The sequence below is a fragment of the Oncorhynchus tshawytscha genome, linkage group LG11 (genome assembly GCF_018296145.1).
Source record: "Oncorhynchus tshawytscha isolate Ot180627B linkage group LG11, Otsh_v2.0, whole genome shotgun sequence".
Lineage (NCBI taxonomy): Eukaryota > Metazoa > Chordata > Actinopteri > Salmoniformes > Salmonidae > Oncorhynchus > Oncorhynchus tshawytscha.
Genome location: NC_056439.1, coordinates 25093312 through 25215207, shown reverse-complemented (window position 1 = coordinate 25215207; position 121896 = coordinate 25093312). Strand labels below are relative to the sequence as shown.

The following is a 121896-nucleotide window of genomic DNA, read 5'->3' as shown; positions in this document are numbered from 1 at the left end:
GCCGTCCTTTAGTAGTGTTTTTTTTGCAGCAATTCGACCATGAAGGCCTGATTCAGACAATCTCCTCTGAACAGTGTGTATTTGTATTTATTTTGTACTTTTACCCATTTTTCTCTGAAATTTTGTGGTATCAAATTGGTAGTTACAGTCTTCTCTCATCGATGCAACTCCCATACGGACTCGGAAGAGGCATGCATCCTCTGAAATACAACCCAGCCAAGCCGCATTGCTTCTTGACACAATGCTGCTTAACCCAGTAGCCAGCCACCCCAATTTGTCTGAGGAAACACTGTACACCTGGCAACTGTGTCAGCGTGCATTGTGCCCGGCCCACCACAGGAGTCACTACAAGAATATCCCTGCTGGCCAAACCCTCCTCTAACCCAGACAATGCTGGGCCAATAATTGACCATTATTGTGCGCCATCCCATGGGTCTCCCGGTCGCGGCTGGCTGCGACGGAGCCTGGACTTGAACCAGGATCCCTCGTGGCACAGCTAGCACTGTGATGCAGTGCCTTAGACCACTGCACCACTCAGGAGGCCCTCCCCTCAACAGTTGATGTTGAGATGTGTCTGTTACTTGAACTCTGTAAAGCATTTATTTGGGCTGCAATCTGAGGTGCAGTTAACTCTAATTAACTTATCCTCTGCAGCAGAGGTACAGTTGAAGTCAGAAGTTTACATACACTTAGGTTGGAGTCATTAAAACTCGTTTTTCAACCACTCCACACATTTATTGTTAACAAACTATAGTTTTGGCAAGTCGGTTAGGACATCTACTTTGTGCATGACACAAGTAATGTTTCCAACAATTGTTCTCAGACAGATCATTTCATTTATAATTCACTGTATCACAATTGTGGGTCAGAAGTTTACATACACTAAGTTGACTGTGCCTTTAAACAGCTTGGAAAATTCCAGAAAATTATGTCATGGCTTTAGAAGCTTCTGATAGGCTAATTGACACCATTTGAGTCAATTGGAGGTTATACCTATGGATGTATTTCAAGGCCTACCTTCAAACTCAGTGCCTCTTTGCTTGACATCATGGGAAAATCAAAAAAAAAAATTGTAGACCTCCACAAGTCTGGTTCATCCTTGGGAGCAATTTCCAAACGCCGGAAGGTACCACATTCATCTGTACAAACAATAGTATGCAAGTATAAACACCGTGGGACCACGCAGCCGTCATGCCGCTCAGGAAGGAGACGCGTTCTGTCTCCTTCCTTGGTATATTAGGTATATTAAGTGTATTTCATGTCATTGTTTTTTACAAGGTTGAGTTTCCTTGGAAACTCCCATCCACCCATCACACATTATTCCTGCAGCAACGCTTGTTGTTAAGTGTTTCTATTACAAAGTCAGGTGAGACATTTTCTCTTGAAAATGAATATACTGCATTTCTTATACTCTGTGTGTGTGTGTGTGTGTGTGTGTGTGTGTTTCTGTGTGCACACTCATTAGTGTAACAAGAGAGTCTCCCATCCCCCTTGTTGTTTACACACAGTTCGCAAGAGACAGACATTCTTGTTGTTCCTCAAAAAGTACTCCATGTCCCGGGAGTTTCCTACCACGTCTGGTCCACCCAGTCATGTGTCTCAATAGAATATCTCAAGAGAACATTCCATACAAGGCCTCTCATAATAGGAGATCAAAAACGTGATGGCCTCCCGTACCTAGACTTTAAAGTCAGATTTAACACAGTCTTGTGTCACAGGGAAGTAAACATGACCTATTTCCTTTATTGCAAATCAGGTATTTTTCTGCCACCTGCCTTGTCAAATGATTAGTTGTTTTGTTATACTGGTTATTGATCAAATCATGGTTCAACCATAGTCAAACAGACAGACTCAAAAGCACCATTTATACCTGGTTGTGTCTTTTGTCCTGATCTTGTCGACATTCTGATTGTGCTCACGTTTTTAGACAGGTGTAGACAATCAGAAGGAACATTGTGATCTGATTGTGAAATGTGATTGTGAAATCCCACCTCCCGAGGTACAGTAGTCCGACACTCATTGTGTCTGGATATCTTACAAGTGTAGACAGAACTGAACAGAGAACATTTAAATCATCATTATTCGGTTCTCTAAAATCATTGACATGTGGCACCATTGATTGATAACATAAATGCATCTTACAGTAAATAGGATTTAGAAAGAATAGTTGTGAAATAATTTGCATAAAGGAATGAACAAGGAAATCGGGTCACAATGCAGACCCAGTAGATAAGACACATTTCTGGAAATGTGGGCACAATCAGAATGTAGAGTAGATCAGGACCCATGTTAGCACCAGGTATACACCGGGTTAGAATGTCAACAAATGGTTCTTCTTTTCTATTAGTCATGTTTTGTCAGTCTATGAAATCAGATGAACAGTGGTTACCACTAGAGTGCGTATGTTCCTGCCAGTGTGGTCTGGTAACATGGAGATAGTTGCTATGTTTCTGTTGCTTTGAAGAGAAATGTACCTTGATGTGTGTGATTGTGTTTCATCCCCTGTGTTATGCAAATAGGAAGACCCCTAGAATACCCTGTGTTGTTCAGAACCGCACAATTTGAACAGTAAAGTAAATTGGCACCCAGGATAAATAAGCAAACACAGGACTTTCCCTTAGAACTGCATTACAATTAGGAAATATTATACACTGCTCAAAAAAATAAAGGGAACACTAAAATAACACATCCTAGATCTGAATGAATGAAATATTCTTATTAAATACTTTTTTCTTTACATAGTTGAATGTGCTGACAACAAAATCACACAAATGATCAATGGAAATCAAAATTATCAACCCATGGAGGTCTGGATTTGAGTCACACTCAAAATTAAAGTGGAAAACCACACTACAGGCTGATCCAACTTTGATGTAATGTCCTTAAAACAAGACAAAATGAGGCTCCGTAGTGTGGAGCGAGACATGATGTGCTCAATTGGATTCAGGTCTGGCGAACGGGCGGGCCAGTCCATAGCATCAATGCCTTCCTCTTGCAGGAACTGCTGACACACTCCAGCCACATGAGGTCTAGCATTGTCTTGCATTAGGAGGAATCCAGGGCCAACCGCACCAGCATATGGTCTCACAAGGGGTCTGAGGATCTCATCTCGGTACCTAATGGCAGTCAGGCTACCTCTGGCGAGCACATGGAGGGCTGTGTGGCCCCCCAAAGAAATGCCACCCCACACCATGACTGACCCACCGCCAAACCGGTCATGCTGGAGGATGTTGCAGGCAGCAGAAAGTTCTCCACGGCGTCTCCAGACTCTGTCACGTCTGTCACATGTGCTCAGTGTGAACCTGCTTTCATCTGTGAAGAGCACAGGGTGCCAGTGGCGAATTTGGCAATCTTGGTGTTCTCTGGCAAATGCCAAACGTCCTGCACGGTGTTGGGCTGTAAGCACAACCCCCACCTGTGGATGTCGGGCCCTCATACCACCCTCATGGAGTCTATTTCTGACCGTTTGAGCAGACACATGCACATTTGTGGCCTGCTGGAGGTCATTTTGCAGGGCTCCTCCTGCTCCTCCTTGCACAAAGGCGGAGGTAGCGGTCCTGCTGCTGGGTTGTTGCCCTCCTACGGCCTCCTCCACTTCTCCTGATGTACTGGCCTGTCTCCTGGTAGCGCCTCCATGCTCTGGACACTACGCTGACAGACACAGCAAACCTTCTTGCCACAGCTCGCATTGATGTGCCATCCTGGATGAGCTGCACTACCTGAGCCACTTGTGTGGGTTGTAGACTCCGTCTCATGCTACCACTAGAGTGAAAGCACCGCCAGCATTCAAAAGTGACCAAAACATCAGCCAAGAAGCATAGGAACTGAGAAGTGGTCTATGGTCACCACCTGCAGAACCACTCCTTTATTGGGGGTGTCTTGCTAATTGCCTATAACTTCCACCTGTTGTCTATTCCATTTGCACAACAGCATGTGAAATGTGTCAATCAGTGTTGCTTCCTAAGTGGACAGTTTGATTTCACAGAAGTGTGATTGACTTGGAGTTACATTGTGTTGTTTAAGTGTTCCTTTTATTTTTTTGAGATATATATGTATATGATATGTCATTAGACATATCATTGCAAAGGGACAAAATATATTTAAAAAAAAAACATTTGATAGGTCTACTCAGCCAGTAGGCTACTAGCAGAATAGATCATAGCCTATAATCTCCATGCACAAAATCATATTTTGTATTCTTGACACAATTTAATTTCATGAGTGAATGTATTTGTTTTGTTTTTCACTTAGGCTATTCTTTGCTTTTATGTAGGATTATGCAAAAATATCCAAACCCCTTTGCAGTGTTCTAACATAAACCTAATCTGTTGAGGCCACAAGTATGAAAATGCAGATTTGAAATATGTGGGGCCCAAATTTCCCCATGGAGACCGTTTGGAGTCCTGCGTACCGCCTGGAAATCCCCCACCCTGTGTTGACTCCTCCCCCTCCGGCACTACAGACAATTTAACGCTGGTGTATGTCAAGATCCGAATTACTACCAGCACTGCAGCCAGTGTCAACAATGGACCTTCATCGAGCTAGTATCCTCAACCACATGGATTATAACACTGATGGTCGACATTCTAAGGATAGGAAAGTGCAATCTATCAACGAAGAGCGGCTGGACAGCGGCCTTGACTCTCTCAAAGACGAGGAATATGAAGTTGTCGCCTGTGAGCTCGAGAGTCTTCGTGTGGATTGTTCCTCACCGCAGAGAGATGAATGCGGCAATGAACCCTGGAAGGAACACGTTTTAGAGGATGGAGACACGTATGTTGAGATACTTTAATCAAATCAAGACATTCAAGTTTTGTTTCGAGTTAAATCGACTGTTATTTCTCGGTTACATAATAAGCTCATTTGTAATTATAGCGCAATTATGGTTGTCTTCCTGTGTGCAAAAGTTGCATTTGCAATCTAAACAATGCACAAGGAAGGTATTGGGGGAGAGTGATTATGGCCATTGTGGGCTTTACGTAAACAAACCTTTCAGAACGGAATGTACTATGGCTGGGGGTCAAAGAAGGCGGCGCTCACACTCCGCTGGTCTGGAAAGTCCCGGGCCTCGTGCCAGAAACCAGATACGCTGCAACGTGCGCCAGTGCCTCAAGCCACCACTAGTAGAAATAGCTTGAGGGAAAGGTGTGACGACTATGAAGTGCTGCCTGTTTTTCATTCTAAGTTTTAACCTTATGTCGTATTCATGAATCATATTCACTTATTTTTGAGTAGTCTGAGCAGTTAATAATTCCCCCTTTTCTTCTAATCAGGCTTCTCCACCTTGCCATTATCCATGAAGCCAAGGACTGTGCAAGGAAGTTGATAGAGCTGTCGTGCAGTGAGCCTTTCCTCAATCAACAGAACTACCAGAGACAGGTACATACAGTTAAGACCTGCACAATTACAGTAAATGCTTAGATAGAATACAAGGTGTGTGTATGAGAGGGAATGAAGTAGATGCACAAATACAGTAAAAGGTGTGTGAGAGAGATCGAGAGCGGGGCAGCGAGAGACTCATACTTTCAGTTCCTAACCATACCGTCCTGCTCCCCTATACAGACTCCGCTCCATCTGGCTGTGATCACAGAGCAGGCTGAGATAGTGGAGCGTCTGCTGAGGGCTGGCTGTGACCCAATGCTAGTGGATGACAGTGGCAATACAGCCCTCCACATCGCCTGTAGGAAGGGCTCTCTCACCTGCTTCAGTGTCCTCACCCAGACCCAGGGCTGCTCTACCCAGCTCCCAGCCATCATGGCCACACCAAACTACAGTGGTAAGACACTGAAAAACACAGTTTATTTTCTGTTACTTATTTCAGCTTGTGGGGAACCTGTGGCCATTACTGGAACTAAACAATTCCAAAAATGTTTAACAACAATGTTACTGTAGTAATTACACAGGTATAAGAGCAACTTAATATAAAGTATTACCCTGTTCTCTGACCATTGGTCTTTCTCTGATTCAGGTCAGAACTGTTTGCATCTGGTCTCTATCCATGGCTTTCTCTCGCTTGTGGAGAGCCTTGTTGCTCTCGGAGCTGACATCGATGCACAGGTAGGCTATGCAGCAAATTAGCCTTTTTTCAACCCCACCCTCACAATAGTCCATTTGATTATGTCATTCACATTTCCTAAAAAAGCACCCAAATGCTGTGTATTTCCCATTAACTTGTTTGGCATTCCAGGAGCAGTGTAATGGCCGCAGCCCTCTCCACCTAGCTGTGGACCTACAGAACCTGGACTTGGTACGGCTCCTGGTCAATAACGGGGCTAACGTCAACAGCCTGACCTATGGAGGTCACACGCCGTACCACTTGACCTACGGTCGCCAGAACGCCGCCATCCAAAGGGAACTGTATGAGCTGACGGCTCAGGAGTTGAGAGAACTGCCAGACAGTGAGTCTGAGGACAGTGAGGAAGAGGGACAGTCTGATGAGGAAGAGGTGAGTGTGACTGAACTGATGTGAGTATGTGGACTGTAGGTGTGTGTGTGAGGCATCTCTACTGTGTGTGATTGCTTATGCACCGTAGGGTTTTTCCATATTCTCTGGTGAAACGGTTGTGAAAACGGTTCAGCATATCTAACTGTACGTCATGAGTGAACCTAGCAGATTGGATGTTTTACATAGTCATAAACTTTGGCTCTAATCCACCTTCTTTCCTTTCGCAGGTAACATGTTGGTATGATGACATTCAATGGAATATGCACAAGTAGGAAGTCGACCAAAGAACCTGTAGAGAACAGTAGTACAGACAGGGAGAAGCTCTGCTGCCCACAGGCTCTAGCTATGGTACAGTGGCATGCCCAGCAGTGGTGCCAACCTCAGAAGTTGAGGATGGCAGAAGGCTGGGGTACACCCTAGGACTGACAGTGATGATGGACAGTGTGAACCAATGAGAAGATGCCAAATAAACTAAATGGATGCCAATAAATAATGGTCTTTATGGCTCTCTGATAGATACTCATTATCACAAAGCTTACATCCAACCAACGATGTAATAGCATCAGCATGTATTATATTGTAAATGGCTGTGAATACAAATACATATTTTTTTTTATAACTGTAAATGTATAAAGTTTGACATTACTGTAAATGTTATCCATTGCGGGTTGAAAGGTAAAGCAAACTCCAGTAAATTAAAACATGACATTTAACTTCGCCTTGATTTCTGGTGTTTTTCCAACAGTGTGGGAGATAGTGATGAAAAAAATTTGCTTTTTTATTTTTCCAGTACTTGAAAGTGCAGGCAACATGCCCAATGGACTATTTGGAATGTGACCATATCTCTGAGACTGAATTATTTAATTATGTTAAATATATCAAAAAGATCCTGAAAGGTCAGTGTTCAAGACACACATTATTTTGAAGATATAATGGCAAACCACAAATGCCTGAACAGAATAAGGGACTGAAGTGTAAGGATGCTGGTGATCAGGCTTCAGAATGAGTCGCAGGCAGGAAGAGCCGTAACATATATTCAGACTTGTAGAGGTCTGTATCTATATTATTATTATAGCGGAGTACAATGGAATTTCCAGTGTTGAAAATTCCGCTGGGGAGTCATAGTTCCCAGAAATGGTATTCCAGACATGAGGAACTTCACAGAATTCCTCTCTTACAATTAGTCAGAAGGGATTCTCCAATGTAATTATGGTCACGTGATGAGGAAGATACAGCATAACTAACTGCGTGTTTGAACAAACTGCTAGAAATCTGTTACTAGTGCCAGTGTGGTTGTACAAGCTAAAATTCTCACGGGATTCTACCATAGAGCTACTAGTGTTGATACTACAAAGATGAGTAATTTTGCCCCCGTCGTTCTACTTTTCAGTGGTATATTCTCAAAGAAACCTCTGCAAGTGAAGGCAAATGATTTAGTCATAGCATACTCCCTCAAAGCCCTAAGTGAGCAGGAAACACAGAGGGGCAGTCAGGCAATTCAGAAAAGAGGGACTTGTATGACTCAGCATGACATGGAGAAATGACAAAGCCTTCGGATGGAAAATCCGGACTGTCTTCATGAAGGGGAATATACAGTATTCAGACCCCTTCCACTTTTTCAACATTTTGTTACAGCCTAAAATGTTTAAAATGTTTTCCCTCAATCTACACACAATACCCCATAATGACAAAGAGAGAACAAGTTTTTAGAAATGTTTGCAAATGTATTTTTATACATTTACATTATTTACATAACTATTCAAACCTTTTGCTATGAGACTCAATTATTTATTTTATTTCCCCTTTATTTAACCAGTTAGGCCAGTTGAGAACAACTGCAACCTGACCAAGATAAAGCAAAGCAGTGCGACAGAGTTCCACATGGAATAAACAAATGTACAGTTAAAAACACAATAGAAAAATCTATATACAGTGGGTGCGGTGCAAATGTAGTACGATTAGGGGGGTAAGGCAATAAATAGGCCATAGTGGCAAAATAATGACATTTTAGCAATTAAACACTGTGTGATAGATGTGCAAGTAGAGATACTGGGGTGCAAAGGAGCAAGAAAAATAATATGAGGATGAGGTAGTTGGGTGGGCTATTAACAGATGGGCTGTGTACAGGTGCAATGATCGGTAAGCTGCTCTGACAGCTGATGCTTAAAGTTAGTGAGGGAGATAAAAGACTCAAGCTTCAGTGATTTTTGCAAATTGTTCCAGTCATTGGCAGCAGAGAACTGGAAGGAAAGGCGGCCAAACGAGGAGTTGGCTTTGGGGATGACCAGTGAAATATACCTGCTGGAGGGTGTGCTACGGGTGGGTGCTGCTATGGTTACCAGTGAGCTGAGATAAGGCGGGGTTTAATCTAGCAAAGACTTATAGATGACCTGGAGCCAGTGGGTTTGGCGATGAATATGAAGCGAGGGCCAGCCAACGAGAGCATACAGGTCGCAGTGGTGGGTGGTATATGGGGCTTTGGTGACAAAACGGATGGCACCGTGATAGACTACATCCAATTTGCTGAGTAGAGTGCTGGAGGCTATTTTGTAAATGACATCACCGAAGTTAAGGATCGGTAGGATAGTCAGTTTTACGAGGGTATGTTTGGCAACGTGAGTGAAAGAGGCTTTGTTAAGAAATACGAAGCTGATTCTAGATTTAATTTTGGATAGGAGATGCTTAATGTGAGTCTGGAAGGAGAGTTTACAGTCTAACCAGACACCTAGGTATTTGTAGTTGTCCACATATTCTAAGTCAGAACCATCCAGAGTAGTGATGCTAGATGGGCGGACGGGGTCGGGCAGCGATCGGTTGAAGAACATGCATTAAGTTTTACTTGCATTTAAGAGCAGTTGGAGGCCACGGAAGGAGTGTTGTATGGCATTGAAGCTCGTCTGGAGGTTTGTTAACACAGTGTCCAAAGAAGGGCCAGAAGTATACAGAATGGGGTCGTCTGCGTAGAGGTGGATCAGAGAATCCCCAGAAGCAAGAGTGACATCATTGATGTCTACAGAGAAAAGATATTGAAAGATATTGAGCTCAGGTGCATCCTTATTCCATTGATCATCCTTGAGATGTTTCTACAACTTGATTGGAATCCACCTGTGGTAAATCCAATTGATTGGACATGATTTAGAAAGGCACACACCTGTCTACATAAGATCCTAGAGTTGACCGTGCATGTCTGAGCAAAATCCAAGCCATGAGGTCAAACGAATTGTCCGTAGAGCTCAGAGACAGGATTGCATCGAGGCACAGATCTGGGGAAGGGTAACAAAAATGTCTGCAGCATTGAAGGTCCCCAAGAACAGAGTGGCCTCCATCATTCTTAAGTGGAAGAAGTTTGGAACCACCAAGACTCTTCCTAGAGCTGGCTGCCCAGCCAAACTGAGCAATCGGGGGAGTTAGTCAGGGAGGTGACCAGAAACCCGATGGTCACTCTGACAGTCTCAATGTCCTTGAGTGGCCCAGCCCAAACCCGGACTTGAACCCAATCGAACATCTTTGGAGAGACCCATCCAACCTGACAGCTTGATCTGCAGAGAAGATTGGGAGAAACTCCCCAAATACAGGTGTGCTAAACTTGTAGCATCACACCCAATAAGACTCAAGGCTGTAATCACTGCAACAAAGTACTGAGTAAAGGGTCTGAATACATACGGAAATGTGATATTGTAGTTGGTTTTCTTAATACATTTGCAAAAAATTCTAAACCTGTTTTTGATATTGTCATTATGGGGTATTGTGTGTAGATTGGGGGGGACTATTGAATACATTTTAGAATAAGGCTGTAACGTAACAAAATGTGGAAAAAGTAAAGAGTTCTGAATACTTTCCGAATACACTGTATCTTACATTAGTTATTTTTTGTTGGTCTTTCGTGCCAGCCTTCAACTACCCTCAACGCATCCCATCTACATCTGAAGACCATCCAGTTACATCCTTCAGCTACCCTCAATCCCTCCCATCTAGTTGAAGTCGGAGATTTACATACACTTAGGTTGGAGTCATTAAAACTAGTTTTTTCAACCACTCCACACATTTTAGTTTTGGCAAGTCGGTTAGGACATCTACTTTGTGAATGACACATTTTTCCAACAATTCTTTGCAGATTATTTCACTTATAATTAACTGTATCACAATTCCAGTCGGTCAGAAGTTTACATACAGTAAGTTGACTGTGTCTTTAAACAGCTTGGAAAATTAAAAAATGATGTCATGGCTTTAGAAGCTTCTGATAGGCTAATTGACATAATTTGAGTCAATTGGAGGTGTACCTGTGGATGTATTGCAATGCCTACATTCAAATTCAGTGCCTCTTTGCTTGACATCATGGGAAAATCAAAAGAAATCAGCCAAGACCTCAGAAAAAAAAAATTGTAGACCTCCACAAGTCTGGTTCATCCTTGGGAGCAATTTCTAAATGCCTGAAGGTACCATGTTCATCTGTACAAACAATAGTACGCAACTATAAACACCATGGGACCATGTGGCCGTCATACCAATCAGGAAGGAGGCGCGTTCTGTCTCCGAGAGATGAACGTACTTTGGTGCGAAAAGTGAAAATCAATCGCAGAACAACAGCAAAGGACATTGTGAAGATGCTCGGAGAAACGGGTACAAAATTATTTATATCCACAGTAAAACGAGTCCTATATCGACATAACCTGAAAGGCCACTCAGCAAGGAAGAAGCCACTGCTCCAAAACCGCCATGAAAAAAAAATCAAGATTACGGTTTGCAACTGCACATGGGGACAAAGATCGTACTTTTTGGAGAAATGTCCTCTGGTCTGATGAAACAAAAATAGAACTGTTTGGCCATAATGACCATTATTATGTTTGGAGGAAAAAGGGGGAGGCTTGCAACTCGAAGAACCCCATACCAACCGTGAAGCACGGGGGTGGCAGCATCATGTTGTGGGGGTGCTTTGCTGCAGGAGGGACTGGTGCACTTCACAAAATAGATGGCGTCATGAGTAGTGAAAATGATGTGGATATATTGAAGCAACATCTCAAGACATAAGTCAGGAAGTTAAAGCTTGGTTGCAAATGGGTCTTCCAAATGGACAATTACCCCAAGCATACTTCCAAAGTTGTGGCAAAATGGCTTAAGGACCACAAAGTCAAGGTATTGTAGTGGCCATCACAAAGCCCTGACCTCAATCCTATAGAAAATTTGTGGGCAGAACTGAAAAAGCGTATGCGAGCAAGGAGGCATACAAAACTGACTCAGTTACACCAGCTCTGTCAGGAGGAATGGGCCAAAATTCACCCAACTTATTGTGGGAAGCTTGTGGAAGTTTACACAAAATGTTTGACCCAAGTTAAACAATTTAAAGGCAATGTTACCAAATTCTAATTGAGTGTATGTAAACTTCTGACCCACTGAGAATGTGATTAAAGAAATAAAAGCTGAAATAAATCACTCTCTCAACTATTATTCTAACATTTCACATTCTTAAAATAAAGTGGTGATCCTAACTGACCTAAGATAATTTTTACTCTGATTAAATGTCAGGAACTGTGAAAATCAAATGCATTTAAACTCAGTTTAAGGTGTATGTTAACTTCCGACTTCAACAGTATATATGAATAGATTGCATTTGGATTACTGAAAGTGTTATTTGGGTTAACTGGACTCGTTCTGACATTTGATTTATTATTTGTGTACTTGTTTGACATTTTTGCTGTACTGATAGGAGCTAGTAGCAATCAATTCATTTTAAATATTCTTGTGTTGTTGCATCACTAATGTATTGAGCTGGTGAGTATCTCTCATGCTTAATACTAGTGGCCCACAATTTAATCCAGAAGAGCTGAAACTACTTATGTTGGTTAGTAAGTTTAATTGAACCTTTTTTAACTAGGTAAGTCAGATAAGAACAAATTCTTATTTACAATGACGGCCTGCCCTGGCCAAACCCGACGCTGAGCCAATTGTATCGAACCAGGGTCTGTAGTGAAGCCTCTAGCACTGAGATGCAGTGCCTTAGACAGCTGCACCACTCTGGAGTGTAAGTAAGTAACAGAGGAGTTTCAGAGATTTCTATAGTCAGCATTAGGCTTTGGATATCTGCACCATATCTATATGGGAAAATAATCTCAAAAACATGAACTGAACAGCGTAAATGTACAGCAAGTCAGAGCTTTTGTTCTGAAGATCTGTGGTAGTGCTCATTTCTCTAGGGTAGTCTCCCCTCTAGTTTGGAACACAAGGAAACACTCAATCTCGCTCTGACTGGGACACAAGGTGGACATCAATTTCAGTCTCTGTCAGGATCCTGCAAAGATATATATATATATAACTCAGCAAAAAAAGAAACTTCTTCTCACTGTCAACTGTGTTTATTTTCAGCAAACTGAACATGTGTAAATATTTGTATGAACATAAGATTCAACAACAGACACAAACTGAACAAGTTCCACAGACGTGACTAACAGCAATTGAATAATATGTCACTGAACAAAGGGAGGGGGGTCAAAGTCCAAAGTAACAGTCAGTATCTGGTGTGGCCACCAGCTGCATTAAGTACTGCAGTGCATCTCCTCCTCATGGACTGCACCAGATTTGCCAGTTATTGCTGTGAGATGTTATCCCACTCTCCTACCAAGGCACCTGCAAATTCTGGGGGGGAATGGCCCTAGCCCTCACACTCCGATCCAACAGGTCCCAGACGTGCTCAATGGGATTGAGATCCGGCCTCTGCACTGGCCATGGCAGAACACAGACTGTCTTGCAGGAAATCAAGCACAGAATGAGCAGTATGGCTGGTAGCATTGTCATGCTGGAGGGTAATGTCAGGATGAGCCTGCAGGAAGGGAGGAGGATATCTTCCCCGTAACACACAACTTTTCTTAAATATATACAGTACCAGTCAAAAATTTGGACACACCTACTCATTCAAGGGTTTTACTTTATTTCTACTATTTTCTACATTATTGAAAAATAGTGAAGAAATCAAAACTATGAAATAACACAAATGGAATCATGTAGTAAACAAAAATAAGTGCTTAAATAAATCAAAATATATTTTATATTTTACTTTTTTCAAAGTAGCCACCCTTTGCCTGAACGACAGTCCATCATTACTTTAAGACATGAAGGTCAGTCAATATGGAACATTTCAAGAACTTTAAAAGTTTCTTCAAGCGCAGTCGCAAAAACCATCAAGCGCTATGATGAAACTGTCTCTCATGAGGATCACCACAGGAAAAGAAGACCCAGAGTTACCTCTGCTGCAGAGGAAAAGTTCATTAGTTACCAGCCTCAGAAATTGCAGCCCAAATAAATGCTTCACCGAGTTCACCGACACCAATAAAAAGAGACTTCCCAAGAAACACGAGCAACGGACATTAGACTGGTGGAAATCTGTCCAAATGTGAGATTTTTGGTTTCATCTACTGTGCCTTTGTGAGATTTAGATTAGGTATATGGATGATCTCCGCATATGTAGTTCCCACCATGAAGCATGGAGGAGGAGGTGTGATGGTGCTTTGCTGGTGACACTGTCAGTGATTTATTTAGAATTCAAGGCACACAACCAGCATGTATACCACAGAACTCTGCAGCAAAACGCCATCCCATCTTTTTGCACTTAGTAGAACAATAATTTATTTCTCAACAGTACAATGACCCAACACACCTTCAGGTTGTGTAAGTGTTATATGACCAAGGAGAGTGATGGAGTGCTGCATCAGATGAACTGTCCTCCACAATCATCTGACCTCAACCCAATTCAGATGGTTTGGGATGAGTTGGACCCCAGAATTAAGGAAAAGCAGCCAACAAGTGCTCAGGATATGTGAGGACTCCTTTAAGACTGTTGTTAAAGCATTCCAGGTGAAGCTGGTTGAGAGAATGCCAAGAGTGTGCAGCGCTGTCATCAAGGCAAAGGGTGACTACTTTGAAGAATCTAAAATATATTTAGATTTGTTTAACAATTACTACATGATTCCATATAGTTTTGATGTCTTCGCTATTATTCTACAATGTACAAAATAGTAAAAATAAAGAAAAACCCTGGAATGAGTGTGTGTGTCCAAACGTCTGACATGTACTGTATATCTTGAAACTTCTCAGCTACACTGGTGTTTTTTTTTGTTGACAATTGTGTAACACTTACAGAAACCAAGAGGTCTCATCTCAGCGTTCTGTGTGTACACCTGAGAGATGTAAGCCATCCTCTTACACAGCATATCCACTGGGATCTCATAACCGTACTTCTACTTGCAGTTGGCTGCCTCGTAATGAGCCCTCTGGACTCGGGACTTGCTATCAGCTGAACACAAATGAATCGGTCAAGATTACAGTCATTATTACATACATTAACTAATACCTTTCATAAGGTTCATATTTAGTGTGTAGTGGATATTTCAACATTAACACGTTTCTTACCCGTCATTCCAAAATGACACAGCCAATGTTTTCTGTGATTCTGAATAAGTGTGTGACTGTGGATGGCATCAACAAGCTTGTCCTATGGGAGAGATTGAAGCGTACATCTGATGACTGCATATAACATCACATAGGCATATTGATAACTGAGTACTGAAATAGTTATAAAGGGTGTTCTTACTGGAATTCTGTGTGATGACAACTGCACAGTCTTGCCCTCTGATAGCTACTGAGGTAAGGCCACCTTGGTTGATAGCCTTGAATGCATATTCTGGGAAAATAAACAGAACAGGGGAAAATTATGCCTCACTCCAGACTTTTGTTAAGGTGAGAGATCTACAGCTTCAAAGCTGTCACTGCATGTCATGATGAAGGCTATTCACCACATTGACGGGCTCAGACCATGAACGCATCTGTGCCAAGACACTCAACGAATGACAACTCATTACTGGACAGCTAGTTGCTACTAAGTTAGCCTCTTATGGCCATGGTGTAACGGTCTACTTCTGTCAAATAACTTGACAGGAATAGCTAGTTGTAAAAGTTAGCTTACTATAGTAACTGTTTCAAACTCAGTATGAAGGCTGGCAGATTTTAATTTGATCAGCTTGCAAAGTTAGCTAATTGCTTAACTGCTGTAGTTAGCAAACAATCAATAAACTATCTGTTAGAAATCTGACAATATTAACATACTTTATCCATTCACTGACATTATAAAGCAGCTAGTTAGCTTTATTATTTTTTAACTGAGCTAACGTTAGCTATGGCCAGGTTAGATAACATTAACGTTAGCTACCTACTATAGTTGGCTACAATAATGACTGGGCAAGTTGGTATTTTAATTTCTTCAGAACTATCCCATACTAACCGACTTTGTTAGTCTGCTCTCCGGAGAGAAGATGGTAATATGTCGGTCAAATCCTGCACTCGACCCTCGGGACATTGTGTTGGCAAACAATTTGTATAAAAGTACATTTGTATAAAAGTTGTAAACTGAAAACAGAACTGCTAAGGAAAAAAACATGCAAGATAATGACCCCGGAATTGGTTTAGGAACAGTAGTTGATGTCCGGGTCAATCCGACAAACGTTGTTTTAAGACACCTCTTGGTTTACTGAATGCATTTTGAAAAAAAAATATTCTAGGACTACAAGAAAAGAACAAAGCTTTTTTTCAGTCTTTTATTCTTTTTCACATGCTATAGTTTCATTGACGAACACTGTATTGACAGGTTTGTGAAGATCAACCAGTTCTAAGTGGGTCCTTATTTTGCCTTGGTGAGACACAGCCACTTCTGTGGAACTTCATAAGTACATCTCTCTGCCCCATTCTCATCATAGGGGATGTGCCAGGAGCCTCCATGTGTCTGGACAATGGTGTCATAACTTAATATTCTCTGGAAAAAATGTACAGAACACAAGAATTGTAATAAACATACACAGGCCATGTTTTAAAAAAATCAATATGCCTTTTAGGTCCTCATGTAGACAACAGATACTATGCATTGATGTGTAATGAATAAGCAAGCTCTATCTCCCTGTTACTCTCACCTGGAATCGTACTCTCTTTCCCGGGGTGTAGCTGCTCAGCACCAGCTGGTGGCCTCTCTGCCACTTGAAGAAGAGGCGTCGGGTGGCACCGTCTGGCAGGCAGGCCTTGTGGTCCCTCATCAGGTCCCGGCTAACAAAGTTGCAGTGGTTCCCAGAGTGCAGTGTGGCATACAGCAGGAAAGGGTCATCCTCAGAACTGACAAACAACCAGAGGTGTCAACATCCAAACAAACCCAAAGAATACACATTGGTTACTTTACCCAATGTATTGCACAAAAACATATATTTTCTTTCAGCCTTTAGTTATTCTCAATGAGATAAAGTCTCTTTTGCAAGAGTGACCTGTACTCTTATAATATGGATATGAATGATCTACCAGAAAGCTATGGTTTGCAAGACACATAGGGCTGAACTCACATGTTGTCAGTGAAGAAGCAGTGGGCCTTCTGCTGGACCAAGCTCATGTCATGTCTGTCCCAGCTGCGTGAGGGCCGCTGCATATGCTTCCTCCCCAGGACCAGGATGACCAGGCCCTGGCGCTCAAGCTCCGACACCACCTCCAGGAGCTGCATAGAAACACCAACACGATTAGTCATCATCACATACAGTGCATTCGGAAAGTATTCAGATGCCTTGACTTTATCCACATTTTGTTACGTTACAGCCGTTTTCTAAAATGAATTAAATAGATTTTTTCCCCCTCATCAATCTACACACAATACTCCATAATGACAAATTGAAAATAGGTTTTTAGACATTTTTCGAAAATGTATTAAAACTAAAATATAGAAATACCTTACTTACATAAGTATTCAGACCCTTTGCGATTACACTTGAAAAATAGCTCAGGTGCATCCTGTTTCCATTGATCATCCTTGAGGATGTTTCTACACCTTAATTTGAGTCCACCTGTGGTAAATTCAATTGATAGGACATGAAAAGGCACACACCTGTCCATATAAGGTCCCACAGTTGACAGTGTGTCAGAGCAAAAACCAAGCCATGAGGTTGAAGGAAATGTCCGTAGGGCTCCGAGACAGGAATGTGTCGAGGCACAGATCTGGGGAAGGGTACCAAAACATTACTGCAGGTCCCCAAGAACACAGTGGACTCCATCATTCTTAAATGGAAGAAGTTTGGAACCAGCAAGACTCTTCCTAGAGCTGGCCGCACAGCCAAACTGAGCAATCGGGGGAGAAAGGCCTTGGTCAGGGAGGTGACCAAGAACCTGATTGTCACTCTGACAGAGTTCTAGAATTCCTCTGTGGAGATGGGAGAACCTTCCAGAAGGACAACCATCTCTGCAGCACTCCACCAAATCAGGCCTTCATGGTAGAGTGGCCAGACGGAAGCCACTCCTCAGTAAAAGGCATATGACAACCCGCTTGGAGTTTGGCAAAAGGCACCTAAAGACTCTCAGACCATGAGAAACAAGTTTCTCTGGACTGATGAAACCAAGATGGCCTGAAACCTGGCACCATCCCTACAGTGGTGGTGGCAGCATCATAATGTGGGGATGTTTTTCAGTGGCAAGGACTGGGAGACCTGTCAAGATTGAGGCAAAGATGAATGGAGCAAAGAACAGAGAGATCCTTGATGAAAACCTGCTCCAGAGCGCTCAGGACCTCAGACTGGGGCAAGGTTCACCTTCCAAAAAGGACAATGACCCTAAGCACACAGAGAAGACAACACAGGAGTGGCTTCGGGACAAGTCTCTGAAAGTCCTTGAGTGGCCCAGCCAGATCCCGGACTTGAACCCAATCGAACATCTCTGGAGAGACCTGAAAATAGCTGTGCAACAATGCTCCCCATCCAACCTGACAGAGCTTGAGAGGATCTGCAGAGAAGGGGAGAAACTCCCCAACTGTGTGTGCCAAGCTTTTAGTGTCATACCCAAGAAGACTTGAGGCTGTAATCACTGCCAAAGGTGCTTCAACAAAGTACTGAGTAAAGGGTTTGAATACTTAAGTAAACGTGATATTTTATATAAATTTGCTCAAATTTCTTAACACTTTTTGCTTTGTCATTATAGAATATTGTGTGTAGATTGATGAGGGACAAAAACAATTTAATCCATTTTAGAATAAGGCTATAACGTAAGAAAATGTGGAAAAAAATCAAGGTTGTCTGAATACTTTCCGAAGGCACTGTATATGGCGTCATATGGGTGAGCAGTTTGCTGCCTTCAACGTTATGAACAGAGTGCCCCATGGTGGCAGTGGGGTTATGGTATGGGAAGGCATAAGCTACGGACAACGAACACAATTGCATTTTATCGATGTCAATTTGAATTCAAAGATACCACAACAAGATCCTGAGGCCCATTGTCGTGCCATTCATCCGCCCCCATCACCTCATGTTTCAGCATGATAATGCACAGCCACATGTCGCAAGGATCTGTACACAATTCCTGGAAGCTAAAAATGTCTCAGTTCTTCCATGGCCTGCATATGGGATGCTTTTGATCGACGTGTACGACAGCGTGTTCCAGTTCCCGACAATATCCAGCAACATTGTACAGCCATTAAAAGGGAAAGGGTGATACCTAGTCAGTTGTACAACTGAATGCCTTCAAATGAAAAGTGTCTTCCGCATTTAACACAACCCCTCTGAATCAGAGAGGTGCGGGGTCTGCCTTAATCGACATCCACACCAGATATTGACAGGTTTCTGATCCACGCCCGTGACAGCCGCACCACGAGCCACACAATAAAAACCCCTGCCTAACAAATATCCCTTTCATTTTATGTCCTCATTTTGCACTATATACTGTATATGGCGATACATATAATATATTATATACAGTGGGGCAAAAAGGTATTTAGTCAGCCACCAATTGTGCAAGTTCTCCCACTTAAAAAGATGAGAGAGGCCTGTAATTTTCATCATAGGTACACTTCAACTATGACAGACAAAATGAGGGAAAAAAATCCAGAAAATCACATTGTAGGATTTTTTAATGAATTTATTTGCAAATGATGGTGGAAAATAAGTATTTGGTCAATAACAAAAGTTTCTCAATACTTTGTTATATACCCTTTGTTTGCAATGACAGAGGTCAAGCGTTTTCTGTAAGTCTTCACAAGGTTTTCACACACTGTTGCTGATATTTTGGCCCATTCCTCCATGCAGATCTCCTCTAGAGCAGTGATGTTTTGGGGCTGTTGCTGGGCAACACGGATTTTCAACTCCCTCCAAAGATTTTCTTTGGGGTTGAGATATGGAGACTGGCTAGGCCACTCCAGGACCTTGAAATGCTTCTTACGAAGCCACTCTTTCGTTGCCCGGGCGGTGTGTTTGGGATCATTGTCATGCTGAAAGACCCAGCCACGTTTCATCTTCAATGCCCTTGCTGATGGAGGTTTTCACTCAAAATCTCATGATACATGGCCCCATTCATTCTTTCCTTTTCCACGGATCAGTCGTCCTGGTCCCTTTGCAGAAAAACAGCCCCAAAGCATGATGTTTCCACCCCCATGCTTCACAGTAGGTATGGTGTTCTTTGGATGCAACTCAGCATTTTTTGTCCTCCAAACACGACGAGTTGAGTTTTTACCAAAAAGTTATATTTTGGTTTCACCTGACCATATGACATTCTCCCAATCTTCTTCTGGATCATCCAAATGCTCTCTAGCAAACTTCAGACAGGCCTGGACATGTACTGGCTTAAGCAGAGGGACACGTCTGGCACTGCAGGATTTGAGTCCCTGGCGGCGTAGTGTGTTACTGATGGTAGGCTTTGTTACTTTGGTCCCAGCTCTCTGCAGGTCATTCACTAGGTCCCCCCGTGTGGTTCTGGGATTTATGCTCACCGTTCTTGTGATCATTTTGACCCCACGGGGTGGGATCTTGCGTGGAGCCCCAGATGGAGGGAGATTATCAGTGGTCTTGTATGTCTTCCATTTCCTAATAATTGCTCCCACAGTTGATTTCTTCAAACCAAGCTGCTTACCTATTGCAGATTCAGTCTTCCCAGTCTGGTGCAGGTCTACAATTTTGTTTCTGGTGTCCTTTGACAGCTCTTTGATCTTGGCCATAGTGGAGTTTGGAGTGTGACTGTTTGAGGTTGTGGACAGGTGTCTTTTATATTGATAACAAGTTCAAACAGGTACCATTAATACAGGTAACGAGTGGAGGACAGAGGAGCCTCTTAAAGAAGAAGTTACAGGTCTGTGAGACCCAGAAATCTTGCTTGTTTGATGTGACCAAATACTTATTTTCCACCATAATTTGCAAATAAATTCAATAAAAATCCTAATGTGATTTTCTGGATTTTTTTCTTCTAATTTTGTCTGTCATAGTTGAAGTGTACCTATGATGAAAATTACAGGCCTCTCTCATCTTTTTAAGTGGGAGAACTTGCACAATTGGTGGCTGACTAAATACTTTTTTGCCCCACTGTATATATTATCTGCCGAAATTGTTGCAACCCCTATTACTAGCCTGTTCAACCTCTCTTTCATATTGTCTGAGATTCCCAAAGATTGGAAAGCTGCCGCGGTCAACCCCCTCTTCAAAGGGGGTGACACTAGACCCAAACTGCTGCAGACCTATATCTATCCTACCCTGTCTTTCTAAGGTCTTCGAAAGCCAAGTTAACAAACAGATTACTGACCATTTCGAATCCCACCATACCTTCTCCGCTATGCAATCTGGTTTCAGAGCTGGTCATGGGTGCACCTCAGCCACGCTCAAGGTTCTAAACGACATCATAACCGCCATCGATAAGAGACATTACTGTGCAGCCGTATTCATCGACCTGGCCAAGGCTTTCGACTCTGTCAATCACAACATTCTTATTGGCAGACTCAACAGCCTTGGTTTCTCAAATGATTGCCTCGCCTGGTTTACCAACTACTTCTCTGATAGAGTTCAGTGTGTCAAATCGGAGGGCCTGTTGTCCGGACCTCTGACAGTCTATGGGTGTGCCACAGGGTTCAATTCTCAGGCCAACTCTCTTTTCTGTATACATCAATGATGTTGCTCTTGCTGCTGGCGATTCTCTGATCCACCTCTACGCAGACGACACCATTCTGTATACTTCTGGCCCCTCCTTGGACACTGTGTTAACTAACCTCTAGACGAGCTTCAATGCCATACAACTCTCCTTCCATGGCCTCCAACTGCTCTTAAACGCAAGTAAAACTAAATGCATGCTATTCAATCGATCACTGCCTGCACCTGCTCGCCCGTCCAGCATCACTACTCTGGACGGCTCTGACTTAAAATAAGTGGACAACTACAAATACCTGGGTGTCTGGTTAGACTGTAAACTCTCCTTCCAGACTCACATTAAGCATCTCCAGTCCAAAATTAAATCTAGAATCGGCTTCCTATATCGCAAAAAAGCATCCTTCACTCATGCTGCCAAACATACCCTCGTAAAACTGACCATCCTACCGATCCTCGACTTCGGTAATGTCATCTATAAAATAGCCTCCAACACTCTACTCAGCACTGGATGCAGTCTATCACAGTGCCATCCGTTTTGTCACCAAAGCCCCATACACTACCCACCATTGCGACCTGTACGCTCTCGTTGGTTGGCCCTCGCTTCATACTCGTCGCCAAACCCACTGGCTACAAGTTATCTACAAGTCTCTGCTAGGTAAAGCCCCGCCTTATCTCAGCTCACTGGTCACCATAGCAGCACCCACTCGTAGCATGCGCTCCAGCAGGTATATCTCACTGGTCATCCCCAAAGCCAATTCTTCCTTTTGTTGTCTTTCCTTCCAGTTCTGTGCTGCCCATGACTGGAACGAATTGCAAAAATCTCTGAAGCTGGAGACTCACATCTCCTTCACCAGCTTTAAGCACCAGCTGTCAGAGCAGCTTACAGATCACTGTACCTGTACATAGCCCATCTGTAAACAGCCCATCTATCTACCTACCTCATCCCCATACTGGTATTTATTTATTTAACTCCTTTGCACCCCAGTATCTCTACCTGCACATTCATCTTCTGCTGATATTCCATTCCAGTGTTTAATTGCTATATTGTAATTACTTCGCCACCATGGCCTATTTATTTCCTTAACTTACCTCATTTGCACTCACTGTATATAGACTTTTTGTTTTCTTTTGTTCTACTGTATTATTGACTGTATGTTTTGTTTATTCCATGTGTATTTGTATGTGTCGAATTGCTACGCTTTATCTTGGCCAGGTCGCAGTTGCAAATGAGAACTGGTCCTCAACTAGCCTACCTGGTTAAATTAAGGTTAAATAAATCAAATATAAAATAAATGATGATGTGACACATAGCTTGTTTCTTATATCCCATACATAACTTTATTGCAGAAATACAGTTTGGCATTTGCTATCATTGTTTCTATGTTGAGTGCATGCTCCATAGTTTACATGGTTGTTACAACATTGTTACAACATTTAAGAGGCGCACAGCGATGCGGTAAAGAGCTCGATTTGGCCTCTGCGTGCCTTCCGAGGCTCCGCAATTGCGTCACACCATCCACACGGTCTCTGAACACATTTTTGGATCAGATAGTTGATTTTTGGTTTGTGTACGTTCTGTTCGTGTACGTTCTGTTCCTGCACGTTGGATCAAAGTTATTTTTTAAGTTAAGACTGTATAGGACAGTCCGTTTTTCATTTCAAATAACGTATCCCTTTGTATATTTTAAAGCACTTTGGTTTATTTCCTTGACATAATTTGTATTTTCTAAGTTTTGAGAAATTAAACCTTTGTCAGTGGTGTCTATTAATGGAAAAATGTGCCAATAAAATGTAAAAAAAAAAATTGATCTTTTATCTCTATGTATTTCATAATTGTTCTTCAATTCGCAAGAGGCTTAACGTATCTCACCGGAGAAAGCATCAGAGCGAGCCAAACAGCGCCCCACTGTCTCTATGTGTAGGCCATCTATCTGATGCGGTCTGGTCCAAATGAGTATAACCTTGTTGCTCCCAGTAGCACTGAATGGGATGCAAAGGAAGCCAGTGAGCATTCGTCCTCCCTTGTTAAAAAAAAAGTATAAAAAATGATCCAATCAGCATTGAGCTAAACTGAGCGAGCTCAACTGTGAATGGTCCTGGCACACCAAAAAAAAGTGACAAGGGAAGCCAGCTTGGATTTTGGCGTCACTCCTATCAAATCGCATTGAGAGCATACGTCATTGAAATAAACCATTTTAATTGTTGCATCATGTTGTGTTGTTCTCCTCCGGTGACTAGCTAGCTAAAATTGGCCCTTTCCTAAATTAGCCATGGATGTTGATAGGGATTTGGACTTGTGATTTTACTTAATTCTCCAAACTGGCCAATGATTATAACGGCTATTCTGATCCAACCATTAATTCATACAGAAGTTCAATATGTAGCTAGATGTAGAAGGCTAATGTTAACTAGCTAACATTGCCCATGAATCTAAGTTAGGCTAGCGAGCAAGCATTTTAGCCAGGTAGCCTAGGACAACAAAAATAAAAGTGTGTACCTAATGACCGTTTCGTCAACGTTAAAATACGCACACACGCACACACGTTCACACACAGAAATCAGAACCATGGACAGCCACATCATATTTAGCTTACGTTGATTGGACTAAATTGTTTTTGGTACCTTTTAGTTATCACTGTATTAGATGAAGCAGAGGTGATTTGATGATGTTGAAATGTTGACGTTGAAATGGTGCTGTAATAGTGGAGGCAGCTCCTGTTTTCTTTGAGACTTGAGGTAACTCTCTGTGGTTCTAAATCAATAGTTGTTTAGTGGTCCAAAAATGTCGGAAACATTAACTTGCTTGACCAAGCTGTAGGTCATGTAATGGTCTGTTACATGCAATATGCTTTGTGGACTTCACTGGACAGAGGTTGCTATCCGGTTTTGTGACAAAATAAAAGGTATGGTTGAATTTATTCTGCCACTGTGTCTTCTTATTGTCTGCCTTTAGGCATATTAATTAACAGGTTATAGAGCAAACAATGCAATTATCACAACACATATGTTATAATATGCCATTTTTTCTGGCTTCCCCAGTGAATTTACCCACACACCGCTACTGACCCTAATATTGTTTGCACCCTAATAAGTTGTTTCTCGTTGCCTGCTTGGTCATCCCAGACAGACCTTTCCTTTTTTTAAGGTATCTGTGGCCAATGATGCATATCTGTATTCGCAGTCATGTGAAATACTGATTTCCTTATACGAACTGTACATCAGTAAAATCTTTGAAATTGTTGCATGTTGCATTTATATTTTTGTTCAGTATAATAATAGTTTCACACACATGCAAAAACTCTGACATGTCCGTTTGTATGTCTTTCTGATGTGGTTGAGAATGCAGACGAGTGGGTTGGGGAGATGTGACCTTTAGCTGATAACTAGGACAGAAGTCAGCACCACAAATACACAATACTGATTTTAGTCATATTACAATGGAAGAGAAATCCCCTCAATAAGGCATCAGAGTCTGTAGGTGTGCTGAAACAAAGCTACATGTGCTGCATTGATAGAAATACAGAACTGCTGTATTTGAAAGCTGGGAGCAGGTTATTCATATCTACTCTATGCAGTAAGTGCCCTGAGGCCACAGTCCCCCCTGCTCCTCACTAATGCTCAGCTCACCTGTCAGAGAAACAAGAGGCTAAACAGCTGTGGGGAGGTGGAGGGATTATTCACACTGTGTGTGTGTTTGTGTATGCATGGCAGACTGCTGGCCAGACTGTGGTGACTGAGGGTTCTGCTTACAGAGCACAGATATAATACTCTGTGGGTTTCTTCGGCTATGAGCCCATGGTTAAATAAATATACACAGCACTAAAAATATACCCATCTTTCCCACATGAAAAAGTGTTGTCATTTATTAACAGCCTCCCATAGCCCCATGCAGCCGTGACAATGCCATCGCCTCTGTGTCTCAAGTGGGGGAAGCATATGGGTAACTTATGTGGGCTGGCATTACAACTTATTCATTTCATTGGAATTCAAGACGGATATTTGTATTTGGCTCTTTCCGAGGGGTCTATACATGCTGGCGTGGCTGTGCTGTGCACTATATCATCCCCTAGTAGCAACCGGAGAGAGGGAGCAGACATACCGTACATCCTGTCCAGAATGATGTCATTGTACTGAGTTACAAATACAAGATAGGCACCCTTTATATTCCGTTACTAGGAATTTGTAATATTGACAGTGATTCCAGCCTTAGTCATCAGTGGGGGAAAAAGTAATTTTCTGAGTCTGAGACGTTCGAGAGTATTTGCTTTCATGATGATGACTGATGCTCGACCACTCAAGTGGTAACAAAGTTCAGATTTAGGAAACATCCCCTGCATTGGAATATTGCTTTTGATTGACGCTGACTGTGGTTTGGTTAGTGTGGAAGACTGAGTAAGACTAACAGTGAGTCAGTATGAACCTAAACACACTGAAATGGAAGTGGTAACACCAGCTGTGCATGTGCACTATGTTCTAATAGCTACTGTATATAGGTTGCAGTCTAATTGCACTGCAGAAGGCACATCACTAGTAGTGCTGGGAATTTGCCAGTGACCTCACGATATTATCACTTTACTTACGCGCCGATACGATATGTATTGGGATTCTCACAATGCTATATAAACTCAGCAAAAAACGAAATGCCCTCTCACTGTCAACTGCGTTAATTTTCAGCAAACTTACATGTGTAAATATTTGTATGAACATAAGATTCAACAACTGAGACATAAACTGAACAAGTTCCACAGACATGTGACTGACATAAATTGAATAATGTGTCCCTGAACAAAGGGGGGGTCAAATTCAAAAGTAACAGTCAGTATCTGGTGTGGCCACCAGCTGCATTAAGTAATGCAGTGCATCTCCTCCTCATGGACTGCACCAGATTTGACAGTTCTTGCTGTGAGATGTTACCCCACTCTTCCACCAAGGCACCGGCAAGTTCCTGGGCATTTCTTGGGGGAAAGGCCCTAACCCTCACCCTCCGATCCAACAGGTCCCAGATGTGCACAATGGGATTGAGGTCCGGGCTCTTTGCTGGCCATGGCAGAACACTGACATTCCTGTCTTGCAGGAAATCACACACAGAACGAGCAGTATGGCTGGTGGCATTGTCATGCTGGAGGGTCATGTCAAGAAGAGCCTGCAAGAAGGGTACCACATGAGGGAGGAGGATGTGTTCCCTGTAACACACAGCGTTGAGATTGCCTACAATGACAACAAGCTCAGTCCGATGATGCTGTGACACACCGCCCCAGACCATGACGGACCCTTCACCTCCAAATTGATCCCGCTCCAGAGTACAGGCCTCGATGTAACGCTCAGTCCTTCGATGATAAAAGCAAATCCGACCATCATCCCTGGTGAGACAAAACCGCGACTCATCAGTGAAGAGAACTTTTTGCCAGTCCTGTCTGGTCCAGCGAAGGTGGGTTTGTGCATGAATGGCTGTGTGTTCAGTTATTTTGAGGGGACAGCAAATTTACACTGTTATACAAGCTGTACACTCACTACTTTACATTGTAGCAAAGTGTCATTTCTTCAGTGTTGTCACATGAAAAGATATACTCAAATATTTACAAAAATGTGAGGGGTGTACTCACTTTTGTGATATACTGTGTGTATATCAATACTGCAGCAGACATATGGTGAGCAATATGTTTTGAACATCAAATCACAATAAAACCACTGTCCTGAATCACTATATGTATATATATATATATATATATATATATATATATATATATATATATATATAGTGATTCGGGACAGTGGTTTTATTGTGATTTGATGTTCAAAACATATTGCTCACCATATGTCTGCTGCAGAGGGACAATAGAGAGCCATGATAAACGGAATTTTGATCAGTCAATAAAATAAAAGTGCTGAAAACGAATTGGCTCCCTATTTAAAAAGAAGATGGAAAATAAGCTATGAAGGAAAAATACTGGAGTTTTGGTGCAGATACAGCCAACTTCCGCTAAAATCATATTGCGATATTGTCAGAACAATACAATATATCGTCAAAAATAATATCCCCGTCGGCCTCCCGAGTGACGCAGTGGTCTAAGGCACTGCATCGCAGTTGCTGGCTGTGCCACTAGAGATCCTGGTTCGAGTCCAGGCTCTGTCAGAGCAGGCCACGACCGGGAGACCCATGGCGGCACACAATTGGCCCAGCGTCGTCCGGGAGGGTTTGACTGGGAGAGATGTCCTTGTACCACCGCACTCTAGCGACTCCTGCGGCGAGCCAGGCGCATGCACGCTGACACGGTCGCCAGGTTTACGGTGTTTCCTCCGACACATTGGTGTGGCTGGCTTAAGCGGGCATTTTGTCAAGAAGCAGTGCGGCTGGGTTAGGTCGTGTTTCAGCAATCAGACAAGACTAACTACCAACTGGATACCACAGAATTGGGGAGAAAAAGGGGTAAAAATAAATAAAATATTATCCCAAAATGTAACTATCGTCCCCCAATCACTAATCAATAGCACAACACCACATCCTTAAATGTCAGATCAATGGTGCCAACTCAGAACATTTCATACCCTGTGATTGTTGTTCTGGACTCACATTCGCAGAGAACTCACCGTCTGCGACTGGTTCCCTTTGATGCCAATGTTGGCCACATTGAGTCCATCTATGACCACGTCAAAGGCCGGCTTCCGCTTGACAAAGTTCTTGAAGCTCTCCAGCTCCTAGGAGAGGGAGAAACACTTGGTTACCCAAGCTTCAGGTTTACATATGTGGTTAAATGTTTTATGCTTCCATTTGAAATGATTGTGCATGTCAAGTCCATATTATATTTAATATTTTTTAAATGAAATGTCTCACAGCTATCAGGTGATCCATGAGGGGGTGGGAAATTCACATACTTATTCACCAAAAAAAGACTTGAAAGTCTTGAGCACCAGCTCATGATGCATGCTGGTCTGTACACAACAAGGATGAAATTCAGTAGCAGGGCAAGATAAATAAAAAATGGCATGGTCAATATTTACTTAACTCGACAGCCAGGACTTCCCTCTCGCTCTTGTTTTTCTTTCATTGTTTCCGTTTCAATGGGAACCTGGACTGGCCTCAGATAAAAATCTGTCAGTACACAGTACAGCGCAGAATTTCTGGATAGGCCACATGTCAACCCAGGCCACACCTCCACCTGTCTGTCTGTCTGTCTATCATGTACATTCTACACTGCATGTATGCATAGGTCTCTCATGTTGCTGTCACTGCTGCTTAGTAAATAGAGATCCACTGACACATGAACGTTATGAGTGGAAATACTTTTTTTAGATTGCGACATACATGGTGAGTCTTGTTGCATTCTCAGGAAACATGGTGTATATATATTAGCATCTATTTGTGATGAAAGAAATGGGAAAAAAATGGATTGCGACATACATAAAAATATATTTTTTAATTAATTTCATCACATATAGATGCTAATATATTCACCATGTTTCCTGAGAATGCAACAAGACAGACCAACAACAGCCTACAAACCAACACATAATGTGGTATAAGTGTCCATTATCCAATACTGTAGCCCATGGAACAGGCCAGTACTTTCACTTCTTTGTCTCTGCTAGCAAAGAGCCTGAAAAATCCCCTGACACACCCCCAATACAATCCTAAAGTCCACCAGAACAACAGTAAAGTACTGTATACCCCTGAGAAAAATAATACAAAAAAAACTGTAGCAAATTTAGCTAAAGCTTTTGACTTTGTAAGCAACAGCATCGCTATGAGACATCTATATGGGACGGAAAGAGGAATAATATTTGGGGAATCCCTGTGGTGCAGAAGGGAGAACGAGTTCTGCAACTAAAGGACATTAAGTATTGAAGAGACATTCAAGGCCCTGTTTCAGGCCATAGACATTCTAATACATCATTAGGCCTCTGGGATAAAGACAGGATGTTAACATCTCGTTAACCAATAGCCTGGGGAAGAGCTTACTTTCCCCTTTACTTCACCTCTACCTTATTAACACAGCTTGTTGTGTTGCTATCTGCTCCCCTGCAGCACTAGCAGTTGTCATGGCGAGTTGGGACTGGAAGAACTGGGAATTCCCAGAGGTTGTAGGGTCACGTGACTTGTGCCTAGAAGTCATTTTTGATGGAGTCAGAGACAATGGATCTCCACTCTAGTTCCATTGTGGAGGGAATGGGTTTAGCTGAGCATAGCATGGCAACCACCCAGTTACACTTGATAGGAGGCACCTTTGCATCTCTCCAGAGTTTCTCCCTGGTAGGGAGAGAATATTTCACATTTGATGGCTCTTCTTCATTGTTCTTGCATAACTGAGTTTTCCACTTGGAAAAAGGAGACAATGCTGAGAAACAATTTTATCAACTGCTCATCTGCAATACTGTCTGGAACCAATAAAATGTCTTAATCACAAAGGAACCTACACTACCATTCAAAAGTTTGGGGTCACTTAGAAATGTCCTTGTTTTTGAAAGAAAGCTATTTTTTTGTATATTAAAACAACATCAAATTGATCAGAAATACAGTGTAGACATTGTTGATGTTGTAAATGACTATTGTAGCTGGAAACGGCTGATTTTTAATGGAATATCTACATAGGCATACAAAGGCCCATTATCAGCAACCATCATCCCTGTGTTCCAATGGCACATTGTGTTAGCTAATCCAAGTTGATCATTTTAAAAGGCTAATTGATCATTAGAAAACCCTTTTGCAATTATGTTAGCACAGCTGAAAACTGCTTTGCTGATTTAAAGAAGCAATAAAACTGGCATTATTTAGACTAGTTGAGTATCTAGAGCATCAGCATTTGTGGGATCATTTACAGGCTCAAAATGGCCAGAAACAAAGACCTTCCTTCTGAACCTCATCAGTCTATTCTTGTTCTGAGATATTAAGGCTATTCCATGCGAGAAATTGCCAAGAAACTGAAGATCTCATACAATGCTGTGTACTACTCCCTTCACAGAACAGTGCAAACGGGCTCTAACCAGAATAGAAAGGGGCCCTGGTGCACAACTGAGCAAGAGGACAAGTACTAGTTCGAGTCGCTCGAGCACGATGAGCCAAACCCTCCCCTAACCCGGACGACGCGGGGCCAATTGTGCGCCGCCCTATGGGGCTCCCGGTCATGGGATCCAACCCCAGGCTGTAGTGTCGCCTCAGTACTGTGACTTCACAGACATGTTCAATCTCTCCTTGTCCTAGTCCGTAATCTCAACATGCTTCAAACTGATCACCATTGTCCCAGTTCCCAAGAATTCCAAGGTAACCTGCCTAAAATACTGTAATCATCCTGGCACTCACATCTGTAATTATGAAGTGCTTTGAAAGGCTGGTCATGACACACATCAACACCATCATCCCAGATACCATGGACCCAGTCCAATTCGCATACCACCCCAATAGATTGACAGATGACGCAAAATGTCAATTCACACTGCCCTCTCCCACCTGGACAAGAGGGGAAAAAACTATGTGAGAATGTTGTTCAGACGACAGCTCAGCGTTTAACACCATAGTCCCCTCCAAACTCATCACCAAGTTGGGGACCTTGGGACTGAACACCTTCCTCTGCAACTGGGTCATGGACTGCCTAACGGGCCGGCCCAAGGTGGTGAGAGTAGGCAACAACACTTCTGCCACGCTGACTCTCAACATGGGGGGCCCTCAGGGGTGTGTGCTTAGTCCACTCCTGTACTCCCTGTTCACCCAAGACTGTGTGGCCACGCACAACTACAACATCATCAAATTTGCTGGCAACACAACGGTGGTCGGCCTGATCACAGACGGCGATGAGACAGCCTACAGGGAGGTCAGAGACATAGCAGTGTGGTGCCAGGACACCAACCTCTCCCTCAATGCTAGTAAGACCAAGGAGAACAGGACTACAGGAGAAAGAGGGGAGAGCACGCCCCCATCCACATCGATCGGGCTGTAGTGGAGCAGGTCGTGAGCTTCACGTTCCTTGGCCTCCACATCATTAAGGACATAACATGGCCCACTCACACCTGCACAGTAGGGTGACTACATGTCCCAGATTGTGCAGGACAGTCTTACATTTTCGTCCTTGGTCCCGTGTCCCACAATCATGTCCCACATTTAATCAACAAATTCAAACACTACTAATTTAGAAAAAAAAGGTTGAGGGGGTCACACAGACAGACTACATTGTCCAGCAAAATCATTCTGTTGTCCCGCATTTGGGTATTTTAAATGGGGTCAGCTTCTACCCCACGCCATAAGACTGCTAAATAGTTCATCAAATGGTTACCCAGACTATCTGCCCGGACCCTACTGTCTCTATGCAAACTCACAAGACTATATATATATATATACACACTATATACACACACTACACTGACACTTTCATACAAAACGCAAACACATACACTACATAAGCACACAAACAGACACAAAACAAAACACACAAACATACACATACAAGAGTTCAATCTTGGTTTCATCAGACCAGAGAATCTTGTTTTTCATGGTCTGAGAGTCCTTTAGGTGCCTTTTGGCAAACTCCAAGCAGGCTGTCATGTTCCTTTTACTGAGGAGAGGCTTCAGGCTGGCCACTCTATCAAAAAGGCCTGATTGGTGGAGTGCTGCAGAGATAATTGTCCTTCTGGAAGGTTCTCGGGGACCTTCAATGCTGCAGAAATGTTTAGGTACCCATCCCCAGATCTGTTCCTCAACGCAAACCTGTCTCAGAGATCTAAGGACAATTCCTTCGATCTCATGGCTTGGTTTTTGCTCTGACATGCACTGTTTTAAAAACCTGTTTTCGCTTTGTCATTATGTGGTATTGTGTGTAGATTGATGAGGAAAAACGGTATTTAATCAATTTTAGAATAAAGGTTGTAACGTAACAAAATGTGGAAAAGGGGAAGGGGTCTGAATACTTCCGAATGCACTGTATCTATCTGAAATACCTCATACAAGCAATAATTTCATGGTAAATTCTATACCCGTTGTATGTAGCGCGTGACCAATAACATTTGCATTGATATCTTAATAGCATTAGGCTATACAGTGACATTCCACATAACTGTATTCAATCCAACCTCGCAAAACAAAAATTGTAGGTAAAAATACATGTGGCTGTTCCACCGGTCTGTCATCTCCCTCTAGTCTAAAGCGCGAGGAACAGGTTGTTATGTTATGTTCTATGGCTGGTTCTATTTTCTAAAACCCTGCAAGCCAGGGTGTTCCCTGTCAACCTGCTGCAAAATGTTGCCCTTTATATCCTGGTTAGTTACAGAACAACAATAATATCTTACTTCTCAGTGCAAGACTATGTTATGCTTATTATAGGAATTCACCTCTGAAAGTATTAATTGGGACAGACAGAGAAATAGGCTAATATAAAGCAGTGCTGCACCGCAGACAAACCATAACAAGTGGGTTCTAATTTTAATCTGTGAATCATAGACAAAATGATTTAATTAAAAAATGGTACCGTTGCTTTTCAATTGATTCTAAATGCATTTTTCTTGCACTCTTTCATGTGATAGACTTTACAATGAGGTTGAACCTTGTAAAGAAAACACCAATGCTGCATAGGAGCGTTAGTTTTCAGTGCCTCACACTGGTTTCACATCATAAACTACTCACTCATGTAACCATGGGGGGTTAGAGTCCGCGCAAGCACACACAAACCAACATACACACACAGGGACTTTCCAGGGTCACTCATGTGAGAGCCTGTTGAGGGTTGAAATGTGAAACTCTTTTGTGCAGCTTATATGACTGCAGCAGGCCAAAAAAATGTCCAAGCTATGCCCAGATATAAACAAAACTAATGTTACCTAAAGCAACAAAGAGGGATTACAGCACAGAACAGGGACTTAATGTATTACAGTTCATCCTGACATGCAGTCGAGTAATCAAAAGAAAATTGAATTTCCCCAAAAAACTGCCATGAAATAGCCTATCACTTTATTATACAATATACACTGAGTGTACAAAACATTAGGAACACCTGCCCTTTCCATGACGTACTGACCAGGTGAATCCAGAGGAAAGCTATATGATCCCTTGTTGAAGTCACTTGTTAAATCCACTTCAATCAGTGTAGATGAAGGGGGGGGGACAGATTAAAGAAGGATTTTTAAGCCTCGAGACATGGATTGTGTATGTGTTCCATTCAGACGGTGAATGGACAAGACTAAATATTTAAGTGTCTTTGAACGGGGTATGGTAGTAGGTGCCAGGTGCTGCTGGGTTTTTCACACTCAACAGTTTCCTGTCTGCATCAAGAATGGTCCACTATCCAAAGGGACATCCAGCCAACTTGACACAACTGTGGGAAGTATTAGAGTCAACATGGGCCAGCATCCCTGTGGAACACTTGACACCTTGTAGAGTCCATGCCCCGACAAAGTAAATCTGTTCTGAGGGCAAAAGGGGGTGCATCTCAATATTAGGAAGGTGTTCCTAATGCTTTGTACATCTGTACAAAAATTATATTTCCCATGAAACAGTATCTATAAAGGATAGTTCCCATTGCGCTAACACTAGTTAGCATTGGCTTGTGAAACTACCTCTAACTTTCTTCCTCCTCGACAGAGACACAAAACATTAATCCACGAGTTTATTTGACTCTGGGAAAGTAGATACAGGGCCACATTGCCAAAATACCAAAGTATCCCTTTAAGCCAAAACAGATTTAACACAGTAGTTCTCAGTGGTGGAAAAAGTACCCAATTGTCATACTTGAGCAAAAGTAAAGATATCTCAATAGAAAATGACTCAAGTAGAAGTGAGTCACCCAGTAAAATACTACTTGAGGAAAAGTATAAAAGTACTGCACAACAACAACAACACTTTCTGTGGCAAACAGAAGCAGAAGGATCTCTGCCCCCCATTTAATGAGAGTGCAACAGAGGTGGTTTGGTGATCCATGCATGTGATGAGCAACCTTGCCTGAGACCGGTATCAGCTTGACTGATGCGCTTTCTAACCCAGGTATCCTGTGTGCCAGACAATGCAACGTTTCAGGTCTCAGACAAGTTACTCATCACACAAACATGGTCACTGATCCGCCTGTGTTACACTTCAACTCCTTTTGACCTACTCTTTGAAGAGACCCATCCAAGCCACAGGACCAATGCCTAAGCTTTAGCTCAACAGGCTAACACAGTCAGAAACATGTTAACCTTATAATGACTACCCTTGCCGGAGACTTAAAACGTACACGTCTAACACAAATCTAACACATGTCAAACTAACACATCTTCAGGTCTCAGGCAAGGTTCTCATCACATAAGCATGGATCACGAAACCACACTCTTTTGATGAGTAACCTTGCTGGATCTAGTGTAGCAGATAGGGATCTGTGAAACTCACTCCTCAGTCTGCGCAATTAAAGAAGGCCTCTCCATATGAGCTGAATCAGGGGGAAGCAGTACTCGCTAAGCAGTCAACGTGATGTCCTTTACAATGGTGCCACTGGACTTAGATCTACAGATGCGCTGGTTCAACAACTGGGGTTGCTGTAGAGTGAGTTTAGGGGGTGAATGTAGCAGATCGGGATCTGTGAAACACACTCATAAGCTTGAAGTGTCGCCCCTTGTGCAGTTGAAGAAGGCCTTTTTAAATATCTTGGTGGGTTGGAACACTTCAGGAGGGCGGTCAAGTATGTTTGCAAGGCAGACGTCCTGTGTTCGCGTCTCAGTATGAGCTGAATCAGGGGGATGCGGTACTCGTTAGGCAAGCAATGTGTCATCCTTTACATTAAACTCCTGAACGGATGCCTATAGGGTTTAGCTAAGTGGGATAACACATAGAGCAGGGTAATATGGGTATAAATCCATATTGTCATAAACTGCCTGAATTGATGCAATAACAATAAATAGAACAATATGTTCATAACAATGTGCAACTGTTTTGTTTGTTATTATCCTTTAAACTACTACTAGTAGTTTGATGGTTGTGGCCATCAATTGTCCCATTAAGAATCAGCCATATCAGCAAACTTATTTAATTTCAAACTTTACATTTCTATGGTATAGGCTACTTACCGTAATGAACGATATCAGCTAAATGCATGCAATAAGTGAAAGATATGGACGGTGTCCCAGCTCTACTAACAAAGTCTTGTGACATGCAAGAGCCCTGGTTCAAACCCAGTCAGTCACAAGAACAAGATTAAATAGGGAGTGGAACAGCTATCCTTAGAAGGGCTATGACAGGGCTATTCAACTATATTCTAATGTGGGCCAAATTGTTGACACTCCTAACACGGCCTGTGATCATCATAGCAGGAAACAGAAGGCATGTCCACGTTCCAGAAAGTCTTAACTTTCAGGAATGGGGTTATAATAGCTTAGAGACAAATTCACAGCAACGCACAGTATTATACAGAGCCAAGATCGCATGAAACTCCCTTCCATCTCCAATTACTCAAGCAAACACTTTTTTTTTTAACAACATCTCATGGAACGGCAGGGACTGTGAGGGGACACACACTCACACACAAACAAATACATGCACACACACACATTTTTGTTGTTGTTGTATTGTTGTGGTTGTATTGTTTGTATATAGCTGTATTTTACATTTATGTGACTGTTCTTTGTTACTTGTCATGTTTCCTGTTTTTTGTGGACCCCAGGAAGAATAGCTGCTGAATCTGCAAAAGCTAATGGGGATTCAAATAAACAAATACTTGTATGTTTCCTACCATGCATCTGAAGAGTTCTTATTGATGAAACATAAATGACCACATATAGGACAATGACAAATGGAGGTAAGCTAGTTACAGTACACTTATTTTGACCTGAGAAGAGCCTACAAGCAGCTATCATCAAATATCCTTACAATGAGGTGAAACGGGTCTTCGCCAGTAAAGGGTCAAATGTATTTTGTCACTTACATATTGACCAGCCTTTACCAATGTTTGAAATGTGTGGCTGTGCTGACTGACTCTAAGAGCGGGCTCAGTGCAGATGCAGAGAGAGAGACGGGGAGATACATGTTCTGCAACTGGAAATCCCTATCATCTCATCTAATTGTGGGACAGGCCTGATCCCTTGGAGGACGACTTGCTATTTTAAGCAGTAGACCCCCAAGCTCATACAACTGGCCCTCATGCAGCAAAATATCTTGTTTAATTCAGGAGATAAACCCCTAAACAACAGCAAACCCTAAGAGTAAAGCAAGATCAGCCCTGAACAACACTGAATCATGAAACACTGCATTTAATGGCTGAAAAGTTTGACCAATACTTAAAAAATGTAGCCCCAAAACATCCAGAACCAAAGGAATAGTTAAATCCAAAATAAAACTTTGCCATAGGTTTTTCATATTTCTTGTTGCAATTCTCAATGTGTGCATGTGGAGAAACCTGCAGTGCTTGTTGTTGAATTCACATGTGCAGATTTGGTTTGATACGACACTAGCACTGTCTAGTGGCCATTGTATGCAACTATTTTCTGCCGTGGAACTACACAACTTCACAAATATAAACGCAACATGTAAAGTGCCGGTCCCATGTTTCATGAGCTGAAATAAAAGATCCCAGAAATGTTCCATATGCACAAAAAGCTTATTTATCTCAAATTTTGTTCACAAATTTGTTAACATCCCTGTTATTGAGCATTTCTCATTTGCCAAGATAATCCACCCACCTGACAAGTGTGCAGTGGTGGAAAAAGTACCAAATTGTCATACTTGAGTAAAAGTAAAGATACGTAAATAGAAAATGACTCAAGTAAAAGTGAAAAAGTCACCCAGTAAAATACTACTCGAGTAAAAGTCTAAAAGTATCTGGTTTTAAATATACTTAAATAACAGAAGTCAATGATATTGCAAAAATATACGAAAATTATACTAAAGTAAACATACAAGTGTAAATCCTTTCAAATTCCTTAAATTAAGGAAACCAGACTGCACAATTTTCTAGTTTTTAAAATGTATGGATAGACAGGGGCACACTCCAACAGTCGGACATAATTTACAAACAAAGCATTTGTGTTTAATTAGTCCTCCAGATCAGAGGCAGTATGGATGACCAGGGATGTTCTCTTGATAAGTGTGTGAATTTCACAATTTTCCTGTGCTGCAAAGCATTCAAAATGTAACAAGTACTTTTGGTGTCAGGGAAAATGTATGGCGTAAAAAGTACATAATTTTGTTTAGGAATGTAGTGAAGTAAAATTCGTCAAAAATATGATTAGTGAAGTCAAATACAGATATCCCAGAAAACTACTTAAGTAGTACTTTAAAGTATTTTTACTTAAGTACTTTACACCACTGCAAGTGTGGCATATCAAGAAGCTCATTAAATGGCACAATCATTACACAGGTGTATCTTGTGCTGGGGACAATAAAAGGACACTCTAAAATGTGCAGTTTTGACACACAACACAATGCCACATATGTCTCAAGTTTTGAGGGAGTGTGAAATTGGCATGCTGACTGCAGGAATGTCCACCTGAGCTGTTGCCAGATAACTTATTGTTAATTTCTCTACCATAAGCCGCCTCCAACATAATTTTAGAGAATTTGGCAGTATGTCCAACTGGCTTCACAACCGCAGACCGTGTGTATGGTATCGAGTGGGCAAGCGGTTTGCTGATGTCAAAGTTGTGTCAGCAGAGTGTCCATGGTGGTGGTGGGGTTATGGTATGGGCAGATATGAACTACGGACAACGAACACAATTGCATTTTATCGATGGCAATTTGAATTCAGAGATACCGTGACGAGATCCTGAGGCCCATTGTCATGCCATTCATTCGCAGCCATCACCTCATGTTTCAGCATGATAATGCACGGCTCAATAGTTTCGCACAGCCATTGAGGAAGAGTGGGACAACATTCCACAGGCCACAATCAACAGCCTGATCAACTCTATGTGAAGGAGATATATTGCACTGCATGAGGCAAATGGAGGTCACACCAGATACTGACTGGTTATCTGATCTACACCCTCACCTTTTTTTAAGGTAGCTGTGACCAACAGATGCATATCTGTATTCCCAGTCAAATCCATAGATTCGCGGCAAATTTATTTATTTCAATTGACTGATTTCCTTATATGAACTGTAACTCAGTAAAATCTTTGAAATTGCTGCATGTTGCGTATATATTACAACCAACTGTACTCAAAAGGATTGGCTGACCAATTACATAAAGCTGACCTGTAGTGTAGACAATTTGCATAATGTGTGTGGACACTATCAATGCAGAGATAGAGGACAAGAGGGAGACAAACTAAGAGAAAGAGGTTCCCAAACCTCTGGAGTGGTCTTATTGAAGACGTCTCTGCCTTGGATCACGTCCCCCATCACCCTGTCTTTGAGCTGGGCGTACTCCTCCCGACTCAGCTGGATGGACTCCAGCTCTGCCTGGCAGCTCCGACACACTCCCCTGGTTAAAAAGGCAAAGGTAACAGGGTCAGAGGTTAATAAAGAATTTCCATTTTCCAGCCATCTAGGTTTCGAATAGAAGTAGAAGAAGTATAGAAGAAGTAGTGTATGAAGTGCTGATTCAAACTCTGATTTCATTAGGTCTAATGGTTTAATGAAGAAAATTAAAATAATGTTTATGTTGTTACCTGGGGTCTACAGTGGACCAGCTTCCAATCCACTTCTGTTCTGGAAGACTGGCAGGAGAAGATATCATAATCAAACCAAAATAGGCACAGCCCATGCTTTCTCCCAATAACATTGTGTGATTGTAGGCCTATTCAGTAACCTATATTCAGGACTTACCTCTCAAACCAAGCTTTGATATCTTTAGCCAGAGTCTCCTCGGGATAGATTTGGTTGTCCCTCATATGGAGCAGGATGGATTGCAGCCCGTCCTCGTGGCCCTGATGAGAGAGACCACACTGGAACAGGGCCTGCCATGTCTCCTGGTTGGGAATGAGGCCCTTCTCCATCAGCTCAGCATACAGGGCCCAGGCAGTGTCACCATCACCATGTAGCACCGCCCCTGCGATGGTATCGCCGTAGTTACGCGGTGATGGCGTGATGGCCCTCTTGATGTTCTCCAGGATGGTCAGCGCCTCCTTCCAGCGTTCTGTCCTGCTGAAGCCCTTTATGAACAGGCTGGACGCTCCAGTGTCTAATGTCCTGAACCGGCTCCTCATGATATCATACATGTCAAACACCTCAGAGTGATGGCCGCTGCCGACACACAGGGTGAGGTACCGCAGTAGCAGCTCGTAAGACAGCGTACCGGTATCCATGGCAACATAGGCCAGCAGGGACTTGGCCACGTTGATGTCTGTCCCATCGGCCAGCATTGATGACATCATCCGGACGTCAAAGCGATCAGGATTCGGGGTAGTCAATTTTAGGCTCTTCCATTCTGAGGCAGTGAGAGGGTGGTCTGGGGGTTTCACTCTCTTGTTCTTTCTGGGGAAGTCTGGTTCCTCCTCAGCCCTCTTCTTTTGGTATTCAGCAGTTCTCTTGGCTGTCCCAGAAGCAAACACTGACTTGGGAAAAGGGAGCCTCTCTCTGATATTGAATTCTCTCTGTCTGTCCTCTTTCCTGTTGTTACCTGCATGTCTACTCCCTCCTTTAGTGCATAAAAGCCTGGAACTAACTGATAGCTTGCTAATCACATTATTCAGGGGAGTAAAGCCAGCAGTGCTTGGATTAAAGAGTGGGCTAATGTATTTCAGACATATTCTTGTTTTTAATATCAGGAGGGAGCTCATAGTTAGTAACAATATACTACTACTGTACACTGTCAGATGTGATGTCTCATGTCTGTGTTAAACATTTTAAAAAAACAGTCAAGTGAAGTCAGGGATACTTTAAGAAATGAGGTTAAAACGAATTAGCTAGCTAGAGACTTTAATTGACATTGCCTATAAACAAACAACCAGCATGCCAGTTTTATTATTTTGATAAGGAGTCAGGAGACCCAATATCTACATGCACTTGTTTTGGATGATAATTTGGCTAAATAAATTTAGCTAAATAACACTTTACGGAGTATTCACCTGCAGAAGAAGGCATGTCTGTGATCAGAAAGTCGCATATGATGACGCCACAATCATGTGACATTGGAGTTCAGAGGTCACGTCGAAGCCGACCAATTCTAAGCGAGCTACGATTGTTTAGAGATTTTAGACGCTGGAGTTAGAAGTTATCATAACTTTGGTTAGCTAGTTTTCATGTTATTACGAATAAACAGAAGTAACATGTCAAACAATAAGGTAGTGCACTGGAAAGAGCTTTTGAAAAGAAGATTGGCATCCTCCATTAATGGTTTGCTGCATCCATATATTGGTTGTGTTTATTTAACTAGCTAGCTAGGCAAATTTCATAGAAACCTGAATAGCTAGTTAACGTTACTTCTTTATTTTTGAGTAAGAAGTAGCTATCCAGCTAGATAACTAACTACCGGTACTAGCCAACTACCCACGTATTTCAATGATTGAACATTCACACAGCCTTATTGTGTCAACATGTTACGTTGACTTATACATTTCTGTTCACATGAGAGGACTGAGGAAAAGAAGGTAGACGAGACAATAGTTTTCACTAAATACTACTACACAGAGTAGAGGGGAGGAAGCAGCACAGAGAACTACAAGAACATTCCACTCTTCTACTACAGAGCAAGCAATTGCATTTTCTGACAATCTCTAACATTCTAACCTAACATTTTAACTCATCAACCATTTTTAACAGCTTTATAGCCTACAATAATTATGATATTATTGACGTGTGTCAACGGATGCACTTTTGTATCATTAGCCTGCTTCTGTTTGACTTTTTTGAGGGGCTGAAAGGATCATGTTTAATTAAGTATTTTATCTTGTAACCCATATAGCTTCCTGCAGAGGATGAAGTTCTGCAGAAACTGCGAGAGGAGTCCAGAGCCATCTTTCTGCAGAGGAAGAGCTTGGAGCTTCTCAACAAATGAGGAGTTACAGGTGAGACTAACATCTGGCAGAATCAAACAAATGTTTAATAAAATAGAAAGCTTTACAAGCACCGGAAAAGTGCATAAGTCTATTCAAGTAATCAAACCTAATTATTTTGCCTAAATCTTCTTTCTGTTATATAGATCATGTGGTTTCTGCTCGACAAACACCAAGTGTCACCCATGACAGGAGAGGAGGCAATGGTAAGCTATGACTGTTTTCTGAAGTTTGAAGACAAAGCAGGAGTAAAGTGCAAGTGAGTACTCTGCATATTAGTCATTTTGGAGCCACAAAGTTTTGTGCTAATCTTGAGCAGAATTAACTCTGTGTACATTCACATTAGCCCAAAAGCATGTTTTTAGCTGGTGTTAAAAGGCAACATGAATACCGTGATGATGAGACATAGTGTATTTGTAAGCTAGGGGTTTATTCAACATGAGGTAAAGGCTGTTGAGTATCATTTCATTCTTAAACAGAAGATGTAGTTCATAGGCCTTTCGCTCTACCACTCTGCTTCAAAATAATTAACTACAACTAAAGGGAATTCAACAGCTTTTACTTCACGTTGCAGAGCGTTTAGAGCAGGCCTGGGCAATTCCAGTCCTCGGGGCCTGATTGGTGTCACACTTTTCCCCCATCCCTAGCAAACACAGCTAGGGCTGAGTCTCCATGACATGGCCAGACAGGGTTACCGCTGCGAGTCTGTAAGCACTCTCACTACTACTATACTTTCAGACCAAAAGCTTGTGTTGGTGGCTCCTTACTGAAATAGGGATATCCCTTCCCTCCTTACTTTCTCATGATTCCAATTGAGGTTGCCCATTTGCACCTTCCAGAGTTGTGAAAGATGATATGTACTATGACCTTGAGGCAGGAACCACCCTCTTGTGAAGCATCTCTGGTTACAGTAAATGTTTTTCTTCACTGTGACATCATGTTTTTCTCAGTGACCCTTTTACCTTTTGGATAACCTTTCTGTATTGCTGTCTTTTCCAGCAAAGAGACAAATGTTATGACTTTTGGGGTGTAAATTGTCCAAGTAGCCCCAGATTCGTGCACCTCCATCACTTGGTTGCGTAGTTGCCATTGTTATCAACATTTTACAGACACTGCAGCCATGTTGATGCCCAAAAGTAGAATGGGAGCTAATGAATATTTGCCTAGATTACATTAGTGATTTAGAAATAAGATTAGATGACATTGCTAAAGTAGGAAAAAACTTTGTCACCATCATCATGTTGTTAAATTTACTTTAGACAGATGGCAATGTTGTCATTAACTAGCAAAGTTCCTCAAAAATAGCTTGCAATGCTAACGGTAGTGCACTAAAAATTTGGTGGTCTCCCCGCAATCCTAGCTAGCTAGCTAACGTTATACTGCAAATAAAGTCAATCTGGCAACATCAAAATGATGACCAAAGGTTTTCCTAGTAATAATTTGCCTTCTTTTAGAAATGTCATTGTGTTTTCAAAGTTTAGTAATGCATTAGACCAAATCTTCATCATCGCCCATTGAGGATGCATTGAGTAGAATGTTCAGTTGGCCATCAGTCCTAAAACAAATGTTCAAAACGATATTGTGACAATGTGCAACCCATAAATAGGTTGAACACCAGGCTGTTTGGAATTTAGGTTGGATTGAGTTGGTATGTGTGTTGTCTTGTTATGTGACAGGAAGTGGAGAACTACATTTTAAAATTGATCCCCACACTCCATCAGCTGGATGGCCTGGAGACGTCCTTCTATTCCTTCTATGTCTGCACCGCTGTCCGCAAGTTCTTCTTCTTCCTGGATTCTTTACGGACTGGTTAGTTAACGATAACTAACCAGAAACATTAGTCAAATGTGCAGACTTATACATGTATAAGAGACGCTGAGGTTTTGAATTCCTATCTGTAAGATTCCGATGATTGATCTTCATGCCTACAACTTGTTTACCTGTGCCCACTCTTAAAAACAAACATCTTGCTCCATTTATTTATGTTAATTTCCAGGGGAAATTCAAGATTCAAGACATCTTGGCCTGCAGTTTTTTTGGATGTTCTACTTTAGCTGAGAGATGAGGAGCTTTCCAAGGTGAGCCAGGAATCCAACTGGTTCTCTGCACCCTCTGCTCTTCAAGTTTATTGTAAGCAGCAGCTATTTGATTTCAACATAATAGACATTGGACTAATCTGAAGCCGGTAATGCCTGAATGTTAAAATAAAAAAAGGTACTCTACATGTCTTTGTTCTGTCTTGGTAAGATGGTCGATCCTCTGTTTCCTCTTGCAGGTCAATACCTGAATTTGGACAGGGACCACAACGGCATGCTCAGTGAGGAGGAGCTGTCTCGCTACGGCACTGGCACTCTGACCAGCGTCTTTCTGGACTGCATGTACCTGGAGTGCCTCACCTACGATGGAGAAATTGTAAAAACCTTATCTGCTTGGGGTCTTCCCTTTGGAGTTTTTTTTGTTAAACTACCGCTGACTTTTTTAAAGGACATTCTACTCAAATTCATGAGTAGAATTCCTTTGAAACTCATCTCAAAATTGAGGACAGTTTAATTTTATGTCTTGATCTCAATGACATCATAGCCAATTCTACTTTAACTCCAAAAAGGTTTTTGCTAGCGTAACATTACTGTATTTTAGCTAACAATTATAACATACAGTACATCTACTAATAGGGTTGGCTACACTTCCAGGATTACAAGCTAGCTAGCTAGTTACCTTGGAGATTTCTGACAATCATGAGAATCTGAGGAAGATGTGTAACTTGTCACTCTTACCTTAAAATTATTATTTATTTGTATACATTTTTTGGAGTGGTGGCAACGATATAGCAGTCGCTGCTAAATGAATATAGGGGAAACACTGGACCTGATTTAATACTAAATCTGGTCTTGACTTTGTGTGTATCTCTCCCAGGACTATAAGACGTACGTGGACTTTGTTCTGGCTCTGGAGAACAGGAAGAAGCCTGCAGCGCTGCAGTACATCTTCAAGCTGCTGGACATGGGGAACAAGGGCTACCTCAATGTCTTCACTCTCAATTACTTCTTCAGGGTGAGATGGACACCTTCCACATTGGGCCAGAGATATAGAAGTCAATGGAGACGGCAGACAGCGGGACCTTGCTATCCTGCTCACTGTATGAAAACTGTTGTCATCTATTATGTAAAACATTTAAAAAATCCACCAGGCCATTCAGGAGTTGATGAAAATCCATGGGCAGGAGACTATATTCTTCTAGGATGTCAAGGTAAATAGACTTTGCCCCCTGTTACCATATTCACCATGGATGAAGTAACTGAAGTGTACTACTGGTTACTGTAAAATCAGCTGGAAGTATCCGGAAATAAGTCTCATCCAGACAAGGATTTGTATGGAGTTAACCATAAGCCATGGTGCTCAGTAGGTGTTCAGTGCTGCTGCTTCTGTTTCCCCAAGATCTAATCTGAGTTTGCTGATACAATATTTAATGCTAGCTAGGTTTCCTTCCAATTGGTGACAGATTTTCATGCGAATATACAAAAATGTGCATAAAGAAAATGTTTATTTTCCTACCAGTGGTGTGTTTCCACCAAACAGACTTCAGTGCATGAGAGAGTACACAAAATTTACTTTTTGTGTAAATTTTCATGTACTGAATACAAATCTAAAGTTCAATGTGTTTCCATCGCACTTTCAACTCTACCAAGAGTTTTGTTACAGAAATTGTAGCAAATGTGCCTACTCTGGTCTTGGCACATGCGCTCTAGCCAAAAGCTCGCAGACACAGTGTCGGTAGGCTGTGTGTGTCGGCATTTTTAATGCTGCGGGAGGAAGCACATGTTCATTCAGACAACTTTGGGATGAGGATATTTTTTTGGTCCTGCAAATTATTTGGAAACTGTCTGCTTTGTAGGCATTATCCTACCTATTGTATTAAATGCACCTCTTTGCGGCATTATTCACACACAGAATTTGCTGCTTAAATTTCAGTAGCGTACCTCTCCTCTCCTAGTTGGGTGTGTGAGATCAAGAATGCCTGGTATGTGTGGTCTAAATAGAGTACCACAGTATGAGTCATAATACCCATAAAACCTAGCGGTCAAACAGGGAAATGGTTCCAATTGTTTTTCCATCATTCATTTTCCCATAGGGAATTTTAGAAATTCTTGAAATAAGGGCTGTGTTTCATGTCGTGACGTTTTGATAACTAAATCTCTAGGACAAGGTGACCTTTATCAATATATTCACCTGTATTTACCCCCCCAACAATGAAATGCTAATTAGCTGCTAATGTGGCTATCATAAAGAACTACAAATTCCATGATGATCTGGATGAGACTGCCGAATAGAGGCAAAAGTAGGAATCTCTGGATTAACTATCTAATGCTAGCTTAATATAGTAATGAAGAAATTGTTAAAATGTCTTTGAAATTTACAATTCTGTGAACTGTCTTGTGCAAGTTTAAAATTGACACTACCTATTAGCAAAGGTGCCAGCTTGAGATAACATACTGGAGCTTGCAGGGATTTGTGGTCTTGCATGATGTCCACTTTGATGCTAATTAGCATTTTCAAATCTGAGATTAAATAGAGCCTAATATATTGTATTGAGCGAGAGTTACATGGTTATCAAAACTTCACACCAGAGTTAGCCTACACAAAACACAGCCCTTAATTTTAAGTCTTTCTAAAATACCCAATGGGAAAAATGAATGGTGGAAAAATGATTGGAAACATTTCTCTGTTTGACCGCAAGGTTTTATGACACCTCCACTGTGGGGCTCTATGAAATAAGTAAATTCACTTAAATATGAATAGGCAATAGTTTACTTCAGTGTCTAAATTAATATTGATAATGGAAAGAAGTGGAGTGCGCTCAACTAACTTGAGTCGAGGTGCAATCAAAAAATTTGGTCGCTATTGAAAAGGTCAACAGTTATTGGCTACCATGGTGAGCGAGCATTGCACCTTTTTTATTTTCAATAAATATTGATTACCCATTTAATTGTCTTTGCATGCAAATTGTCCTCCTAAAAGGTAGGCTATATCCCATATGCAAAACGACTGTAGCTCAAGAGAAAGATCAAGTATTCACTCTCATCATTCTTGCTTTTCAAGTTCAGTAGATAGGTGCAAGATCAGGTGCGTGTGTGGTTAAAATAGTAGGTAGCCTATGCATGGGCGGAGAAGCATGGGGCAGTTATCTTTCCAAGGAAATTAACTTCTTAAACATGAATAGGCTATAGTTTACAACATTGCCTAGAAATACACATTGGTCACCCATATTTGTTTGTCTGAAAATCGTCTCACTCTTAAAAAGCAGCCTATCAAACGTAGCTCAAGAGAAAGTGCAAGTGTCTGCTCTCGCTCCAAACTCTGCTCTCTTCAAACTACATCTAGCCTATTGGCTGATATAGCCCATTAATGCCAGATGTCCACCAGATACATATGCATTTTGTTTTGCCGAATATCTAGGCCGCATTTTCCATACTGAGACACGTGCTTCGGTTTTCAAGTAGCTAAAAGCTAGCTACACTGAACAAAAATATAAACGCAACTTTAAACAATTTTACAGAGTTACAGTTCATATAAGGAAGTCAGTTAATTGACTTAAATTCATTAGGCTCTAATCTATGGATTTCACATGACTGGGCAGGGGCACAGCCATGGGTGGGCCTGGGAAGGCATAGACCCACCCACTTGGGCCAATTAGAATGAGATTTTTGCCACAAAAGGGCATTATTACAGACAGAAATACTCACAATTACCACAGTTGGGTTCGGGACCAGTTCTTGCGGTAGTGGGTGGGAGTTGGACAGCAAGCAAGTGGGTGAGGATTGAAGAAATCAGTCTCGTGCAGACCTCTACATCAAGGTCATCACTGTTCACTTTCACCACCCTGTGAAGTTTGTATGAATTTACTCCCATTACTGTGGATGAAAACGTAGCTAGGTTTCCATCCATTTGGCGACAGATTTTCATGCGAATGGCCTATTCTACATCCGCATAAAAACAATATGTGCATTTTCCCACCAGAAGCTATCCAATTGGTGACAGATTTTCATGCAAATATTGTTTTTAAATGAGCATAAAAACAATATGCACATTTTCCCACCGGAGTTTCCATCAAATTGACATGTTGCAGATAAAAGACAGTGTGTGATGACAGTGCACAAAAATAATTTTGAGGTTAAATTCCCAGGTATCAAATAGAAAATACAAGTTAAATGGGTTTCCATCGCAGTTAACTCAACTGATGGTTTTGTCAAAAACATAAAATTGCGTTGTATAGCGAATGTGCCCACTCTGGTCTTGGCACGTGGGCTCTAGCCAACAGCTCAGATACAGTGCAGGTAGCCTAATACATGATATTATTATGGACAAAAATATTTGCATTTTTCAAACAGCAGCCAAGCATCGATGATCACCAGAATAAGACCCACAATATTTGGAAAGGAGCATCACATCTCTTCGCCATGCACTTTCACCACCCTGTGAAGTTCATAATTTTTTAAATGCACAGTGATATTGATGCTCATTTCCAATAAATATTGAGGGTCATGGTCTGGTGACATGATGATTGATGCTTGACTGCCGTTTGACAAATAGAAATATTCTCGCTCTTATCCATAATAGTCTCATGTAGACTAGCCTACCAGCACAGTTTCTGCGAGCTGTTGGCTAGAGTGCAAGTGTCAAGATGAGAGTAGTCATATTTGCTTGTTTGTGACAACTATCGATAGAGCTGAAAATGCAATGAAAACACATTTTACTTTAGTTTTTTATTCGGTACATGAAAACTTAAGCAAAAAAAAAAAATGTTTGTTTGCACTACATCACACACACGTTTATCTTCAAGTCAGTTTGGTGAAAACACCACTGGTGGGAAAATGTGCATATTCTCTTTATGCTGATTTTAGAATATTCCCATGAAAATCTGTAGCTAATTAGATGGAAAGATGGCTACTGATGTGTCATGCAATTAAATCTTATGGTTCCCTGACAACTTTTTACAGACCCAACCTACATTCTCATTTGTACTCGTTGGGATTTGAATGTTTTTAATAATGATTTGAATAATTAATTCAATAATAAGTCATTTTAAAACCATTTGCAATGTTGTACCTTCAGGATGATATCTTTGACATGGTGAAGCCAAAGGATCCGTGCAGGATCTAGTGAACAGCAGCAAATGAGAGACGCAAACCAGCATCCTCATTGATTTCAATGGCTTCTGGACTTTTGAAAACAGAAAAGTTCTGGTTGCTAATGATAGCGACAACGCTGACCTTGAAAATACACGAATCTTCTGTCAAACTGGGAAGGACTGCAAGACCAACATTAAAAGGATATACAAATGCATTCGGAAAGTATTCCCACCCCTTGCTTTTTCCACGCTTTTTCCACGTTTCATCAATCTACACACTACCCCATAATTACAAAGCAAAAACATTTTTTTTAGACATTTTAGAAAATGTATTAAAAATAAAATAAGTCTTCAGACCCTTTCCTATTTGACTCGAAATTGAGCTCAGGTGCATCCTGTTTCTATTGATCATCCTTGAGCTGTTTCTATTACTTGATTAGAGTCCACCTGTGGTAAATTCAATTGATTGGACATGATTTGGAAAGACACACACCTGTCTATGTTCTACAGTCTAAGTTCTACAGTGGACCATGTATGTCAGAGCAAAAACCAAGCCATTAGGTCAAAGGAATTGTCTGTAGAGCTCCGGGACAGGATTGTGCCGAGGCACAGATCTGAGGAAGGGTACATTTCTACAGCATTGAAGCTCCCCAAGAACACGTTGCCCTCCAACATTCTTAAGTGGAAGAAGTTTGGAACCACCAACTCTTCCTAGAGCAGGCCGCCCGGCCAAACTGAGCAATTGGGGGAGAAGGGCCTTGGTCAGGGAGGTGATCAAGAACCCAATGGCCACACTGACAGAGCTTCAGAGATCCTCTGTGGAGATGGGAGAACCTTCCAGAAGGACAACCATCTCTGCAGCACTCAACCAATCTGGCCTTTATGGTAGAGTGGCCAGATGGAAGCCACTCCTCAGTAAAAGGCACATGGCCGCTCGCATTGAGTTTGCCAAAAGGCACCAAGATTGAACTCTTTGGCCTGAATGCCAAGCGTCACATCTGGAGGAAACCTGGCACAATCCCTCTGGTGAAGTGTGGTGGCAGCATCATGCTGTGGGCAAGTTTTTCAGCTGCAGGGAATGGAGAGTAATCAGGATCGAGGGAAAGCTGAACGGAGCAAAATATATAGCTCCTTAATGAAAACCTGCTCCAGAGCACTCAGGACCTCTGACTGAGGCGAAGGTTCACCTTCCAACAGGACAACGACCCTAAGCACACAGCCGAGTCAATGTAGGAGGGGCTTTGGGACAAGTCTCTGAATGTCCTTGAGTGGCCCAGCCAGAGCCCGATCTAACATCTCTGGAGAGACCTGAAAATAGTTGTGCAGCGATGCTCCCCATCCAACCTGTCAGAGCTTGAGAGGATCTGCAGAGAAAAATGGGAGGAACTCCCCAAATAAAGGTGCGTTAAGCTTGTAGCGTCATACCCAAGAAGACTCAAGACTGCAATCGCTGCCAAAGGTGCTAAAGTTTTTTTTTTTCTTCTTTCATTTGATACATTTGTAAACATTTCTAAAGATCTGTTTTTGCTTTGTTATTATGGGGTATTGGGTGTAGATTGAGGAATGCAAAATTTTTTTTTTTTTTAAATAATCCATTTCAGAATAATAATAATAATAATAAAAATTTAAAAAAGGTGGGAAAGTCAAGGGGCCTGAATACTTCCCAACTGTACTGTATGTTAGTTGATTCTTGACACACACTCCTGTGGACTTGGCAAGACAGTTAAATGTTTAATGTACAGTTCATATAGAAAAAGAAAATACTATATTTTACTCAAATTATTATAATAAGTTTTCAAATGAAACCGGTTTCCATTAATAAATTAGAAAATGTGTTTTTCAGTATGTTGGACTCTTAAGATTTTCTTTCCTTGTGTGTACATAGTACAGTAGAGTGTGAAACTAAATAGTTTAGCATCTGTCTTAATAAAGTGTCTCTTGGCATTTCAAACTCTTTGGGCAATTTTACACACGGTAAAAAGTAGTTATCTTGACAATACTGCGTTCCTAAAGAGAGTAGCCAATTTTAACATGTTTGGCTTTACCTTAGGCATCCCTTTCAAGCCCTGTACACTGAGAATGGACAATAGCAGATAAGGTCAGCTCTAGCAGAGATAGTGAGCTCCAAAAGTATTGGGACAGTGAAACGTTTTTGTTTTGGCTATGTACTCCAGGACTTTTGATGCAGACTGTCAGCTTTAAATTGAAGGTATTTTCATCCATATGACCAGTTTAGAAATGACAGCACTTTTTGTAGATGGTCTCCCCCCCCCCATTTTAGGGGCTTAAAAGTATTGTGACAAATTCACGTGTGTATCCAAGTTGTCAAAAGTTTATTTTGTCCCATATTCTTAGCACACAATGATTACATCAAGCGTATGACTCTACAAACTCGTTGGAGTCATTTGCTGTTTTGTGTGTGTTTCAGATTATTTTGTGCCCAATTTGTGTTAGGAATATCGGACCAAATACATTGAATTTGTTCCAGTACTTTTAGTTCCCCCATTTTAGGGGACCATGTACAAAAAGTCAGTCATTGTATCATTTAAAATTCAAAGTGCTGGAGTAGAGCCAAAACAACAAATGGTCACTGTCCCAATACCTTTGGAGCTCACTGTATTTCTAAATATATAGCCCTGGACAACAGTAATGTCTAAAGTCTTTGCACAGTTGCCAATGAGCAACGTGTGAAGTTATTACATTAAAGGCCTGGGGACATATTCTAACAGTAACATGTTTGTGGGCATTCTGAAATGAAAATAGATTTTCATGGTTGGCCATGAATATAAATAATTTTCCAGTCAAATAAATCTGTACTATTCCATAACATTGTGCACATCTGGAATGGTTTTAGAAAAAGGTAACTTATCTTGCTGAAAATAACTTACTGTATAACAATGTTATTATGTACCTGAAAAAATAAAATACATTTCTTAAACCTGGAAATAGCTAACCAGCATCAGATATCATCCGTGTGCTCATTCATTGTCACTGACACACAGCACAGCAATGTTCATTGCAAACAAAAGTTAATGTATATTTACAACGCAGCAACTAAAAAAAATATATATATATGATTATTTTTTAAATCTGTGACTTACATAGAACATGATCATTTAGGCAAAGATAAGAAAACTACACTATATCAAATCAATATGATAAAAATAAGAATTCTATGCTTTAGCAACAAAAAAAGGCTGAGGAGGCTACATCGTGAAATGAGAAAAATGGAAACACCTATTTAATTGAACTGTTAAGTGGGGATGGGGGCAGGACATCGGTTGGCATCAGGTGTGGGATCTTGGTCCAGCTCGAAGCTGACGTTGACAAAGGAGGCTTTGCCCTCCGGCTGCTCCATGGCTGGCTGCTGGATCTCCTGGTTGTGCTCTTCTTCAAAATGACGTTCTGCCTCCTCAGACAGCCGGTTCTCCTCCTCCTCCTCATCCTCCTGTCAGTCACATCATGAATGAGAAGCAAGAATATTACAAACTACATCATGGAGTAGTAACAAAGTAGTGGTAATGAAGCATTCCAAGGTCTGTAAATAGATGCTTTCCACAAAGACAAGACAACAACGTACCTCCTTTTTCATTCTGTAGTACTCGTCAATAGCATACTGGTACTTGGGTGAGGTAATTCCGAACAATGATGCCATTCTCTCCCCAAGATAGTCACAAACTGAAAGTAAAAACACAAGGCACAGTATTACTAACACACAGAATATTCAATACATGTTTATCTTTAGAGTGTAGTATACAAAATCCCATATTTACCTGAAATAGTAGAGGTTGCCACTCTCCACATGTAAAACCAAAAGTATGGACCCCAATTCAACTTGGACTGTATCAAAAACATGACGCAATAAGAAAACAAAGTTAACAAAATGTGGGACTTATTAATTATATTCAAGTGCATGTCATGGAGTAAAGTCCAGAGAAACCAACCGGGTCAGCTGAGGTCTTAACAGCGATAGAAACTTGCACTTCCTCATCTTCATCTGTGCTGTATTCCTCCATGGTCTCGCCACTGGCAAAGTAAATCGTTCTACGGGGCACCTTCTGCTTTTTCATCCGCATGTCTCCCAGCTCCACACTCTCAAACTCCTTCACCATATTGGAGCTCTGTCAATCATCATAACAACAGTTCATTCTCCAGACGTGTTTGGTTACATACAGCTGGTAGAAACAGAATTTTACTATGATAATTTAACTATTAGAAAGAATAGCAGCTACATTATGGTTGTTGACATTTGTCACACATTTGAATGAAAACATTCCAACGCAGCATGTTATTCAAGCAGTTTATGTGAGTGTTTCATTCGTACCGCAGCTAATGACAGAGTGCTAGTGGTTGTTACTATGGTAGCTAGCTACGCATGTCGTATAAATGTACAATTGTGAACGAATTCCTGTTCGAGACAGCTTTCTACTAGCTGGATAGCTACTAGCCAGCTGCTGAGGCTAACGTTACAGTACAATGAAGTAGCTAGCTAGCTAAAAACACACACAATCGTTTTTTTGTTGGCTAAGCTCACGAGAACAGGTATAACATTTGAATAATCACACCTTTTCAGTGTCCATAGCTTGCCCCAAAGAGATGATGACATTAGAGAGATACAGCGACGCCGTTTTTATGCCGCGTTCAAATCAACTCGGTAGTGTCCTACTTCCAACATCAGTTTGTTCAAGACAACTGAACTTGGAAAAAAACGAACTCCGACTGGAAAACATATTTTGAACGGTAAATCCAACTCTAAATTCACATGTGGACTCGGGCCTCTTCCTAGAGCTCCCACTTTCCGACCTGAAGATCACAGATGTCATGATATATCCTCGTATTTTTTTCGAGGTCCCAGTTATTTTGAACGCACCATTATTAGCTCAGAGATCACACTTCACTGCTTCTCTCCTCTGCGGGGCTATCAGGAGTTGCCACAAAATCAGAAGGCTCGCCTATTCGACCAATCAGATTAGGGAATGTGATGACGCATTTGCGGGCTCAGACAGATCACTGTAATTCCAGGGTTTTTAAACGTTGTTAGCCTGGGACCCAAATGAGAAATTCTGTATTTTCCTGTGACCCAAGCTTAGTTATGTATAGCTGCATTTTTTTCCCTATTTGCCTAAAAAATGCAATATAGACAAAAACAAATAACTATGAAATACCCATAAATATATTTTCATGTTTATTTTCCCCCATTAAGAACACTTATGTACCCATCTCGGTTGAAACTGTTGCTGTTAAAATACAATAAATAATTTCATTCTGAACTGGAATCAACAGATTGATCACATCCCACAGATGTATAACAGAACACACACACACAGGCTTTTTGATCGTACATCCCTAAGTAACAGCACAGATGGAAAAATTCTGGCCTACTGTACATCTTACTGTATAAATTATTGTTGATAGAAAGTCTAGGTTGGAACTGTTGCTGTTAAAATACATATATTTTATTCTGAACTGGAATAAATTGATTGATCACATCACAGATGTAGACCAGAAAACACACAATCCTAATGAGAGGTGTGTGGCTGGTTGAAGTTTTCAACAAGCAGGTCTATTCTGGGCTCAGTTTTTGATAGTGCAACACTGAGGTCATGCTCAGCATTGACACTGTTTCTGTACTTGAGAACCCTGACTTGCATAGGTATGTGGTGCCAAACTGGATCAGAACATCTACAGCTTTCTCAGTCAGGCAGGAGACTGCTTCCTGCTGCAGATGAGCATCCCAGAAATGTGTGAGTATTTGCCTCAAAAAGCATATTGCTTCAATCAGTTTATTCCAGTTCAGAATACAAAGTATTACTTGTATTTTAACAGCAACAGTTATAATCTAGACTTGTTTCCAACAATTATTTCTACAGTAAAATGTACAGTATGCCTGATTTTTTTTAAAAATCTTCAGCTGTACCGTTTCTTTGGGTTGCACTATCAGTCGCCAGTTAGCTTGCTTTGGCTAACGTTAGCTATTAGCTGTGTAAAGTTACAAGGCCAGGAGATTGTTTGAAAGAGAAACTCACATCTTCTACTATGAGATAGTACTCCCTTATTTCTGCATATCATCACCTGTTATAAAATGACAACAATGCCTTGCTAGTTGACTTACTTTCCACTTTCGAAGCACTGTTTCCTGAAGCATTCTGCCCTGTTCTGAAAGAACTCACTGGGTTTACAGTCGTGTCGTTTTATTAACTTGTTCGTTATGAGAGGCTCATTTCTAAGCACTTCCCCACACAAAACACATTGTGGGCACTCCTCGTTATTTCTCAAAGTTTGTATGAAAGAGACAAAGTAATCACTGTATTTGCGTTTTATGACGATTGAGCTCAGTCAGAACTTGTGGCTAGCATGAGACCATTTCGTGATGGCGAGTGGGAATAACAAGTCAGTGGCTTGAACGACAGCGCTGCAGCGTGTGGGTCGCAGTGATCTTCAACAACACAGCAGAAAAATATCCGGTAAACCGCGAAGCACACGGGCATCTCCCTCTACCTCTCGCGCAGCTCCCAAACTGAGCAGACACCGCTGCTAAAGCGCCTGAATAATTACAGTATGTAAATAAGGTATTTAGGTTTTTGCTTTGTCATTATGCGGTATTGTGTGTAGATAGATGAGAATGTTTTTTAAAAATGTTTTTTTTTTAATGTAACGTAAAAGGTGACATCATTCCAAAAAAATAGAACCGACAAATGTTCTTCCATCCACCATGCGGGTCAAGTGACGGGCACTAACTACACCTGGGATTCTTGTCGCAAAGGATTCCTTTCGCAAGGTTTTCCTCAATTTCCATTGACAACCCAGAGATAACTCCCTTAAAACAGGTGCCCTACCCATACTCCAGTGTTTGAAGCATGATACTTCGGGTGACTCGATTCTTGTGAGGCCCACTGCCCTGTTCCTGAGACATAATCAGGGACAAGCCCACGCCTGGTCACTCTGATTTGATTGAACTTTTCCTAACAGGCTACGATTTACCGTCTTCGAGACGCCAAACTGATTTCCCAGATAATCACCCTTTTCAAAAAATCGCATCCCAACAAGAAACGAATCCTTGTCTGATATACTATCATCCCCTTCAATTATCGACACTTATTTTTCATTCCATGCTTCACCATTACTTTTGTCCATTCTTCTTCGGTATTGGGTTGGCGGATCGCAACCAACTTTAACGGGAATACACTGCCACCTACTGTACTGGAGTGTGAGGCCAGTCACGGCCTACCTACATTAACTTCCGGTAATACAAAATTGGGAAAAAAGGAACATTACCCTGCCAAATATTAACCCTCACTAAAAAACTCACCACCCCTTTCCAATATTTAATCCTACTCTAGGCCAATGGTCTGGGAGGACAGAACACTACCACTCAACACCCCCTGCAAATCTTCTGCAGTACAACCTCACAATCCTAAGTACTTCTCTGCAGCTGCCATCACCACCTTTATTTTCTGTGATTTATGTTCCACTTCTACAGTACAGTTGACAACCATGCCTATGAATGCTAAGAAACCTACCTTACTGAAGCACATGTTATTCCCATCCATCCCTCTCTATTGGTCTCTGCCTACTCACAGGAATCCCCTCAGGATCTCTCACCCTGCACCCATCTTTCTCTACAACTTTCTTCACTGCTTCAGCATATGACACTTTCTGTACTACTCTGACGCCTGGAAACCTCAACCTGCCTTTCTCTCACCGGACACCTCCGATCTCCAGCGCCATGGGCACCCCCACAGTTTACACACACAACTTTCTCCACCGATACTACACATCCTTAATCTCATGCCCTCCTGCACTCTTCTAACATCTAGGAATCTTCCTCCTACACACTGCTGCGACCATAAGCTTGGCACCTATAACACTGTAGTATTTTCGGGAACAAAAACTCTCACGGGATAACTAACACATCCTAACTTGATCTTGTGCAGAGACTCTGCATCAAAACTCAGCAGAACAGCCAATGTCTTCTCCATTTCACCACGCTCTCCACCGGGTCTGCATCGCACCAAACGGCGGGCCTCACAGACACCAGGAATCTTCCATTTCAGTTGATCTTCCGCAATACTTAATGCTACCCCCATTATATCGGCTTTCAACAGCGCCCTGCTCCGGAGAACAAAGCAAGACAGTTCTTGTCCCTAATCGCATGGTCCGGAGCGCCCTCTCCCTCTGGATGGAAGAAACACAATAAATCACTGTTGAGTTACTTTCACCAACTCAACAGTCCCAAACCTCTTTTTCCATCCAACCTGAAACCACATATGGATCAGCCAGAATACAAGTATCCATTCTCTCCACAAATCTCACTCCCACTGGGCCAGAATCATCCTTGTCATCATTGGGACGAGGCTTCAACTCGGCGGTCTTCACCGCAGGTACTTCATCCTCACTCTCGTCACATTCAATTCCTTCTGTAGCTCTTCCAAAAGTTCTGCATGATCCTCTTTTCCATATTCACTCAAAACATGTTCCACTTTTCTCCTTTTTTTCCTTGTCCACCATTTTCTCCCTCATCAGATCTTGCAGGCTTGTGCAATCCCCCACTCCATATTTACTCATATGTTCCACTTTCCTCATTTTTTTGTCCGGTCCTCTATCTCACAGGCAATCCAGCCCCAAAATGCAATTTTTCTCTCTCCTCAATTTTTTCCCATTCCATCAGTTCCATCCAATTCCATCCAATTCCATCCATTCCATCCAATTTTTTCATCATTCCATCAGGATGCAACCAAATATGTGTATATGGCATTCAATCAAATACCCCTGAATGTGATGAAGGTATCTGCTATTGGATATTGTTCTTGAAAAATAATTCCTTTTACATTTCTACAGCATTGGCTGTGCTAGTTAGGTCAATAATATGGTATCCTACACTATAACGGCAAAGAGAAAACGAGGTGGTCTTGTCGTTGGCAGAGAATTCAATAAAATGTCCCCTTATGTTGGGGACTCAACTGCAGTAAAAGTTCCCCCCCTTGCGCACTTGAGAGGTATGGCAAAAATAAGTAATTGGGCCAAACCACTACTGTAAATGGCTTGATAAAATAACTATATTTGCAGATGACAATTAAATGAACAACATATTCTACAGAAAATGAAAGTATATCAAACATATGAATATATAAGTTAAACATAAATTATGATCAAACATAAGAATATGTAACTTAAACATAAATGATGTCGGCCTGTTTTCAAAAAGTGGAACGTTGCGGAGGATTGTTTTCATCCCCACGTAGTCATAAGTGGTATAATCCAATAGTATTGAATGCAAATCTGCTGGATGTTTAGTTTTACGGAGAGCGAGTACCGGAACTGGACTGTTGTCGCACAATCTTACAACGGTTATATGTACACTTTCTGTCCGCGATTAATACAGTAGTTTAGTGATCTGCGCCATGGCTTTGTACGGGTGTGTCGGAGCCATGGCTTTACCTAGCGAGCTTATCGTCCATATATTTTCATTCTTGTCCGACCGTGACAAGGTTCGGGCCTCGTCCGTGTGCTCTCGCTGGAGGGAGTGTCTGTTTTACCCATCGCTTTGGACGGAGCTGAAGTTGCGTGTCGGAGGTGGTGCAAACTGGGGAGGTTCTGGCTCCGAACAGACCCCAAGATTAGAATTTCTCATGAGGAAGTTTGGCGCCTTCGTGCGCGAGCTACATCTCGAGGTTGCCCCTGTGGACGGATATCTAAGCCCACTGAGCGGAGTTGAGGGCAGGATAGAACCTGTAGAACGCGACCCTCAATTGCTTGATCGCTGGAAAGACGCAAGGATCACCTATTTGGAACAGGTGTTGTGTGTGCTCAGATGTATTCGAAACAACAGGTAGTTGGATAGTTACTACAATTATTCAATACATGTTTAAAGTAAATGGAGTCAGCAACTCCATACGTGTCAATTTGAGTGTTTGTTGGGTCGTAGTCAGCTAACGTTAAGTAGCTAGCCTAGCTATAAACAAACTATCATTACGTAATCGGGTCATATCGTTACTCTACCGATTTCTGATTAACGTTATACTGCTTGTGTGGTTTTCAGTCTGTTTTAGCTACAATCTAACTACTTGGAGAAGGCATGTCAGTTAGAAATCTGTTTTTATGCTTGTTGCGCAAAGAATGTTGCAAGGAGTTTTTTAAATGACATTTGAACAACATTGCAGCAGTGGTGGTCATGCCCAGGGAATCTAGCTAGTCTCAACCATTGAGGTCAACAATGACATTGGCAGCATGCTGTCGTTCAGGTTTGGATGGGTTTCTTTCTAAATGTAATCCGTAACTAGTTAACTGTCCAAAATAGTAATCAGTAACGTAACTTTTGGCTTGCCCAAACTCGGTAACGTAAACGGATTACATTAAGTTACTTTTAGATGACTTCCCCTTAAGAGGCATAAGAAGAATGCAAAAATTTATGTTACCAATTGAACGATATCTATTGCAGGATAAATCAATGTTAAAGTTTACTTAGCTGGCCTTATATGGATGCTACATTTTACTTTATGGGTTGGTTATTTAGGCTTCTTCTAACCCATTGTTTTCTACTACATATAATAATACGATTAAATTATATCTTTACATTAATAACCGAAGTCTATCAGAATTCCAGTCATTCCAATAAATGCTATACTACGTGATCTTCAAGAATAGGACTTGGAGGTATAGATTAGCCAAATTGTTTTACTTGAGCATAACCCCAAAACTAAGGATTTATTAGCCATCCCTATTGTTGTTTATGATTTTGTTGTCATGAAATGTAACCACTCTCAGATTAATAGACAAAGCTATTGATGCAAGGACTGACCATCCATGATATCAAACTTGTTGTATCCAGTGTTTGTTTACATTTCCAATGTTTACAAACATTGGTGAAAAACAAGCTTATATTTTGGGTTCTCATGGAGTGTGACAGATGAACTAAGCTCACGATGCATTTAAATTATATTCTTCAATAATCAGTGGATATACACTACTGGTAAAAAAGTTGTAACACCTACTCATTCAAGGTTTTTTATTTTTACTATGTTCTATATTGTAGAATAATAGTGAAGACCTCTAAACTATGAAATAACACATATGGAATCTTGTAGTAACCAAAAGTGTTAAACAAATCAAAATATATTTGAGATTCTTCAAAGCAGCCACCCTTAGCCTTGATGACAGCTTTGCATACTCTTGGCATTCTCTCAACCAGCTTCACCTGGAATGCTTTTACAACAGTCTTGAAGGAGTTCCCACATGTGCTGAGAACTTGTTGGCTGATTTTCCTTCACTCTGCGGTCCGACTCATCCCAAACCATCTCAATTTGGTTGAGGTTGGGGGATTGTGGAAGCCAGGTCATCTGATGCAGCACTAAATCACTCTCCTCCTTGAGCCTCCTATTTAGCCCTTACACAGCCTGGAGGTATGTTGGGTCATTGTCCTGTTGAAAAACAAATGATAGTCCCACTAAGCCCAAACCAGATGGGATGGCGTATCGCTACAGAATGCTGTGGGATCCATGCTGGTTAAGTGTGCCTTGAATTCTACATAAAACATTGACAGTATCACCAGCATGCACCCTCACACCATCACACCACTTCCTCCATGCTTTACATTCGGAAATACACATGCAGAGATCATCTGTTCAACCACACTGCATCTCACAAAGACACGGCAGTTAGAACCAACAATCTCCAATTTGGACTTCAGAGCAAAGGACAATTTTCCACCAGTCTAATGTCCATTGCGTGTGTTTCTTGGCCCAAGCAAGTCTCTTCTTAGTCAGGATGCTCTTGATGGTGCAGCTGTAGAACCATCATAGTGCTGGATGGTTTTTGCGACTGCACTTGAAGAAACTTTCGAAGTTCCTGAAATGTTCCGTATTGACAGACCTTCATGTCTTAAATTAATGATGGACTGTCGTTTCGCTCTGCTTATTTGAGCTGTTCTTGCCATAATATGGACTTGGTCTTTTACCAAATAGGGCTATCTTCTGTATAACCCCCCATACTGTGTCACAACGCATTAAGAAGGAAAGAAATCCCACAAATTAACTTTTACGGCACACCTGTTAATTGAAATGCAGTCCAGGTTGACTTCCTCATGAGGTTGTTTGAGAGAATGCAAAGCTGTCAAGGTAAAGGGTGGCAACTTTGAATAATCTCAAATATAAAATATATTTTGATTTGGTTAACACTCTTCTGGTTTCTACTAGGGATGCACGATATATTTGTAAGCATATCGGAATCGGCCGACATTAGCTAAAAATGCCAGCATCGGCATTGGCCCGATGTCTAGTTTAACGCCGATGTGCAAAACCGATGTCAAAGCTGATGTGCATACCTATATAACATAGGTGGATGACGTAATGACGCCATGAAAAATACAGCGTTACATGTGCAACACAGCATTCCTAACCTAGCCCACAATGTCTGCTGTGTGGATTTATTTTGAAGTTTCAAAGGAAGATAACAGAAAGGCCATATGCAACATTTGTGCTGCTATTATTTCCAGAGGACGGGAGAAAGTGAAATCGTTCAATACCACAAACCTAATTAGTCATTTGAAAGTGCATCACCCCCAGACATTCAGCAGTTACTTAGAACAAAAGCAGAAAAAAAACTATGCACACACTTCCAACAACTAAACAAGTTCAAGTCCAGCAGTCATTTGAAAGAGTAAGAACATTTCAGCGAGACAACTCAAAGCCAAAATCCATTAATGCCAAGATGATGGAATTCATTGCCCTTGACAATCAACCGTTCTCTGTCGTAGATGATGTTTGCATTCGCCGACTGGTCGAGCACTTCGAGCCCCAGTGCACACTACCAAGTAGGTGCTATTTTTCAGATGTTGCCCTACTGGAGTTAGTTTTGTTGAAACGCACATCCATGAGCTACTTGCTATGGGCGTCACTGCTATTAGCTTCACGACTGACAGTTGGACCAGCTATGTCAGCCCCATGAGCGCGCTTAGTCTGACAGCACAGTGGGTCGACAAGGATTTCGTATTGAGGAAAGCTGTATTGCATGCTCAAGAATATGCTGGTGCTCATACCGCTGCTGCCATTTCAATGGCATTTGAGAACATGTTTGAAACTTGGAAACATGAACACACTCCTAGCGCCATTTGAACAACTGACTCAAGACATAAGCTCATCAACTGCATCTGCAGCAGACGTGATACCCTCTGTCATGGCATTGAAATGCCTGCTCAACAAAACTGCAAACACAGACCGTGGGGTTAAAACTTGCAAAAGTACTCTACTAGAGGCTGTGAACAAGCTCTTCGGTGGCAGTCTCTCTGAGCCTCTTTACTGTGTCACTCCCTGCTCGATGCTAGGTACAAGGACCGCTACTTCGATGCAGACAAGAAACAGGGTTTACGTGAAATGTTAGACACAGCTGGACAAGATGGAAACGGACGTGGTGACAGTGCGCACCGAGAAAGAGAGGCCACGGACAGACGGAGTTGAAACTTCACTGCTTGACATGTATGATGAAATCCTGGAGAATAAAACGACTGAACAAATGAACAACGAAATGGCCCAGCAATAAATGAAATAAATAGGTTTAGATTAGAGGTCGACCGACTATGATTTTTCAACGCCGATCCCGATTTATTGGATGACCAAAAAAGCCGATACCGATTAATCGGACAATTTTTATTTTATTTTATTATAATTTTTTTTATATATATATATTTTTTTGTAATGATGACAAATACAACAATACTGAATGAACACTTATTTTACCTTAATATAATACATCAATAAAATCAATTTAGCCTCAAGTAAATAATGAAACGTGTTCAATTTGGTTTAAATAATGCAATTATTATTATTATTTTTTTCAACTTTATTTAACCAGGTAGGCTAGTTGAGAACAAGTTCTCATTTACAACTGCTACCTGGCCAATATAAAGCATAGCAGTGTGAACAGACAACAACACAGTTACACATGGAGTAAACAATTAACAAGTCAATAACACAGTAGAAAAAAAGTCTATATACATTGTGTGCAAAAGGCATGAGGAGGTAGGCGAATAATTACAATTTTGCAGATTAACACTGGAGTGATAAATGATCAGATGGTCATGTACAGGTAGAGATACTGGTGTGCAAAAGAGCAGAAAAGGAAATAAATATAAACAGTATGGGGATGAGGTAGGTAAATTGGGTGGGCTATTTACCGATAGACTATGTACAGCTGCAGCGATCAGTTAGCTGCTCAGATAGCAGATGTTTGAAGTTTGTGAGGGAGATAAAAGTCTCCAACTTCAGCAATTTTTTTTTTTTGTAATTCGTTCCAGTCACAGGCAGCAGAGAACTGGAACGAAAGGCGGCCAAATGAGGTGTTGGCTTTAGGGATGATCAGTGATATACACCTGCTGGAGCGCGTGCTACGGGTGGGTGTTGCCATCGTAACCAGTGAACTGAGATAAGGCGGAGCTTTACCTAGCATGGACTTGTAGATGACCTGGAGCCAGTGGGTCTGGCGACAAATATGTAGCGAGGGCCAGCCGACTAGAGCATACAGGTCGCAGTGATATAAGGTGCTTTAGTAACAAAACGAATGGCACTGTGATAAACTGCATCCAGTTTGCTGAGTAGAGTATTGGAGGCTATTTTGTAGATGACATCGCCGAAGTCGAGGATCGGTAGGATAGTCAGTTTTACTAGGGTAAGTTTGGCGGCGTGAGTGAAGGAGGCTTTGTTGCGGAATAGAAAGCCGACTCTAGATTTGATTTTCGATTGGAGATGTTTGATATGAGTCTGGAAGGAGAGTTTACAGTCTAGCCAGACACCTAGGTACTTACAGATGTCCACATATTCTAGGTCGGAACCATCCAGGGTGGTGATGCTAGTCGGGTGTGCGGGTGCAGGCAGCGAACGGTTGAAAAGCATGCATTTGGTTTTACTAGCGTTTAAGAGTAGTTGGAGGCCACGGAAGGAGTGTTCTATGGCATTGAAGCTCGTTTGGAGGTTAGATAGCACAGTGTTCAAGGAAGGGCCAGAAGTATACAGAATGGTGTTGTCTGCGTAGAGGTGGATCAGGGAATCGCCCGCAGCAAGAGCAACATCATTGATATATACAGAGAAAAGAGTCGGCCCGAGAATTGAACCCTGTGGCACCCCCATAGAGACTGCCAGAGGACCGGACAACATGCCCTCCGATTTGACACACTGAACTCTGTCTGCAAAGTAGTTGGTGAACCAGGCAAGACAGTCATTAGAAAAACCGAGGCTACTGATAAGAATATGGTGATTGACAGAGTCGAAAGCCTTGGCCAGGTCGATGAAGACGGCTGCACAGTACTGTCTTTTATCGATGGCAGTTATGATAGTGTTGGAGAAGAAAGTAAAAGTGCAATATGTGCTATGTAAGAAACCAACAACAACAACCACCACCACCATCGAAGCAGCTCAGAGCGAGTGAAGGCTCAGAGCGAGTGACGTTTGAAACACTATTAGCGCGCGCTAACTAGTTAGCCATTTGACTTCGGTTACAACAGCCTCATCTCGGGAGTTGATAGGCTTGAAGTCATAAACAGCTCAATACTTGACGCACAACGAAGAGCTGCTGGCAAAACTCACGAAAGTGCTGTTTGAATTAATGTTTACGCGCCTGCTTCTACCTACCACCGCTCAGACAGATACTTAGATACTTGTATGCTCAGTCAAATTATATGCAGCGCAGGACACGCTAGATAATATCTAGTAATATCATCAACCATGTGTAGTTAACTAGTGATTATGATTGATTGTTTTTTAAAAGATAAGTTTAATGCTAGCTAGCAACTTACCTTGGCTTACTGCATTCGCGTAACAGGCAGTCTCCTTGTGGAGTACAACGAGAGAGAGGCAGGTCGTTATTGCGTTGGACTAGTTAACTGTAAGGTTGCAAGATTGGATCCCCCGAGCTGACAAGGTGAAAATCTGTCGTTCTGACCCTGAATGAGGCAGTTAACTACTTGATACTACCCATCCCGCATGTGGGAGCGTAATCATCGCCTCAAACTAATTAGCATAACGTAGCGGACATAAATATCCCTAGAAAGGTTTCCTATTCATGAAAATCACAAATGAAAAATATATTGAGACACAGTTTAGCCTTTTGTTAATCACACTGTCATCTCAGATTTTCAAAATATGCTTTACAGCCAACGCTAGACAAGCATTTGTGTTTATCATGGCATAATGCTATGCTAGGCTCTGCTAGCAGCAGGCATCATTTTCACGAAAATAAGAAAAGCAATCAAATTAAATCATTTACCTTTGAAGAACTTCGGATGTTTTCACTCAGGAGACTCCCAGTTAGATAGCAAATATTCCTTTTTTCCAAAAAGATTATTTTTGTAGGCGAAATAGCTCCGTTTGTTCTTCACGTTTGGCTGAGAAATCGACCGGAAAAATGCGGTCACTACAAACGCCGAACTTTTTTCCATATTAGCTCCATAATATCGACAGAAACATGGCAAACATTGTTTAGAATCAATCCTCAAGGTGTTTTTCACATATCTATTCGATAATATATCCATCGGGACAATTGGTTTCTCATTAGAAGCGATTGGAATAATGGCTACCTCAGTACTTTACACACTTGCTTAATGTGGTCCCTTACGGCTATTCTTCAACATAAATGCGTAAAAAGACGTCACAATGCTGTCGACACCTTGGGGAATACGGAGAAAGCGTAAGCTCATTCGTAGCCCATTCACAGCCATATAAGGAGTCATTGGCATGCAGGGCTTTCAAAATATGGGGCACTTCCTGGTTGGATTTTTATCTGGGTTTTGCCTGTAACATCAGTTCTGTTGCACTCACAACATCTTTGCAGTTTGGAAACATCAGAGTGTTTTCTATCCAAAGCTGTCAATTATATGCATAGTCGAGCATCTAGTCGTGACAAAATATCCCGTTTTAAAACGGGAACGTTTTTTTATCCAAAAATGAAAATACTGCCCCCTAGTTACAAAAGGTTTTAACCCACCGTTCCTAGGCCGTCATTGAAAATAAGAATGTGTTCTTTAACTGACTTGCCTAGTTAAATAAAGGTATAAAAAAAGAAAATTGGCAAATCGGCGCCCAAAAATAACGATTTCCGATTGTTATAACTTGAAATCAGCCCTAATTAATCGGCCATTCTGATTAATCGTTCGACCTCTAGTTTTGATTATGTTTTACTGGTAATTGGGACATACGTAAATGCCAACAAAATAACCTCTTTGTGTGTGTGTTTTCAACTATTTAACTGTACAAGAATGCTTAAAATGCCACCCAAATTTTCAATATCGTTTATCAGTATCGGGTGTTTTGGCAAGGAAAATATCGGTATCGGACAAAAATGTCATATTGGTGCATCCCTAGTTAATACATGATTACATATGTGTTATTTCATAGTTTTTATAGTAAAAATAAAGAAAAACCCTTAAATGAGGGGGTGTTCTTCAACTTTTGACGTACACACACACTACCATTCAAAAGTTTGGGGTCACTTAGAAATGTCCTTGTTTTTGAAAGAAAAGCAAAAAAATGTTGTCCATTAAAATAGCATCAAATTGATCAGAAATACAGTGTAGACATTGTTAATGTTGTAAATGACTATTGTAGCTGGAAACGGCTGATAGGCGTAAAGAGGCCCATTATCAGCAACCATCACTCCTGTGTTTCAATGGCATGTTGTGTTAGAAAATCCAAGTTTATATTTTTAAAAGGCTAATTGATCATTATCATTTTGCAATTATGTTAGCACATCTGAAACTGTTGTTCTGATTAAAGAAGCAATAAAACTGTCCTTTAGACTAGTTGAGTATCTGGAGCATCAGCATTTGTGGGTCCGATTACAGGCTCAAAATGGCCAGAAACAATTAACTTTCTTCTGAAACTCGTCAGTCTATTCTTGTTCTGAGAAATGAAGGCTATTTCATGCGAGGTATTGCCAAGAAACTGAAGATCTCATACAATGCTGTGTACTACTCCCTTCACAGAACAGCGCAAACTGGCTCTAACCAGAATAGAAAGAGTGGGAGGCCCCGGTGCACAACTGAACAAGAGGACAAGTACATTAGCATGTTCCTCAAACTAGACAGACGCCTCAAGTCCTCAACTGGCAACTTCATTCAATTAGTACCCTGCAAAACACCAGTCTCAACATCAACAGTGAAGAGGTGACTCCAGGATGCTGGCCTTGTAGGCAGAGTTGCATAGGAAAAGCCATATCTTAGACTGGCCAATAAAAATAAAAGATTAAGATGGGCAAAAGAACACACACTGGACAGAAGAACTCTGCCTAGAAGGCCAGCATCCCGGAGTCACCTCTTCACTGTTGACACTGAGACTGGTGTTTTGCCGGTATTATTTAATGAAGCTGTCAGTTGGAGACTTGTGGGGGCGTCTGTTTCTCAAACTAGACACTCTAATGTACTTGTCTGTTTTTCAGACGCCTCAAAAGTGTGATTGTGAATCACACTGCTGCTATGTATTTATCAATAAGTGATATCCGTATCGTCGTAGACTACACCTCTGCTGTCATCCTCACCTCCATGCATTTATTCAAGTTGGATAATCTTTAGATGCTGACAGCAGTCACACCATTGGATGGCATAGCTTGGACTGTAGCCTACAAAAGTATATTCCTGCTGTTTTCCCGCGATCCATCAAGCACATTTGGTTTGTCATCATAGTGGTCTCTGACTTACGGCCAGACTCGCACACGTTGAATACATTTAAACTTGCACCCTTTTCAATGCTGATTTGAATGTAATTGAGAACAGAAGTGTCAAAGATTTTGTTTTCCCGCAAACATCCTTTCTGAATTTAAAAGTAATCATTAAAGTAATCTAGTTTTTCAAAAGTGTCTGTAACCAGATTACAATATTTTTGCTGGAAACGGATTACAGTTCGTTTTTTTGTAATCACTTCCATGTAACGGACTACATGTCATCCGTTACTCCCCAACCCTGGTGATATGCAACTCTGCCTTTTCAAACATGTACTTTCAATATGCTAATATCTTTTGGACACATTTGTGTCCTGAAAAGTTACACTTCCACTGCCACAGAGATGGCTTAAAGGTGTCTTGAGGCATTTCTTTGTTGATATTTAATTCCAGCGTTCATTCAATTACAACACACTTGTTTAAGAGCGTTCGAGAGATTTAGTGGCGCAATCAAATGCCGGAAGCTGGGTTTGTTGTAGTGGACCAAACTCCGTTCAATGGTGAAGGAAGTCACCATGGAGTGGAATTTAGTCTGCCATGTTTGTGGTGTCTAGCCGCTAGGTTTGTGGCGGACACCAGTGTGTGATGTTGAAAGGTATTTATTGTCAGAGGCCTTCTGGCAAATTGGTGAGGACATGTATACTGTTTGATTGTGTTTGTTGCAGACCACAATTAGAACATTCACTGACCTCCACTATGGCTGATTTGTGTCTGGTTTTGACTAAAGCTCATATCTCTCTCTCCCCGTCCCCCACCCACCTCTCTCGGCCCTCTCTCTCGGCTCTCTCTCGACCCTCTCTCTCGGCCCTCTCTCTCTCTCTCTCGGCCCCTCTCTCTCTCTCGGCCCCTCTCTCGGCCCCTCTCTCGGCCCCTCTCTCTCTCGGCCCCTCTCCCCTCTCTCGGCCCCTCTCGGCCCCTCTCTCGGCCCCTCTCTCGGCCCCTCTCTCGGCCCCTCTCTCTCGGCCCCTCTCTCTCGCTCGGCCCCTCTCTCTCTCTCTCGCTCGGCCCCTCTCTCTCTCCCCTCCTCTCTCTCTCGCTCGGCCCCTCCTCTCTCTCTCGCTCTCTCTCTCTCTCGGCCCCTCTCTCTCTCTCTCTCGCTCGGCCCCTCCTCTCTCTCTCGCTCGGCCCCTCCTCTCTCTCTCGCTCGCTCCCTCTCTCTCTCTCTCTCTCTCTCGCTCGCCCTCTCTCTCTCTCTCTCGCTCGCTCGGCCCTCTCTCTCTCGGCCCTCTCGCTCGGCTCTCTCTCTCGGCCCTCTCGCTCGGCCCTCTCGCTCGGCTCTCTCTCGCTCGGCTCGGCCCTCTCGCCCGCTCTCTCTCGCTCGACCCGCTCTCTCTCTCGCTCGGCCCTCTCTCTCTCGCTCGGCCCTCTCTCTCTCGCTCGGCCCTCTCTCTCTCGCTCGGCCCTCTCTCTCTCGCTCGGCCCTCTCTCTCTCGCTCCTTCTCTCAGAAATCTCCAGAAGCTGAGTCTGTATGGGGATACCTGCATTCTTCAGGATGAGGGCATTCTGGACAGTGCCTATCTACAGCAGGTTGACCCAGGAGGCAAGAAAATCAAAGAGTGAGTAGCTTTTAGGCAAGGCTACATCTTGCCCAGGGCGACAAAAGGGCATACAGCACTTACTTTCTTACAAGGAACATGTCTAAATTGAAAAATGTCATCACACATAAAGACATTTAGGGACACAATGAAAATTATTTGAATTAATAAAGCTAGGATCCTGATTTTTCTTCGAGGTCGCACAGCAAAATACTTAGGTGCACAATCATTCAAAATCACAGTACAAACAGTATAGTTCCCTTAAGGTAAAGCACCTTTAGTAAATCCGCTTTCTCTGTGAGAGCTTCCCATGTCTGGAATGCACTGCCATCAGACACACATAACTGCACCACATATCACACTTTCACAAAATGCATGAAGACATTGCTAAATGTCATTCAGATTTGTGAACATAATCCCGGTGTATTGCCGCTTTCCATATTGTCTGTAGCTTGTGAGGTGTGGAAACACTTTGTTGCTTTTATGAATTTTGTCTTGCTGCTTTTTGTTCTGTTGCTCTGTCTGTATGCTATGTCTTGCTTGTACTATGGTGTACTGCGTGTGCTCACTGCTCAAAGATTGTCTATATTGTAATTGTTTTTAATAACCTGCCCAGGGACTGCGGTTGAAAATGAGCCGGCTGGCTTAAACCGGCACTTTTACTGAAACGTTGATTAATGTGCACTGTCCCTGTAAAAGTAAAATACACTCAAACTGTCCTCTGTTGAAATTCTGCCTCATATAATTACATAGAACACAAATAGGTCATTTTAATAGGATCTCTGTTCTGCCCATACAGTTTTTTAAAAATCTATTCATTGTCAGTGAGTAGGTCTTTATTTGTAGAAATGGAACAGAGAAAAAATGTCTAAAGTTTTCAAACTTTCTTTCTGTGTTTTCCTCTGGGCCGGGGTAGGATCCAACAGCTGTTACTGGAGGTTCTGTCTAACAGCAGGAAGATAAAGTGGCTGTCCTCCGCCTTCATGCTGGGCGTGGTGACCCCATGCTCCCTGGCCTCTCTGTCCAACCCCAGCGCAGGCTCCCTGGAGCACCTCGGCTTGCTGGACAACCAGCTGCCTTGCCTGGTCTCACCTGTGGAGCTGGAGCGGCTGGTCCACCTGCGTTCCCTGGCCCTCGACTTCTGTGACTTCACCTCTGAGTTGAGCCACCTACTGGCTGGAGGAGACCGTGCTCCTCTACATCGCCTCTCCCTGATGCTCAACGGCGCTGCTCTGGAGGCTAAGCCGCTCGATGGCACCGCCAGTGAGGACGACTGGAAGACCCTGGTCCAACGCAGCGCTAACCTGCGGGTTTACGTGATGGCACTGGATGTGTGCAGCCAGGACCTGCTGAGGGTGCTAAAACCAAGCCTGCCCCTGGAGAGGATCCACCTGGACAGCTACTCTACCTTGGTCACAGACGGAACCCTGGAGCTCATTGCCCAGCAGTACAACAAGACCCTGAGCCACTTCGTCCTGATGAGGGATGACACTGTTTTCCCTGACCTTGGCATCAACCGAAACGAGGACCCACTGGTCCTACTGGCCTGGCGCTGCGTACACCTCTCTGTATTGGTCATCCACGGTGAGCCTGGCCCAGATGTTAGCATTACATAGCTCACCACTCTTTTAGTGTAGCCTAACATTTGAATGGCAATGATTGATTTCCAGTGGCCTGGGTTCTACAAGATGTTCTGATAGAAATATTTATTACTGGTTATTTCTGGGAGTACTGTTATGTGGGGCGGCAGGTAGCCTAGTGGTTAGAGAGTAACCGAAAGGTTGCTAGATCGAATCCCCGAGCTGACACGGTAAAAATATGTTGTTCTGCCCCTGAACAAGGCAGTTAACCCACTGTTTCTAGGCCGTCATTGAAAATAATAATTTGTTCTTAACTGACTTGCCTAGTTAAATAAAGGTAAAATAAAATGTCTAGTAGGGCTGACCCCATTTAGTCGACTGGTTGATTGTTTTGGGCGATAGGCTGTTGGTCGACCAAGTAGCAATAACAACAAAAACATCATGGTGTACAAGACATCTGTCTGAGTGGACTGATCCATTGTGAATGTGCTACTGAAAATGTATATGGTTATTTTATGTAAGAACAATGGTGCAATACAAATCAAACATTTTTAACAACTGCGCCCTCTCACACTTTGGATAGTAGTCACTGTCCTCAGTTCTGAAACGCACCAGTACACTGTTGAATTGGCACCTTTTACTATACCATGTTGCTAAGTGCGTAATAGTTAACCAGCATGGTGTTGAGAACAAGGCTGTGGAGGCAGCAGTGAAGTTCAGAGAGATGAGAAAACAGACTTTGCCTTAAGTGTCCAAGAAAATTGTGCCTGACTTTATAAATCATCCATAAGCCTCCCAACTGGTGGTCTAAGGCACTGCATTGCTGTGCTTGAGGCGTCACTACAGTTCCGGGTTCGATCCCAGGCTGTGTCACAACCGGCTGAGACCGGGAGTCCCATAGGGCGGCGCACAATTGGCCCTTTTTCCTTGATCTCCTTCTTCTTCTTATTATTATTATTATAATGATGGTAATAAGTAATTTCATTCTCATTAGTCGGCTTAGTATAGCAGCCTTGTATAACCACCATTGAGCTGTAGGTCTAATATAAATACCATAACTTGGGCCTATATTTCAGTGCTTACAGTGCATTCGGAAAGTTTTCAGACCACTTGACTTTTTCCACATTTTGTTACGTTAGTCTTATTCTGAAATGGATTCAATATAACATTTTCCTCATCAAGCTACACACTACCCCATAATGAAAAAGTGAGAACAGGTTTTTAGAAGTGTTTGCAAATGTATTAAAAAAAAAAAAAACAGATGGCTTATTTACATAATTATTCAGACCCTTTGCTATGAGACTCGAAATTGAGCTCTGCTTTCAACTGTTGTTGTTTTTTTTTTTTGGGGGGGGGGGCAAACATTTCAAAGAACCTGTTTTTTGCTTTGTCTTTTTGGGGTATTGTGAGTAGATTCCCGAGCAAATGTTATTTAATATTTTAGAATACGACTGTAACGTAACGGGGGATAAAGTCAAGGGCACTGTAAATAGGCTACTGCATGAATCAATCATTTATTAATTCATGTCATCACAGGCATTCATGATTTGAAATGCAATCAAGCATTTAAGTTACTTTTCAATCAAGTCTCTGGTCCACTTATAATTTATTTTGTGTAGTTTACATTGTTCCAAACGGTCAGAGAAATGATATTGTAATCTAACAGCACCTGTTTGGCACACATAATATGCACGCAGCACTTGCTCCTTACCTCATTTTTCTTGATCTTTAGTATTTTCCACAAGTAGTCATTTATTCCACACATCCGACTTCCCCTTTACCAGTAAGCAACAAGTAAACATTATCCCGTTTCGAGTTTACTTGTCAGTCCTCTGCATCCAATTTGCTGTTAGGGTGTTCACAGTTTCTAACCAATTTATTGATGTTATGATATGCTGTAGGTCAGGCCGTATTGGTTACGTAGAGAGAGCAAGGGTTGAGGGAATAAGGAATATTTTTCCTAAACAAATTAGGGATTTCGGTAACACAATTTGTCAGTCAGAAATGACAAATTATGTTGCAGCTTCTGCAACACGGACAGCGCGATACACACTGTTGATGCTCTGTGGTGTCGATGCAGCAGTGAGGAGAGCGAGACAACGGGAGCCAGTCACTCGCTGTCTTTTTTATTTAATTTTTTATTTTAATACACAAAGCAGCATGTCTGAGCCAGGTCCGGTACAATCAAATCAATTGCGGTCAAACTCCCTCTAGTCCTTTGTCTTTTAATTATTTCAACAAATGGTTTGCTTAAAGCATCCGACAAGCTCAGTGCATATAGTTGATTTGATTAAAACTCATAGGATGTGTCAGTATATGGAAAAATTAATGTTTTAAAACTGACCTATCGATTGGTTGAAAGAACAGTATCTTGGTCGACTAATACATTTTCGGGAACAGCCCTAATATCTAGTGTGTGTGTGTGTTGTAGAGGTCATATTGGCAGCATGTTGATATGTAAGCACAGATCAAATGGAGTTGTTTTACATTCAGTATCCAGTATGTTCTTTCTACAGTGGCGTTCAATGTGATTCTCCTCTGTCTGAACACCACAGGCTACACTGTGTGGTCCCACAACCTGGTGGCCATCTCCCGTCTGCGTGGCTCCAGCCTCAAGGTCCTGGCTGTGTCCGAGGAGAGCATTGACTTCGACCCGGACCAGAGGGTCTTCATGGAGGGTGACCCCGTCCACAACCTGGTGAAGGAGGTGTCGCTGGGCCTGGGGCGCGTCTGGCACCCTTCTATGGACTCCAACCTGGTCCTCAGCGAGCCCACCCAGCACTTCCACAGGGAAATGCAGAGCTTCAGCTTGGGCATGTAGGCTAGTGCTGCAGCCGCCAGACCGGGCAGCCATCTGGGTCGTGTTCATTAGGCATCAAACAAAAGAAAACCAGACCTAAATAGGAGGGACCCCACTTCACCAATAAGCAATGCAAATTTTCTGTTACAAAAAGTTTTCCATTGAATGACCTAATGAACACAACCCTGGTCTGGTCTTGCCTGCTGCACATGCTCAGTGTTTGTCTTGGGAGCTATAAGGTGATTAGATCATCTCATTTACATATTTTATTTTCTTCTCTGTAGCATCCTTTGTGCTGTGTTAATCAGTATTAGCTCTATATATCTATCTATATATATATCCTGCTTATGATTAGGAGAGTATAGTCGAATAATTGTTTAGTAGCTAAATGAGAGGTTGGTGTTGCAAGGGGACTTTTCTACACAGCTAGCTTAGTTAGTTGTATTGCAAGTTTTATTTTTTGCTTTGTGTTTTGTCTGTCAGCAAGTGCTGAGTTATCAGTTAATCCACCTTGGCTTTTTGCAATGATGGAATCCTGTGTACTTGTTCGTGCACATTTTTTTTAACGGGAGATGAGTCTAGTAGTCTTCCGGGAGAAGGAGGGACCGTGCTGATGGAGTGTGTGGTTAGGCCCCCCCCTCAGCCCAGCAAGATCCTGTCTGCTCTTTACTTTTGTGTTTTGGAGATGATATTGTTGCTATGTTACGGGACTAAGATCCTGCTGGTTCTTCTCAACCCAGAGGTGGGATATGATAGGTTTCCACACTGACACTGAGTTTCCTACGTTCTGCTGCAGTACTTAAGTCAGGGGTTAGCGTTGCGAGTCGTACGCTGCAGTTTGCACTCAGAAAAATCCTCTCTGTCTCAGGTGGGCAAAACATGATTCTATGAAGATGGTGATGATGAGAATGTATATACTATGAAACAATCAGCTAGTCTCTCAGTCTAATGCAGTTTTCTTTTATTCACATTTGCCTTGGAAAACCCCTTGTTTTCTAGTATCAGTAGTTTTTGCCATCCAATCGGACCCTTTTTTTACCATGGGGTAAACAAACTTAGTCGTACATTTGTTTTAAGATTAAGGTGTTTAAAGAATGGCAAAAAGCTACTCCTTGCACATGTTTCTCTTGTTCACAGCTATGTTCGCTGACTCCAGGGCCACATTGTTTCACCAGCTGAAAATTGGATGGAGGGAAGCATTTGCTTGCTTGTTCCAAATCTCAGGATTTTTTCACTTTCAGTCAATTTGTCCATTTGAAGGCTTTCTTTTAATAAAAAGCTTTCTGTTGATCTGCGGGCCAGTGTGCGTGGTGGTGTGACTGGATACTAATACTGTGGAAAGAGCTCTTCCAACACTACGCGGTTTTATTTTTCTAGACGCGCCTTCTCGTGTCCTCTTAACTTTTAAAAAGGTTAACATCATCGATGTGCGTCTGTGAAAATACTTTTAATGGCGTTTTCTATCGTGTATTTGACGTTTTAGAGCACAGAGTAGTAGAGGGAATCTGAGGTTGATTGCTCAGTGGTAGAATGTGAATATGAAGCTAACAACCTTAATGTGTGAAGTTGTCTGCTATCCAGAATTCCCCTTACATACGCATATCTTTTTTTGTTGCTTGTAAAGCTTCGGGAGCCAGTCTTGACTGATAACGCAGTAGTGTGCGGGGCTTGGAATAGGTGACCTGTGGTTGTTCTGTGCTGCTGAGATGTTGGAGCATTCCGGAAAAGAGGAGTGTAGGTTTCTCTTGATCTTGTGTGATTTGTGAAGCTGTCGGTCGGCTATTACTTTTTGTTGTGTTCCTCCGTGCCCATAACTTTCGTTGGTACCACCAAAGCCAGCCATTTTAGTCAAGGAAGAGAAACGCAGTATGCAGAGTTCTGTATATTGAGGAAAAAATGTTTGCCTAGAAACAGCTGGCATCGGATGGCAAGGTGTGTGTGTGATCCATGATTCAAACAATGTAACGATCAGCCTATGGGATCCACTACTAACCTGTTTAGTTGTGGCAGTAAGATATGAGCCTGCATGCAAGGTTCCACTTGGGTTAAACTTAGTCTATTGACGGTTGATGCATGAGAAGTGATAAAGGAATATTGAAATGATATACATGTTAACAGAGGGATTCTTACGTTTTTTGTTTTCAGTACCACACAACAGAGGATGTAGATAATATTCTATATTTGGAGTTAACTTGTTTGTGCTGAACAGGGGTAGTGTAAGACCTTTTTAGAGGATGACAAATGCCAGTCAATTGTTACAATGTGTAAAACATCCTAATGCTGTGCCTAAATACAGTGTAGCTTTCGCTCAGTTTTTTTTTGTGTTCGTTTCCAGTTCACCATTCATTGTCTAGTACAGCATTTGACTACCGTTAAAGCATATTTTATTTCCGCATTGTTTTTTTTTAATGGGGGGGGGTGTTGGGGTGTGTGTGTGTGTGTGTGTGTGTGTGTGTGTAAAGTTTCAGAAGTGCATACATCAAAGAATTAGCCGTATGGTGTGCTTGAAGCAAAGCATGGTGTACCCCTTTCTCACCAGTGAGCAGGAAACAGCCTTTCTCAGGGTTACTGTTACAGTTGAGGAGAGGTGTTCCATGCCTAAAAAATAAATGATATGTTAGGAAGAATCTTTTTTCCAACAAGTCACTGGATTAAACAAAACGGTCTGTCAGCGTGTCTGCATCAGCTGCCAAAGATAACTGTGTGAAACGACCCTTATGAAGTGCCCACGTGCTGGCATAGGGAAGGGCCAATGGCTGATCAGCCAAAATGTACTACTATGACTGCTCCTCCACAAATACTACTAGAAATATACCTACTGAATATGGGGTGAAGATGGACCACGTGGTGCACAGCTGTGCTGTGGCTTGATCAACAACAGAGCTCTCTCTGTTGTCAACAACAGAGCTCTCGCTCACCAGTTTCATTGTGAAAAGTGAATGTCATTTAAGTATAGATAAAATCAAGTTTGGTTGATTCTTTCAGCCCTGTATGCTGCTATCAGACGTGTAAGGAACATTCCACTGCGGAGTTAAAAACCAACAGAAAATGGCCAAATGTCAAAAAAAAAAAAAAAGTTTTTAAATTTAAATCTTTTTTTATAGGGTCAATTGGAGTAAATTGGTCTTTGATGAAAAAATGGTTTTGCTGTGTGAAGTCCTATAGAAGTGGTTGTGTAGCCCAATCTCACTCTGCATGTTAACAGGCATAGCAGTGGAGGTATTTTCTTTTCTTTTTTTATACTCTGGAGAAACATACCATTTGGGTTATTACAGCTTACAAATCAGTTTTTTTTTTCTTGACATTTTTTATGCTATCACAATCCACATCTCTTGTTGAAAAGGAGGAACCTATAGAGCGACAGTGAGCTGCTTGAGGGCAGGTCCATCTGAGAGTTAACTGTTACCTGTAGAACCTCATTGTGCTGCAGAAGCTACAGCTAAATGACCTCATACCAGCCTTATTAAGAGCGTAAACGCTTGACGTCAAGAGACCTGAGTGAGGAGAATTCTGTTTTGTTTTATTCCATTATTAAAAACCTGCACCACTATCATACCACAAGTTCACTGTTGTGGGGGTCAGGAGGGAGGTGAGCTTAAACATGTCACGTCTCTTAATGGCTGGCTTGCATTACAGCCAAGTCAAACGCATATAATCCAGTGGCTTTTATTTTTCTGTCACTTACAAATGGAAATAACAATGTGATTGTTTTAAGATCTTGATTCTTTGGAAGCCAAACTCCGTTTCAAAGGCTACCGTGGGTTACAGACATGGTCTCTATGAGACTGGCCAGCAGGCCCCAGTTTTAAGTGGTATGAATGTTGTGCATTTGTTTAAAATCAGGATATTTTATTGCAAAATAAGTCATGCATTACAAAGAGGCCACCATGGGGGCACTAGCAGTGCGAACACCTAGGCTGTGTCCTTATAAGCTTTCGGGGAAGAAAATAACTGCGTATTTGTATATATCAATACATAATGTATACTCTTATGCAACATATGTCTGGGTTCTATTTATGAACATTTGTAAGCTTTAAGATGGTTTTACCATTTTTGCTAAATGTTGAAATATTTGGACAGGTGTGTTCTGTCAACTTTGTCTCAAGTGAGCGCATAGCATTGGATATGTACAGTACATCTGCAAATGGGAACTCCACTGGTGCAGGTGTGAAAATGGCAAGTGTAGAGAATTTTGATTCGAAAAAGTGATGCAAGATTAAAGAAGGAAAAAGCCTAAGTGACAGTGTAAACCAGCTGAATGTTGAATGGTTCTTTTTAAACCAGTGAATAAAAGCATTAAACACAAACATGGTCTTTGTTATTCATGGTGGTTTAATTTGAATTACAATAATCCTGTGCTGATCCTAGTTTATGGCAGTGCTTTACCTTTGTAATTTTACTTCCCATTAACCCAGTGTACAGGTACAGTTGAAGTCGGAGGTTTACATACACGTAGGTTGGAGTCTTTTTTTTTTTTTTTTTTTTTTTAACCACTCCACAAATAAACAAACTATAGTTTCGGCAATTCGGTTAGGACATCAACTTTGCATGACAAGTAATTTTCCCAAATATTGTTTGACATTATTTCACTTATAATTCACTGTATCACAATTCTAGTGTGTCTGAAGTTTACATACACTAAGTTGACTGTGCCTTTAAACAGCTTGGAAATTTTCAGAAAATTGTCATGGCTTTAGAAGCTTCTGATACATGTCAATTGGTGGTGTAGCTGTGGCTGTAGTTCAAGGCCTACCTTCAAACTCAGTGCCTCTGCTTGACATCATGGGATCATCAAAAGAAATCAGCCAAGATTGTAGATCTCCACAAGTCTGGTTCATCCTTGGGAGCAATTTCTAAACGCCTGAAGGTACCACGTTCAGCATGCAAGTATAAACACCACGGTACTGGTGTGGCCATCAAAGCCCTGACCTCAATCCCATAGAAGATTTGTGGGCAGACCTAAAAAAGCTTGTGCGAGCAAGGAGGCCTACAAACCTGACTCAGTCACACCAACTCTGTCAGGCGGAATGGGCCAAAATTCACCAAACTTATTGTGGGAAGCTTGTGGAAGGCTACCTGAAACATTTGACCCAAGTTAAACAATTGAAAGGCAATGCTACCAAATACTAATTGAGTGTATGTAAACTTCTGACCCACAGGGAATGTGATTTAAGAAATAAAAGCCAAAATAAATCTCTTCTGACATTTCACATTCTTAAAAAAAAGTGGTGATCCTAATTGACCTAAGACAGGGAATCTTTGCCAGGAATTGTGAAAAACTGAGTTTAAATGTATTTGGCCAAGGTGGATATAAACTTCAACTACATGTCAGAGCTAGACATTGTGTTATGGCACAGCTGATACGGTCCTTTTCAGGTCATGTAAGGGTTAGTTCTACCTGAAGAAGACCAATATGGCATGCCATTTGTAAAGACGACTTGAGCAGAAAAGTGAGCTGCCATTCATTTATTCTATAATTTGTGATTCCATCCTTATCCCCTAAATCATTTGATCTATGAAAATGTAAGACAACTAAACACTTGAGCATAATTTATTAGACTTTTACAATATCTCATATTCCCTCAAGGCTAACACTACTGTAATTTCTTGACATTTAATGATCAAACTATGGACGGTCAAGAACTCCCAGCTAAAAAGTAATGAACATCTTTCAGATCAATTGACAGAAAATGTGAATGGACTAAGGGTGGTATACACACACACACTTCCCTTTTCACAATATTGACAATATGTTAATATATATACACATGGCAAGAATGCAAGGGAGAAATTAGGGACTTATTTCAAAGTAAAATTTAAAAGGCTTTGACATTGCAAGAAAACACAGCCTTCTCAAATTTGCCCAAGTCACAACTCAGAAAAAGGCAGTCTCACAGGCAGTTCACCATCAGCAGATTCACATAACTATGGAACTTCTTCAAAAAGACACTGCATTCAACACCAGAAATACACATAGCAACAGTGATCACTCAGTAGTTCCAGTTCATGGTGGTATTGTATTCTCTCAACAGTCCTAATAAGCCACTAATCTGTGTGTGTGCGAGACAGTGGGGAAACAATTCTACTGTAGGCCTCTAAAAAAGGGAAAGACAGTCAAATGACAATTGGTTACACTTCATGAAACAGTCCTTAAGCATACCCTAAGTCACTCACTACCAGCACAACAGGAAGTGAAGTGCCACACAGGAAGCAGGCGGGGAGAGAGTTTCTCCCTCATAGGGAGGGGGAGAGATGGCTCAGATGACATCGTGTGGAGAAGGGGACTGGTCAGGAGGCTGTTCGCTGTCTGGTGGGGAGGGCCTTGGAGGGGGTCCAGGGGGAAAACTGTCTGGGTGGGGCCTCATGGGAGCATAGCCCATATGCAGCAGAGGTGGAAATCGCCCAAACATTCCCGGGGGAGGTGGTCCTCGCACTTCAGGGGAAAACAAGGGGGAAAGCTTTACGTATAGTCAGTCTAACAGTATACATGCAGAGTCATTTAACCTGCAAGATGTAGTGAATGTGGTATAAAATTATATTCCTCATCTCCCACCCATAGCTTGTTAATAGAACCAAATTACATAAAAAACTTCAGTTATAAATGCATTATAAGTACAAAGCACATATGAGCCTTTAATATGTAAGGGATACAGAGAATAATACTTACTGCCTATGGGTGGCCCTGCTGGACCTCGTGGGGGGAAGAAGTCTGGGGATCCGTAAGGGCCTGGGGGGCCTCTGCGTGCAAAGTAAGGGTCCATGGGGGGGAGGGGACCCATACCAGGGGGTCCTAAGGGAGGAGGCCCCATCCTCGGTGCTGACATGTGGGACTGCGGAAACATTTTAAATATAGATGTAGGATCTTAATTTGATCACCCTTTTGCAGGAAAAATTTCAGGGGAAAAAAAAATATATACTAATAATTTGAGTTACTCTGAATAGTCAAATAAAAGGGCAATTTCAAAATGTGGTAGAATGTGTAGAATTGCAGAAAATCTGTGAACCTGCTCTTTTTTCTCTCCACCCCATGGCAAATAAGTAGAATAGCAGCAAAGCGCTGTTTTTCTCTTTTGGGGGGGATTTCTTTCACCCGGGCCTCCAAAAGGCTAGGGCCAGCTCTGACTGAATGTGTGGGTTTGAATGTGGGTACGTAGACCCATGAGCCACTGCGGCCATGATAGCAAACTCAGATTTTTTGTAATCCCACACCCCTGTCAAAGTTAACCATCCCTGTAGTAGAACATTTTATGATCCCAATGGGAAATTGGTTTTACAGCAAAATATGCACCTATGGACAGAGGGACAGTACATGAATGAGCCAATGTATTGTTAATATAAGGGTTAGAATACTTACATCCCTTTCATTTTCACCAGGGCCCATGCTGTTTTCCATAAATGTTGAGTCTGCAAGAACACAAGAGAAAAAAAACACAGTAAGAATCTAGCTATATCCACTTCAGTCTTTGGTGGGTTTATTTCATTCCAGCCTTAAGAACTTGATGAAAAGAGGGTTCATTCATGCTCTTTAATGCTATCAGCGCAACTCTGTCAAAATAAGGGAGTTTCCACATTGGGCACAGTGTTCTGATTAATATGTATTGCTTGAAAAAGTAATTACATGACATTTTATGGATTACTTTGTGTGGAAAGTAACGTGTTATTACTTTGAGTTACTTTCATGAAAGAAAAAAAATCTCAAACTCAGTTTGTTTGACTCTGAGGAACCGCGCACGCTCTACCAAAGATAGGCTACTTACTAACTCAAGTTTGATCACAAGTTTCTCCTTTCATCTATGGCGCTGCTTTCCTGTGATAGTCTACAAAAGCTGTGCTATCATATGGGCTGCTTACACACACTGCATTCAGAAAGTATTCAGACCCCTTGACTTTTTCCACATTGTTACCTTAGTATTATTCTAAAAATATATATATTTATCCCCTTATCTACACACAATAACAAAGCAAAAACAGGTTTTTAGAAATGCTTGTCAAAAATAAATAACTTGTGGAAATGTGATATTTCAGTATTTTTCAGACCCTTTACTCAGTACTTTGAGGCACCTTCCGCAGTGATTACAGCCTCCAGTCTTCTTGGGTATGATGCTACAAGCTTGGCACACACAGTTGGGGAGTTTCTCCCCTTCTCTGCAGATCCTCTCAAGCTCTGTCAGGTTGAATGGGGAGTGTCGCTACACAGCTATTTTCAGGTCTCTCCAGATGTTTGATCGGGTTCAAGTCTGGGCTCTGGCTCAAGGATGTTTAGAGACTTGTACCGAAGCCACTCCTGCATTGTCTTGGCTGTGTGCGTAGGGTCGTTGTCCTCTCTAAGCAAGGCCCTTCTCCCTCGATTGCGCAGTTTAGCCGGGCGACCAGTTCTAGGAAGAGTCTTGTTGGTTCCAAACTTATTCTATTTAAGAATGATGCCACTGTGTTCTTGGGGAACTTCAATGCTGCAGACATTTTTTGGTACCCTTCCCCAGATCTGTTACTCGACACAACCGTTCTTGAGCCCTCTTCCTTGGACCTCATGGATTGGTTTTTGCTCTGACATACACTGTCAACTGTGGGACCTTATATAGACAGGTGTGTGCCTTTCCAAATCATGTCCAATCAATTTAATTTACCACAGGTGGACTCCAATCAAATTGTAGAAACATCTCAAGGATGATCAATGTAAACAGGATGCACCTGAGCTCAATTTTGAGTCTCAGTTCTGTTTTTGTTTTTTAAATTAGCAAACATTTCTAAAAAAAAATGTTTTTCGCTTTGTCATTATGGGGTATTGTGTGTAGATTGATGAGGATTTTTTTTTAAATGTAATACATTTTACAATAATGCTGTAATGTAAAATGTGGAAAAACAGGTCTGAATACTTTCCAAATGCACTGTACACTAAGAAAATCTGTACAGATATCTGGCCATCTTTTCATTCAAAATCTCTCTCGAGCCGCCAGTTCTGGTTATAGATTGCACATAATACGGACCCTAGAGATGTATAGAGGGCACACTTGCCACTAGATGGGAAAGCCCTTTACGGGCTTTTGCTATCAAAGAAGCGATCAATGGCTCGCTCAAGAATCAAATGAGGAAACAAGTCGAGATCGGATCATGGAAACGCGTCCAGTAGGGATATGAATCTGAAAGTAACGCACACGTTAGTTGACAAAGAATGTTATAATATCACCCAATTTTTTTAATTTACTCCGTTACTCATAAAAGTAATCTGATTAGGTAATGAGTTACCCAACACTGGGCAAAATATCCTGCTCATTCTCTAGCTAACATTATATTATTCTTCAGAGGTATACTAATCATGTACACTCCTCCTAATTCAGTGTGCTGCTGACAAAGGAGCTTGGTCTGAATCACGTCAGCATTAAAAAGATACTGTCCTGAAATGTATTTCATCACTTCACTTACATACTCCAAGCACTAAACATCCTTTTGAAGTTTATTTGACAGAGTGGCTATGGTGCAGAGATACAGTCTCAATCACTAAAACTAATTATACGGCGCTGTAATACAGAGAGAGAAAAGGTCAAAAAGGAGGGTTCTCACCAGATTGATCTCCAGGGTGGGGCCCAAAGTTGTGGGGCTCAGCAGGACCGGGGCCTCTGGGTGGGGGAGGGCCCATAGGCCCAAGGGGAAAGGCTCCAGGCAGGGGTCTCCTGTAGGGAAGGCCTGGGTCTGGATACATACACCCTTTATGAGCAGAGAGAGAGAGAGAGAGAGCACCGTTTCAGCAGCCTTATTCAGACCAGCTGCACTGATGATGGGGATCAGAGCAGAAACGTCCAAAACAACCAGTGTGCTGTCCAAAGGGGACTGGAGGTCAATTGCAGGTCAAAAAAACTAACAAGCATAAAATCATGATGCATTTACTTAGTACACAGAACAGTGACAGTAGTAGAATGGGTATGATGGAATTGTCATTGACTAATCAAAATACAGTGATGCCACATGCTAATCGCTCCCCCCATGATAACTGATCTAAATGGTTAAAAAGTTCCTAGCTCCAGGGCCTCCTGAGTGGCGCAGTGGTCTAAGACGCTGCATCGCAGTGCTAGCTGTGCCACTAGAGATCCTGGTTCGAGTCGACACAAACCAGTGGCGGCTCAGGCTCTGACTCTTCAATACATTAGTGAGGTTGGGCGATTAGGCCTGGCTCGCAGTTGGCGTTCCAATTCATCCCAAAGGTGTTCGATGGGGTTGAGGTCAGGGCTCTGTGCAGGCCAGTCAATTTCTTCCACACCGATCTCGACAAACCATTTCTGCAAGGATCTCACTTTGTGCACAGGGGCATTGTCATGCTGAAACAGGAAAGGGCCTTTCCCAAACTGTTGCCACAAAGTTGGAAGCACAGAATCGTCTACAATGTCATTGTATGCTGTAGCGTTAAGATTACCCTTCACTTGAACTAAGGGGCCTAGCCCAAACCATGAAAAACAGCCTCAGACCATTATTCCTCCTCCACCAAACTTTACAGTTGGCACTACGCAGTCGGGCAGGTAGCGTTGTAAAAAAAATAAAACATTTCATGAAGCTCCCGACAAAGAGTTCTTGTGCTGAAGTTGCTTCCAGAGGCTGTTTGGAAATAGGTACAGTGTTGCAACAGAGGACAGACAGTTTTTATACACTACAGCACTTGGCGGTCCCATTTTGTGAGCTTGTGTGGCCTACCACTTCATGGCTGACCCATGGTTGCTCCTAGACGTTTCCACTTCACAATAACAGCACTTACAGTTGAGCGGGGCAGCTCTACCAGGGCAGAAATTTGACAAACTGACTTGTTGGAAAGGCAGCCTGTGAGAAAGACAGCCAGTAAGGCTGTGTGCTTAATTTTATACACCTGTCAGCAAAGGGTGTGGCTGAAATAGCTGAATCCACTCATTTGAAGGGGTGTCCACATACTTTTGTATATATAGAGTAGTCATACACTCACTGACCACGACTAGGTCTGCACCTCACAGACTGATAACAACAGTGATTTGAACCAATAAAGAGTATCTCAAACCTCTCACAGGGCCGGCTGACCACAACAGTAACCAACTGAGGGGAATTGTTTAGCTGTGAAATAATCTGACAGTCGATGAACAAATATAACTCACTCTATAACTAATTATATTTCTCTACAACCCAAAAGAAAGTACAGACATCTTTACATAGCAAAAGATGGTAAATCATACTGACGTAAATAAATAACGAACACACACCCTTTAGGGCTGATACTGAATGAGTATTTTTCACACACAATATAGTAGGCTAGAAGATTAGAATAACTTCTGTCTGTAGTGATTAGAGGGGCTGCTGAGATCATAAGGGGGCGATAGCGGGTGGTCATCACTGTACCTGGAGGGGGTATAGGTGGGCCCCTGCGATCCCTCTCCCAGGTGGGAGATAGCGAGCCACTGTCAGAGTGACCACCACTCCGATCAGAGTCCACCCCACCGGTGGGCTCTACTAGGCCTCGGGATACTGGTTATGAGAGAGAGAGACATGTGGGAGTGGTAGGTGAGCAAGAAAGAGAGAGACAGTATAATGTCAATGAGTTCATGAAGCAAGGATGACAAGACCAGAATAATACATAATGTGCAAAGACAATGCTCCCTCTGTAGGTGATACAGCTGCATATCATTCCCCATTTTGCAGGTGCGTGCTCACCACCAAAGCAATTTAGACTATAAAGATAAGCATCTCTGTAACAGATGCATCAACCTTCAAGCAAATTAAGATTCAGCATGTATTTGTATCAGGTGATTAAGAACAGACTTCAGCATTGCTTTACTCAATTTAATTGACAGGGATTAAATAATAATCAAAACTGAATTAAATAAATTAAATAATCTATTTATCCTGCTTTCTTAATGGCATTTTCACCATGTCATGGCACATCAGTTGGTACTAAATAGAAAACGTAAATAGAATCCTAATTATAAACTCATGACATGCCAACGATTAGAACATGATACTCTGCAATGCTTCAAGGACACACGCCTCAAGCCATGTACATTTGGCTGCGGTGCAGTGCCACATGTTGCACTGAAGAGGCGGTTTGGACTGGAGAAGTCACCTCTGCCTCCCGGTGCCATGGGAGGGAAGTTTGGAGAGAGGTGTGGCGGGCCATCCATCAGGGTGGGCGGAGACAGGAAGGTTCTGTTCTCGGAGGCAGGGTGACCCAGGGGGGAGGGGCCATACGGTGACCTTTCACCTGCAGGTCAGGGAGAGGTAGAAAGTTAAAATATCAGAATAATGACCTATTCAACACCTAGTCCCTATTACACGATAGGCACTCCTGTAGATCTGAGAGGATTGGATGGACATAATGTAAGTAGTTCTGTTAATAATAACTTCATCTTGACTTTCGGATTGTCGCCATATTGCTTTCACCTATCTAATCGTCTCAATGTAGGGAATAGGAGCTAGGGGGCGAGTTAGGATTCAGCGGAGGATATGATTATAGTTAGGGTGATAGGAGGGTTATTGTAGACTCACCTCTGAATGGAGGTCTGCCCATGTTGTCCAGAGCATAGGGGTCTTTCTCCACCAGATCTAGCTTGAACTGAGTATCAGTCAATCTGCATGGAGACACACCACAAGCTGGAGAATACTTTCCACACTGCAGGGAAATACTATTTTGTAGCAACACGTGACAACACTGGTATCTGGTGAAACTGACTGTTTTCTTTAGTACTTACTTTTGCCTGAGGTGTGCATTCTCTCTTTTAATGTCAGCCAGGTCACGGTCAGCAGCTCGTGCTGCTAGCTACAATGCAGACAATAGAGATTACAGTTGAGTCGCCAAGCTGAGGAAATCCTATATAAGCACCGATCCCACATGTCTTTCTGCTGCTCATCAAGAAAGATTTGATGTGGGTCTTGGGGGTGTGGCTTGATGTGGGTGTGTCATGTTTGTAGATCGTACCATGGTAGTTACTGTTGTTTGTCCCTCTTGAGACACTGTGGCAACATAGTCACTATCACTTCCTCAAAATAGTCAGCATTGATCTAAGGTCTTAGCTAGATGTAAAATTGTGTGACTAAGGTGTTTGGTGCAGTATTTCTCAAGTAAAAAAAATACATGTATGTGGGTGTGTTATGTTCGTATATATTGTACCCTGGCAAGTTACTGTTGTTTGTCCCTCTTGAGACACCATGGCAACAACATAGCCACTATCACTTTCTAAAAATGGTCAGAATTGATCTAAGGAGGTCTTAGTCACACAATTTTACATCTAGCTAAGGTGTTTGGTGCAGTATTTCTCAAGTGTACTGAGTCAGCTGCTGCTGGCTGCACTCATGACTGATTTCGGAGAACATGTCTACAACATCATCAGCAAGCTGTCAAAAAATCTTAAATAAAGCAAAAGCTTCACGCTGTTTACCAGTGCCCAAACATCACTAGCTAGCTAAGTTCCATGTAGTAGTAGCTAGCAGGCAGGCCACGTTAGCTAATCAAGTCACTGGCGAGTGGCGACGTGTGCGCTTCGGTGCAGTTAAAAAAATATATATATATTACATTTAAAAAAATATATATATATATATATTTTTTTACAATCCATTACCAGAGTTTGCATCTGTCTCGCAGTGTTTGGGCAAGTTTGTCTTACTGCCTAGAGGTTCTGCGATTAGATAGAGCGCAATCAGAGCCGATTTTTGGCATTACCGTCTCGTGTTAGTGGGCATGGTTGCAATCCAAACCCAGCCCTTATGTAAATTGTGATGACCTCAGTTACACAAATCTCACAAAACTCAGTTTAGGAATATACTGACCTTATGACCAAAATGATCCTACTTACACTTTAGTCAATTTTGGCACTGGAATAAACATTTCTAATATCGATGCCACATAGGCTGTTTTCAACCAGAAATGCATTCAGTTGCTCTTTAACATGACTATGAGCTGAGGTGTGCGCCATAGTGTGTATGTATGTTACTACTATGTACTTACCCAGTTATTGTGTGCCTTCTTTTCCTGGGAGGTTATCTGAAAAATGGAGGGAGAATGACATTTGTTATTGGCCATATATCAGATAATTGCATGTGGTTTATGTTTTCCCGCCTCTTATGACAGACTGTCAGATCTCCCACCTGGATCTTGTAGGCCTGGTTGGTTTTCTCCAGCTCATCCTCCAGGTCTTGTGCTCTTTGCCTTTGTGTGGAAAGAAAACAGCACCTTGATGCAAGCACTCGCAATACAAAACGCCCTGCGAAAATTTTGGACATGTGCAACTCTATGTTTCACAAAATGAATTGTATGTATTCGATTGACAGCAAGTGTACTGGAAGTATACCTTTAAATTTCAGGCCTGTATGAAAACACCGTAAACAAGAGATTTGCAGGGTATGTTTGGAGACAGGTGATATCTGGAGTCAGGGATGGTTTGTGTGTGTGTATGTCCAGTAGCCGACCTGTAGCTGCTGAGCTCCTCCACGGCCAGGCTGATACTCCTGTCAGCCTTGGTCAGCTTTTCCTCCTTCTGCAGACGCTCCCTCTCCTCCACCGTCAGCATCCTGACACCAGGGAGAACACCCATTATATGCATACCACAGAGTGGAACAGCCATGATCAGACAAACATTACCAGGCCTTGTGTGGTCCAGTGCATCTCAGTTGTTAGAGCATGGCGCTTGCAATGCCACAGATAGTGGGTTTGATGCCCATTGGGGACACCCTTACATAAAAAAGGTTTGCACGCATGACTAAGTTGCTTTGCACAAGTGTCTGCTAAATTACATATAGTATTATATTACCAGGCATGCAGCAGTTCAATAGTCCCACTTATTGAATATAGTTATTATGAAGTGTAACCAAACTTTCATAAATCAGCCATTATCCTTCATAAATGTTTTTTGGTTTTGTATAAAATGACAATGTTCATGGATGAAGCTGTGCATTTGGGTCAGCCTTAGAGTGGCTCCTGTACAGTACCTGTGTAGTTTGAGCTCATTCTCCTGGTACATCTCTGTCATGATCTGCAGTTTCTGTTGTAGTTTCTGCACCTGGCCCGTGTACTTCTCACTCTCGGTCTGCAGAGAGTCCTTCTCATTCTCAAGTTTCTTAATCCCCTCTGCAACCCAAGAGTCAACCTGGTGTTAAAAACTAGACATGGTTTTTCGTTAAAGGTCAGAAGTTTACAGCAGTTTTAGGCCGGTTTCCCAGACACTGACGCATGTCCTTTTTAGTCCAGGAGGACAAGGCTTAATATGCATCTGGGAAACCAACCCTTTGTGTCTGTTGTATCATGAACAACTGAAGCTCATTTCAATATAAACCGACAGTCATTTTATGTACATTATAAAATTAACTGTGTTATATTCTTGTTTTGTTCTCCGCAGTGAAAAGTTACTACTGAACAGCATAATACTCTGCTTACCTTGGAGATCCTCCATGGCCTTGACTTCATCTGCTAGCTTGGCAAACACCCTGTCCTTGTCTTCATCCACCGACTTCAAGTCTGCATTCATCTGAAAAAATAAAAGACAAGTCTCATTTCCCATCTATTGCTGACAAGAGTTTTGTTTGTAAAAACAGAATTTTATTTAAGTGAAGACATACCTTGGCTGCATGAATGAGTTTCTGTATTCTTTGTCGTTGATGGTTATCTGTGTATAAAAAAACAAAAAAGTTAAATCTGGGAAAAGACAGATATCCCACTTCCTCAATATCCTGACACAAATGTTTTTTTTTTTAATAACATCCGATGATCTTGCATAATAATACGAAGAGATGGTGAGCGAAAGCCAGTTGATCATACCTACTGGCGGTTATAGTCTTATCTACCGGAACCTCACCTGGCCCCTCTCTATTTTCCACCCCTCGTGTCCCATTTCTCTCCTCTCCGTTGGCTCCGTCCCCCAGCACTGAGTCCCAGTCCTTTATCTTCAACAGGCAGTCTGTCAGGGACTAATGGAGAGAGAGAGAGAGTGAGAGCGAGAGAAAGAACGAGAGAAAGCGTGAGAAGGCTTTACCATTTAAATAACTATAGTTTTTCCCCCAAGGAAACTTATTTTGTTGAGTGATACAACAAAACACAGTATATACCATTTAAAATAATCGAGGATTCCCATTATGACCATAGCCTCAAATAGTTGACACCCTAAGTGGCGCAGCCTAACTAATTGTTAGTTGACACTAGGGCTGTGGCGGTCACAAAATGTCATCACCTTTCGGTTACTCGTCCAACACTCTAACCAATAGCCTACCTGCCGCCTACAAGCCATTTTAAAAAGTCTAATAAATCCATGTAATATAGCCTACAATAAATCTTCACAATACAACTCCACAATAAATCCATTATTTTAGACAGGTCTAAAGAAGCATGATATGAAGAACATGTAGTCTATTTCAGAAGAAAAGAATAGAACTCAGATGTCCTTATGTTAGGTCCTGATGTTGCTGTGCCAAATGGCTGTGGGCTACACTAGTTAATTTAGCAGACAAGATTTGCTTATAATTCCCTGGCCTTATTTTAGATTATCGTACAAAGAATACAAATGAACAAATATAAATATTTTCTCCAAACAATTTGAGTGAGTGCACACGAGGCTATTCTGTGTTGAGCGGTTAACAATGAAATAGGTACTCCTATATGCTTAATTTAGAGTTATTAATGTAACTTAAGTTCTACAAATGTTGGGCGATATGTTTTGATTTTTAATACATTGTAAGGCTGCATGATGAGACGAATGATGATTTGAATGAAGTCTCTGTTTGTTTTGCGCAAGGCTGTACACACAAATAGTCTCATTCACAAATTTGACAAGCACTTGATAATTCCTCAAATTTCATGGCGGCAACCCCTTTGCGGCCGTAACACGCCCCCTAAAAAATCCATGCCTTTTGCGGCCAGAGTGTTGCATTGAGCCCTTCTCCCGGTGTGTGCTATGCAATCCGAAGCGTCTCTCACTCACACTGCTTTTCATCACGTGATCTTTTTTTGTTGTTTTGAGACCGGTCTTCCTCACAGGCTACAAGTTAAGACAGAAACATCAGGGACGCAACTGCGCCAAAATCCAATTCAGAGGTGCATATTGAAGATATTTTGTCAGTCAACAAGATGTGGTGGCCTAACAAACAACAAAAGCACTAGCCTATGTCAATCTACTATCCCCCACAGTACAAAAGTCGACCTATTCTACTCTGTGCAAGAAATAAATATTCCAAACAGTCTGGGACAGTTGTGGGATGTGATAGATCCCAAATGATGCAAACGTTTTTTATGCAATGTGGCTGATGCAACAGATCAGAACGTTTAGCTTAAAAATGTTGATAAACTATTAGGCTATTTCTTCACATTAAAAGCACAGCAATGTGCACATGATTAAGTGCTATAGGCCCGAATGTTTCAAAACACCATTATCAAAAAGGACCTTAAATTATGCATGTAATGCTTCTATTATAAAGGTGCATTTTATGGTGAAAATTATCTTCCCCAATCTTGAAACTCACTCGCTGCTTATATATGCCAGTTAGGGTCTACACCCCTTGTAAAGCTGATCAATGTGCTTGATTTTAAGAAGTTATTTGGCCACTTTAGTTGTGATACAAACCATATAGACCTATGGCCTAGGCTACATGAGGTGTGTGACTATGATTCGAACAAGTCGCAAAAAAAAAAGGCATAGTTTCTTATGATGGGCATCATTCACAAATGATAATATATAATTCACAAGTGATAGGCTAATATTGTCACCGATCAGACTATTCTTTGATTTAATCTGGTCTTTACATATACAAAATAATATATATGTGTGACATTTGTTTTGATTTCGAATGGACCATTATCATACACCTGCAAACAGAGGATGCTTTTCCCTGTGGTTTATTTTCATGCCAGCCAGGTAGGCTCTACTCCTGTTGTAAATATAAGCAATGTGCTTAATATTAGGAAAGTTGAGAAATAACTATAAAAAGCTGATGGAATCCTCCTCTTTTTATTAGTGGCCATCACTCGGTTTTCTCCCACAATTGCCTATAGAAATGTTGCGCAACATGAGCTCCTATGAAGTGTTTACATTGATGTCAGAGTGATTAGAGGGACAACAGAGAACTGAGTATCAGGTAGTAAACAAGTTTGGTAGGCTACTAATGACCAGCAGCAGCCCTTGGAGAAGCTTAATTACCGTGACTAAACAGTCATCTGGAATTTGACTGCCTTCATGACTGCCGGTGTGGCGGTAATACGGTCACCGCAACATTCCTAGTTGACACCCTCAGTAATATTGTGTGTGGTGATTGCTTTTTCCCAGTACAGGGAAGAATATGCAAATGTTTGTTATAGGCACACATTTAGCTGCATGTGGTTTTTGCCAGTGCAGTAATATGAATGCAAACCTTGATGCTCTCGTCTTTGGTGGCAGCATCCTGCACCATTCCAGTGTAGGAGCTCTCACACATCCTCATCTCCTCCTCCAGTTCACTCATCCGCTCCCCCCAGTCCTCTGCTTCCTGGACCAGCTGTGGGAAGAGGGGGAGAGGGTGAGGACCCCACCAGAATATAGGACACTTTCTGCTTTCTCTTCAGCACAATCCATGCAGGTTCTTTGTATAAACGGCAACCAGGCCTGATATGGAACTGGAGTATAAAACACAATAAGTGACAGAGCCATACATACAGATATCAATGGCTCTGATTCGTTGGCACTGTATAGCTGTAAATGGACATCTTATATGTCAGGTTACATACCTGTGCATTTTTCTCCTGGAGCAAGGCCTTCTCTTCTTTTGCTGAATCCAGATTATTCTGATTCCTCTCACTGTTCATGTCATATATTTTTAGGGTTGTCTGTGCCTGAAAAGAGCAAAATGTGTTACATCTATCCTGGCTCTAAGTGTGTGGACATTTTTTTAATTTTACCTTTATTTAACTTGGCAAGTCAGTTAAGAACAAATTCTTATTTTCAATGACGGCCTAGGAACAGTGGGTTAACTGTCTTGTTCAGGTGCAGAACGACAGCCTTTTACCTGGTCAGCTCGGGGATTCGATCTTGCAACCTTTCGGTTACTAGTCCAACACTAGGCTCTAACCACTAGGCTACCTGCCGCCCCGACATGATTAACATGCCGAACAGGAAGGAATTACCATTAACGTGTTGTTCATGATATAACACTGTAATGTGGACCAGTGTCAGCGTCATACTTTACCTGTTCTGTCTGGGACTTGAGGTCCCTGGTTTCTTCTTCTACAGTTTTCAAGGTTTCCTGCATATCTGCAATCTGTAAAATCACACAAATCACCACATCTCAAAAATAAACGAACTGTGAAATATGAGAGCAAAAGAGTGAAACTGAAAAAATAAAAGATGTAACGCATAAACATCAAAACGGTGAAAAATGTCCAGTCCGAAGTCAAACTCACCGTCTTCTCCTGCTGCAACCTCCTCGCTCTCTGGATATGTAGGTCCTCCTTTAACCTTTCTATATCATCTCCAAGCTGTGTATTTGACTGTTTCAGCCTCTGGAACATCACCTGAAGAGGAGACCATTATAGGTTTCCTCGGACTTGAAAGTCACACGCATACCAAGTCCTTTTATACCATTTGCCAGTGTATTTAGAGGTGAAATATGAGAATCTTTATTCAGTATTGAGAACAATTATACTGTGTAATTTCTGTGTCTTACCTCCAGATTCTCCCTCTCTGCGGCGTGAGCCAAAACGCCACTATTCCGCAGGGCAGATTCCAGTTTTTCATACTAAAAAAGGTACATAAATAAACATAAACAAACAGTAGCAAAGGCATTCATAAAACACAGGTCTATACAAAACATGTAATTTCCGAGGGCATTGCATTGAATAGTTTGCGAATCCAGTCAGTCAGAAACACACACACTGCATTCTTTGACATAGGACTCACTTTTTGTTGAACCTCACTCAAAGTCTTAAGTACTTTGCACTTTTCATCTAATAGTTGAGCCACCTTCAGGCCCATCCGCCTCTCTTTGCCAGAATATAGTCTGCTCTTTATCTGGAAACAAGAACAATTTTGTCAGCATGGTCACTCCCCGATCAAAAGAAAGAATGCTGTTGTTCATCTCTATACTTGCATGCTGGTATAAATATCAGACAGTCAACTTACACATTGGTAGAACCTGCAGGTGAACAATAGGAGGGTGCCCAACCCCAGTAACGTAGTGATTATGACAGCTTCCCATGGAAGCCCATACAGGTCAGGACCTGGCCTTACATCATCAGGAAGGGATGACACAACCTGGGTAGAAAATCAGACAAATTGCTTACAATCAAAAGACTTGCTATAGTATTTTTATTCAGGTTTCAGGCCCTGGATTGTGGGTACATAAGTCAAAATACAGACGTCCAACTTCCTCTAAACACAGACACACAGCTAGTTGTTGTGAGTGATTGAAAAGTAAAGTGATTGCAACAAGGAGCCACAACAAGCTCGCATTTAACACCATTGTCTACTCCAAGTTCGTCACCAAGCTTAGGACTCTGGGTCTGAACACTTCCCTCTGCAACTGGATCCTGGACTTCCCGACGGGCCGACCCCAAGTGGTGAGGGTAGGCAACATTACCTCGGTCACGCTGACCCTCAACACAGGGTTGTGTGCTTAGTCCCCTCCTGTACTCGCTGTCCAACCACAAATGAGTGGCCACGCACAACTTCAACACAATCATCAAGTTTGCTGACAACACAACGATGAGTCACCCTACAGGGAGGCGATCAGTGACCTGGCAGTGTGGCGCCAGAACAACAACCTATCCCTCAACGTCAGTAAGACCAAGGAGCCGATCGTGGACTACATGAAACAGGAGGAGTGAGCATGCCCCCATCCACGGGGACGCAGTGGAGCAGTTCGAGAGCTTCAAGTTCCTTGGGGTCAAAATCACGAAATACTTAATATGGTCCAAACACACGCACACAGTCATGAAGAAGCTGCGATAGCATGGGCCCTCAAAAAGTTATACAGCTGTACCATTGAGAGTATTTTGACTGGCTGCATCACTGCCTGGTATGGCAAAAGTACTGCCCTCAATCACATGGCGATAAAGAGGGTGGTGAGGACAGCCCAGTACTTCACTGGGGCAGAGCTCCCTGGCATCCAGGACATTTATATCAGGCAGTGTGGTAGGAAGGCCCAGACAATCGTTGAAGACTCCAACCTCCCTAGCCATAGACTATTCACTCTGCTTCTGCACAGCAAGTGATACCGGTGCATTAAGTCTGGCACCAACAGCCTCTTGAACAGCTTCTATCCCCAAGCAATAAGACTGATAAATAGCTACTACTCTGTTTATCTTATATCCCGATGCCTAGACACCTTTCCCATATACATATCTACCATCACTCCAGTATCTCTGCACATTGTAAATACGGTATTGTAACTGACCCTGTACATAGTATGCTTACTTACTTATTGTGTTGGTCATATTTATTATTTTATTTGTATATATATTTTTATATTACATTGTTGGGTTTTGAGTTTGCAAGAACTGTATTTCACTATACTTGTGTATGTGACATTAAACTTCAAATGTGAAAATAACTAGGCAGCTATCTAGCTACTTAGGGTGTTTTAACACTTGGTCAATTTCAGTAAATTTTTGTGAACTCAGTGCGGTTGGCTTATTTTTTAGTTTTGAGATCGGTTTGCATGAATTCTGCGGTCCGGTTCAATTTTTTTTTTAGGGCAATGTGAACAGAAAGCTTCCCAGGTTCGCTTGTCAGTATACCCGCACCACACACACACTATTTTTGAATTTCCGCGCATCCTTGACAATCCTTAATCAATATCTAAAAACAGCACGCTTTTCCTCCGCGAATCTGCACATCATCTTCTCTCATTTGTTGCACCAATGTGAGGGTTTATGGTAGGGGGACAGGTGTTGCAGTAGTCTAGTGTGTGGTACAGGAATAATTACAAGCGAACCTGGGGAGTTTTGTGTTCACAATACCCTAAAAATGGAACCGTACCTCTGAATTCAAGCGAACCGAACCGAATAAATAATTAAGCGAACCGCAATGAGTTCACACAAATTGACTGAAAGGGACAAAGTCAAGTGTGAACACACATTAGGATGCAACAGATAGCTAACGTTAGTTAGCTGGCTAAATGAGCTAACATGTCATTAGTTTACGTTACGATATCTTACCAGGAAACAGTGTTCTCGTGGACAACAAGACAAGACACTAGCTAGCTAGTTAACTAAACAATGTAGATAAGCCATATTTGACAGTCCTACACAATGAATCATTGAATTCACAGAAATGACAAAGTTGGGTAACGCTAGCTACACCATTTGATGTTTTTAGCATTGACTAGTCCAAGCTAAGCTAGCCATCTAGCATGCTAACTGGATTTGACACTCACATCTCTCACTTTCTCCACGGCTAGAGTGTAATAGGTCCTTGCTGTCATTTTAAAATCAGCCAATTGGGTAGCAACTGCCTCACCACTTGTTTGATCTTCCATTTGTCGAATATTTCATTGAATTATTATTTCCATGATTATATTAACATTGAAAAAACAAATGCCCAGCTGTCATCTTGAAGTATCGTTGGCAACATGAAACTAGAGAGTTGGGACACGTATGACGCTCAAACGTGCGCAGGTTGATGCTATTTTATGCACCCAGAACTCGCTCAAACGACTCACTTTCGTTTATATTGTCCTAAAACGAATATTGGTTGATTTGTATAATTCTAACCCTACACAATAATGTGTTAATTTGACTTTTCACTCAAAAGGAGTATTGGTAAATGTTTCAGCGCCCCCACTTCCTGCTTTAATGTTGAGTTGGTATATTCTCAACGTCACCAATTGTAGAACTATCCATGCTATCTTGCATCACTGGGGCACCCCTAACCCATGACGTTGCCATTTAAAATGGTTCAAATTAGAGTTAGGTTAGAGTAGAGGTAAAGGTTAGGGTTAATATTTAGTTTAGGGACGTCCAAAGGATTCCAAATAGCCCAAAATCTGTCCACGAAGTGAGGAATTTTTGTATGGAGGTCAATCAGTGTCTAATTTGGTGAATAACAAAATCGAATTGCTAATTTGCTATGTGAGTCTTATTTGATTGACTATAAATTTCGTAATGGTTAGTTTGTTACAAATGCACTGTTATACGTGAATGCACTGTTATAAGTGAACGTGGCATTTTGGCATCTTTGGAAAAAAAGACTATATCGGAGTTGTCGGTGTTGTCATAGAGATAGAGGACCCATCAAATAAAATGTTATTGGTCATACACATTTTGCAGATGTTATTGTAGGTGCTTATGATGGATAAAATCAGTTTTAGCATGGACATAACCCCTTTTAGAGTGGGGAAAGGGGGATACCTCGTCAGTTATACAAATCTGCATTTAACCCAACCTCTGAATCAGAGAGGTGCCGGTGCTGCCTTGATATACATCCACATCATCACCCGGGGTACTGTGTGTTAACTGCCTTGCTCAGGGGCAGAATGTCAGATTTTTACCTTGTCAGCTCGGGGATTCGATCTAGCAACTGTAATAACATATTAACACATGTAACCCCCCCCCGCACAGGTGGCTGAAACTCCATAACCACAGTTCACATCACACACACACACACACACAGTTTCACAACAGGCGCACACACCTCAGCACAGAGAACAAAGAACTCAGCTCTGCACCAATGGAGAAGTGACAGCGGGACCAGACCAAGCCCTGGTGTTCCACGCCAACCAGTCCGAAACAAGAACAAAGACGATTCTACCTACGTCATTCTATGTACAAAATCCTATGCACACCATGTTTCGGGGCGCGCTTCAGCTGTCTCCCTCTGAGTCAATTGAACGAGTCCGTGCACGCCGGAGCAATACTTTTCACTGAATAAACAGCCTTACTTTATACTCTATTCCACCGAGTCCTGGTTCATGACCGAGTCCAGTTCCTCCAATCTTATCATCAACACAACCTTTCGGTTACTGGCCCAACGCTCCCATTGAGGGTTCCACCATTTTAAACTAGTCAACTGAATGGGGATTCCTATGAATTGGGAGTAATTAGCCAATGAAGAAGAAGAACATTGAATACTTTCAAATGGAGATAGCCTCAATGGCGCTGCCCATGCTGTCACAGATGCTATAGTGGCACAGATAAAAGATGAGTCCTCTATCTCTATAGACTTTTGTTCACATGCATATCTACCTTATCATTGGCTAAAATGGTCCCACCTGATCTCGCCTACTTCCATCTTTGAGGACATGTTTTTCCATTGTTAGAGCGGGTCACTTTACAATCTTGTCAATATAATAGACAATCCTTGCCTACACTCAAACTGATGAAACCTGGATGAAACAAATGCAAATTGTAGTACACTACAAAATGTTTTGAAAACAGCACATATTCAACCTCTATACCCATTCTCAAATAATCTATAAACATGGAATAAGTGACCTTTCCCTCCAGCTGAGACCAACTGTTACTAAAGTCCCTCTGCTGTCACCTGCCCTGCCCTTTCAGAGTAGGCCCAGAAGTTGTTGTTGGTTGGGTGTTTACCTTTCAGCTAACTTCTCAGTGCATGTCCAAAACACTACCTCTCACTCACCTGGTCAACATCCTGAACCTCCATCTCTATTCTCTATTTAAAATGCTCATGTTATTGCACTACCACAGTGCAGTGAATAGCCTAGTCACTAAAGCCAACTCCTCAAAGTGTTGGATGATGACTGTGATGGATGTTTTATTGCATACCAGAGAAACATACCAGAGGTTTTAAAGGACCAGCTTCTTCGGCTATCGGGTCAATTAATAGTGTATTGGGCTGTTATGTCTAATTCAAATGCCACAACCCAAAGTTCCCTCTTGGAAGAATTAAGCTATTCTATTATAATGATGACGAAGAGGGGACATTCATATTGACACATGCATTGTGCAGTCCAATCCTTTTAAATTAGATCTCATTACATCTAAATAGATGACACAGGGGTATATTTAAAGCAGTCATTTAAGCATTCTTACCTGTACAGTGAGCCATTTCAGAAGCACCTTAACCATCAGCATATGAGCAATAGTATCACCAGTGACTTGACGTGCAGAAGTCGAAAGATATTCCACCCCTGCTTATCTTTAACTCCCTCCCTGGTTTGCCCATCCATCTGCCAGTCTGAATGCCCCCCTCAGTAGATATATTTTCTTTTCAGGTTGGTTAGGTCTTCGTTTTCCTTACGCGTAAAACAATCATCATTGATGCAGTTTGTCTTGTCTGTATCTGCAGGAGAACATGTTGTATTATGACACCAATTCATTCTTAAAACATGAAGACATTGTCAATAAATGGTGGTCAGATTTAGAACATTTCTAACAATGACCGAATTGCAAAAACTTTGACAAAATATGCTAACCTTTCCAATATTGACATGCAAGAGACATGCAAACACTGGTAGGAATCTTTTTGTTATGTTTGACAGGAGTATTTCTAGTTTTGTAGTGACACACGTTTTGTGGATTTGTCTTCATCCTCCAGAAATCCACCAGATGGAGTTTTTGTCCAATCCATGTAATACTGCAGGAGCCTCTCAAAGCCTGATATTATAGCAAGGTCCTTATCACCATCTTGGCCCTCATTCAAAGTCTCTGAGCGTCTTAGGTTGTAGTCAAGCCACATTAGTATGTGCTTCCCAAACAAGTCCAACAAAGTAGTTCTTACCTGCACTTAGGTGCTTTTGGATATTCTTGTATTCTTTCAAAAATGTTGTCGCTCTGTCAGAGTCCTCTACTGAAGGTGACTGAGACTGTGGTTCTGGTTCATGGAGGTCCAAGTCAGGAATAACAGGTAGGGGTTCTTGTTATTCTTCTTCTCATCCCTTTAGTTCTGATAATTCTTGATAATTAGAACAACTATCTGAAAGGAAATTCTCACCTGAATACAATGTATCATGGTCTACTGTTCTCTCTGACAGAGTAATGACATCATTAGCTTCATCAGTGGAGGAAAGCTGATTGACTGCACGTAAATTATCATAAGCTAATTCGCCCATCATCGGTTTCGCTATCCTGTTGGCCGAATTCCTGTGCTCTCTCCTTCTCAAGACTGATCTTATTATGCAATCCTTTGGTCCTTTTTGAAAGTATTTCCTTGCTACTGACTCTCAGATGTGATTACTGTCATTCATCTGATTCCTGTTTTCTTGTGGCAGATTTTTGTCCTCAATTGCTGTCGTCTGGTCATTCATCATCCTGGATCTATCCTTCAGGATGTTTTCCTCGTCACTGTCTTTTTTTAGATTCATTGACTTCCCGTGGTCATGAATGAAATCTTCCATTGACAAGTTTTCTGTATCTGCCTCCTCAAGGATTGCTGTCTGTCTTTCTTAATTTCCTGTTACTGTCTCAGGGGGAACTAGCTCTGAGCCATCAGGATAACTTTTGATTTTAGCATCATATCTGGAACGGCTGTGTTTCATCATTCTCAAAGACATTGTCTCGCTCAACTGAAACTATTTTCCCTGGTTCTATCCACTCTGTCTCAGTAACTTCGATATTTGAACCCTCTTCCAACTATCTCAGATGCTTTGCCCACTATATTACTTTCCCTACCATCATTGGCTTTATCAGATAAAAGTTTGTTACTTGTAGTGTCATCATTTAGTATAGTTGAGTCTAACGTTGGGTCATGGGTTATGTTTATCAACCCTACTGTATCTATGGGATCAGCCTCGTGCCACTCCTTGGAATGATCAGAGGAGAGAAATTCTTCTTGATCAACAACTTACATTACATTGGAATTACTTCCCTCATAGTTTAGAAGAGAACGAGTCTTTCAGAGAAACTGAATCTTTGTCGATTTCTTCAACATGAACATTCTTATCTGGTGCCTTGAATGTATTCTCATTCTAGTCCGTACTTATCCACCTCCTCACTTGAGGTAATCAACTGATGTCCTTCCTGTCCTGAGACATTTTCAGTGACAGGTTCAGCTAGGGATAGATTCAGAAAAGATTCAGCTATATCAGCATTATGCAGATAGGGGTCAGGTGTCTGTGCGATTTCCTCCAGCACTGAAGCATCATCAGTAGCTGGCGTGTTTGTCTGATTATCACTGTCCTCTTCTGCCGGGCACTGAGACACTAGAATACTATCCTCTCCTGTCTGATTGGATGAGACCACTTTAATGCCTGTAGTGTCAATGTCCTCCACGTCAGCATGCATTACAGACGTGTCCTTTGATACATCAGGTAGCTCCTCTGTTAATATTTCTGATTTTGTCTGAATAAGAGTCAAATCAGATAGATTTGAAGTCCCTGAGCCTTCTAAAATGTTCCGACCAACTGAATGATCAGGCTCACCATCATCCAGGCTATTTTCAGAGGTCAGCAGCAGGACTCTCTTGATGGTGATTAGAGACATCTTCATCACTTGAATGCATAAGCCCATTGAGGAGCACAGTTGATTTTCGCACATCTTCATTGTCCAACATAAATTGGTTTGGCTCTACATCTCCACGAGAACTGAAAGGTTCATTAGTGGTGGTGACATCATCTAACTCTAATCTACCAGCAGAGTTATGCTCATCATTTTCACCGATCTCAGCGATAGCTGTATCAACTTCAAGATTCAGTATGCCAGTTGTGTTCTTTAATTGAGGGTTGTGGGACAATTAAATATTCTTGCTAGTGTCAAGAGCTTTTTGAATGCCTCCTGTATTTCATTAGCACTCTGAACCTTACCTATAGTGGAGAGAACAAGTATTTGATGCACTGCCGATTTCGCAGGTTTTCCTACTTACAAAGCATGTAGAGGTCTGTAATTTTTATCATAGGTACACTTCAACTGTGAGAGACGGAATCTAAAACAAAAATCCAGAAAATCACATTGTATGATTTTTAAGTAATTAATTTGCATTTTATTGCATGACATAAGTATTTGATACATCAGAAAAGCTGAACTTAATATTTGGTACAGAAACCTTTGTTTGCAATTACAGAGATCATACTTTTCCTGTAGTTCTTGACCAGGTTTGCACACACTGCAGCAGGGATTTTGGCCCACTCCTCCATACAGACCTTCTCCAGATCCTTCAGGTTTCGGGGCGGTCGCTTGGCAATACGGACTTTCAGCTCCCTCCAAAGATTTTCTATTGGGTTCAGGTCTGGAGACTGGCTAGGCCACTCCAGGACCTTGAGATGCTTCTTACGGAGCCACTCCTTAGTTGCCCTGGCTGTGTGTTTCGGGTCATTGTCATGCTGGAAGACCCAGCCACGACCCATCTTCAATGCTCTTACTGAGGGAAGGAGGTTGTTGGCCAAGATCTCGTGATACATTGCCCCATCCATCCTCCCCACAATACGGTGCAGTCGTTCTGTCCCCCTTGCAGAAAAGCATCCCCAAAGAATGATGTTTCCACCTACATGCTTCACGGTTGGGATGGTGTTCTTGGCGTTGTACTCATCCTTCTTCTTCCTCCAAACACAGCGAAAGCTCTATTTTTGTCTCATCAGACCATATGACCTTCTCCCATTCCTCCTCTGGATCATCCAGATGGCCATTGGCAAACTTCAGACGGGCCTGGACATGCGCTGGCTTGAGCAGGGGGACCTTGCGTGTGCTGCAGGATTTTAATACATGGCGGCGTAGTGTGTTACTAATGGTCTTCTTTGAGACTGTGGTCCCAGCTCTCTTCAGGTCATTGACCAGGTCCTGCCGTGTAGTTCTGGGCTGATCCCTCACCTTCCTCATGATCATTGATGCCCCATGAGGTGAGATCTTGCATGGAGCCCCAGACCGAGGGTGATTGACCGTCATCTTGAACTTCTTCCATTTTCTAATAATTGCACCAACAGTTGTTGCCTTCTCACCAAGCTGCTTTCCTATTGTCCTTTAGCCCATCCCAGCCTTGTGCAGGTCTACAATTTTATCCCTTATGTCCTTACACAGCTCTCTGGTCTTGGCCATTGTGGAGAGGTTGGAGTCTGTTTGATTGAGTGTGTGGACAGGTGTCTTTTATACAGGTAACGAGTTCAAACAGGTGCAGTTAATACAGGTAATGAGTGGAGAACAGGAAGGCTTCTTAAAGAAAAACTAACAGGTCTGTGAGAGCCGGAATTCTTACTGGTTGGTAGGTGATCAAATACTTATGTCATGCAATAAAATGCTAATTAATTACTTAAAAATCATACAGTGTGATTTTCTGGATTTTTGTTTTAGATTCCGTCTCTCACAGTTGAAGTGTACGTACCTATGATCAAAATTACAGACCTTTACATGCTTTGTAAGTAGGAAAACCTGCAAAATCGGCAGTGTATCAAATACTTGTTCTCCCCACTGTATTGTCTCCCCCAATGGAGGGGGATGTGGAGCCTCATTGCTGTCATTACCATCATTTTGGGATAGCCGTCTGAGGAGTAGCGGAGATCTCTCTTTTGGCATCTGCAGCTGCCGGTTTTATATCTGTTACCTCATCAATTTGAGCATTTTTATAATTGGTATCTGCCTGAAACAGTGATGCCAGAGTGTCAAACATGGATGAGAACACAGACTGAAACTTCTGACTGAAGGCTGATATCTTTATACTCTTTATCCTTGTCTATAACTATATCCTCCTCCTCTTCATGATCCTGTTCCCCATAAAGGCCTGCAATATTGTTATAGATTCTGCCATACCACCCTGCATCTTCCTCTTTTCTAAATTCACCACCATTTCTTCCTGACGGTCTTCTTGACCGTCGTCATAATCCCCAACAGGTTTTGAGGGGTGTGTGTCTGTTCTCTCTGTCTCCTTACCAGTGTCATCATCTCTGTGGTGTTCTGTTTATTTTATTTGCTCCACTGTAGCATCATGATGAGACTGACTTCATTCAAGATCCTGTGGGTCTGTTATATCATTTCATCTGGATCAATGTTTTCCTCTCTGCCTGCTGCTGGTACTCTCTCTTCAACTTTATCCTGTTAAGACTGACAAAATATAAGAAAAATATAATCTCTATTGCCAATATTCAACCAGGAGTTAGAAGTTGTGGGTTGCTCTTCCACTTCTTTTCCTCTGGAGCTTTTTCATCAAAACCGAAGGCACTAGTTAGTCCATCTCCAAACCAGACGGACATTTCGGTCTGCTTTGTCTCTTCCTCCAATTGGTTCCCATCAATGTCCAAAGCACGTTTCCTTCTCCTGAAAGACTGTTCTGGGTTGTCATCTTTGGGATCATCAGGGCTTTCCCCACCTAAACCAAGCAATCCAGTTACTGTATAGTCAATCCACTGAGACCCACCTTGTTCGCTAGGTGCAGGTTTGGTATCCATGAAAAAGTCTTCCATTCGGACCTGATTGGCATCTTTGTTCTTGTTTCATCACTGCTCTGTGACGAATGTTTGGACACAAAGACATCTTTGGAAGTTTTAGATTCTGGAGCATTATTGGTGGTGATCTCTTGAAATTCTGAACCGATATAAACTTCATTGTCCCACTCACTGGAGTCATTATCAATTAATGTGCCATACTCATCAACGCAGAAGAAGTCATGTTTCTGGAAGGAACAGAAGAAGAGCTTTAACAGAATGTCTTTAATAGAAAGGTTTAAAGCACTGATTATTCACCCTTTAATTTACATACTTTCAGTACACATATACAGGCCCAAAACGGAAATGCATAGTGCACTGCAAAGATTACCTGTGTGGCTACTTCTTTCTCTGAGATTTTGCATACATTTCCTCAATTTTCACAGCATATTTTAGAAAATACCAATATCGTCTATCAATCTGAAATACAGTTTAGCGCACAAACATTATTGCATATTTCACATTCAACAAAATATATGTAATTGATCGTAATTTTAGTTGTATTGTGGTACTTTTCTGTAAAAATATGGGTTTTAATGAAAAACACTTACACTTCCTGTACATAGATCATCTCCTTTACCACTGAGTTTGTGGTAAACAAATATCACATCCCCTATTTAGAAGTTAAGGAATCTACAGTCCTCTCCCCGATGCTCTAGTGGCCATGACCCGACTCAGAAAGCCTATGAAAAGTCACATAAGGTCATCAGACGACAGACGACACCATTCTGTATACTTCTGGCCCCTCTTTGGACACTGTGTTAACTAACCTCCAGACGAGCTTCAATGCCATACAACTCTCCTTCCTTGGCCTCCAACTGCTCTTAAATGCAAATAAAACTAAATATATGCTATTCAACCGATCACTGCCCGCACCTGCACGCCCGTCCAGCATCACTACTCTGGACGGTTCTGACTTAGAATACGTGGACAACTACAAATACCTAGGTGTCTGGTTAGACTGTAAACTCTCCTTCCAGACTCACATTAAGCATCTCCAATCCAAAATTAAATCTAGAATCGGCTTCCCATATCTCAACAAAGCATACTTCACTCATGCTGCCAAACATACCCTCGTAAAACTGACCATCCTACCGATCCTCGACTTCGGTGATGTCATCTATAAAATAGCCTCCAAAACTACTCAACAAACTGGATGCAGTCTATCACAGTGCCATCCGTTTTGTCACCAAAGCCCCATACACTACCCACCATTGCGACCTGTACTCTCTCGTTGGTTGGCCCTCGCTTCATACTCCTCGCAAAACCCAGGGGCTACAGGTTATCTACAAGTCTCTGCTAGGTAAAGCCCAGCCTTATCTCAGCTCACTGGTCACCATAGCAGCACCCACTCGTAGCACGTGCTCCAGCAGGTATATCTCACTGGTCACCCCCAAAGCCAATTCCTCCTTTGTTCGTCTTTCCTTCCAGTTCTCTGAAGCTGGAGACTCATATCTCCCTCACTAGCTTTAAGCGCCAGCTGTCAGAGCAGCTCACAGATCACTGCACCTGTACATAGCCCATCTGTAAACAACCCATCTATCTACCTACCTCATCACCATAGTGTATTTATTTATTTATCTTGCTCCTTTGCACCCAAGTATCCTTACTTGCACATTCATCTTCTGCACATCTACCATTCCAGGGTTTAATTGCTATATTGTAATTACTTCTCCACCATGGCCTATTTCTTGCCTTAACTCCCTTATTTTACCTCATTTGCACTCACTGTATATTTACTTTTTGTTTTCTTTTGTTCTACTGTATTATTGACTGTTTTGTTTATTCCATGTGTAACTCTGTGTTGTTGTATGTGTCGAATTGCTATGCTTTATCTTGGCCAGGTCGCAGTTGCAAATGAGAACTTGTTCTCAACTAGCCTACCTGGTTAAATAAAGGTTAAATAAAAATAAAGGAATAGGAAATTTTACTTTACAGGAAAGGATATAAAAAATGTATTTGTTATATAAGATACATATTTCTTTCTTCTCTTGTTGTGTACAGTCGTGGCCAAAAGTTTTGAGAATGACACAAATATTAAGTCTGCTGCCTCCGTTTGTATGATGGCAATTTGCATATACTCCAGAATGTTATGAAGAGTGATCAGATGAATTGCAATTAATTGCAAAGTCCGTCTTTGCCATGCAAATGAACTGAATCCCCCCAAAACATTTCCACTGCATTTCAGCCCTGCCACAAAAGGACCAGCTGACATCATGTCAGTGATTCTCTCGTTAACACAGGTGTGAGTGTTGACGAGGACAAGGCTGAAGATCACTCTGTCATGCTGATCGAGTTCGAATAACAGACTGAAAGATTCAAAAGGAGAGTGGTGCTTGGAATCATTGTTATTCCTTTGTCAACCATGGTTACCTGCAAGGAAACACGTGCCATCATCATTGCTTTACACAAAAAGGGCTTCACAGGCAAGGATATTGCTGCCAGTAAGATTGCACCTAAATCAACCATTTATCGGATCATCAAGAACTTCAAGGAGAGCGGTTCAATTTTTGTGAAGAAGGCTTCAAAGCGCCCAAGAAAGTCCAGCAAGCGCCAGGACCGTCTCCTAAAGTTGATTCAGCTGCGGGATCGGGGAACCACCAGTACAGAGCTTCCTCAGGAATGGCAGCAGGGAGGTGTGAGTGCATCTGCATGCACAGTGAGGCAAAGACTTTTGGAGGATGGCCTGGTGTCAAGGAGGGCAGCAAAGAAGCCACTTCTCTCCAGGAAAAACATCAGGGACAGACTGATATTCTGCAAAAGGCACAGGGATTGGACTGCTGAGGGTAAAGTCATTTTCTCTGATGAATCCCCTTTACGATTGTTTGGGGCATCCAGGAAAAAGCTTGTCCGGAGAAGACAAGGTGAGTGCTACAATCAGTCCTGTGTCCTGCCAACAGTAAAGCATCCTGAGACCATTCATGTGTGGGGTTGCTTCTCAGCCAAGGGAGTGGGCTCACTCACAATTTTGCCTAAGAAAATAGACATGAATAAAGATTGGTACCAACACATCCTCCGAGAGCAACATCTCCCAACCATCCAGGAACAGTTTGGTGACGAACAATGCCTTTTCCTGAATGATGGAGCACCTTGCCATAAGGTAAAAGTGATAGCTAAGTCACTCGGGGAACAAAACATTGATATTTTGTGTCCATGGCCAGGAAACTCCCCAGACCTTAATCCCATTGAGATCTTGTGGTCAAGAGGCAGGTGGACAAACAGAAACCCACAAATTCTGACAAACTCCAAGCATTGATTATGCAAGAATGGGCTGCCATCAGTCAGGATGTGGCCCAGAAGTTAATTGACAGCATGCCAGGGCGGATTGCAGAGGTCTTGAAAAAGAAGGGTCAACACTGCAAATATTGACTCTTTGCATCAACGTCATGTAATTGTCAATAAAAGCCTTTGACACTTATGAAATGCTTGAGATTATACTTCAGTATTCCATAGTAACATCTGACAAAAATATCTAAAGACACTGGAGCAGCAAACTTTGTGAAAATGTATATTTGTGTCATTCTCAAAACTTTTGGCCACGGCTGCACTTACTTTCATAATCCCCAAGTTAGAGTTGGAAAAATGCAAATAGTAAATGTCCAACGGTATATCGTTGAAATAGCCATATTGATGTTGGAAAGTCCAGTAATGTAAAACCTGACTAAAGCAGTCCTTGAGATGAACAGTCAGGTTGCATTGAATTCCATGGTGTCAAATTGACAGTGCCTTCAAGCTGTTGATGTCACATCTCAACAAGTATGGACGTTTCAATAGCTAAATGAGGGATTCAAGATACAATGTAACTGAGGGGTAATGATTAATTTGTAACAAGATACCAATTTAATTATTAAGAGCTGATCATTAAGAAACACAAACAACCAATGATTTTATAACTATCTCCCTTCAAGTGATTTAAACTATTTGTATAGTCATTATGGCGTAGTAGATTTTGTTAGAAAAAAATATGTGGAACATTCTATTTTCGACTTTGACCTGTGGGACTTAGAATGCAAAATACACGTGCAGCATCTTCTTTAAATCTCCATGGCAACGGGCGCGTTCTATATGCGTCATGGTTGATTCGAAAGTCGAACAAGATGGCGACAACGTTTGTTTTGACGTGAGACTTGTGTCGTTATCCAACATAACATCCTTTATAAAGTGATATTTTAAGAAGTACAATCGTAAGTGCAACGGTCATTGGTTAATTTAACATTGTATCAGTCTGACACTGACCATATAGTTTGCAGCATCATCATGAAATCTGACGCGGAGGAACTGATGCCACGGCTTCTGCCTGTGGAAACATGCGGCATTGAAACCGGGGAAGACGTCAATCTTAACGAGCCTCCAAGAAATCCCCAGGAATATCTGAGGCAGGTTCAGTAAGTCCCTCAGCTCTGTCTTTTGATATTTTTTTCACGCATATGATCAGGAAGCACGCATGCACGTAAGTAAAAACAACACGGCCTTTCTCATTTTCAGATTAGAGGCGTCTCTCTGTCCAGATGTTGTGGTGGCTAAGATTGATCCAAAGAAATTGAGAAAGAAACAGACAGTGAATGTGTCGGTAAGTTTCACCACACTGACACAAATTAAATGTAGCCTACGGTCTTGATTTTTCCCAGCCAACGCCGATATTTTTGGGGCTCCCGAGGGGCACTGCATCTCAGTGCTAGAGCCGTCACTACAGACACCCTGATTCGAATCCAGGCTGTGTCCCATAGGGAGGTGCACAATTGGCCCAGCATCGTTCAGGTTTGGCCGGTGTAGGACATCATTGTAAATAAGAATTTGTTCTTATCTGACTTGCCTAATAAAATAAATAAATAAAACATGTATAAAGGGGAGAGAGAGCGAGAGAGTCTGTCTGTATAATTTCCTGTCAAATCTTCTATTTGGTAGCTCATGGGTTGCCAAGCTGCTCCACAAGGATTTTCACCGAGTTTAAAATGGCAGCGAGAGCAAGTCAGCAACTTCTCAGAAATAAGACGGGTAACTATAGATTTGACTACCCTTTAGAGTTGTTTGTCGCTTTGTTTTGAAGTGACTTATTCTGATAATGTTTTACTACTTGCAGAGTATCAGTAAGCACAGACTACACTGGAGTGGTCAAGCTTTAGATGACAATGTGTTAATGGTAAGTAATGAGGATGATTTTTGTTGTTGGAAAAGTGAATTGTAAAATACAGCAACCTTACAGTACGTGTTCTGTATCTAGCCAAAACAGGATGCAGAGGAACAATGGAAAAAGTTCTGCCTGGGTGAAAATGTTTATCTGAACTCTCCTCCAACTGACCATGTTACTGAAGATCCAGGCCTTGATTATGTGAAGGTAACTGTATATAGACCACAGAGGAAATATTTAAGTGATGCATCTTGCAAGATTTCTGTGTAAAAATGGACATGAATCATGTTTGACATTTACCCACCTGTTTCACCAGGTTGGTTTTCCACCTTTCCTTAGCATAGTGAGCAGGTTAAATCAGGTGAATGTTTTTGCAGCATGGCATGATACATACACTACACTACTTTCTCATCAATTGATGCTTTCTTTCATTACCTAAATGACAATACTTGTGTTTGACACTCTAAATTATTATTCCCTTCTAGGCCACAGTCTCTGCAGTTTTGGAGTACTTGATAAACTGGTTTGAAGAGAGAGAGTTTGTCCCACAGTTAGTGAGTTCAGTTTCTTTAATATTATCAATACAGAGTTTGTGCCTTTTTTAATGCTTTCGTGGCTAATATGTGCTCAACTTCTCCAGGGAAGATGGCAGTATGCACTGCTGGCTTGCCTTGAGAAACCTCTCCTCCCTGAAGCACATTCTCTAATAAGACAGCTGGCCAGACGGAGTTCTGAAGTGCGGACCAATCTGGTAGGGTGATATAGTGCCTTGTATTACTGTTGAGATGAAAGGTTGCAAACCAACTTCCTTATGGAGAATTAAAATGTAACTGCATTAATGTTAGATGCTCAAATGTTTGCATGATAATATTTGATAATGATGAACAGAGTATATTATAGTAATTATTTTGTTTGTTTCTTTTCCATTACAGGAACACCAAGAAGATGAAAGGTTGTCTCCTCTCAACTTGATGATCTGTCTTGTTGCTAGGTAAGTTTATTTGACTTCCCAAACTCATAGCCAGGAAATAGTGTAATTTGATTGCTCATGTTTTTTTTAATGTTTTTTTTTTTACATAGGTACTTTGATCAAAACGACTTGGCCGATAAGGAGGACTAAACGGGTTGATGAAATCCACGATCAGGCTGGAACTCATCACCCCATGAGCTGTAGCTCTATGAACCCATCACCATGCTCCGATTTAGGATCTGTGGCAATTTGAAGCCTTTAGATAAAGCAACTATTGAGTCTTATGGAGAACATTTGACCTAATAGATTTGGCATTTAGCAAACACTCTTATCCAGAGTGACTTACAGAAGAAATTAGGGTAAAGTACCTTAAGGGCACATCAGCATATTTTTAACTTAGTCTGCTCAGCATTCAAACCAGCGACTTTTGGTTACTGGTCCAATGCTCTTAACTGCTAGGCTACCTGGTGCAATTAGACAGTTTTTTTTTCTATTACAGTTTGTGTTCACTTTCTGCTATTGCTGGAGTTAAATAAAATGTTTGCTTTCACAATTGTTGTGGCTTGTGTAACAGTACAGCTTCCTTCCCTCTCCTCGCCCCAATCTGGGCTTGAACCAGGGACCCTCTGCACACATCAACAGTCACCCTCGAAGCATCGTTACCTAGCGCTCCACAAAAGCCACGGCCCTTGCAAAGCAAGGGGAACCACTACTTCAAGGTCTCAGAGAGTGATGTCACCGATTGAAACGCTATTAGCGTGCACCACCGCTAACTAGCTAGCCATTTCACATCAGTTACACTCACCCCCCTTTTCCACAGCAACCAGTGATTCGAGTCAACAGCATCAATGTAACAGTATAGCTTCCGTCCCTCTCCTCGCCCCAACCTGGGCTTGGACCAGGGATCCTCTGCACACATCAACCACAGTTACTAACGGGGCCCTTGCAGAGCAAGGGGAACCACTACTTCAAGGTCTCAGAGTGAGTGACGTCACCGATTAAAACACTATTAGCGCGCACCACCGCTAACTAGCTAGCCATTTCACATCGGTTACACTTGCATCTCTACAAGCCCACCACTGCTCTGTACCATCAAGAAAAACTGTATGCAATAAAGACATTGGACATCCTTTTATTCTGAATGAGTGTTTTAGTGACTGTTACCAGATATTTTAGGCTCCACTGTTATGTGGTGTATCTCTAGGACCAAAACAACCAAATGACAAATTATTTGTCACTATCAAAATCATTCATTGATCAACAAACTAATGGACGTTGTTGACTGGAGAAAGTTTACAATTTATGGCCGTGTGCGTTTAGATTACGAAGTTGCCGATTGGGCTTTTGAGTTGTCAATCAAGATAGTGAAACGCGCTTATCACCCAGTGATGCTTTGCGACGAGCGACCAACACTTAGCTGGCGTGCCCGCGAGGAAAGGCAGTTACTGTAGCTAAGATGGCGGTGGCAGTGGGATCTTTGCAAGCCCAGCTTGAGAAAGCGAAAGAGAGTTTGAAAAATGTAGACGATAATATTCGTAAATTAACTGGTCGGGATCCTAATGAATTGAGGTATGACAAAAAGGCATTTTAAAACTTAAATTGTAATAACCTTTTCAGCATTCGTTTGTCCTCTAGCTAACTATGCTGAATAGCTAGCAACAAATGCCAATCCCACGACAAAAATGGCATCTCCCATTCTCGTGCATAACCAGCTAGCCGCTTGGTTGCGTGCCTGTGCTGTCGAATGGAATCGGCCGTGTGCAAATTGGCTAGCTAGCTGCAATTACAAATACTTATGCAATTACTATAGTTAGGTAACTAACGTTACTGTTTTTTTACTTAGCTAACGTTATGTCCATATATTGTTCAACTGGTAAAGTTAGCAAGTTGGCTAGCTACTCGGTTGTTGCTCGCTAGTGTCCTTTGGCTGGCTAGTTACGATTCAGTTTAATTTCCAGACTAGTCAGAGTAACGTTACTTGAAGTAACAGTAGTTAGCTATGCCACATTGATTTATTTATCTTTTTTATTCTATACCCCCAACCCTGCCCCCTATGTAACGCCTATGTAACGTTGGCTACGTTTTTCTAAAAACAATGATAGTTACAGCTAGCTCTGGTCATCTATGTTAAATGTAACGTTATGTAATTTCTCTGCTTTCCTTACAGACCCGGCCAAGTTAGACGGCCAACCATCCCAGGTGTTGGAGGAGGTAGGGGGCGAGGAATCAACTTGTTGAGGTAAAACACATTTCATATTTAGGCTTTATCTCCAACAGTATGTGTGGTGTTTGTATTTCATTGAGCTTTATGTTGTATTTGTCTGCAGGCGTGGACTCTCCGACATCAGCGGTGGACCAGGAGGACCCCCAGTGAAACAGAGGGATATTGAAGGGGCCCTCCTGAGGTAAGAGTAATCTGTAGATCTAGCCCATTTCCAGATCTAGTGGAGATGAGTCCATAGTCATGGGAAGTAGGGGTGTTACAACACCCCCTGAAAAAAATCGTAATAAAAATGTATATAAAAGCAATTCTCAATTGGCCTTCTTGTATTAGGAAACCAGGCTGTAGGGAGTCCCATAGAGCGGCGCACAATTGACCCACCATCGTCCGGTTTTGGCATTTATAGGCCGTCATTCTTAATAAGAATTTGTTCTTATTACTGACTTGCCTAGTTAAATAAAGGTTACATTTAAAAAGTTGTTATTATTAATAATAACTGACTGATAGCAGTCTGCAGCACAGGGATTTTTCTTTGAGAAATGTAATGTTAGTGCGCTGGGCCTTTACTACTGCTGTATTAGTGGATCGATACAGCCATCTGCAGCGCGTGGGAAAATGTTTTATAAATTAGACAAATTTAAAACATTGCGTTGTCAGAACATGTAATTATTAAAAGTAAATATCCTCTATAAATCACACTGGGTATGCAGGGAGGTTGGTTCAAGTTGTCTTTCAATTGCATAATCTCCTTACTCTGCCTGTCCACTCTGTCTTGAGCTTGCTCTCTTGGTTGCAACAATTGATCGACTGGTACTGGCTCGCAGTGTGTTAGAATGGTTTAGGGATTAATCCAGCAAAATAAAATTTACAGATCTCATACATGTCCTCTAAAGAGATTAAGAATTTTGAAGATGAAGTCATTTGCTTCCCTCATTTTCTAATGCCTGGTTGAGTAGTTAACAAAAAGATTCTAAAACCAGTGCAAATCCGCTAGTTACCGTACACAGGATGGATGGACAGACAAGTGAAACTAATAGACGCTGAGGATATTGACAAGGCAGATAGCCAGAGGGAGACTTATCTTGTGCAATAACCCAACTTTCACTTAGTAGGCTGTCATTCCTTGTTGCATGATTATTGCAGTCACTTCCATATGGCGTCAATTAATCGGCAGTGGGCACTCCTAAAAAGGTATTGCCCTACACCTGGTGACATTCAAATGGGTTTCTATTTGATGTGGCCTGTTAATCACACATTTGTGTTGCTCGTGTCTTTATTGTATAGGCTGGCCGGTGACCAGAGAGGGAGGAGAGATTCACGCCATGACAGCGACGCTGAAGATGATGACGATGTCAAAAAGGTAGACCATCATTACACACTCACTGTCTGACTCTTTTACCTTGATGTTTTAAAAGTCCAACTCTCCACTTGCCTTTGTCCAAACACAGCCAGTGTTGCAGTCATCAGTAGTAGCTACCTCCAAGGAGCGTACACGTCGAGACCTGATCCAGGATCAGACCATGGATGAGAGGGGAAAACAAAGGTAACATGTCATTGTACATGCTTAGGGAAATAATGGTCTTTAGTTTGTATCTCCAAGAAATCATGTAAATGTTATTCCTTGTTTGTCCTTTTTCCCCATAGGAATCGACGCATGTTTGGCCTGTTGATGGGAACATTACAGAAATTCAAGCAGGAATCTAATGTGGCAACGGATAGGGTAGGAATATTGTTTACTCTTAACACTGGTGAACTAGTACTCTAATACAGTAAACGCATGAAAGTCACCTTACAGAATTAGCCTTCGAGCTAGCTTGGTGAAAATTATTCCAGCTGTTAGGATATAGTTTGGAATATTTGCTAATGGGGAAATTGTATGTGTGAATTTATATATATTTTTGATCTATCTCTTCTCAGCAAAAGAAACGCATTGAGATTGAACAAAAATTGGAAGTTCAAGCTGAACAAGAGCGCAAAAAAGTAGAGGGCGAAAGACGAGAGCTCTTTGAGGAGAGGCGTGCCAAGCAGACAGAGCTGAGACTGTTGGAACAGAAAGTGGAGCTTGCTCAGTTGGTAAAGACTTTTCTTGACGCTTGAAAGCAATATTCAACCTCATTGGTTGTGCTCGTGCCAAAAAATAAAATGTTTTCATCTGTAATAACATTGCACTAAGGTGAAATAAAACCCTTGTGTGTGTGTGTGTGACAGTTTTCCCCATATGTAGATGGGACGCTTGATTGCTCATTAACTTTTTTGTATTCTAGCAAGAGGAGTGGAATGTGCACAACACAAAAATTGTCAAGTACATCCGCACAAAGACCAAGCCACCCATCTTCTTTCTGCCTGGGAGGATGTGCTCAGCCACTCAGAAGCTCTTAGATGAGTCTCAGAAAAAAATGAATGGTAAGCAATTGTGCAATTAGCCAAATTATTCTGCCCTCCAACAAGTAGCCATAATACACTTCCTATCCTTGGTGTGGATTGTGGTGTCACTGAATCTGTTTAAAAATAAATAAAAAAATCCCTGTTTTCAGTTATGTTTGAGGAGAGACGCGAGGCATTTGCTGAACATCTGAATAAGATGGAGGCTCGGCCTCGGCGCCAGTCTCAGAGGGACACCGCTCTGGGTAAGGACCTGAAGAAAGAAGATCGAGAGGAGGGTAAGCCCACGGGTCAGGTAGTCAAAGTGACAGGTAACAGGTTTGATGTGGAGATGGAGGAGGAAGATGAGGCAACAATAGAGGAAGGGGGGGGTGAGGGTGTAAAACGTAAGGAGGACAGAAAGAAAAAGCCAGTAGAGAAAGTCGGGGAGCAGGAGTCTAAGAAGGGGGGGACTAAAGCAGATGAGATGGAGGAGGCTGAGGAAGACAGTCAAGACACTAGAATAGTGGAGTTTAGAGATGTGGGGGAGCAGATGGAGGGTACTGCACTAGTGAGGGAGGCTGAAGGGCAGGCCGGGGACGGGGATCAGAAGATGGAGGATAGTCCAGTGGAGGTAGGTAATGAGAAAGGAGTAGAAGAGCAGCAACCGGTTAAGGCAGAAAAGGAGCCCCTTCACGGTCAGGACCTCACAGCTGTGTCAGACGGCCAGGAGAAGAGCATTGAAATACAACCAAACGAAGATGAAGAGCCACGTACAGAAGTGGCCACACCCCTGCTCTCAGAGTGCAACCCTCGTGTGGAAGTCTCTGATGTAACATCTATGGCTCCTGAGGTTCAGATCCCCCTACTGGAGACTGGAACGGATCCAGAGCCGCTCACAACCGAGCAGAGCCAAGAGGCTGATCAAGGTGCCATAAAGCAGACCACTAATGCCCAGCCTGCCCAGGCCCAGGATGATGCGGCTCCCAAGGAGCTGGCGCCCCCGAGCAAGGAAGCCAGTAGGGGACGTAAGAAGTCAAAGGACAAGAAGGGAGGTGGTGGTGGCAGAAGCAGCAGTAGCTCATCTAGCAGCTCCTCTGGCTCCTCGTCCAGTGGGAGCTCTGGCTCCTCCTCTAGTGGCTCCTCCAGCAGGAGCAGCTCCTCCAGTGGCAGCTCCTCCAGCTCTTCTAGCAGGAGCCGCAGCCGAGGGAGGAAGGACAAGAAGCGTAGGAGGCCATCCGAGAGGGACAGGGAGAGGAAGAAGGCAGTAGTTGAGAGGAGCCACAAGTCATCCAAGGGCAGTGGTCGTGAATCCAAAGGTTCCAAAGATAAGAGCTCCAAGTCTGACAGGAAGAGGACCACCTCTGAAGGCAGCCGGTCAGGGAAGAGGTCCTCTCGCGGCGACAGGGATCGCAAGTCAGATAGGAAGGAAAAGAGGCGTTAAAGTTGAGTGAGTTCTGCTGTCATGTCATGCTTAGTTTAGTTTCTACTTTTGATAAATACATTTTCATAACTGAAAGGTTGTGGATTTCCTTAAATGCAATTCACCAGAAGAGGGAAGCTAAACTGCCTCAGTGTATTTTCTTCAAATAATGTGGGTTTTTAATCATCAAGCTTTTTCTCTAGTCACCAGTCAGTTTTGACATGGTCTTGCTGCTCTGGTTTCTGGACTTCTTTTACCTCGATTTTTATTTTATTAGACTTTTCTATTGTCTGCTTTTACTGTAATTGATGCATCAAGTTTACATTTTCTCTCCCATAAATGTCTTTACTTGTTCTAAAGCATAGGAGCAATGAGAATAGGGTGGGTTGCATACTGGGTGTATTCTCTGAATCCAGTGTTGGTGGTAATTGTGCATTTTCAGTTGTATAATGTTGAACACTTGTAACCTACAGCTTTTTGATCCATATAAAGCCAGTCTGACCATGCACAATGTCTAGCTATGCATAGTTGAAGACACTTGTTTTGGAAAGTGATGTTAATATTTTTTTTGCCCAAATGAAACCTAAGCATATTGAATTAAAAAAAACATGATTACTTGACTTGTCTGAAATGGTTCCATGTCAATGCTCCAAGATATTTTTGTACAGACGGTTTCATTAAATGCCACATGCAAATTAGGATGCTGAACTCCTGACTCCATGTATTTCGGAGTGTCGCTTTAGGATGTTTTTAGATGAATAACTGATGAAACCTGTTTTATAGAAATCATGGATAGACCCCCTGACCGACTAGGACTTTATTTTTACATTGTCTGGAACACCATCCTCCATATATCAGATGTTCAATCTGTAATGTCATTCATTGCCATAGTTCCAGCCTTCATACCGCTGTCTGCCAAGTGACTTGATGGAAGGTAGTCCTATTTGAACATGGTGCAGGCAAAGAGCAATGTGTTTCTCAAATGCTATTGCTAGTTATATTACTTAGATAAAGCGATTTGAATGAGTCCAGTACTAAATGTACAGATGGACAATTTAAGTTTGTACATGACTGACCACCCTCTTCATAACTGGCATATTAATACAAGGTTATTGGGTAGTGTGACTGCATACACATGTAGTTAAACTGTACAAATCACACTGAATGCAAAGGCATTAACAATGTCTCAAATGTAAATTCCCAGAAAGTTGAGACGTTTAGATTTTATAGATGTTTTGTGCCGTCAGTCCTTCGTTCTAGTTATACCAGAGACAATACTTGTGAAGTCCACTTGGTGTCAGCAGTGCCTCAGTGAGTTTCTGTTGCTGACTCACTGGCCGCGTTTACACAGGTAGCCCAATTCAGATTTCTTTCCACTAATTGATCTTTGGAACAATAGGATTGGCTCATGCCAATAACTGGGCAAAGATCAGAATTGTGCTCCCTGTGTAAATGCAGCCATTGAGTACTCGTGGACAAACTGAATGCTAGAATCTTTTTGTTATTTAAAAAAGAAATGTAACCTTTATTTAACTAGGCAAGTCTGCTCAGAACAAATTCTTATTTACAATGACGGCCTACCTAGGCCAATTGTGCACCGCCCTATGGGACTACCAATCACGGCCGGATCAAACCAGGAACTGTAGTGACGCTTCTTGCAGTGCCTTAGACCGCTGTGCCACACAGGCGTCCACATAATCAATTGCAATGTTGTTCATTATCTTTTAACTGTATAGAATATTTACTTTTGATTTGGGGTCAGTGCAAGGATGAAGGTTGTTTACTAGGCCTGCTAGTGGATAGTGAGGTCCAGCTGTGTCCCCAAGATCTCCTGAATCGCTGTAGCCAGGCAGATGTTTCCCCTAACCCTTTGCTCTGAGTAGTTCTTGTTGAAACCATGTACTATGTTGCCATGTATGTAATACAATATATCTAAACAAGACTCCTTTAATATAACTAACTTTGTTTCTCCTCCATTGCCCACTCATCCCCTTCACGCTGGCTTGTGCATTGGGCAGCAACAAAGGCATTCCATTTTTGTCTGTTTCTGCCCATCTTCTCCACCGTGCGTGCCCCAGCTCTGCTGATGTTGTTGGACCTCGGTCTTGATTGTTCTCCACCATATTGTCTTGGGCTTCTACCTCTTAGTGCCTTCAAAAAGTATTTGCACCCATTTACTTTATCCACATGTTGTTGTGTTATAGCCTGAATTTAATATGGATTAATTTACAATACCCTATAATGTCAAAGTTGACCATGTTTTTAGACATTTTTTTAAATTAAAAGCTAAAATGTCTTGAGTCAAAAAGTATTCAAACCCATCATTATGGCAAGCCTAAATAAGTTCAGGAGTAAAAATGGGATTAAGTCACGTAGGTCTAATAATAGTGTTTAACATGATTTCCGAATGACTACCTCATTTCTGTACCCCTACATACAATGATCTGTAAGGTCACTCATTTGAGCAGTGAATTTCAACCACAGAGTCAACCACAAAGACCAGGGAGGTTTTCCAATGACTCGCAAAGAAGGGTGCCTATTGGCAGATGGGTAAAAAAAAAAGCACACATTGAATATCCCTTTTAGCATGGTTAAGTTATTACACTTTCGATGGTGTATCAATACACCCAGTCACTACAAACATACATGCGTCCTTCCTAACTAATTTGCCAGCGAGGAAGGAAACCGCTCAGGGATTTCAACATGAGGCAAATGGTGACTTTAAAACAGTTAGGGTTTAATGGCTTTGATAGGTGACAACTGAGGATGAATCAACAACATTGTAGTTACTCCACAACACGAACCTAATTGACAGAGTAAAGGAGGAAGCCTGCACAGAATAAAAATGTTTCAAAACATGCATCCTGTTTGCAATAAGGCACTAAATTAAAACAGAAAAAAATGTGGGCAAGAAATGAACTTTATGTACTGAATACAATGTGTTATGTTTGGTGCAAATCCAATGCATCACTGTACGGCTCTTCATATTTTTAAGCATAGTGGTGGCTGCATCATGTTATGGGTATGCTAGTAATCGGCAAGGACTAGGGAGTTTTTTAGGATACAAATAAACGGAATAGAGCTAAGCACAGGAAAATCCGAGAGGAAAACCTGGTTCAGTCTGCTTTCCAACAGACACTGGGAGACAAATTTACCTTCAGCAGGACATTAACATAAAGCACAAGGCTAAATATACACAAGTTGCTTACTAAGACGACATTGAATGTTCCTGATTGGCCTAGACACAGTTTCGACTTAAATCGTCTTGAGAATCTATAGCAAGACTTGAAAATGGCTGTTCAGCATTGATCAACAACCGACTTGACAGAGCTTGAATATTGAATAAATATTGTATAATCCAGGTGTGTAAAGCTCTTAGATATTTACCCAGAAAGACTCAGCTGTAATTGCTGCCAAAGGTGATTCTAACATGTATTGGTGTCTCAGGTGTGTGAATTCTTATGTAAATGATATATTTCTATATTTCATTTTCAAGCAATTTGCAAAACTTTCATTATGGGGTATTGTGTTTAGATGGTTGAGAAAAAAAAGTCATGTAATCCATTTTGAATTCAACAAAATGTGGAATAAATCAAGGGTATGAATACTTTCTGAAGGCACTGTAAATAAATTTGATTTAATTTAATTTGTACGTATGCCTTCTGGAGTCCAATGGACAGCTATTCTTGGGATGGAGTCTGCACTCTTTCTCAGGACCTGTCCAATCCAGCAGGGTCTCTTGAGTATGGCATCCATGGCTTCCTGCTTTGTTTGTCTAAGGAGGTTGGTGTTTGATATTGTGTTTGGCCAGAAGATGTGCATGATTCTCTGGAGAAGACCGGGGGTGTGTAAGGGACAAAAGTGAGTAGTCAGCTGTTCTTTCTCCCGGCTCATTAGCGTCCTGCGTCTCTGATGAGGCCGGATAATGCAGCCCTTCTATTGATCCTCATCCTCCCTCCCTCCACCCAACAGCCAACTGACTGACCCACCGGAAGAAAACTGCTGGATAAACAGTACCAGACCTGGGTTCAAATACTATTTGAGCTTGCCTTGCACAATGGAACCAATAGAATAGTTTTAAAACTGAACCCTGGCACTCCAGGTTGGCGTGAGAAAACGGTCAAAGTATTTGAAAGATCTTCAGGTCTCAATATTTCAGAAGTGAAGTAAGTGGAGTAAGGGAGTGCTTGGTAGGGGAGGGACTGAGTGACCAGCCTGATAAACAGATGTGGAATAATAGGCTAGTGACAAGGCAAAAAAGAGTACTGTAGTTCCAGTAGGTAACTACATAGCAAAATAGTAATGAAGTACAGAAAACAATACCTAGATTTGAATTAAGTTCAACTACAATGAAGCTACTGCAAAATGTAGTTAAATTACTAGTTAAACTACATGCAATTCACTTCTCCCCAACACTGGTAAACACAGAGATACATAGTTTTGATGTCTTCACTATTATTCTACAATGTAGAAATAGTAAAAATAAAGAAAAACCCTTGAATGAGTAGGTGCGTCTAAACTTTTGACTGGTAATTTAAATTGCCCAGGTTTTTTATTTTTATTATGTCATTCTGTCTTTAAAATTGTTTCATATGGCTTTTGTTATAACTAGGACTATGAGCACTGCCATGCCTCTGTTATGTTTGATTAGCTGAAGCCAACCACCTTTTCAATGTGTTAATGTTTTTCATGAAACAAGGACATAGACTTGTGTTTAGACAGGAAGTCCAAGTCTGTTAATTCTTTCACTAATTGGTATTTTGACCAATCAGATCAGCTCTGAAAAAAATCTGATGTGATTGGTCAAAAGACCAATTTGTTGAAACAATATCAGAATTGGTCTGCCTGTGTAAAGGTAGCCATAGTAGCATAACCAAGTTGTAGGAAAGGAACCTTTAATACAACAGTCAGCCACTATAGCAGGTCTAACTTTCCCCCTCTGAAGGTTGATTCAAAGTCTTTGAGGTGACCCAGACCTGTGTGTCCTAACAGGGTGAGGAGACAAAGTAGCCAGTTGTGGTTGTAGTTCTGGGGCCTTACCCAGTTGAACAGCTAACTGGTCATTCTGGGCAAGATCCTTCCTGTATGACTGGAAGGGTATTCTGGACTGACCAATCTCCATAGACACACATTGGCAGTAGAATGGCTTTACTGAAGAGCTCAATTACTTTTAACGTGGCACAGTCATAGGATACCACCTTTCCAACAAGTCAGTTAGTCAAATTTCTGCCCTGCTAAAGCTGCCCCGGGCAACTGTAAGTGCTGTTATTGTGAAGTGGAAACGTCTAGGCACAGCCGCAAAGTGGTAGGCCACACACAGAATGGGACTGCCGAGTGCTGAAGCACGTAGCGCGTAAAAAAATAGTCTGTCCTCAGTTCCAACACACACTACCGAGTTCCAAACTGCCTCTGGAAGCATCGTCAGCACAAGAACTGTTTGTCGGGAGCTGAAATGGGTTTCCATGGCCGAGCAGCTGCACAAGCCTAAGATCACCATGTGCAATGACAAGCATCGGCTGGAGTGGTGTAAAGCTCGCCGCCATTGGACTAGTAGTAGAAACATATTCTCTGCCGTGATGAATCACGCTTCACCATCTGGCTATCCGACGGATGAATCTGGGTTTGGCGGACGCCAGGAAAATGCTACCTGCCCGAATGCATAGTACCAACTGTAAAATTTGGTGGAGGAGGAATAATGGTCTAGGGCCATATTTCATGGTTCGGGTTAGGCCCTTAGTTTAAGTGAAGGGAAATTTTAACACTAAATCATACAATGACATTCTAGACGATTCTGTGCTTCCAACTGTGTGGCAACAGCATAACAATGCCCCCGTGCACAAAGCGAGGTCCATACAGAAATGGTTTGTCGAGATCGGGTTGGAAGGACTTGAGAATCCTTGAAGCACAGAATCCTGACCTCAACCGCATCAAACACCTTTGGGATGAATTGGAACGTGACTGCGAGCCAGGCCTAATCGCCCAACATCAGCGCCTGACCTCACTAATGTTCTTGTGGCTGAATGGAAGCAAGTACCCGCAGCAAGGTTCCAACATCTTGTAGAAAGCCTTCCCAGAAGAGTGGAGGCTGTTATAGCAGCAAAGGTGGGACCAACTCACTATTAATACCCATGATTTTGGAATGAGATCTTCGACGAGCAGGTCTCCACACCCCAGCACCTTAACTGTGAGATGGCATTTTGACTGTTGAATGGCCTCCTGATATGTTGAAGTTCCATGAAGTCTCTGTCTTTATTAACTGAATGTTTTTCCTGGTTTTCTCCTGTTGGGTATGGAAGTGTTACATACAAAACACAAGTGTTAAAAATACGGCTACAGTGTAACACGGCTACAGTGTAACACTGAAAATGCAAAAGGCATAAACCTACTTATGGGATATTCATAGTAGTGTTTTGTGTTGAGCACATCAGTGTGTTGTTGGTTGGTAGACAGATGTATTCATATGATACGTGTGTGTGTCATTTTGATGCAAAAAAAAACATTTTGGAAAGAGAACAGTTTTGAATGCAGTGTTTGCTTTTGCTAGAGATTTGTAGAGTTTTTTGCTTTTTGT

General features: G+C 41.9%; 7 protein-coding genes and 1 long non-coding RNA gene across 24 annotated transcripts; 5 read left to right on the top strand and 3 right to left on the bottom strand.

Moving 5' to 3' along the window:
* The first annotated feature begins 4464 nt into the window (after positions 1-4464).
* Positions 4465-7162, top strand: LOC112244922 (NF-kappa-B inhibitor alpha). 2 transcript variants are annotated; one of them, XM_024412811.2, is made up of 6 exons: positions 4465-4773; positions 5274-5379; positions 5563-5776; positions 5969-6057; positions 6188-6445; positions 6673-7162. In XM_024412811.2, the coding sequence occupies exons 1-6, from the start codon at positions 4481-4483 to the stop codon at positions 6715-6717; spliced, it is 1005 nt and encodes a 334-aa protein (XP_024268579.1). In that variant the 5' UTR covers positions 4465-4480; the 3' UTR covers positions 6718-7162. The 2 variants fall into 2 exon arrangements, with proteins under 2 accessions (XP_024268579.1, XP_024268580.1); XM_024412812.2 differs by lacking the exon at positions 4465-4773 and adding an exon at positions 4780-5145.
* Positions 7163-13199: 6037 nt separating this feature from the next.
* Positions 13200-40392, bottom strand: LOC112244973 (mitochondrial ribonuclease P catalytic subunit). 6 transcript variants are annotated; one of them, XM_024412886.2, is made up of 10 exons: positions 39056-40369; positions 38899-38946; positions 38579-38711; positions 27937-28044; positions 16813-16961; positions 16396-16591; positions 15714-16241; positions 15027-15116; positions 14574-14927; positions 13200-13259 (listed from the first exon to the last, which is right to left on the bottom strand). In XM_024412886.2, the coding sequence occupies exons 1-7, from the start codon at positions 40006-40008 to the stop codon at positions 16110-16112; spliced, it is 1719 nt and encodes a 572-aa protein (XP_024268654.1). In that variant the 5' UTR covers positions 40009-40369; the 3' UTR covers positions 13200-13259; positions 14574-14927; positions 15027-15116; positions 15714-16109. The 6 variants fall into 6 exon arrangements, with proteins under 6 accessions (XP_024268654.1, XP_024268655.1, XP_024268656.1 ...); XM_024412887.2 differs by having other exon boundaries at positions 13236-13281; XM_024412888.2 differs by lacking the exon at positions 13200-13259 and having other exon boundaries at positions 14517-14927; positions 39056-39761; positions 40297-40392.
* Positions 40350-49124, top strand: LOC112244932. Of its 5 annotated transcripts, none has more exons than XR_006084550.1 (7): positions 40350-40564; positions 41133-41235; positions 41370-43032; positions 43220-43353; positions 43499-43635; positions 44137-44470; positions 48334-49124. It is a non-coding gene; the product is annotated as an uncharacterized LOC112244932 (long non-coding RNA). The 5 variants fall into 5 exon arrangements; XR_006084548.1 differs by lacking the exon at positions 48334-49124 and having other exon boundaries at positions 41370-41429; positions 42900-43032; positions 44137-46737; XR_006084549.1 differs by lacking the exon at positions 48334-49124 and having other exon boundaries at positions 41370-41482; positions 42900-43032; positions 44137-46737.
* Positions 49125-50057: 933 nt separating this feature from the next.
* On the bottom strand, positions 50058-56310 carry LOC112244931 (protein FAM177A1). Of its 3 annotated transcripts, none has more exons than XM_024412821.2 (5): positions 54462-56310; positions 52294-52470; positions 52123-52189; positions 51930-52027; positions 50058-51797 (listed from the first exon to the last, which is right to left on the bottom strand). In XM_024412821.2, exons 1-5 carry the CDS (start codon positions 54492-54494, stop codon positions 51603-51605), a joined length of 570 nt encoding a protein of 189 aa, XP_024268589.1. In that variant the 5' UTR covers positions 54495-56310; the 3' UTR covers positions 50058-51602. The 3 variants fall into 3 exon arrangements, with proteins under 3 accessions (XP_024268589.1, XP_024268591.1, XP_024268590.1); XM_024412823.2 differs by lacking the exon at positions 54462-56310 and adding an exon at positions 53220-53316; XM_024412822.2 differs by lacking the exon at positions 54462-56310 and adding an exon at positions 52915-53213.
* Positions 56311-57628: 1318 nt separating this feature from the next.
* LOC112244924 (F-box only protein 33) lies at positions 57629-77268 on the top strand. The gene is made up of 4 exons (XM_024412813.2): positions 57629-58178; positions 68492-68602; positions 69498-70165; positions 72717-77268. The coding sequence occupies exons 1-4, from the start codon at positions 57751-57753 to the stop codon at positions 72980-72982; spliced, it is 1473 nt and encodes a 490-aa protein (XP_024268581.1). The 5' UTR covers positions 57629-57750; the 3' UTR covers positions 72983-77268.
* A 1144-nt stretch (positions 77269-78412) lies between these two features.
* LOC112244925 (melanoma inhibitory activity protein 2) lies at positions 78413-95657 on the bottom strand. Of its 3 annotated transcripts, none has more exons than XM_024412814.2 (23): positions 95291-95656; positions 93037-93168; positions 92815-92925; positions 92582-92653; positions 92319-92429; positions 92105-92176; positions 91647-91751; positions 91295-91417; positions 88753-88864; positions 88517-88563; positions 88335-88425; positions 87890-88028; positions 87371-87472; positions 87050-87110; positions 86910-86945; positions 85657-85724; positions 85454-85536; positions 85032-85169; positions 84311-84436; positions 82520-82663; positions 80316-80365; positions 79629-79791; positions 78413-79394 (listed from the first exon to the last, which is right to left on the bottom strand). In XM_024412814.2, exons 1-23 carry the CDS (start codon positions 95390-95392, stop codon positions 79219-79221), a joined length of 2364 nt encoding a protein of 787 aa, XP_024268582.1. In that variant the 5' UTR covers positions 95393-95656; the 3' UTR covers positions 78413-79218. The 3 variants fall into 3 exon arrangements, with proteins under 3 accessions (XP_024268582.1, XP_024268584.1, XP_024268583.1); XM_024412816.2 differs by having other exon boundaries at positions 95374-95653; XM_024412815.2 differs by lacking the exon at positions 84311-84436 and having other exon boundaries at positions 95291-95657.
* Positions 95658-107287: 11630 nt separating this feature from the next.
* LOC112244921 (gem-associated protein 2) lies at positions 107288-109873 on the top strand. 3 transcript variants are annotated; one of them, XM_024412809.2, is made up of 11 exons: positions 107288-107406; positions 107473-107607; positions 107708-107792; positions 108128-108217; positions 108303-108362; positions 108444-108557; positions 108667-108711; positions 108836-108904; positions 108991-109101; positions 109283-109341; positions 109431-109873. In XM_024412809.2, the coding sequence occupies exons 2-11, from the start codon at positions 107480-107482 to the stop codon at positions 109468-109470; spliced, it is 801 nt and encodes a 266-aa protein (XP_024268577.1). In that variant the 5' UTR covers positions 107288-107406; positions 107473-107479; the 3' UTR covers positions 109471-109873. The 3 variants fall into 3 exon arrangements, with proteins under 3 accessions (XP_024268577.1, XP_024268578.1, XP_024268576.1); XM_024412810.2 differs by having other exon boundaries at positions 107290-107598; XM_024412808.2 differs by having other exon boundaries at positions 107291-107607.
* An 859-nt stretch (positions 109874-110732) lies between these two features.
* On the top strand, positions 110733-115945 carry LOC112244926 (pinin). Its single transcript, XM_024412817.2, has 9 exons — positions 110733-110889; positions 111488-111559; positions 111648-111725; positions 112826-112901; positions 112990-113084; positions 113186-113261; positions 113459-113614; positions 113806-113944; positions 114076-115945. Exons 1-9 carry the CDS (start codon positions 110777-110779, stop codon positions 115344-115346), a joined length of 2076 nt encoding a protein of 691 aa, XP_024268585.1. The 5' UTR covers positions 110733-110776; the 3' UTR covers positions 115347-115945.
* The last annotated feature ends 5951 nt before the right edge of the window (positions 115946-121896 follow it).

Excerpts from the sequence above, each read along its gene's own strand:
- LOC112244973 (XM_024412886.2), bottom strand. The coding sequence starts at position 40,008 with ATGAGCTCCCTCCTGATATTAAAAACAAGAATATGTCTGAAATACATT. Across the intron at positions 28,045-38,578 it reads TCAATAAGACCACTCCAGAG|GAGCTGGAGAGCTTCAAGAA; the intron begins GTTTGGGAACCT and ends TCCCTCTCCTAG. Across the intron at positions 16,592-16,812 it reads TGCTTCTTCACTGACAACAT|TTCTGAGGATGACCCTTTCC; the intron begins GTGAGTTCAGCC and ends GTTGTTTGTCAG.
- LOC112244924 (XM_024412813.2), top strand. The coding sequence starts at position 57,751 with ATGGCTTTGTACGGGTGTGTCGGAGCCATGGCTTTACCTAGCGAGCTT. Across the intron at positions 58,179-68,491 it reads AGATGTATTCGAAACAACAG|AAATCTCCAGAAGCTGAGTC; the intron begins GTAGTTGGATAG and ends TCCTTCTCTCAG. Across the intron at positions 70,166-72,716 it reads CTCTGTATTGGTCATCCACG|GCTACACTGTGTGGTCCCAC; the intron begins GTGAGCCTGGCC and ends TGAACACCACAG.
- LOC112244926 (XM_024412817.2), top strand. The coding sequence starts at position 110,777 with ATGGCGGTGGCAGTGGGATCTTTGCAAGCCCAGCTTGAGAAAGCGAAA. Across the intron at positions 113,262-113,458 it reads CTAATGTGGCAACGGATAGG|CAAAAGAAACGCATTGAGAT; the intron begins GTAGGAATATTG and ends ATCTCTTCTCAG. Across the intron at positions 113,945-114,075 it reads GTCTCAGAAAAAAATGAATG|TTATGTTTGAGGAGAGACGC; the intron begins GTAAGCAATTGT and ends CCCTGTTTTCAG.
- LOC112244922 (XM_024412811.2), top strand. The coding sequence starts at position 4,481 with ATGTCAAGATCCGAATTACTACCAGCACTGCAGCCAGTGTCAACAATG. Across the intron at positions 5,380-5,562 it reads AACAGAACTACCAGAGACAG|ACTCCGCTCCATCTGGCTGT; the intron begins GTACATACAGTT and ends TCCCCTATACAG. Across the intron at positions 6,058-6,187 it reads GAGCTGACATCGATGCACAG|GAGCAGTGTAATGGCCGCAG; the intron begins GTAGGCTATGCA and ends TTGGCATTCCAG.
- LOC112244921 (XM_024412809.2), top strand. The coding sequence starts at position 107,480 with ATGAAATCTGACGCGGAGGAACTGATGCCACGGCTTCTGCCTGTGGAA. Across the intron at positions 107,793-108,127 it reads AACAGACAGTGAATGTGTCG|CTCATGGGTTGCCAAGCTGC; the intron begins GTAAGTTTCACC and ends TCTATTTGGTAG. Across the intron at positions 108,712-108,835 it reads TAGTGAGCAGGTTAAATCAG|GCCACAGTCTCTGCAGTTTT; the intron begins GTGAATGTTTTT and ends ATTCCCTTCTAG.
- LOC112244925 (XM_024412814.2), bottom strand. The coding sequence starts at position 95,392 with ATGGAAGATCAAACAAGTGGTGAGGCAGTTGCTACCCAATTGGCTGAT. Across the intron at positions 92,177-92,318 it reads GGTTGCAGCAGGAGAAGACG|ATTGCAGATATGCAGGAAAC; the intron begins GTGAGTTTGACT and ends GTGATTTTACAG. Across the intron at positions 79,792-80,315 it reads CTGGTGAAAATGAAAGGGAT|TCCCACATGTCAGCACCGAG; the intron begins GTAAGTATTCTA and ends ATGTTTCCGCAG.
- LOC112244931 (XM_024412821.2), bottom strand. The coding sequence starts at position 54,494 with ATGCTTCAGGAAACAGTGCTTCGAAAGTGGAAA. Across the intron at positions 52,471-54,461 it reads CAGTGCTTCGAAAGTGGAAA|AGCTCCAATATGGTGAAGGA; the intron begins GTAAGTCAACTA and ends GATGATTGACAG. Across the intron at positions 52,028-52,122 it reads GGCAACCTCTACTATTTCAG|TTTGTGACTATCTTGGGGAG; the intron begins GTAAATATGGGA and ends TTTTACTTTCAG.